The sequence below is a fragment of the Chiloscyllium punctatum genome, chromosome 11 (assembly GCF_047496795.1).
Source record: "Chiloscyllium punctatum isolate Juve2018m chromosome 11, sChiPun1.3, whole genome shotgun sequence".
Classification (NCBI taxonomy): domain Eukaryota; kingdom Metazoa; phylum Chordata; class Chondrichthyes; order Orectolobiformes; family Hemiscylliidae; genus Chiloscyllium; species Chiloscyllium punctatum.
In genome coordinates, this window is record NC_092749.1 from 34,402,321 (window position 1) to 34,533,422 (window position 131,102).

The 131,102-nt window shown below is 41.1% G+C and overlaps 1 protein-coding gene across 1 annotated transcript; it reads right to left on the reverse strand.

Annotated features, from left to right (window-relative positions):
• Positions 1 to 23,684: 23,684 nt before the first annotated feature.
• On the reverse strand, positions 23,685 to 114,762 carry msh2 (mutS homolog 2 (E. coli)). The gene is made up of 16 exons (XM_072580607.1): positions 114,084 to 114,762; positions 112,169 to 112,323; positions 110,155 to 110,433; positions 106,168 to 106,314; positions 104,162 to 104,311; positions 101,835 to 101,968; positions 83,542 to 83,741; positions 82,923 to 83,032; positions 81,585 to 81,708; positions 79,718 to 79,868; positions 73,890 to 73,987; positions 59,449 to 59,694; positions 56,210 to 56,414; positions 32,723 to 32,970; positions 25,548 to 25,720; positions 23,685 to 24,357 (listed from the first exon to the last, which is right to left on the reverse strand). The coding sequence occupies exons 1-16, from the start codon at positions 114,295 to 114,297 to the stop codon at positions 24,187 to 24,189; spliced, it is 2,805 nt and encodes a 934-aa protein (XP_072436708.1). The 5' UTR covers positions 114,298 to 114,762; the 3' UTR covers positions 23,685 to 24,186.
• Between the last annotated feature and the right edge of the window lie 16,340 nt (positions 114,763 to 131,102).

Here is a 131,102-nt window from a genome sequence, read left to right on the forward strand (position 1 = left end):
ATGGGAATGTTATTTTCATTACAACTCACCCAATCATCACTGACTAGAGTTCAGGGCTCATTGGTGAGAATTCATGAGAATTGTGAAAAATTTCTCTTCTGTATTACTGTCCCTATTTTAATCCAAGGTTATATTATAATTGACCTCTTTGCCAATGTTGTACGCAGCCTGAGACTTACGTATTAAACAAGAGATATAAAATAAAGTGCAAACTAATGATCATCATAACTTATTACATAGTTTTTCTCTAATCTCCTCAGACTCCTATCAATTACCTTAAACATCTGTCCTCTATTTACCTCCCCTTCAGGCTATAGAAAAGTAGAGCCGCTCCGTATTTAATCAAAGTCCCTTAATAATTTTAAGATCTCCATTAAATCTCGCTTTGATTTTCTGTAAGAAGAATATTCCCAGATTCATTAGTCTCACCCCTCACTCCTGATACCATTCTCTTAAATCTCTTCCCAAATCTTAATAATAGATTGGGAAGGGATTATTAGCTATACAACTCACAAGGAGTAATGGGCTGAATGATTTTCAAGTAATGGAACATATCATCAAAATGATTTCAAGTCGCACTTGCTTAGTTATAACCTGATCAATTTGGGTTTTGCCAGGCCACGCAGCAACTGACCTCATTACAGCTTTGGTTCAGACATGGAGAAAAGAGTTGATTTCCAGAGGTGAGTTTGAGAGTGATTGCTTTTGATGTTAAGACAGCATTTGATCAAGTCTGACATCAGGAGCTCTAGCATAACTGGAGTCAATAGGAATGAGGAAAGCTCTCTGCTGGTCAGATACCTGGCACATGGGGAGATGGTTGTGCTTGTTGGAGGTTAGTTAACTCAGCTGAAGGACATCTCTGTAGGAGTTCCAAAGGGTAGAGCTTCTCTAATCGACCTGTTCTGAGATGTTATTACACACCCGTCGAGTAGGTAGGACTTGAACCATGTCTCTTGGCTAATAGATAAGGAGACCACCACTGCACCACAAAGTCCAAGTGTTCCAAAAGGTAGTATCCAATGCTCAATCATCTTCAGCTGCTTCGTTAAATGACCTTTGCTCCATTGTAATCATTATGATCCATTGGTCCCAACTGTTATGGGGTAATGTCCAACTTGTCCTTGTTGGTACCAGGTAATTCAAGTTCTGACAGGAACCTGGCTGGATAGGTCATAAAATTTTCTATTTTATATTTGCTACCAAAACTAATTTTTTGCTAAAACCCAAGCTCAGTGTTGCAGTCTTTGTTTTAACAAAAAGAAGCAAAAGTTTATTAACGGAAATGAAGATAAACAAGAAGAAAAAAACTCTATTCCCTTCCATCAAAGATTTCTAAACACAGTCAAAACAGCCCATGTGCACACTATATTGATTGAACAGGAGCAACAGCTTTATCTCTAAATCAGTGCATCTGGTACAGCTTACAAGCATTGTTACAATTCGAAGAAAATCTAGTGGTGTACCTATAACAAGATCCCCTCTCAAACAGTTTTTAATCACAGGCTGAAAATAAAAGTCTGTCTAGAAAATTATCCTGCTAGGCCCACTGGTTTATTATGTGGGAATTCTGGACAATGTCCTCTCTGCTGGAATTATGGGTATTATATTTTTAAAAACTAATGTTAGCTCTAAATGTAGACAAACCCATGTGTTTACTTAGAATTACAAGAATCCAAACTGCAGTAAACATTATTAAAATATACATAAATCTCTGTTTCAACACATTAGGTCAGAAATGGGGGTGTTCACTGATGATGTTCCTGTTCCTGTTTTAATCCAAGGTTAAATTATCCACTCCTGTTTCCTCAAATACTGAAGCACTCTATGTCCAAATGTAACGTGATGTGGACAATATCCAGGTTGGACTGGCAACGAGCAAATAACATTCACACCACACAAGTGTACATTAATCAACAAGAGAGTATCTGGCCACTATCCCTTGACATTCATTGGCATTACCATCACGGAATCACCTAGTATCAACAATCAGGAGGTTACCAATCATTGAAAACTGAATCACGCATTCTTGCCACAATCTCACATTGGAAAGTAGGAATCCTGCAATGAGTTCCTCACTACTTGAATCTCTAAAGTCTATCCATCATATACATAACAAAAGTGAGAATATTTATCATAGGCTTGGATAAATGTAGCTCCAACAGCACTGAAGAAGCTTGATGCCATCCAAGAAAAAACTGCCTGCTTGATTGTTGCCACACCTGCAAACATTCAAACTCCTTGCTACTGTGTACCATTTAAACTGCAGAAATTCAACGCAACTTAGCAGCAACTTCCAAACCCACCACCAATACTATCCAAAAGAATTAGGACAGCAGAGATATGTGTCATATCCTGCAGGTTCCCCTCAAAGACCCTCACCATCCTGAAATCTATTGCTGTTCTTTATATTGCCGGGTTGAAATCTTGGAATTCCCTCCCTAAAAGAATTGTGATTCAACTGACACAAAATGGACTGCAGCCTTTCAAGAGAGCAGCTCACCACCATTTTCTTGAGCAGCTCGGGATGGGCAATAAATGTTGGCTGAGCCAGTGACATTAGCACACCCCGAATGGACAAAATAAAAGCAGCTTCATGGACTGTCAGATCATGTTAGAGAGTCTATTGGTGAGAAAACTTTGAGGCATTGATTGTAAATAAATTAATTGGCAGTTAGAAAACTGTGGGTTAATAAATGAAAATTTGTAATTATGTTTTGGCTTCTTTGGATGAATAGATGGTTGAGGCTAATGTGGAGATATCTATAAATAGACTTTCATTTGACTATGTGCCAATAGATTTGTTAGTTAAATTAAATTTCTTGAGACTGTTGAATCGGTGCAAATTGGATATGATATTAGTCCTTAGCCAATGTCAATAAGTATATTGATGAACCATTTGTTTTTGAGACTGTGGGAAGGTAAAGTGGTCTACTTAGGGTCAACATTGAGACTGCTCATTTAGCGTAGATTAATAACCTGGATTTGAAATTACAGAATGTCTTTTCAAAGTTTTTATGGTGAACAGTAACACGAGTAGAGTCACTGTTTGCCCTCAGTCTAAGAATGATGTCCACTCAGTGTTGCATACGTACACCCTCATGACTGAACAGGCTCATTCTTGACCTGCACATGTTTGAGGATATTCCTGAGGTAGTGGCATCCAAAACGCAGGACTTGCTTGCTTCTCTATTTGTGTGCTGCTGTACCTCATCATTAGAGAGTTTGGAACTTGACAGATCACAGTGTTGCATGACACTGGTCCAATTTTGATGGCATTTTTTACATTCAGAACTCTCACACAAACCAGTTGCACATCATGAAGCAATTGCAAGATTGCCATAAAGATTCTCAGACATCCAAATCTCTGGTAAATAGTCCACTGACCTCACTAAGTCAAATCTTTGGTCAGGTCAATGAATGCAATTGTTCTTGATTAGAAATCTGCAGAATTATGGGGAAAGCATAGATGTTTGCCATCAAGTATAATGCTCAGCCAGCCAGCATTGAAATGATGGTCCAAATGTCCTCCTGTGCTGGAACAGTTCTGTGATTGTGATCTCCCTTAGAAGTGCTTACAAATTTGAGATTCGTGTGTGTGTGCGCGCATGTGTGTGAGTTTGTGTTTGTGTGTGCGTGTGTATGTGTGTGTGGGGAGGGTGATTTGGTGGTGTATGTTGTTTCAAATGTTCTTTCCAGTGTTGACAGATGACATTGTTGTCCTTAAGGAAATAGTCATTACTCTGAGTGATGAAAATCTTGCCTATTTGACCTTCGTCTATAGATGACCCTAGTGACTTGAAGAAATCTTTGCACTTTGTAACAGTCAACAGACTGCTGGATTTCTTGGGCTATCTCATTCTATCACTTTTGTCTTTTATGTTCCAGGTTTGTCTTTAGGCATGAGAAAGGTTGAATTTGAATGCTGAATACAGGGTTAAAGACAGGATTCTTGGCAGTGTGGAGGAACAGAGGGATCTTGGGGTCCATGTACATAGATCCCTCAAAGTTGCCACTCAAGTTGATAGGGTCGTTAAGAAAGCGTATGGTGTTTTGGCTTTCATTAACAGGGGGATTGAGTTTAAGAGCCGCGAGGTTTTGCTGCAGCTTTATAATACCCTGGTTAGACCACACTTTAAATAGAGTGTCCAATTCTGGTCACCTCATTTTAGGAAGGATGTAGATGCTTTAGAGTGGGTGCAGAAGAGATTTACCAGATGCTGCCTGGATTGGAGGGCTTGTCTTATGAAGAGAGGTTTAATGAGCTCGAGCTTTTCACACTGGAGAGAAGTAGGATGAGAGGTGACTTGATAGAGGTGTACAAGGTAATAAGAGGCATAGATAGTGTAGATAGCCAGAGACGTTTCCCCAGGGCAGAATGGTTTTCATCAAGGATCATAATTTTAAGGTGATAGGAGGAAGGTATAGGGGAGATGTCAGAGGTAGGTTCTTTACACAGCCTCATGGAATGCATTGCCAGTGGTGGTAGTAGAGTCAGAGACATAAGGGACATTTAAGCAATTGCTGGACAAGCACATGGATGGCAGTAAATGGAAGGGTCTGTAGGTTAGGTTGATCTTAGATTAAGATAAATGCTCGACACGAAATCATGGGCCAATGGGCCTGTACTATGCTGTATTGTTATATGTTCTATGAACACAGATTAACAATGATTCCATAACTACTTTGAAGATGAGCAGGAGGGTTACCCTCCAACACTAGTCAATATTTATCCAGGAATCAATATTTCAAAAATAGATAATTTACTAGATGTCACATTGATAATTGTGGGACTTTATTTTTCACGTCACACTTTAAAAGTATCTGATTGGCTGGAAAGTATTTTAAGATGACCTGACAATGGGAAAGGTTCCTTAAAATATAAGACTTCTTCCTCCTTGATTAGCTGCTGGAAGACGGTGAGGAAAGGATCCCATCTTTTAATTTTACCTCCTTGAATCTATAAATATGTACCAGACTTCCATTTATGATTCCCTTAGATGATTCTGGGTTCTAGGACTTAATGAAAATGCTGATAACATTCTCCCAACCAGTCTACTATTTTGTGACCCTACCTAGCAACGCACACAGCACTTTGCACAGTTACACAGCCACTGACACCATCCCTATCACAGAGGTTAGACCAAATGCCCCAAACTTTGTGTCTTAATTGTCTTTAAGGTGAGCTTCCAACCAAATACTTTATAGCATCATAAAGACTGACCATCCCTGCCTCTGTAATTCCACCCAACTCTGCTTCTGTCTCGACCCATCTCCTCCTTTCTGATACAATCCTGACTGATATCACACATTCTGCACTCTGTAAACTTGAGGCCATCCAAGACTGTAGCCAATGTCCTTATTCACAACAAATTTCTTTCATACATTTATCCCAAGCCTGCTTACCAAGACTGGCTCAGCAACAGTTTGATTTTAAAATTCTCATCCTTATTTTCAATGCTTTCATGATTTCGTGGTGCAAGATGTGTAATTTATACTTATTAGTATAATTTATTTTAGTTTGAATTTTGAACCAATGGCATATGGGTTTTAGTCCATGTGTATGAAGAGGTTCAATAATTAATAATTTCTTGAGCCAAAATTTTAAATCAGTGTGTGTCAGCTGGTTGGAACCTTCTTGTGATGATCTTGTGAGTTTGTTTGTTGTAAAAGTTTCTAGTTTGGGAGAGCGATATGAATAGGAAGGAATTGGTGGGATATGGGCTGGGTGCTGGCAGGTGGGACTAGATTGGGTTGGGATATTTGGTTTGCATGGACAGGTTGGACCGAAGGGTCTGCTTCCATGCTGTACATCTCCATGACTCTATTTAAAGAAATTAGCTTGTTTTTGGTTTAGGAGAATCATGAATCTCATAGATTAGAAGGTCTTTTTTGTAGAAGTTGGCCTGAGATCTGGCTTGGATCAAATGAAAGAACAATTCCTCTGAGAGAAAGGAGTTAAGACAGAGGAAATAGTTACCTCTCTGTGACGGTTTTAGTTGGAAAATTCCCAATCAGACATGTTTGGTTAGAAACGTGAGGGGGTTATTTGAAGCAAAGAAAATTTAACTTCAGTCACAAGAATAGTCAAGAAGAACTGTCAAGATCTCAAGGAAAGGAGTAGACAGAAACGGTTATGCCCAACTTACGGATGTGATAAAAAGGGAACATAGCGCCTCAGTACTGTAAACAGGTGGTATTGGGAATAGATGGGTTGTGTCTAGAAACCTTTCAAATAGTCACATATTTAAATAATTGGCTTTTTTCTATTTTATAAGACCATAACACATAGGAGCAGCTGTAGGCCATTCAGGCCACCAGTCTGCTCCACCATTCAATGCGATCATGGCTGATCTGATCATTCTAAATTTCATTTCCTTGCTTTTTCCCTATCACCCTCGATTCCCTTCAAAGTCTGTCTATCTCACGTAGTAACCCAGCCTCAACAGCTCTCTGCAGTAAAGAATTCCACAGATTCACTGAGAAAAGAAATTCCTCTTCATTGCTGTCTTAAATGTGTGACCCTGTTATGAAGATGTGGGTGTACTTTAAGAGAGTTAAAAGCAGGAAAACTACTGGACACAGCACCAAAACTATCGGACATAGCACCAAAACTACCGGACACAGCACTAAAACTACGGGACACAGCAACAAGTGTTCTCAATCAGGCAACAATGTAACACTTGGTTGAACAACTTGATTAGCTCATTGCCTGGAGACAAAAATTCGAATTAGGCCATTCAGTTTAAATTATACCCCGAAAAATATCAAACTCCAATCCAGTTTGAATTGAGTATATTGACAATCGTAAAAGCCAGTGACACAATCCAATTACTTGGGGGTATAAGAAGGGGCAAAATTGAACAGTTAGGAGGAGAACTGCCAAACCCAGTATGTAAACAGACTGCTTGAAAAAGAGGTTTCTTAAAAGTATCTTTTCAATCAGTGACCAGAAATTCCGAAGAAGAAAAGAAGGCACAGGAAGATTCAAATAGAAGCATGAAAGCTGCCTGGTTTTGAGATAAGAAGGGTGGTTTTGTAAATCTTCATTGGGTGCTTTATCAGACTGGTATTATAGAAGGGAAGGTAAAAGATAGGTTAGAGGAAGAAATTGTAAATAGTGGTTAGTTAATTATTCTTTGTTATAATTTAAGAAATAAAGTTGCTAATTTTTACATTAAATAGTTTTTGGCCACTCAAATTTTTACAGATTACTGCACGGGATAAATCTTTTCTGTGTTGCGGGTTCTTTCTGTGTTGTAACAGTTTGGGGGCCGGATCTGTGATTTGAACTGCTTTAGACAGATTTCAATAGATTTTTCTTAGATTAGATTCCCTACAGTGTGGAAACAGGCCCTTCAGCCCAACAAGTCTACACCAACCCTCCGAAGAGCAACCCACACTGTCTCATTCCCCTGCATTCACCCCTGACTAATGCAACTAACACTATGGGCAACGTAGCATGGATAATTCACCTAACCTGTGCATCTTTGGACCGTGGGAGGAAACTGGAGCACCTGGAAGAAACCCACGCAGACACAGGGAGAAGGTGCAAACTCCACACAGACAGTTGCCCGAGGTGGGAATTGAACCCGGGTTCCTGGCACTGAGCCATTGTGCTGCCCCTTTGTGGTTATGAAAAGTCCCAGCAGATTTAAATACTTGCAGGTTAGTGTCCTAGATCTTTAAATAAAACATAGGTGAGACAATTTGTTTAATTTCAATGACTTGTGGTTGATTAAATTAAAAGTGAGAGAAATGGCTCTTAAATCGCTAAAGAGGTTCTGGGATTTGAAGATGATTCTCAGATTTGCCAAACAAGTTTAGAAGGAAAGAAAAAGGCCATACTTTTAGAATTAGCAAAGAAATTCGATTTAGGTTTAACCAAGGACAAAAGTGAAGCTGAAATTATAAGGGAATTACTCAAACACTTAGGTGTGTCAGAGAAACAGACAAGTTAAAAAAACTTAAATTACAATTGAGGAAAATGGAGTTGGAAGATAAACAGAGGGAGAAAGAGAGAGAAGAAAGAGGAAGAGAGGAAAAATAGAGAGAGAAAATTCTTGGCTGAGCAAAGAGAAAGAGGGGTGAAGGGAGAGAGAAAGAGAGAAGAGAGACACATAAGAAAGAGAGAGAGAGAAGATTCTTGGCTGAGCAAAGAGAGAGAGAAGAAAGAGAGAGAGAATTTGGACTTGAGAGGTTGTGACTTGGTCAGCAAAGTTAAATTAACAGGATGGAGATGGAGATGAAAAGAAAAGCTCGTGATATATATAAATGTCAAGAATCTGCCACATTTTGATGAGAAAGATATTGAAGCCTTCTTTATTTCATTCAAAAAATTGGCTAGGCAGATGGAGTGGTCTGAGGTTTTATGGAAAATGCTAGTTCAGACTAAACTGGTAGGCAGAGCTAGTGAGGTATTTGCCACAATGTCAGATGAGGTGCCAAGAGGCCAAGAGATTATGAAGAGGTTAAACAGGTTATTGTAAGTGCTTATGAATTGGTACCAGAAGCATATAGACAGTGGTTCAGAAACACAAAGAAGGAACCAGGTCAGACTTATGTTGAGTTTGAAAGAATTAAACATAGGCATTTTGATTGATGGGTGCGTGCTTCGAAAATACATAGGACATTTGAGGCTCTAAGAGAGATTATTCTGCTGGACGAGTTTAAAAACTCACTTCCAGAGATGATAAGTATTCATGTGGAGGAACAGAAATTTCAGGAAGTGAAAAGGGTAGCATAATTAGCAGGTGAATACATGTTGGTGCATAAGACATGCTTCCGGCCAGAATTTCGACTTGTGAGGGATAGAAGTTGGGAGAAGGGGAGATCCTACGCTACTAAACCAAGAGTCAGGTGCACTGGTAAGAGTTTACCACAGGATAAAAAAGACACCCAAGATGGTGGAAAGGAGTTGAAATGCCTCAGGTGTTTCCACTGTGGTAAAGTGGGACACGTAAAGTCACAGTACTGGTCATTAAAGAAAGGCATTGTGGGAAAAGATGTGGTAAAAGAAGCTAAGGCAGTGGCATTGGTGAAGGTAGTAAAGGAGACCCGCAAGAAGAGCTGAGGAGCTGCAGGAGAGTGCACAGTCTTGGCAGGGGCTGGGTATGCAGTTAGTATCTGATCCCTACAAAGAATTTGCCTCTGTGGGTAAAGTTTACTCAGAAAGAATAGGAGGAGAAGGACAAGAAGTTATAATTTTGAGAGATCCAGGATCTAACCAGTTGCTGAAAGTAAGGGATGAGCGAATATGCATTCTTTCTGATCTGTTACCTGAGAGTGTGGTAATTTGTGGGATAGATGGACAGAAATTTAGCATTCCCCCATGTAAGATCAGGTTGGAGTGTTAACTCAAGACCAGGGAAGTTACGGTGGGAGTGGTTGGCAGTATCAGTTCCAGGAATTCAGTTTGTTCTTGGGAATGATTTGGCAGGATCCAAGGTGGGAGTGACATCCCTTGTTGTGGAGAAGCCCAAGGTAGACCAAGAAACTAAGGAGTTAAAACAGAAATATCCTGGTATTTTCCCAGACTATGTGGTAACCAGCTCCCACCATTATAAGTCACAGCACGAAGTGAAAAGTAAAGAGAAAGATGAAGGAGTTGAGGTTCAGTTAGCGGACACCCTGTTTGACGTAATGGTGCAGGAAAAACCAGAACAGGCAGAGGCTCAGACAGCAGTATTTAGTCCTAAAGGGCTAAGAGACCTGCAACAGCATGACAAGACGATAATAGACATATATGTGGATGCATACTCTGAAAAGTAGGCAGAGAATGTTCCAGAGGGTTATTATCTGGAAGATAGAATCCTAAGATGGAAATAGGCAGGGTAGTGCAGAGGAGAAATGGGCCGAAGTGCATCAGATTGTGTTGCCGGTAGCATACAGACAGAAGGTGTAACGGGTAGCACATGAACTACCTGTAGGAGGTCACCTTGAAAGACTCAGGCTAAGGTACAAAAACATTTGTTTTGGCCTGGAATGCATAAGGATGTGGTTAACTTTTGCCGTACGTGTCATACATGCCAAATGGTAAGTAAGCCTCAGGTGGTAATAAAACAAGCACCTTTTTTTGCCAATTCCCGCATTTGAAGAACCTTTCACACGGGTTATAATTGAATGTGTATGTCCCCTCCTGAGAACTAAAGGTGGGAACCAATACTTGTTAACTATAATGAATGTGTCTATCAGATTTCCAGAGGCAATTCCATTACAGAGTATCAAAGCAAAAAGGGTAGTAGAGGCATTAGTAGCTTTCTTCACACGGTATGGGTTACTCAGAGAGATTCAGTCAGACCGAGGGGCAAATTTTGCTGCTAGACTGTTTTAGAAGGTTATGGATAGCTTAGGTATAAAGCAGTTTAAATCCTGTGCATATCATCCTGAATCCCAGAGAGCTTTAGAAAGGTGGCATCAGACTTTGAAGACCATGTTGAGAGCATATTGTCAGGATTACCCGAATGATTGGGATAAAGGAATCCCAATCGTATTGTTTGCCATTAGAGATGCCCCAAACAAATCTACTCAATCTACTCCCTTTGAATTAATATTCAGTCGAAGTGAAAAGCCCTTTGAAATTAATTAAAGAAAAATTGACAGGACCAAAGTCGGAGATCTCACACTTAGATTATGTATCGGAGGTGAGGGAGAGACTAAATTGAGTAGGTGAGTTAGCTAAACAGCACCTAAAGAGGGCACAGTATAGAATGAAGCAGGTGGCAGATAAAAGTTCTGAGACTCAGACGTTTTCCAAAGGGGATAATGTGTTAGTATTGTAACCATTGATAGGAGATCCTTTCCACTTCAGTTTTAGTGATCCCTATCACATTCAGAAAAAGTTGGGCCAGTTGAACTATTTAGTAAAGATGCCAGATAGGCAAAAAATGGATGGGATACGTCATGTGAAACCGTATTATACCAGAGAGAAAGGACAGGAGAAATAGGTGCTAGTTACTGCCCCGCAGAGTGAGGAATCAAATCCAGATGATATGGATTTTGAGGTGCCTCAAAATAGATTTAAAAATGAAGACGTCCTTGAGGAGTAGGATAGGTTAGTAAGCTATCTGTCACATGAGCATAGAATGCAATTGAAAGATTTGTTATGGCAGTATAAGGACATATGTAAGAATCAGATGGGGAGGACTAATGTACATGAAGCAGATGTAGAGAACACTACTCTGATAAAACAACACCCTTATCGGCTTAATCCTTTCTAAGCCAGATAGGTCCAGATGGAGGTGGAGGCCATGCTCGACGAGAACATCATCGAACCAAGTCAGACTGAGTGGAGTTCACCGATTGTCTTAGTTCCCAAACTGGACTGGACTCAACGATTTTGTGTGGATTATTGGAAGGTCAAGGCTGTTACAAAATTGGACTCATATTCAATTCCTAGATTGGCGGACTGTACTGAGAAAGTCGGACAAGCCACTCACATCACCAAGTTGGACTTAATGCGTGGTTACTGGCAGGTACCTTTATCAGAGTTGGCAAAAGAAATTTCTGCATTTGTAACCCCAAATGGGCCATATCAATTTGAAGTGCTGCCCTTTGAAATGAAGAACGCGCCTGCCACATTCCAAAGACTCATGAACAGAGTTGTGGCTGGGTTAACACACTGTGCAGTCTATTTGGACGATGTAGTGATCTTTAGTAAGTCCTGGAAAGATTACGTGGTACAGTTGGCAGAGCTCTTTGAATGACTACATGAAGCAAAACTGGTGATAAATAAAACAGAATTTGCGAAAGTAGAGGTGACGTTATTGGGACATAACATCGGTCATCGAAGGTTGACCCCACGGAACGCAAAGAAGAAGGCTATCGAGGATTTTCCATGACCAACATTGAAGAAAGAGGTGCTTTGATTGTTGGGACTCAGTGGATTCTATCGAACGTTTGTTCCAAATGTCAGCAGTGTAGTGGTACCGTTAACCAATTTGCTGAAGAAGAACACAACATTTCTGTGGACAGAACAATGCCAGGAGGCATTCGACCATTTGAAAGCCATATTAACCACCAAACCAGTTTTAGCTACATCAACCTTTTCAAAACCTTTTAAAGTCGCCATTGAAGCTAGTGATATCAGGGTTGGAGCTGTACTCCTACAGGAATGGGATTGAACCGCCAGTTGGTTACTTTTCGAAGAAGATCAACATCCACCAGAGGAAATACTCCACAATTGAAAAAGAACTATTGAGGTTGGTACTGGCCTTACAACACTTTAATGTGAATGTCACGAACAATGTGTTGAAGATGGTTGTGAACACAGATCACAATCTGTTCACATTCTTAGAACCTCCCTACTTTTATACTCTATTTCCTTTGAAATAAAGGCCAACAATCCACTTGTCTTCCCTATGTTCATTTAGCTTACGTAACAGACTTCTGGTTTGCTGTTAAAGCCGAACCTGCAACAATTGAGCTTATGTTTCAGTGAAAGGCAACTACATTAAATAAAAAAAAAGCCAGACTTCCATCTGGGGTCTAACTTGTCCAGTAGTTATATCAGCTGAAAGCATAACACCTTGCTCATTGCTATCTCTGTTACCTCCCTCAGTCCCCAAAATCTGCATAATATCTTTGATAATGTAATTAGTCTTGAGTATCTCAGATTTTAAGAAGTCTACCATTGTGGGACAGAGGGAGTCCTTTCAGCTACCTAGGACCAAGCTCCAGAATTCCCCCCTTCTCACCATCTCCAGCTCATTTCCTTCCTCTAAGGTGGGAAGGCAATGGCCTTGTGGTAATGTCACTGGACGAATAAATTAGAGTGATAGTCTAATGTTCTGGGATCATGGGCTGAAATCCCATCATAGCAAATGATGAAATTTGAACACAACAGAGAAAGAAATCTGGGAGTTTAAAAACAAAGGTCTAATGATAACCATTCTGCATTGTCATCAAAATCCATCTGGTTCACTAGTACCCTTCACTTGGAAGGAAAGTAGCCATCCTTGCGCACTTTGACCTTCATGTGACTCCAGACACACAGTAATATGATTGATTCTTAACAGTCCTCTGGGAAATACCTAACTAATAATGCCTGTATCCCATGAAAAAAACAAAGAAAAAAAAAGCCACTCCTTAAAATTTACCACTTTATCCAAGTTTTCAGTTATCTGCCTTAATGTTTTTTCCATAAAACAAAATAATGACACCAATCTAGAAAAGTTTGCTAGATAAATACAAGTTGTAAAGATTTGGAGAAATTGTCCTGTCTCATGTCTATTTATATAAGAAACATAAAAATAAATTTCAAATCACTGACCTGCAGCCTCTCCAAATAAACACATGAGGGAGTTCTGAGTACTGGGAATTCAAATCAGAGATTGACTGGGTGTGAGGAGAATAGAAACACACTCATTATAACATTCTTGTAAAAACAAATTAAAGGTATTAAAAGCCTGCTTATCCACTGTGCCAGGGAGACTATGGGCTATGTTGTGATACACAATACATCACCTCCTTTTAAAAAAAGCTTCTTCCATTTAGAAATGGTGCCAATAATTTTATATACTAATAGACACTGTGCAGCCTACCGACATTAAATTGTTTCTGAATTTACCCGACCTTTGTAAAATTGCATTATATCTACAATACCCACTGATTAGAGATGCAATGACCATGCCAGAGGCAGTGAGAGGACTTACCTTATACTGTTATAGTCTGTCACATCTGAGACTGTCAACCTTTTATCATAAGCGTGTAAAACTGAATAATTGTTGGTCAAGTATTGCTGAGTAAGATGTCAACAGAACTATTGACTGAGTTGCTATGGTCATGGTGTTATTGAAATTGGATTGTGTTATTCTTCAGTGTTCAATTAAAAACAAAAAGATAATTATGTAGCTATGTAGTATCCATACAAATCCACTGAGATCTTACTGATGGCGTTCAGGGATAGACTTAATGTGTAAAAATGTCTATTCCTACAGAATTCATCCATAATTGCTGTTTATTCCTTCAAGTGCATTTTACTACACCATTCAAAAATACACTATAGCTAAGCAACTGGTACGCATGAAATCTTGCTCAGTTAAAAAATAACAAACATGGATAGCCATTTAAATAACTCATAAATGTTCCTTTATTTTATGTGAAGGAAAATAACACTTTTGCTAATATAAATTCTGTAAAATAATTCAGCATCTATTTATAATTAAACTGCTGTCATTGTTTAGTTAGTACAATAATTTGTTTTAAGATAAGATAAAGAACTAAGAATACCTTTTGCTCATTATGAAAATTGAAAATGAAGGAAGGTGAAGGAGAAACTCAACAGGTCTGGCAGCATCTGCAGAGAGAAATAGAGCTACAGCATCTCAGTTCTGAAGTAGAGCCTTTGAACTCAAAATGTTCAAATAAAACCAGTGTGATTCTCCACATGTTCCATATCTTATCCACTGCAATTATTCATCCACATTTCCCTTAAAAAAAATTAGATGGCTTAAGGATTTCCTTTGGCAAGACATCTTATGCTACAGAAACTCACAGTGCAAGGAAATTTCTCCTAACTTGTTTTGTCCTCATCCTCTTAGAAATAATTATTTAGAAGTGGTGACTTCCCAACAAAGGAAATAACTTATCCTGAAATAATCTATTCAGATCCATCATGATTATTGAGTCCTTTGGTAAATCACCTCTTTATAACAGTATTGTAGTAACTCAAGTCTGTCCTCATAGCTACAGTTTTTCATCCTTCGTATTTTGCAGATGTATCAACTTTATATACACTCTGTGTGGCATTTTCATTTTTAACATTGGGAAAGTCCAAAATTTAACACAGTACTTTGTAGGGATTCGGATTCTACACTAAATCCAAGAGTGAAAAAATTGTTGTTAAGGAGTTACCATATTGATAAAAAGGACAATCACAACTTTAAAAGGCTATCTGCTATGCTTTATTGGACAATAAAAATCAATACTTTTCACTAATTAAGGCATGGAATAATACACAAGTTCAATGTGGGTTGGTCTTTTCTGTAAGTTCTGGGGTCTTGTATTCTTGGACTCATGAAACCTTTCAAGAGTTTACATGAAATTGCATGTATCATCTGTCAGCTCTATAATCAGGTTGTCTGTTTTCCTGAAGTATTTAAACTCTTTGTCAAACCCCACTTTTGAAGTTGCACTGTGACTTACATCCAAGTGTGAACCATTTCCCAACCAACTTTTATTTTAAATGCCTACATTTCCTCGTACAATCTCCACGAGCTGGTCAAAAACAGGCGGCACAGTGGTTCAGTGGTTAGTACTGCTGCCTCACAGTGCCAGGGACCCGGGTTCGACCTCAGCCTTGGGCAACTGTCTGTGTGGAGTTTGCACATTCTCCCCATGTCTATATGGGTTTCCTTCAGGTGCTCTGGTTTCCTCCCACAGTCCAGAGATGTGCAGGTCAGGTGAATTGGCTATGTTAAATTGCCCAGAGTGTTAGTTAGAGAGAAATGGGTCTGGGTGGGTTACTCTTTGAAGAGTCGGCGTGGACTTGGGCTGAAGGGTCTGTTTCCACACTGTAGGAAATCTAATCAAAACAAATCTGTTGTGAAATAACTTACCAAATGACTTTTGAAAATCTCTATTTCCTAATCTACTAGTTCTTCTATCAAAATGGCTATTTCTTTAAAATAATCAAATATGAATTGTTTTTAACCAATCTGCATTGATTCTCTTTTATTTGGTGATACATTTCCAAATGCTCACTAAATTCATCGAGATTTGAAGATTGCAAATTGGGCCACATTGGGAATTAAACCAACTGCCCATAGTTATCTGGTTTATCATTCTCTGCTTTTTGAATATGTTACTTTGGCTGTTTTTCTAGCCTCAGTGTATAGTCTATGTATCGAAAGGAAGTTGAAAAATTAGGGCCAGAATCTCTGCCTTTTTTCTTTTGCTCTCTGGCTCATTTTACCAACCAAGGCTGTTTCACCTTAGGACCCAATGACTTAGCTATGCTGTTAATATATTTTTCAGCACCAGCTCTTTTTCTAGTTATCTCAAACAAATGCTGCATATCCTCCTCCAGAACAAATACATTCTCATTTCTAGCATCATTGGTAAATTCTAATGCAAAATACTGCTAACCCAAAAACCTTTTCATGGTTAGTTTTAAAGTGTTTTGCTGATGAAAAGCAATGACAAAAAGCAAATTTGACATTGATTCTCACTCATTGCTTTTTTTTATTTCACAGGATGTCAAATGTGTTCATAAATTCATGCACCACTGAATACTAGCCAGCTTTAAGTCAAAGCTTTAACCACTATGATTTAAATAGTCACAGACTTCATAATAAAAAAAGATTCCACTTCTGTAAGAAGTGGATAAACTTGACTCATGGATAAACTTGTGGTGATTCCTTAAAGGCTGTAATGACTGAGTTGTAAACACACAATTCTTGATCAAATTTGTTTTTACAGCCAAAGGCTTATTAAAACAAAAATCTGCATCTCTTTAGTTATCAACAATAAATGGTGTTGGACTGGGGTGTACAAAGTTAAAAATCACACAACACCAGGTTATAGTCCAACATGTTTATTTACAAGCACTAGCTTTCGGAGCGCTGCTCCTTCAGCAGGTGGTTGTGGAGAATAAGATTGTAAGACACAGAATTTATAGCAAAGGTTTACAGTGTAATGTCACTAAAATTATATATTGAAAAAGATTTGGATTGTTTGTTAAGCCTCTCATCTTTTAGAATGACTTTTGTTAGTTTCAGTTCTTTCATATGTAAATGACAAATCTTTTTTAAAAGTTACATTCTCAAGTAAACTTTAACAGTTGATGTCATGTCGGCCCAGATAATGTATTGAAGGTGTTAGCTCCCTGTGTGAGGCTGTCTGTGCCACAGTGGTCAGAACGATTCTAATCTAAAAAACGATTTACAGAATCTAACATGGATTCATGTAGTTTTTGAGCAAACTAAAATATTATTCTACAAGTACAAATTCACCCCACAAACTTATATGTGTATTTATGTGTGTATGTGGGGGGGGAGGGGTGAGAGTTAAAAGTGTCTGAGAGAGTGTATGAATGTGTGTGAGTGTAAAGAGGTGTAAGTTTGTGAGAGGGTATGTGGGAGTGAATGTGTGAGTGTATGAGAGAGGGTCTGCTTGAGTGTGTGTATATAGTGCAATGGGGTCACCTGTAGTGTGACATGAACCCAAGGTCCCAGTTGAGGCCATCCCCAGGGGCACCGAACTTGGCTATCAGCCTCTGCTCGCCCACTTTTCTTTGTTGTCTGTCCCAAAGGGAGATGGCCTTAACTGGGACTTGGGTTCATGTCACACTACAGGTGACCCCATTGCACTATATACACACACACCCTCATACCCACACTCACACACACACACTCCTACACATACACACAATGCACCTTCAATGCATTATCTGGGTCAATGTGACACCAGTTGTTAAAGTTCACTTGAGAATGTAACTTTTAAAAAAGGTTTTGTGATTTACATATAAAAGAACTGAAACCAACATGGTCATTCTAAAAGATGAGACTTAACAAACAATCCAGGTCTTTTTCAATATATAATTTCAGTTACATCACACTGTAAACTTTTGCTATAAATTCTGTCTTACAATCTTATTCTCTACAACCACCTGATGAAGGAGCAGCGCTCCGAAAGCTAGTGCTTGCAAATAAACCTGACTATGACCTGGCGTTGTTACTTTTAACCATAAATCAGTTGAAGTTTAAAATAGAAATCAACATTCTGAAGATTCACTCTTCAGGAATGAAACTTGCCTTATTAATTTTCCACCAGGTTACTTTTTCTGACATTGACGATGCCATCTAAAAGGAAATTTGTATGTTAAACTAAATAATGAACATTATTAGAATATTCAATCATGTTGTTATGATTCTAGCTGATAGTATCACTGGACAAGTCAGATCTCAGAATGAAGTTTATCTTGATAGGCCATAAGTTTTATTTTTCTTTTTGTTTACTCTATTCACAAGAGGTTGATAATGTATTTTTAACATAAGAACATAATTAATTTTACAAAAGTAAAGAACTATATTACACTAAACAAGAACTATGGAAACAATGTCATTACAGACGTCTGAAATAAAGATTCAACCCTTTTAATCCAAGCACTACCCTTACAGACACACAAACCCCAATGACATGTTAGCCTTACCTCCATGCTAATCTCTCTTGGTCAAGTGGCATGTTTTAAATTGTTTCTGTTCTGCAAATTTTTGCATGTTTATGAGGTGCTTTTTTTCAAATTAACCTCTCACACAGAAACCCTTAAAACAAAACGCTAACATAACTCACTAATACTTAACATGGGTTAACTAAACAAAGGACACCCCCACAGACCTCTGCTTCTGGAACTCTCTTCTGATTTTGAAGCTTCTCCTTAGCCCTGACTGAGCGGAGGCTGAAATTCACAGCGTATCTTCTGGTCTGGGCCTCTTTCCCCAGCATGAATTTGCTCCTGAGGGCAATTTTAGCTGAAAACAAATGACATCAAATGCTGTTTTGAACTCAGTATATGTCATACTTTCTGACTTTTGAAAAAATGTTCAGATCATCATGTTCCTTTTTCCTTCATAACAATGTGCTGCATCATAAACCAGGACGGTTCAATCCTACCTTGATAGCCACACATTTAGACATTATAACAGAGTAGTCTACTCAGCCTAATATAAAATGATATATTAGCATTTATCACCATCCCACCACAAATAAATAGTTCTAATGACTCCCAGCCGATCTGCTGTCATATCCATTTTTTTCCATCATCCATCTGTCCTAAGCTTTGCAGAATGAGCATGAGCAAATTGTGTGAGATGTCAGCAAATTAGTGAGGATGGGATTCAACAGATTTTGGCTTTGTCAGGTCTCCAAGCAAGGAGCAACGTAAGTTTTCCTTCGGTGCCTATGATATCTGCAGTATGGGTGTTAGAATTTCATCATTAAAAGCAATGCCTCCACCAAACCAACCTCACCTCCAAATAAAAAAAGTGAAACCTATCTCCTCATATTGGCCAAAACACTGCAGTGAGAATCAGACATTTAGCAATTGACCAAATATCTGTTTATGGCAGATTTTAATTTGAAATCTGAACAACATACAAACACTCAACTAACCAACAAAACCAATTGGGGTCAGGAAAATATAAGACTGAATGTAAGTTTAAGTTAAACAAATGTAGGTTTATAATATCTTTAATTATTAAGATTACATTGTACTAGACTTAATCTGTTAGCATGAATACAATTACAAGATAGACTTGGCACTGCACAAGAAAAGGTTCAATTGTTCAATGGGGAGTCAGCTTGGGCATTCCAAAGTGAATTGTTTATCTCTGCCCCTCATGATTTTATAAATCTCCGCTTTCAACTAATGAGTACTGTTTAACTCCACTAAGCTCCAGACCCCATAATCCCTTCCACAGTGATCATATACCTCCATCCCTAGAACAAGATCAACTTATATCCATCTGCTGTTCAAACTACATTCAAGTATTCTTCACTAACTTCAGTTCATCCAAAAACCTTTCCCAAAACATCTATTTGCCTATCACCCTTCTTTACACTGATATGTACTCTTAGTCACCTGAGATTTTAAATTTAAGTTTTCCATTCTCATGTTTAAGTCACATTATATTGTTTCATTTCCTCCCCTCTCTGCAACTTCTTCCAGCTCAATTTAAGATTCTGATCTTTTGAACATTTGTCTTTGCCTTCATGAAACAATTGCTGATTATGTTTCAATCCTCATACTCAGGGAATTAAGTAATTATGCCCTACGCTTCTCTCTTGCCTTGAGATTCTCTTTAAAACTCAATCTTTGACCAAGTTTTTGGCCACTCCTCCCATCATAGGAAAAAGAGTAGGCACTTCAGCCCATCAAACCTGCTCCACCATTTAATACAATCATGGCTGATTGAACACTCCAGTACCTTTACAGACACTTTCTCCATAACTTTTATGGAATTGACAATCTAAAATCTATCACTTGCTAACTTAAACACTCTCTAAGACTGAGTTCCCTTATCCCTCTGGGATAGAGAATTCCAAAGATGCATAACCTTCTGAATAAAAAAAAAATTCTCATTTCAGTTTCAAACGGCATTGTTGCTATTTTTAAACTGGGCCCTCAGTTCTGGACTCCCCAGTTAGGGGAAACATCTGACCTGCATCTACTTGTTAAGTATTTTATAGGTTCTATTAAGATCACCTCTTATTCTTTGAAACTTTAGAGAATGCAGGTCCAGCTTGACCAACCTCTCTTTTTAGGCCAGTCACACCATCCCCAGAATAGGTCTAGTGAACATTTATTGCACTCCTGTATGGCAATATCTTTCATAGAATAAAGAGACCAAAATTGTCCACAGTACTCCAGGTGTGATCTAACAAGGCTTCAATTTGAGCAAAGTTCACAAATCCTCTTGTGATAAAAGCCAGCATTACGTTTGCTTTCCAAATAACTTGCTGCACTTGCATGTTAGCCTTCAGTGACTTAGCAACTAGGCTTCTTTGTACATCTACTTTCCAACTTCTTAACATTTAAGAAATCATTTGCGGATCTGTTCTTCCTACAAGAGAAAATCACCTCACACTTTTCACATTATATTCCATCTGCCATAATGCTGCCTATTCACGAAGTCTGTCCAAATCCTCTTAAAGCCACTTTACATCTTTCTCACAACACACATTCCCACTTAGCTTTGCGCTATCCACAAATGTTATGTTTTGTCCCCATCCCAAACCATTGTAGAGTCGCAACATGACCTCTCAACTCCTCTACTCAATGCTCTAACTAATAAAGGAAAGCATACTAAACACCTTCTTCACTACCTGAGATTCTACTTGCAATGAATTATGAACCTTACTATTAAGTGTTTAAGTCCTGCCAAAATGCAGCATCTCACATTTACAGAGGAACCTTGATTATCCGGCATTCAACTATCCAAATTTTGGATTATCTGAACAAGATGGCAGGGTCCCGCGCTTGGCTAAACTGTGTTATCCAGCATTCAATTATCCAAACATTCAGTTATCCAAACAAAGTACTCCCCACCCAAGTCGTTTGGATAATCAAAGTTTCTCTGTATCTAAATTAAACTCCATCTGCCACTCCTCAGCCCATTGGCCCATCTGATCAAGATCCTGTTGCTCTCTATCCACTGCACCCCCAATTTTGGTCTAATTTGCAAACTTACTAACTATATCTCAGATGTTCACATCCAAATCGTTTATATGAAAAACCCAGTACCGATCCTTGTGGCATACCACTGGTCACAGGCCTCCAGTCTGAAAAGAAATGTCCACCACTACCCTCAGTCTTCTACCTTCAAACCAGTTTTGTATTCAAATTGAAAGTCCCCCTGAATTCCATGTGATCTAATCTTACTAACTAGTCTACCATGGGAAACTTTGTCAAATGCCTTAGAGAAGTCCATATAGATCACAACCATCGCTTTGCCCTCATTAATCCTCTTCGTTAGACACTTTTTCCCATGCACAAAGCCATGTCGACTATTCCCTATCACTCTTTGCCTATCAAAATACGTGTAAATCCTATCCCTCAGGATTCCCTCCAACAACTCGCCCATCACTAATGTTAGGCTCACTGGTCTATAGTTCCCTGGCTTTTCCTTACCATCTCTCTTATTTAGTGGCACCATATTAGCCAACCTTCAGTCTTCCAGCACCTCACTTCTGACTATCAATGATCCAAATATCTCAGCAACGGACCCAACAATCACCTCCCTAGCTTCCCACAGTGTTCTTGGGTACACCTGATCAGGTCCTGGGGATTTATCCATCATTATGCGTTTCAAGACATCCTGTACCTCCTCCTCTGTAATATGGACATTTTAAAATATTTTCCACATTCTGAATCTTCCGCATCCTTCTCCACAGTAAACACTGATTACCTTGTTGCAAATGCTGCATACATTCAGGTAAATTGCAACTTTTGTGCATAATTTCATGTTTGAAGCATACTCTCTGCTCCGCTTTGTTTCTCCCGTCTCTGGTATCAATAGCAGATTTTTTTTTACCTTTTGTTACAAATTTTACTTTCTCTCAATTAGGGTTACTCTGATGGTTCCCGTCTCCCTAACAAACTAATTGAAACCCACCCCAAAGGCACTGGTAAATCTGTGTGAAGATATCAATTCCAGTTCTGTTAAGATGTTCAAGCTTGACTTGTTACAAGTTCCACATACACAACCAGACCCAAAGCCTCAAAATAGGATGCCCTCCCAGTCCAACTATTCATGTGCTCACTAGTACATGATAAAGAGCAAACCTGAGATTATATTGCCCTATTTAATACCTTCCAAACTCCCTGACGTCTTTCAGAACTTCACTCCTTTCTACCTGTATGATTTGGTACCAACGCAGACCTTGAACTTTGGCTGATTTCCCTACCTTAGAAGGACTTCAGCACGGTGTTTGACAAAGTTCTGCATATTAGGCTGGTTAACGAAGTGGCGATAACATGGAATCCAGGGGGAGCTAGTTATTTGGATACAAAATTGGCTTGAACGTAAGAGACAGACTGGTGGTCGAGAGTGCGCCACAAGGATTAGTGCTGGTCCACTGATTTTCATTTATAGAAATTTCAATCCAAATATTGGAGGCATGGTTAATACGTTTACAGATGACACCAAAATTGGTGATACAGTGGAAAGTGAAGGTTATCTCGAAGTACTACAGGACTTTGATCAGGTGGGCTGAGTGGCAGATTTAGATAAATGTGAGGTATTTTGGTAAGGCAAACTAGGGCAGGATTTATTCAATTAATGGTAAAGCCCTGGGGAGTGTTGCTGAACAAAGATACCAAGGAGTGCAGATGTATAGTTCCTTGAAGGTGGAGTCACAGGTAGAGAGTGACGAAGACACGCTTGCCCTTCATTGGTCAGTACATTGACTATAGGAGTTGGGATGTCATGCTATGGCGATACAAGATATTGGTGAGACCATAGTTAGAATACTGCTTTCAATTCTAGTCTCCCTGCTGAGGGATGACCTTATAGACGTTTATAAGATCATGAGCAACACGGATAGGGTGAATAGCCAAGGTCTTTTTCCTTGGTGAGTGAATACAAAATTGAAGAGCATATACTCAACATGAGAGGTTAAAGATTTAAAAAAGACCTGAGGAGCAACTCTTTCATACAATGGGTGGTGTATGTATGGAATGAACTGCCAGAGGAAGTGGCAGACGCAGGTACAAATACATTTAAAAGACATCTGGATGGATACATGAATAGGAAAGGTTGAGAGGGATATGGGTCAAGTGTTGGCAAATGGGACTAATTCAGTTCAGCACAGACGAATTTGACTGAAGGGTCTGGTTCTGTGCTGTATAACACTGCAATATTCTTGATCCTGGTATTAGGAAGGCTACACTACATCCTGGATTCATTTTTTAACACCACGGAACATTTGTTTTATCACTTCACTATGAAATACCCAAAATTGCCCTTCCATTCTCCTTGCTCTCCCACTGTGTGGCTGAGACATTGCCACATTCCTCCTTCAGCTCATTTCTTCTGATCATATTTTCTTGAAGTAGGTTTTTCAATGCTAAAAGTGGAATGAGTGGATTTGCAGTTCTTCCTTTTTATTTCACTGAGCATAACAAGATTCTTTCATTACTCAGCGATCAAATTTGTTCTTAGGCACAAAAGAAACAAACAAGCAGATATTTTATTTATTTTATTGAAAACGTCATCATTCAGAAAGGAAATTAATCATATCAAAATTAAGTGCAATGTGAACTTGCATTGCAGCTACAGCATGCAGCATAAATGGCATAAAGCAGAATTTAACAGAACAACACTTCTTCAAATGGTGCTCCATTGTACACCTGTATTCTATCTGGGAATTGCCGACATTTACAATCTTGAAAAATGAGGGGTTTACCACTGCCAAAAACCACGCTTTCCTTGCTCAGAATCTAAAACACTTTATTACAATTTATTAAGTCAGGCTTACATAGAGATGCAGTAACAGTGTTCATGGAGGGCAAGTTCTGCAATTTTTAAAACCTCCTTTTCCATAACTCGCCACATAATATGGGTGGGATTCAATTTCAATCCTTTTGATCTATCGACCGTCCTCCCAGCCCAATCGCAAAACTTCCTTCTCACTACACTTAAAACTGTATACCTGAATATTTTATGAAGTTAACTTAAATCTGTGAGTTTATAGGGAGATTGTAGATCTTGAAATAATTTCATTGATAAAACTGTTATTCTGTGCCAGCACTTCAGACTTCAGCTTCATCAGCTCTTGCTTAATGTCTTCTTCAGACATTTTAGTAATCGGTAAAGCTTTGATATTTGACAAAAATTCTACAATGATCCTTTCACCATCCTAGAAAATGAAAGAAAACATTCATAATTTACAGGATGCACTGCTTGCTAAAATGCTTTATGTAACATTTTGTGCCTTCACTAGGAGCTCAGACAGAGAACTCCATGCAAATTATTTTCCAAGTGAGTCCAATGTTGCATTAAACCAGCTCCTACACCTCAAGGACCAATTGTTCCAGAAAGAGTCTCACCATGGCCCTGTTCTGGGCAATTAGGATGAGCCGTAAATGGTGGCCGAGGCAACAAGACCCATTGAACAAATTAAAATGATGACAGCCTCATAATACTGTAAATCCACAGAACGTGCTCACTAACCAACAGTGCTGAGCCTAAGAGTTGCTGGCAGCTGTAAGTAAGTCAGACTTCTGCTTTCAGGGTCTTGATCCAGGGGAAGGCCCACCACTGCCCAACTGACTCATGCTTCAGTGTCAAAGAGTGCAGCACTGAAAAAGCACAGCAGGTCATGCAGCATCCAAGGTAAAGGAGAATTGACTTTGCGGGCATAAGCCCATCATTAGGAATGCCTGAACAAAAAAGCAGCACCAATCTCTTGCTGTCTCTGACCTAAGGTGATAGCCCTGAAGCCTCAACAAGATTCTGTCCACTAAGTGGTTGCCTGGATGGAAATCCTTAAAAAACTGCTAGCTATATAGAAAGTGCACTCTTGGCTCAGGTCAATGGAAGATCAGCTCTCCTAGTAGCTTTTGATGAAACAAAAAGATTTGGCGGCTTGAATAATAGTTTTATTAAACTAGGATGGCTATAAAATGGACTTAAAAGACCTTTCACAGCAGTACGAAGTTTAAAACCACACAACACCACGTTATAGTCCAACAGGTTTATTTGGAAGCACTAACTTTCAGAGTGCTGCTCAGGTAGGTGAAGGAGCAGTGCTCTGAAAGTTTGTATTTCCAAATAAACCTGTTGGACTATAACCGGCTGTTGTGTGGTTTTTAACTTTGTAAACCCCAGTCCAACACCAGCTCCTCCAAATCATTTCATAGGAGTGTACTTTTTGGATAAGGTTTAATATATGGAGACAGTAGGTCTATGGATGGTCTTTGAATATGTAATGTCAAGGCAAGGTCTAATATAAGAGAGTTCTACTCAGCATGGAATATTGTTACTTTTGAAATGCAAAATAATTCTAAAGCTGCCAAAAATTTGTGTTCTCTTAGTTTAACCACAAACCTGCTTTTCTTGGCGGGATTTCTTAGCTGCAGGCCCTTCATCAGAATCCCCAGAATTCCCAATGTTTTGGAACTCCTCAAGCTCCATGGCTTTGTCTTTGGCACTTTGAATAACATGTTTGGGAAACTGAGCAAGCTCAGCTACATGAATACCAAAACTCTGGTCACAAACACCTAAAATTAAATTTAAAAAAAAAACTTTTTAAGCTATCAGCGTTGAGAGTTACATTTGAAGTACAGAAGTTGCAACAAGTTGGAATTCAGATCATAAAATGTTGACACAGACAAAGCTGAACAAGAATTACAATGTTTTCAGGACAGTGCTGTTAATGAATTTCAGGAGCTGAAAGCAGTTTCGTTCGCAAGATGAAGTGAAGTACGATTACAATAAGGTCTACTTTCACTCTGATCAAAATAAAACTTGAAAATTGGACACCAATTCTGGGTTAAAAGCTATGGCAAGAGATTTCGAATTTTTCACTTCTAAATAACATTCCACATTTGCTTAAATTTACAGAACCTGCCAATCACAAAATAATACATTTAGTGATTTGAGTAAAACCTCTCGCATATGCTTCCAGTCATACAAAGCAGAAAGATCAATACTTCAAAATTCAAGTCAATGTGTAACAATGGAAACAGAACACCAAACTACACTGTGAAACGAGCTGACTATAAACGTTGAGATTTTAACATTCTTCTGAGAATAAATCTGGAAAGTTGCATTCAGTAAGTCACTAATGCACAAGGTTAAGCTCCAAGACTTGGAAATAACAAACACAAACAATATGGCTGCTTCTTACTACTGTATAAGTGGATTGAGTTGTGAGAAGAATAGAAAACTTGAGAAATTTGAAGGAAAGTAAATAAGACAACACTTAAAATGGAAAATAAAAATCACAATTAACATTCTGTATAATTTGATAACAAGTGCAAATTAACACAGGATAAGGGAACTTGGTACAAACTTCAACATTTTGAATATTAAGTACTTCCTTACAGAGACTGGATGACTCAAGTACTGGAGGCAAAATTCATGATATGCATGAAGCAGTTAAGAGGTTATGATCAACATTGCCTCTAAGGTTTACAGCCATGCAGCCACTTGGGAGGGCTTGTGCGCACAATTTGGCATGATGATGCCTAGACTTCCACATGGAATCACTGCTGCATATGGACATCAAAGATCCACACAGTGAAAAATAAAGCTGGGGGAGCATTGGCTGTAGTGGCCAGGAACAGGGAAGACAATACTGTTATCTATAGTTTTCGCACATGATCAGTTTAAGAACACTGTAGACTCTATTCTGACCCTTATAATTTGGCTCGCTTTTCTTCAGCCTCTCCAACTCTTTCAGGCTCTATTGCTGCCTGTGGGATTTTGGAATCTTCTTCAATCTCTGTACCTGCACAGGATTCTATTACTTGAGCCAGTCTTCCCAGCCTCCACCTACTCTTTGGGGGTATCACCTTACAACTGATCAAATCATTTCATAATAAAAAAGATCCAAACATGTATGGGCAAGTTTGAGATCACACCCATTGTTTCTACCTCTAATCAGTTTGCCTGGCAAGTAAAATTTCATGAACTGGACCTCTACTACACATTCTCCTTCGAGCACAGTGGTCATCAGTAGAACCTCACCAACTTCTGCCATTAAAACTGTCAGTATCTTGGAGAATGCAAATCTGTTGTGGTTCTGTTCGCCGAGCTGGGAATTTGTCTTGCAAACGTTTCGTCCCCTGTCTAGGTGACATCCTCAGTGCTTGGGAGCCTTTTACCAGCTACTTTGACAAATTCAGTCTATTTTCTTCATAAATACAAAATCCTAGTAGGCATTTTGGTGTTCAGTCATATTTGAATATAACCTTCCAACTTGCTAAGCTATGGATCACGTCTTGCCTGTGGTGCCTCCTGTGGATTTGTTTTGCATTCCAACAGCTCTCTCTCAAGTAGCCTGGCCTACTACACTGAAAATATTCTGGGCAGCTTCTCACTGTTGACTTTGGAGGCTTTTATTTTGGGAAAAAAAAATACTGGGGATTGCTATGCTTTCCCATTTCCCATTCTGTAGAGCTGGTTTTGACCTTGTCTACCCCCTCCCCCCCCAATCTTCTCTCTAGCTTTTAAGGATTTCTAGATCGGTTTACTTTGAACAAAGGTTTTGGGTTAACTCAATCATCAATTAACAGAGCTACTTGTCTGAATCTTGAAGTTTTTTTGCTCTTCTCCAGGGTTTTTTAAATGGAAGGGTTAGAAAAGACCGTAAGACATAGGAGCAGAAATTAGGCCATTTGGCCCACTGAGACTGCTCCACCATTCAATCACAGCGGATAAAGTTTTCGACCCCATTCTCTCATAACCCTTGATCCATTATCAAGAACCTATTGCTATATACTCAACAACCTGTGGCAATGAATTCCATCGATTCGTCACTCTCTAACTGAAGAAGTTTCTCATCATCTCTGTTCAAAAGGGTGTTCCCTTTACTCTAAGGCTGCATCCTCGTGTCCCAGTCTCTGCTAATCTTCCCACTTTATCCAGGCCTTTAGATCCCCCCCATATCTTTGTAAATTACCCTAGAACACTGTGGGAATCTGGGGAAATGATTGCTGAGCCCTTTGCTGAGATATCTGGATCATCAACAATTCCGGGTAAGCTGTCGAAGACTGGTGACTGGCTTATGTGGTGCTACTATTTAAGAAAGGTGGTAAGGAAAAGCTAGAGAACTATAGACCGGTGAGCCTGACAAATCCTGAGGAACAAGATTTACATGTATTTGGGAAGGCAAAAACTAATTAGGAATAGTCAACCTGGCTTTGTGCATGAGAAATCATATCCCCACTAACTGGATTGAGTTTTCTGAAGAAGTAATGAAGAGAATTGATGAGGACAGAGCAGCAAACACGATCTATATGGACTTCAGTCAGGCGTACAACAAAGTTGCACATGATAAATTGGTTAGCAAGGTTAGATCTCATGGAATACCAAGAGAGTTAGCCATTTGGATACAGAACTGGCTTGAAGGTAGAAGACTGAGGGTGGTGGGGGCTGGTTGCTTTTCAGACTGGAAGCCTATGATCACTGGTATGCCTTAAGGATCGGCGCTAATTGCTTTTCGTTATTTATATAAATGACTTAATTGTGAACACAGGAGGTAGAGTTAGTAAGTTTACAGAGGAGACCAAAATTAGAGGTGTAGTGGACAGCGAAGGTGGTTATCTAAGAGTATAATGAGATCTTGATCAGACGGGCCAATGGGTTGAGGAGTGGCAGATGGAATTTAATTTCGATAAACGGGAGGTGCTACGTTTTGGTAAGGCAAATCAGGGCAGGACATATACATGCAATGCTAAGGCACTGGGGAGAGAGTTGCTGAACAAAGAGACCTTGGACTGCTGGTTCATAGTTCCTGGAAAGTAGAGTCGCAGGTAGATAGGATAGTGAAAGCTGCATTTGGTGCACTTTTTATTAGTCAGAGCACTGAGTATAGGAATTGAGAGGTCATGTTGTGGCTGTACAAGACATTGGTTACGCCACTTTTGCAATAGTGTGCGCAATTCTGGTCTCCCTCCTACAGGAAGGATATTGTGAAAGTTGAAAGGGTTCAGAAAAGATTTACAAGGATGTTACCAGGGTTCCAGAGTTTGAGCTATAGGGAGAGCTGAATAGGCTGGGGCAGTTTTCCCTTTTGAGGTTTATAAAATCATTAAGGACATGGATAGGGTAAATAGACACTGTCTTTTCCCTGGAGTGGGGGAGTCCACAACTAGAGGGCATAGGTTTAAGGTGAAGGGGGGGGTGGGGTTGGGGGAGGAGATTTAAAACTGACCCAAGGGACAACTTTTTCACGCAGAGGGTGGTGTGTATGGAATGAGCTGCCAGAGGTGGTGGTGGAGGCTGGTACAATTACAGCATTTAAAAGGCATCTGAATGGTTATATGAATAGGAAGGGTTTAGAGGGATATGGGCCAAGTGCCACCAAATGGGACTAGATTATTGTAGAATATCTGGTTGGCACGAACAAGTTGGACCGTTTCCGTGCTGTACATCTGTATGACTCTAAGTTTAGACCCAGAGTCCTCAAAAGTTCCTCATATGCTAAGCCTTTCATTCCTGGAATCATTCTCCTGAACCTCCCACTGGACCTACTCCAGAGCCAGTGCGTCCTTCCTGAGGTATGGGGCCCAAAATTCCTCACATACTCCAAATGTGGTCTGACCAGAGCCTTATAAAACCACAGAATTGCATCCCTGCTTTTATATTCTAGTCCTCTCAAAATAAGTGCCAACATTGCATTTGCCTAACTACCAATTCGACCTGCAAGTTAACCTGAAGCGACACCTGCACTAGGACTCCCAACTCCCTTTGCAATCAAGACTTCTGAATTTTCTCCCCATTTAGCAAATAGTCTATGCCTCTATTCTTCCTGCCAAAACACATGACCTCATACTTCCCCCACATTGTATTCTATCTGCCATTTCTTTGCCCACTCTCCTCCTGAATCCTTCTGCAGCCTCCCTACCTCCTGAATACTACTTGTCCCTTCACCTATCTTTGTATTGTCTGCTACCTTAGCCAGAATGCCCTCAGTTCCTTCATCTAGATCATTAATATATAAAATGAAAAAGTTGTGATCCATCACTGACCCTTGCCAACTCCACTAGTCACCAGCTGTCATCCTAAGAATGACCCAGGTAGATAGGATAGTGAAGGCAGCATTTGGTATGTTTTCCTTTATTGGTCAGAGCATTGAATATAGGAATTGGGAGGTAATCTTGCAGCTGTACAGGATATTGGTTAGGCCACTTTTGGAATAATGCATGCAATCTAGTCGCCTTCCTAACGGAAAGATGTTTTGAAACTTGAAAGGGTTCAGAAAAGATTTAAGGATTTTGCCAGGGTTTGAGCTGTAGGAAGAGGCTGAATAGGCTGGGACTATTTACCCTGAAGCTTCGAAGGCTGAGGGGTGACTTCACAGAGTTTTATAAAATCATGAAGGGCATGGATAGGGTAAACAGACAAGGTCTTTTCCCTGGGATGGGGGAGTCCAGAACTAGAGGGCATAGGTTTAGAGTGAGAGGGGAAAGATATAAAGGGACCTAAGGGGCAACCTTTTCACGCAGAGGGTGGTGAGTGTATGGAATGAGCTGCCAGAGGAAGTGGAGGAGGCTGGTACAATATCAACATTTAAAAGGCATCTGGATGAGTATACGAATAGGAACTGTTTAGAGGGATACGGGCCAAGTGCTGGCAAATGGAACTAGATTAGGTTGTGATATCTGGTCGGCATGGAGGAGTTGGTCTTAAGGGTCTGTTTCCGTGCTGTACATCTCTATGACTCTATGACCCTTTTATCCCCACTCTCTGCTTTCTGCCAGATAGTCGATTTTTCATCCATGCTAGTACCTTGCCTCTAAAACCATGGGTCCTTATGTTACTCGGCAGCCTCCTGTGCAGCACCTTGTCAAAAGCCTTCTGGAAGTCAAAGTAGACAACAGCCTCCCTTTTGCCTAACCTGCTTGTTACCGCCTAAAGGATTTTAAGAGATTTGTCAGACATGACCTCACCTTGATGAAACCATGCTGCCTTTGCACTATTTTACCATGCACGTCCAAGTATTCAGAAAAAACTCATCCTTTACAACGGACTCCAAAATGTTATGAACAACTGAGGTCAGGCTAATTGGCCTGTAATTTTCTGTCTTTTGCCTCACTCCTTTCTTAAATGGGGAGGTTACATTAGAAATTTTCCAGTCCTCTGGGACCCTCCTCTCCTCCAGTGATTCCTGAAAAATCACCACTAACTCCACTGTCTCTTCAGTTATGTCCTTCAGAACTCTGGGGTGTAGTCTATCTGGTTCAGGTGGTTTATCCACCTTCAGACCTTCCAGTTTTTCTAGCACCTTCTCCTTGGTGATGGTCACCATAATCAAATCTACCTCCGACTCTCTTGTGAAAGTACAGGGAAAAGGAGGGATGGAGGGACAGAAAGCAATTTGAAACTGAAGCAAATTTAGAGGGCAAGGGAAGAGGAAGATGAGTAAAGGTTAAATGCGTTAATAAGTACACGATGAATTTGGGCTGTATGCAACACATGTAACTTTCAAGACACTAACTTCAACATGTTGTTTGCAGTTGCAATTGCTTCCTTCCCACGTTAATTATAAGCTTTGAAATGAAGGGGCTGCACAGACTTGCTGGGCTTCAAATCATCCAACACCAACTGCTTTCCTGAAATGGTGACACTCTTACAAATGCTCAAAGTGAGCTGAACCCCAGGTCTCCAAACATCCTACACTAGCTGTGTAGTAATCATTATGCTTTTATTAGTCAACAGCAATTGCCTTATTTCACATCCATTTATAAAACACAGACCCAATAGTGCCACTTCTAAAAAAATAAATGGAGAATAATTTTTGATCTATCTCTGCTCATTTTTAAACATCATTTTCAATCAGTCAATTTCATCTGAGGTAGTGGTTTGAACTGCATCCTGAACCCAACTGTGAGAAGTAGCTGAATCAATATCACCAGAAATCCTCACTCACTCATTGCAATGCTACACTTAATTGCTTTGCCAAACCACTTCAGGACTATCAGAACTATAAAGCTGCTAAACAGAATTCCAATCGGAAAGCAGTTTGCTTGTATAATTTTTTTTATAACGAATAACAAATTAACCAAAATATAACGATTATACTGATTTCATTTGCACGGCTCCCTCCCCATGCTGTTAGATGACAGAATGCTCCCATCAGTAGTTCCACTCTTCCGAAAGATGATAACACTAGTTAAACTCAAACATAATTCTGAGGCAGGAAACAAAAGAATATGTGAAGACATTGGATTCCAGATGATCATGATTGTGTTTAGAAGGCAAAGATTCTCCACTAAGGATACCTTAGTCATCGATCTACAGAATCCTGACTATTGGTTCAGATATTATAGTCAACAGAAAAATATATACAAAAATGATCCATTCAAAGAAGAAAGCTGTTTATGTTATACAATTATACCAAATGTAACCAGCAATCTGCTGCACTCCAACAGACTAATTGGAAACTCTGGAATAAGTGCTATTACTATTTAATTTGTTCTACATAATAGCATTCAGTTTTTAAAAGTAGACAACATTTCAGATTGACTTGGTCCAGCTGTTTGTTTGTGCTTTACCTTTCTTTACACGGTACAGCATAGTTAGTGTTTCATCTGTGGTGAGCGCCGTCACGTGCAAGTTGTTGACTGTTGTTACTTGGTCAGCTAGGGCAGTCAACTCATGGAAATGAGTGGCAAACATACAAAATGCACAAATCTTGGTGGCAATGTATTCTGATATAGCCCAGGCCAGTCCAAAGCCATCATATGTAGAGGTGCCTCTTCCCAATTCATCAATAATAATCAGAGACTGTTCAGTTGCTGATCTAGGAAACAACAATTATGTCAAAGTCAATTCCTAGTGGTTAAAAGCTATCACAAACATGCATGGTGCACTGTCATACATCCAAGATTACATACATTTTTGTTAATGGTTTCTTTCCTTGGCAAGTTACTGGACAAAAACTCATCTTCCCTTACATTAGACTTCCAATCTCACTACATACTAAAATGACACCACTTCTTGTTAATAAAGAATTATGCATAGTGGAGTTCTGGAACAAGACCAGGAATTGGTGGCAAAACTCAGCAAGTCTGGAAGTATCTATGGGAAGAAAGCAAAGTTAATGTTTTGAGTCCAGTAGCTCTTCATTCGAACTGACAGCAGCCAGGAATATGTGGTACTTATGCTGCAGACAGACATGTGTATGTATGTGCGCACACGCATGCCTGCAGGAAGTGGAGCGCGAGGAGACAGAGCGAGAGAAGAAATGGATAAATGATGTATTCATTGGTGCTGGCCAGGACAGAAGAGAAGCTAAATAAGCTATAACGAGAGCTCAGGGTAGCAGAAAACATGCAGTCTATGCTAAAAGCAAACCATTTCGTGAGATAATAGGTCAAAGAATTGGTGAAGAGCAACCCACATCAACAGGAGTGGGTCAAAAAACAAAGATGGAATCAGACTTTAAAGTTAATAACTCAATGTTGAGTCCCAGAGGTTGTAGGGTCACCAAATGAGATGCTGTTCTTCCACTTTATGCTGCGGCTCACTGGAACATTGCAGCAGGCTTGCAGCAGAAATGCTGGCGTGGGACTATGATGGTGTATTGAAGTGGCAAGTGACTGGAAGCTCTACGTCATTTTTGCTGAAGTGGCAAGTGACGAGAAGCTCATTTACCTGTATTTCAGTCAATCTAGTCTACTGTATTTGAATTCACAGCATGGCCTCCTCTACATTGGGGAAACAATGTGTAAACTGGGTAACTGCTTTGCAGAACACCTCAGTTGGGTCTGTCAAAAAAAAAAGCAGCCCAGAGTTTCCAGACACCTGCCACTTCAGTGAACCATCACTGTCCCATGTCAACATTTCTGTCTCACGCTTGCAATACTGTTCCAGTCAGGCTCAGCGTAAGCTTGAAGAACAGCATCTCATCTTCCACTTGGGGACTCTGCAGCCTCAGAGGCTCAACATTGAGTTCAATAACTTTAAAATCTGATTCCATTCTTCTACAAATTTTATCCACTCACATACCCTGTCATATTACAACATAGGCGTTTTCTGGCACAGACAACCCATTCTCACCTACTCTCAAGCCCACAATCATATTATATGGCTTGCTTTTAGCACAGATTACATATTCTCTGTGACTCTCAGTTCTCATCATCACTTATTCAACTTCTCTTCTGTTCTGGCCTGCCATTCATAATCCCTTCATTAACCCACCTCTTTCACATCTCTCTCTCTCTCTCTCTGTCAGACTCCACAGAATCATAGAATCCCTACAGTGTGAAACAGGCCACTTGACCCAACAAGTCCATACCAATCCTCTGGAGAGTAACCCAGCCAACCCTATTACTCTAATACATTTACCCCTGACTAATGCACCTAACCCACATATGCCTCAACACTATGGGCAATTTACCCAACTTGCACATCTTTGGACTGTGGGAAGAAAAACTCACACAGAAACAGGGAGAATGTTCAAACTCCACACAGACAGTCGCTCAAGCCAGGAATCGAACCTGGGTCCCTGATGCTATGAGGCAGCAGTGTTAACCATTGAGCTATTTCCGCCTATCTGCTCATCTCTTCCACCCATACCCCCATCTCCAATCTCATTTTCAGCATAAATATCAGCTTTGTTTGTCTTGTCAACTCTGATGAAGAGTCTCCAAACTTGAAACGTTAACTTTCTTCCCACGGATGTTGCCAGACCTACTGAGTTCCATCAGCAATGTTTTTGCTCCTCTTCTCGGTAGTTTGAATGCTACACAGATGACCCTACATACTTTTTAAATTATATCTGCAATCTTCCGAAATCAAAACTTTATGCACTTTTAATAGATCCATACCTTGGATCAGAGCTGTAACCCTAGCTTTCTTATTCTCCTCCAATAATCTACTACATCCTTTAAAACCCCAAACTTGGCAAAAATGGATTATTAGACCCAGATTTATCTTTTCACTAACTGTTTTCAATCACTTAGTATGCAGCCATTCACCTTTTGTTTTAATTAAAAGAAAAATTACACAGGAATTTACTTCAGAAAATTATGGTACAGTCTGGGCTTCAAAATTGGATGATCCTTACACAGTTAGGCTTATTATCCATTCATCAAAATGAATACAACTCTTATAATGAAGGGCTCCACATTCATTACATACTAGGAATGAATGAATTTTAATTGGACATATTACAATTGGTTGCAGTATACATCCAGAAAGATGGGAAATGAAAAATACTGTTGTTCGTATTTCTTTTCACCAAACAGTAACTTTATCCTTCCACAGTTGAGTAATGTTGCTACACTTGCTATCTTATCTTCATATGTGAACAATGTACCCTCATATGCCAGCATGAATTACTGACTTCCAGAAAAATGTGCAGACGGTTGAGGAGTGCAATAAATCATGGTGCAAGACAAAATAGATAGGCCTCAATTTATAAAGGATGTAATTTTCTGAATTGTATGACGGAATTTCTCTCATTCCCATTAATTGCAGTTTTTTTCTAAACAAGCTTTATACAAATTAGCTGAAATGCAAATCAGGTGCTTTTAATTGAAAGATTGCTCATTGATCCAAGAGCTTGCTATATTCTCAAAAAAGCCAGCTTCAGTTTACAATCTGAACAGCTTCATATGTCCTATCCTATTCCGATTTTTATCATGGTTATGATTAAAGGCTCTAGGTTCAGGAGTTTATTTAGCAGAAATCACACATTGAACATTTTTCTTCAAGAAAAGCAGAACATACCAGTAACTTGGCAAAATCAAAATCAATGGAAAGCTAAAAATACAGCATCAATGTGGGATATTTTCAATTATCTGCCGGGGTAGGGTGCCCTCTGCTACAGCAGATAATTAAAATTTCACTGCATTCTCTTTTAGGCTTATTCTATGGAAACTATTTGTAGAACTCCTGATTCAAAGCCCTAGATCAGATCAATGTAAACAAATGCTGACAAATGCAGTTCTTATTCTCTTGTACTAACAAAAGCTCAAACAATGTCTTAACATAATATTTAAAAAATGAAAAACAAATCAACTCAAATGCAAAGTGCTGCAGATGCTAGAAATCTGAAACAGAAAAAAAATTGGAAATCATCAGGTCAGTCATTGTCTGCCAAGATAAAAAAATTTAACATTTCAGCTTGAGATGACCAACCAAAGAAATTTCAAATTCTTCAAACATTTCAGGACAACTGCAGTATTTCCATTTCAGTGGGAACATCATAGTAAGTATGGTAACAGAGTGGGAGGAGCAGGTCTACAGAACAGCTTGGAATCAATCAGGAGCGGACAATTTTGAAACAAAAAGGTGTTTGGTTGGTGAGCATTGCAAACCTTTTCAGCTCTTTAACCAGAGGCGTATTAATAGCAACTCTAACAATTGGCAATTTATTACTAATTTATTAAATTATAAAGTAGATAAGCTAACTCCTAGAACCAAAATAATGTACTGAACAATGATTTTCACTAAATAAATGAACAGTTTTATAAAAAAAAAATCAAGAAGAACAATACAGCACAGCAGCAGGTTCTTTGACTCACCAAGCCTGAACCAACACACAATGCCTTTCTAAACTTAGAAACCTTTTGTCGCTATTCCCTGCCTTACATATATGTGTCAAGATGCCTCTTAATAGGACAGTTAGAGCCAACATAGTTTTATGGATGGAATGGTGTTAGAAATAAAAACTTTTTTGCTTTTTTTTTAAGGATTTATCTGATCGAGTCTGGAGGTGCAATATGCTCAGATCTCCAAAAGTCATTTGATAACGTGTCACGAAAATGATCAACACTCAATACAGCACTCACCAAGTTAGGAAGAATATATTGGCATCGATAGAAGATTTATTAATGGCTTGGAAGCAGACAGTAGGGATGAACATTTTCAACTTGTCAGTCTGTGACTGCTGGGGCGTCACAAGGATCATTGGGGTCTCAGCTATTTACAATCCACATTAATGACTTGAACAAAGGGGATATGCCTTAGTTCAGCAGTTAGCACTGCTGACTCACAACACCAGGGACCTGGGTTCAATTCCAGCCTCGGGCAACTGGCTGTGTGGAGTTTGCACATTCTCCTAGTGTCTGTGTAGACTTCCTCCAGATGTTCCGGTTTCCTCCCACAATCCAAAGATATGCAGGTTAGGTGAACTGGTAATGCTAAATTGCCCATAACATTCAGGGTAGGTGCATTAGTCAGGGGTATATAAAAAGAGCAAAGATAACTTACAGCCCAGGGACAGGCTCTTTGGCCCTCCAAGCCTGAGCCAATCTAAATCCATTATCTGAACCTGTCGCCCATTTCCTAAGCATCTGTATCCCTCTGCTCCCCACCTACTTATGCATCTGTCCAGATGCATCTTAAATGAATCTACCGTGCCTGCCTATACTACCTCTGCTGGCAACACATTCCAGACACCCACCAGCCTGTGTACAGTACTTGCCGCTTGTATCCCCCTTAAACTTTTCAGCTCTCACCTACAAAGCGTGACCTCTCTCGTTACTGAATCCTTTACCCTGGGGAAAAAAGCTTATCTCTACCTACTCTGTCTATACCCTTCATGATTTTGTAGAACTCAATCAGGTCCCCCCTCAATCTCCTTTTTTCTAATGAAAACAATCCTAACCTACTCAACCTTTCTTCATAGCTAGCACCTTCCGTACCTGGCAACATTCTCATAAACATTCTCCGTACCCTCTCCAAAGCGTCCACATCTTTGTGGTAATGCGACGACCAGAACTGTACACAGTATTCTAAATGCGGCCGAACCAATGTAGTGTACAATTTTAACATGACCTGCCAGCTCTTATTACTCAATACCCCGTCCGATGAAGGCAAGCATACCATATGCCTTCTTGAACACACGATCCACCTGTGCAGCAACCTTCAGGGTACAATGGACCTGAACTCCCAGATCTCTCTGCTCATCAAATTTACCCAAGGCTCATCCATTTACTGTATAGTTTGCTCAGGAATTAGACTTCCCAAAATGCATCACCTCACATTTCCCTGAATTGAACTCCATCTGCCACTTCTCCGCACAACTCTCCAGTCTATCTATATTCTCCTGTGTTCTTTGACAGTCCCCTATGCTTTCTGCTACTCCACCAATCTTCTTGTCATCTGCAAACTTGCTGATCATACCAACAGTGCCCTCTTCCAGACCATTTATGTATATTACAAACAACAGTGGCCCCAGCACTGATTCCTGTGGAACACCACTGGTCACCTTTCTCATTTCGAGAAACTGCATTCAACTACTCCTCTGTCTCCTGTTGCTCAACCAGTTCTTTATCCACCTAGCTAGAACACCCTGCACACCATGTGACTTCACTTTCTCTATTAGTTTACCATGGGGAACCTTATCAAACGCCTTACTGAAGTCCACGTATATGACATCTACAGCCCTTCCTTCATCTATCAACTTGGTCATTTCATCAAAGAATTCTATTAAGTTGGTAAGGCATGATCGCCCCTGCACAAAACCATGTTGCCTATCACCGATAAGCCCATTCTTTTCCAAATATAAATAGATTTTATCCCTCAGTACCTTCTCCAGCAACTTTCCCACCACTGACATCAGGCTCACTGGTCTGTAGTTACCCAGAATATCCCTACTACCCTTCTCGCACAAGGGGACATCATTAGCAACACTCCAGTCCTCCGACACCTCACCTGTGTTTAAGGATGCTATAAAGATATCTGTCAGGGCACCAGCTATTGCCTCTCTCAGCAACCTGGGATAGGTCCCATCCGATCCTGGGTATTTGTCCACTTTAGAAACCTTTAGCCTACCCAACACATCTTCCCTACTTATGTCAGCGTGATCCAGAGTAATCAAACTTTTCTCTCTAATCTCAACATTCATCATGTCCCTCTTCTCAGTGAACACTGATGCAAAGTAATCATTCAGAATCTCACTCATTCTCTAAAAGGCTTTGGGATTCTCCTTAATTCTGCTGGCTAAAGCTGTTTCATGACCCCTTTTAGCCCGTTTTATTCCTCATTTAAGACTGGTCCTACTCTCCCCATATTCCTCCAAGGCCCATTCTGTTCTCAGCTGCCTGGACTTTTTTCACGCTTCCCTTTTCCTCTTGGCTAGTCGTACGATTTCTCCTGTCATGCACGGTCACGAATCTTGCCTTTCCTATCCTTTGCTTTCAATGGAACATACCTATCCTTCACCATCTTTAACCTATCTTTGAAAGCCTCCCACATATCAAATGTGGTCTTCCCTTCAAATAGCTGCGTCCAATCCACATTTCCCAGCTCCTGCCTAATTTTGATATAATTGGCCTTGGCCCAGTTTAGTACTCTTCCCTTAGGACCACTCTTATCTTTGTCTAAGAGTATTCTAAAACGTACACAATTGTGGTCACTGTTCCCAAAGAAATCCCCCACTGCAACGTCTATCACCTGGAGAGAAGTCTCTTGATTAAACTTAAAATAAAAGCCATAACTATTAATTTAACCTGGTGTTGTGTTTTGTAGAGGAATAAGACGGTGTTATTTTCAGGGTCTGTAGATTGTGAAGGAGCTAAAATGGCCTTTGCAGTGAGATGTACTTCTTGTCAGATGTGGAAGTTTAAAGAGAGTTTAAGGGTGATTGCGGATTATATCTGCCATAAACGCTGTTGGATGCGAATCTTATCAGATCAAATGGATCGGTTGGAGAGATAGTTAGAAGCGATGAGGAATTTGCAACAGCAACAGTATGTGATGGATGGCAGGTATAGGAAGGGGGGGAAAGTCTCAGATACAGTCACATAGATGGGTTAACTCCAGGAAGAGTAAGAGAGGTAGGCACCTAGGGCAGGAGTCTTTTGTGGATATACCCATTTCAAATAGGTATGCTGTTTTGGAAATGTAGGGGGTGATGGATTCTCAGGGGAACGTAGCACGAACAGCAAAGTTTCTGGTATTGAGACTGGCTCTAATGCAACGAGGGGTACGTTGGCTTCCAAGAGATCAATTGCGTTAGGGGATTCTGTAGTCCGAGGAACAGATAGACATTTCTGTGGCCAGCAGAGAAAAAGCAGAATGTTGTGTTGTTTCCCTGGTGCCATGATCAAGGATGCCTCAGAGAGGGTGCAGAATGTTCTCAAAGGGGAGAGAGGTCAGCAAGAGGTCATTGTCCTCATCAGAGCCAACGATATAGGAAGGGAAAAGGTTGAGATTCTGAAGGGAGATTACAGAGAGTTAGGCAGAAATCTAAAAAGGAGGTCCTCGGGATAGTAATATCTGGATTACTCCCAATGCTACGAGCTAGTGAGGGCAGGAATAGGAGGATAGAGCAGATGAATGCATGGCTGAGGAGCTGGTGTAGTCAAGGCAGGCAGGGACAAGGTAGGACTGATAAATTAATCTGCATTTATTTCAATGCAAGGGGCCTAACAGGGAAGGCAGATGAACTCAGGACATGGTTAGGAACATGGGACTGGGATATCATAGCAATTACAGAAACATGGCTCAGGGATGAGCAGGACTGGCAGCTTAATGTTCCAGGATACAAATGCTACAGGAAGGACAGAAAGGGAGGCAAGAGAGATGGGGAAGTGGCATTTTTGATAAGGGATAGCATTACAGCTGTGCTGAGGGAGGAAATTCCCAAAAATTCATCCAAGGAAGTTATTTGGGTGGAACTGAGAAATAAGAAAGGTTTGATCACCTTATTGATCCCCTAATAGCCAGAGGGAAATTGAGAAACAAATTTGTAAGGAGATGCCAGCTATCTGTAAGAACAATCGGGAAGTTATGGTAGGGGATTTTAACTTTCCAAACATAGACTGGGATTGCCATAGTGTTAAAGGTTTAGATGGAGAGGAATTTCTTAAATACGTACAAGACAATTTTCTGATTCGGTATGTGGATGTACCTACTAGAGAAGGTGGAAAACTTGACCTACTCTTGGGAAATAAGGCAGAGCAGGTAACTGAGGTGTCAGTAGGGGAGCACTTTGGGGCCAGCGACCATAATTCTATTAGATTTAAAATAATGATGGAAAAAGGATAGACCAGATCTAAAAGTTGAAGTTCTAAATTGGTGAAAGGTCAATTTTGACGGTATTAGGCAAGAACTTTCAAAAGCTGACTGGAGGCAGATGTTCACAAGTAAAGGGACGGCTGGAAAATGGAAAGCCTTCAGAAATGAGATAACAAGAATCCAGAGAAGTATATTCCTGTCAGGGTAAAAGGAAAAGCTGGTAGGTATAGGGAATGCTGGGTGACTAAAGAGATTGAGGGTTTGGTTAAGAAAAAGAAGGAAGCATATGTCAAGTATAGACAGGATAGATCGAGTGAATCCTTAAAACAGTATAAAGTCGGTAGGAATATACTTAGAGGAAAATCAGGAGGGCAAAAGGGGGACATGAGATAACTTTGGCAAACAGAATTAAGGAGAATCCAAAGGGCTTTTACAAATCTATTAAGGTCAAAAGGGGAACTAGGGAGAGAATAGGGCCCCTCAAAGATCAGCAAGGCGGCCTTTGTGTGGAGCCACAGAAAATGGGGAGATACCAAATGAATATTTTGCATCAGTATTTACTGTGGAAAAGGATATGGAAGATATAGAGTGTAGGGAAATAGATGGTGACATCTTGCAAAATGTCCAGATTACAGAGGAGGAAGTGCTGGATGTCTTGAAGCATATAAACGTGGATAAATCCCCAGGAACTGATCAGGTGTACCCGAGAACTCTGTGGGAAGCCAGAGAAGTGATTGCTGGGCCTCTTGCTGAGATATTTGTATCACCGATAGTCATAGGTGAGGTGCCGGAAGAGTGGAGGTTGGCAAACATGGTGCCACTGTTTAAGAAGGGCAGTAAAGACAAGCCAGGGAACTACAGACCAGTGAGCATGACCTCACTGGTTGGCAAGTTGTTGGAGGGAATCCTGAGGGACAGGATGTACATGTATTTGGAAAGGCAAGGACTGATTAAGGATAGTCAACATGGCTTTGGGTGTGGGAAATCATGTCTCACAAACTTGATTGAGTTTTTTGAACAAGTAACAAAGAGGACTGATGAGGGTAGAGCAGTAGATGTGATCTATATGGCGTTCGACGAGGTTCCCCATGGGAGACTGATTAGCAAGGTTAGATCTCATGGAATACAGGGAGAACTAGCCATTTGGATACAGAACTGGCTCAAAGGTAGAAGACAGAGAGTGGTGATGGAGGGTTGTTTTTCAGACTGAAGGACTGTGACCAGTGGAGTGCCACAAGGATCAGTGCTGGGCCCTCTACTTTTTGTCATTTGCATAAATGATTTGGATGCGAGCAGAAGAGGTACAGTTAGTAAGTTTGCAGATGACACCAAAATTGGAGGTGTAGTGGACAGCAAAGAGGGTTACCTCTGATTACAACAGGATCTGGACCAGATGGGCCAATAGGCTGAGAAGTAGCAGATGGAGTTTAATTCAGATAAATGCGAGGTGCTGCGTTTTGGGAAAGCAAGTCTTAGCAGGACTTATACACTTAATGGTAATGCCCCAGGGAGTGTTGCTGAACAAAGAGACCTTGGAGTGCAGGTTCATAGCTCCTCGAAAGTGGAGTCGCAGGTAGATAGGATAGTGAAGAAGGCGTTTGGTATGCTTTCCTTTATTGGTCAGAGTATTGAGTTCAAGAGTTGGGAGGTCATATTGCAGCTGTACAGGACATTGGTCAGGCCACTGTTGGAATATTGCGTGCAATTCTGGTCTCCTTCCTATCAGAAGGATGTTGTGAAACATGAAAGGGGTCAGAAAAGAGTTACAAGGATGTTGCCACGGTTGGAGGATTTGAGCTATAGAGAGAGGCTGAACAGGCTGGTGCTGTTTTCCCTGGAGTGTCGGAGGCTGAGAGGTGACCTTATAGAGGTTTATAAAATTATGAGGGGCTTGGATAGGATAAATAGGCAAAGTCTTTTCCCTGGGGTGAGGGAGTCCAGAAGTAGAGGGCATCAGTTAGGTGAGAGGGGAAAGATATAAAAGAGACCTAAGGGGCAACTTTTTCACACAGAAGGTGGTACGTGTATGGAATGAGCTGCCACAGGAAGTGGTGGAGGCTGGTACAATTGTACCATTTAAGAGGCATTTGGATGGGTCTATGAATAGGAAGGCTTTGGAGGGATATGTGCCGGGTTCTGGCAAGTGGGACTAGATTGGGTTGGGATATCTGGTCAGCACGGATGGGTTGGACCGAAGGGTCTGTTTCCATGCTGTACATCTCTACGACTGATTCCTCAGCACCAGGTCCAATACGGTCCCTTCCCTCGTCGGACTATTGACATACTGATCTAGAAAACTCTCCTGGACGCTTCTTACAAATTCAGCCGCATCCAGACCTCTGACACTAAGTGTATCCCAGTCAATGTTGGGAAAATGTCAACGTTGGGAAAATTAAAATCTCCCATCACCACCAGCCTATTGCCTCTACATCTTTCCATAATCTGTTTACCTATTTGTTCTTCTACCTCACACTCACTGTTGGGAGGCCTATAATACAGACCCAACAAAATAACTGCACCCTTCTTATTTCTCAGCTCCACCCATAATGCCTCACTACTCAAGCCCTCCATAGTGTCCTCCTTTAGCACAGCCGTGATATCATCCCTGACCAGCAATGCAACTCCTCCCCCCCGCCCTTTCACTTCCCTCCCTGGCCTGTTTGAAGTATCTATATCCTGGAACATTTAGTTGCCAATCATGCCCTTCATTCAACCAAGTCTCTGTGATTGCAATAACGTCATTCTCCCAGGTACCAATCCAAGCCCTAAGTTCATCTGCCTTACCCACTATAGTCCTTGCATTAAAAGTATATGCACTTCAGGCCACCAGTTCATTTGCATTCATCTGCTCTCTGTCTACTCTTCCCCTTATCAATGTTATCTTCATGATTTTTACACTGTTTCCACACTGTAGGGAATCTTAAAAAAAATGACGCTGAAGTAATACATCCACTTTTGCCGATGATATGAAGCTTGGTGGAATCGTAAACTGAGGAGAATACAGAGGTTGCAGAGAGATGTAGTCAAGCGAGAGGCCAGCAAGGTAGTAGATGGCGTATGACTGGATCCTCAGTTTCCTGACCCACAGGCAACAGTGAAGATTGGGGACAATATTTCATCCTCACTAACACTCAACCCTGAAGCTCCCTACTGTACTCACTATATACCCATGACTGCGTCACCAAATACTATTTACAAAGCTTGTTGATGACTAGTCGGTTGAGTCTCAGATGGTGACAAAACAGACTTCAGATGGGAGGTGGAAGACCGTGAGAAATGGTGTACTGAGAACAACCTAGCTCTCCATTCCGGCAAAACCAAGGAACTCATTATTGACTTTCAGCGGGATGTTACTCATGCCTCCCTACACATTAAGAGCACAGAGGTGGAATGAGTGGAGTGTCAAGCTTCTGGGAGTGGTCATCCACAACAAGCTTTCTTGGACTCTTCATGTGGACACGCTGGTTACAAAGGCCCAACAATGTCTCTTCTTCCTCAGACAGCTGAGGAAATTTGGCATGAGGGCGAATACCCTTACCAATTTTTATAGGTGCACCATCGAGAGCATTCTGTCTGGATGTAACACTACATGGTATAGCAACTGTACCATTCAAGATCAGAGACTGTTACAGAGAGTGGTGAACTCAGCCCAGACAATCACAAAGGCCAACTCCCATCTATAGAATCCATCTACCAGACGTGCTATCAAGGAAAGGCTGCATTCTCAAGGATCCATTCCATCCTGGCAATGCTTTTCTACAACGTCTACCATCGGACAGAAGGTACAGAAGCCTGAACACATGCACCAGCCGGTTTCAAAACAGTTTCTACGCTACTGTTGTTAGAATACTGAATGGACCCAAACGCTTAACATTCATCTATACCTGTGTTTTTGTTTTTGCCACTGTTTACCTAATATTTACTTATCTATGCTATTTAACTCTATGATCTGCCTGTATTGCTCGCATGACAAAGCTTTTCACTGTGCCTTGGTACATGTGACAATAAATTTAATTAAATTCAAGAATCAACTTATTGACTTTGATTGGAAGATTAGTAAAGCTTTTTCTTATAAATCGTGTAGTCAGTGGCTCTTCGGTGTGCCTGTACAAAGAATACAAAGTTAGCATGCAGGTATAGAAAATAATTAGGTAGGCATATCAGTGGGCCTTTATTACAAGGCAATTGGATCTAGAAAAATAAGCAAGTCTTGCTACAATTACAAAGGAATTTGCACTGGAGAACTGCGCAGTTTTGGTCTCCATAGTTAAGGAAGGATACACTTGCATTGGAGGCAGTACAATGAAGCTTCATTAAATTGGTCTCTAGGTTGAGGAAGTTTTTTTTGTGATAAAAGACTCAGCTAATGGCTCGGTACAGTGGTTCACATTGCTGCCTCAACAACACCAGGGACGTGGGTTTGATTTCAGCCTTAGGTGACTGCCTGTGCACAGTCTGCATTTTCTCCCTGTGTCTTCATGGGTGTCTGCCAAATGATCCAGTTTCGTTCAGTCCAAAGGTATAGAGGGTAGGTGGATTAGCTGTGGTAAATTGTCCATGGTGCACAGGTTAGTGGGTTAGCCATGATAAATGCAGGGTTACAGGGATAGTTTGGGGACTGATCTAGGTGGGATGCTCTTCAGAGAGTTGGTGCAAACCTGATGGGCCGAATGGCCTCTTCTGCACTGTAAGGATTCTGAGATTCAATGAAATTGGGCTTCTAACCTCTAGTTCAGAAGATTGAGAGATGATCTCATTAAAAATAAAAGATACTAAACGGGCTTGATAGGGTCAATGCTGCAGTGTGTTTGGCTGCCATTCACTTAGGGCTAAGATGAGTAGAAACCTCTTCACTAAGGCTTGTGAACTTTTAGAATGCCCAATCTCAAAATGCTGAAATGGACAGAGTTTTGGTCTCAAGAAAATTAAGTGATATGGAGAACAAACAACAAAATGGAGTTGAGGTAGATGAGCCATAACCACATGAATGGCAGAGCAGTCTTGCCCATGTTCCTTACATTCTAAGTCATCCTTTCCCTAGCAAGGGGTTCCAACGTTGAGATGGCAGAAGCAAAATCAAGCAAGTAGTCTCAAATTGAATGTTAAAAAGTAATTCTCTAAAAATTTGTGTTATGACAGAGGGTAAATCCTCCTGCTAAACTTAAACCAACAACACAATAGATTTATCCCATGCAGTAATCTGTGAAAATTCGAGAGGCCAAGGACTATTTAAAGTACAAATTAACAACTTGATTTCTTCAAGTATAATAGAATAATTAACTGACAGCTATTTACAACTCCTTCCTCTAACCTTTTACTCTCCCCTCTACAATATTGGTCCAGTAAAAATCCCAATTCAGATTTATAAAACTTCTTATCTCAAAACCAGGCAGCTTTCGGTTCACCTCTGCATTCCGGTCTTCTTCTTGGGGATTCTGCTCCACAAGTTCCTAGTCAATAAAGGTACCTTTAAGAGAGCTATTTTTGGACAGTCTTAACATGCTAGTGGCTTGTCAGTTCTTTCCACAACTGTTCAATTTTCTTGGGTCTTATACACCGAAAGCATTGAATTGTGTCATTCACTTTTAAGGTGGTCAATATATTAAATTCAAACAGGATTGGAGTATTTTTTGGGGGTATAATTTAAACTGATTGGCCTAATTCAAATCTATTTCTATCTCCAGGCAACCAGCTACCTTAACTGCTGGACCACATGTTACATTGTATCTTGTTGAGAACACTTAGTGCTGTCAGGTATTTCTATTAGCTTTTAAACTTTCTTGAAGGTACAGTTCACCCACATCTTCATAACATTAGTCAGAGCAACTGTCCATCACAGCTAGACGTCTATATTAAATGGAGGTGCTCAAGGCTTCAAATTGTCACATGATGAGGACAACAATGCGATGTTAATGGGGTTGGTTAACAGAATTGCTCACTAAGTAAAAAGCATACTTGCACCTACAGCCATAAATATTTTTTGCGTTTAAAGTAAACTTCTATTTTGAAGAAAGTTGTAAACAAAATAATTTGTGGAGAATGTGGATGACTATTACTTCCTTCTCTCAGCCCATACACTACATTGGTTTTTTAAAAATATATAGGCATCCAAATCCAACAAAACTGAGCATCTGCGAAATGATAAAATGTAGGGGTTACTGCAGCTAAATACAAGATTGAATGCAACTAAATACAAGATTGAATTGCTGCACTGATTAAAGGCATTTAGGAACAAAATTTAATCCAAATAAAGAATCCATTTACAGGCTTTTATAATTTGCTGGTTTAGATCAATTACATAGTGGAGTATCTATAAAAATAAATCTATTATCTGTCATTGCATAAGAACCCAGGTGTTTATTAGTGCAAAGGATTTAAATACTTTGACAGTGGGACCAGATCAGACATTGGGGAGCTGAGAAGGGGCAACCATGTATTAGGTGAAGGGGTGGCAAACATCAGCTCAAACCATTACACCAATTGAGATGTGGCATGGTTGTAGCAGGAATTCAATATTAATTGCACTGGACAACTACACTACATACATTATGGGACAATAAATATTTGAAATATTTTCAATTTTTTGGAAATCAAGGTGGTTTGTTATAGCTCCCAATCCCAAAAGAAAAAGTGTTGTACACCTTAATTTTCCATACATTGGTCACCCTGCAGCCTTTCAAAGAGATGGCCAATTAATATTAAATTGGGTTGGGAGAATACATGCACTAGGAATGAATGCAAATTTATGTCACGAGATCCTTTCTTGCTAGTATCTACAGGCTTTAATTCATCAATCCAAGGCAGTTTCAACTCATATTCTACAGGCTAAATTCTATGCTATCCAGTTCTCCTTTTTTAAAAACAATTCACAAATGTTCAAGTTAAAACTGCAATTCACCCCTACATTAGGGAAATCAAATGCAGAATAAGTGACTGCTTTACAGAAAACCTCCATTCAGTCATAAGCATGATCTCATTTGCAAGTTTTCTGGTCAGACATTTTAATTCTCCACCTGCTTCACGTGCCCATCACCTCCTATACTGCCCGAATGAAGCTCAAAGTAAACATGGAGAACTGCACCTCATTTCTGATGACAGACTGCATTAATTTACAGAGCTTTACCACCATCTTTACCTATCAAAAGCATGTTAGGAAAAGATGGTGGTCAAGCTCTGTTAACTATTATCTTATTAGACCTTTGTTTGAAAAGCAACAAATCACTTGTGGGAGCAGTTTGTAGGCCCCCTTACAGTTGGTATACTGTTTGATAGAGAAAATTAAACATGGTCTGTAAGGAATGTAATAATAAAAGACAACTTTAAACTATGTATACTGAGCAAATAAGATTAGCAAAAATAGCCCAAACTTATACAGGGAACTTGAGAGTACTTCTTAGAGCAGTGCATTCTAAAACCAAGCAGAGAAGCTGGTTATTTTCGATCTTGTATTGGGCAACAAAGACAAACTCAATCAACAATCTCAGAGACTACCAAAATAAAGGTAGCTATAAACATAAGAAGACATAGCTGACTAAAGTGAATTAGGAAACTAGAACAAAAGATAGGGGAGCAGATATAAGGGCAGACTGGTACTGATGCTTCTCTAAAAACAGCTAAAAAGCCTGACAACATTCAGGGAAAAGCAGCCCATTTGTTTGGCACCACATCCAGAAACATTTGCTCCCTCCAATGATCGACATGGAGTAACAACAGCAAATACTACCTACAAGATGCACTGCATAAATTTGGCAAAGATCCTTTGATAGTACTCTTCAAACCCAAGACCATCTGTATCCACAAGGACAAGAGCAGCAGATATGTAGGAACATCACCACCTGCATGTTCCCTTCCAAGCCACTCACCATTTTGACTTGGAAATATATTGCTGTACCTGCAATGTCACTGGGTCAAAATTCTGGAACTCTCTTCTCTATGGCAGCACATGAACTGTAACTCACCACCAACCTCTCAAGGACAACTAGGGACAGACAATAAATACTGACTGCCATTGATGCCACAAGTGACTACTAAAACAAAATTAGTATAAAGGGAAGACAAAAGTAGGAAGATTTAACTGAGCAGTATATAGCCTTGCTGAAACCATATCTTGAACAGTAGTTCTGATTTCCTTACTTGAAACTGCATTTAAAACTGGTGAGAAAAAGTTCACGTGACTCAATCCTGTGATGACGAGCTTAATTTATGAGGAAAGGTTACACGTTAGTCCTGAACCCATTGTTTTACTGGAATGAGGCAAAGACGGGTAGGTGAGAGCAGGGGGCAGCCGGTGAAAGGAGGCAGTAAAAGGGAAGACAGGAAATATGGGGAATGGGCTGAGGGTGTGAGTGGTATAAGGAGAGTAGTTCAGTTACTCAGACATTTCTGACAAATAAATGAAGGATTATGGAGAACAGACAGGAAAGTTGAATTGAACCCACAGTTAGACCAGCCATGATCTTATCAAATGGCAATGTAGGCTTAAAGGACAGAACAGCTTATTTCCGGCTCCTAAATAGTATGTGCATAACCTTCACGATTGGTGGTAGTTCTATTATTCTTATTTACACTTGCTGTCAACCAATGTTTTGTTTCTTTCCTTGTCCAATTATCATCTCCTTTGTGTCATCATCTATTTGTCATTTAATCACTCCTTTCTTCCATTTTTTTCGAAGTCTTCCCCTTCTTTCTCTGCCTTTGTTCTTGGTTAAAACTTGGTGCATCACTGACTTTTTCCAGTTTTGAAGAAAGGTCAGTGTTGTTTCTTGCTCCACAGAGCCTGTTGTGCCTATTTCCAGTTTTTTGTTTTAACCTAATATTACCAAAATATAGAGTATCTTGCTTTGCATAGGTTTTAGGTTTCTGGTGGCATTTTATTTTTAAAAATTACAAAAATCTGAACTGCAACAATGGATTAACAATTGCTACATGAAAATCTGTAGAATGCTCCAAAAAAAAAGTAATTAGTACTTTCAATGTGATAATTATTGATGCTGAACTTCCTGCAAAATGCAAGCTTCTTCCCAAAATTCAAGTGTTTAGCACACCTATATTTTATTTTTTTTAAAATGCAGTTAAATGATAAATGATCAGTCCTCTTTACAGCCTCAAGCAGACAGCATATAATAAAAATTAAAAATAATAAAAATTTAAGAAACTCAAGTCTGACAGCAACTGTGGAGAAATAAAGTGTCCAGTATGACTATTCTTCAGAACTAAAAAGGGTTGGAGAGCAGTATTTTGTCATGCTGTTGACAGAGTGAGAGGAGAAGTAATGGAACAGATTGTATGTCCACAGTGAAAAATGAAAGAGCCGGTAATAGTGGTGAAATACGTAAGGGAGATATAAAATGGATATAAGCAAAAGGTGTGTTATGAAAATGTGGGTGTACCTTACAGTGAGTTAAAAGCTAGCAGTGACAGCATCAAGTGTTCTCGATACGATACAATGCAAAATGAGGTCCAGTTACTGGGGTAGCTAGGGTAGCTGGTTGCCTGGAGACAAAAACAGATTTGAATTAGGCCAATAAATTTAAATTAAACCCAAAACAAACAAACTCCAATCAAGTTTGAAGTTAGTATATTGACAATCTTAAAAGCCAATGACACAATCAGAGCCTTTGGGGGTATAAGAGGAAAGTTAAACAGGGTGACAGGAGAACTACCAAGTTAGCACGCAGAGACTGCCTGGAAAATAGCTTTCTTAAAAGGTACCTTTATCGATCAGTAACCTGTGAAACAGAATCCCCAAGAAGAAAAGAAGACTGGAATACAGAGAAGAACTGAAAACTGCCTGGTTTTGAGCTAAGAAGTTTTGTTTTGTAAATCTTAATCAGGGGCTTTTATCGGACTAGTAATGTAGAAGGGAAAAGTAAAAGATAGGTTAGAGGAAGGAGTCGTAAATAGTTGTTAGTTAATTATTCTCTGTTACACTTTAAGAAATAAAGTTGTTAATTTTTTTTACTTTAAATAGCTCTTGGCCTCAGGATACCGCCTATAGAATATTACAACGCACTACAGGCCCTTTGGGCCTTGATGTTTTGCCGCCCTGTGAAACCAATCTGAAGCCCATCTAACCTACACTACTCCATTTGCATCCATATGCCTATCCAATGACCATTTAAATGCCCATAAAGTTGGTGATTCTACGACTGTTGTAGGCAGTGTGTTCCATGCCCCTACTATTCTGAGTAAAGAAACTACCTCCGACATCTGTCCTATATCTACCACCCCTCAATTTAAAGCTATGTCCCCTCGTACTAGCCATCGCCATCCGAGGAAAAAGGCTCTCATTGTCCAACCTATCTAACCCTCTGATTACCTTATGTCTCAATTAAGTCGCCTCTCAACCTTCTTCTCTCTAACAAAAACAGCTTCAAGTCCCTCAGCCTTTCCTCGTAAGATCTTCCCTTCATAGAGTCATAGAAATGTACAGCACAGAAACAAACCCTTCAGTCCAACCTGTCCATGCTGACCAGATATCCTAACCCAATCTAGTCGCACCTGCCAGCACCCAGCCCATAACCTTCTAAACCCTTCCTATTCATAAATCCATCCAAATGCCTCTTAAATGTTGCAATTGTACCAGCCTCCACCACTTCCTCTGGCAGTTCATTCCATACACGTACCACCCTCTGTGTGAAAAAGTTGCCCTTTAGGTCTCTTTTATATCTTTCCCCTCTCACCCTAAATCTATGCCCTCTAGCTCTGGACTCCCCAACCCCGGGGAAAAGACTTTGTCTACTTATCCAATCCATGCCCCTCATAATTTTGTGAACCTCTATAAACGTCACCCCTCAGCCTCCGACGCTCCAGGGAAAACAGCCCCAGTCTGTTCAGCATCTCCTTCTAGCTCAAATGTTTACATCCAAATAATTTATATAAATGACAACAAGCAGTGGACCCAGCACCAATCCTTGTGGCACACTGCTGAATACAGGCCTCCAGTCTGAAAGGCAACCCTCCATCACCACCTTCTGTCTTCTACCTTCGAGCCAGTTCTGTATCCAAATGGCTAATTCTCACTGTATCCCATGTGATCGAAACTTACTAACCAGTCTATCATGGGGAATCTAGTCAAACTCCTTACTTAAGTCCACTGGATCATGTCCACCGCTCTAACCTCAATCCTCATTGCTACTTCTTCAAAACCTCAATCCAGTTAGTGAGACATGATTTCCAATGCACAAAGCCACACTGACTATCACTAATCAGTCCTTGCCTTTCCAAATACATGCGAATCCTATCCCTCAGGATTCCCTCCAACAACTTGCCCACCACTGATGTCAGGGTCACCTGTCTATAATTCGTTGGCTTTTTCTTACCACTTTTCTTAAACAGTAGCACCACGTAAGCCAACCTCCAGTCTTCTAGCACCTCACTTGCAACTAACAATGATATACATGTCTCAGCAAGGGATCCAGCAATCACTTACCTAACTTCCCAGAGTTCTCAGGTACACCTAATCATGCCATGGTGATTTATTCACCTTTATGCGCTATAATACATCCAGCACCACCACCTCTGTAATATGGACATTTTTAAAGATGTCACCATCTATTTCCCCACATTCTCTACCTTCCATGTTCTTCTCCACACGTAAACAATGACGCAAAATACTCGTTTAGTATCTTCTCCATCTCCTGCAGTTCCAGACAGAGTGCCCTGCTGATCTTTGAGGGGTCCTATTCCCTCCCTAGTTACCCTTTTGTCTTTAAACGTATTCATAAAATCCTCTTGGGTTCTCCTTAACCCTATTTTCTGAAGTTCTCAATTCCACTTTTTGCCCTCCTGATTTCCCTCTTAAGTGTACTCTATTGCCTTTGTATTCTAAAGAGTCACTTGATCTCTGCTGTCCATACGTGAAATATGCTTTCTTCTTTTTCTTGAGCAAAACCTCAATTTCTTTAGTCATCCAGCAATCCCTATAACTACCAGCCTTTCCTTTCACCCTAACAGAAACATACTGTCTCTGGTCTCATTATCTCATTTCTGAAGGCTTCCCATCTTCCAGCTGTGAACATCCACACCCAATCAACTTTTGAAAATTCTTGCCTAATACTGTCAAAATTGGCCTTCCTCCAATTTAGAACTTTTAAAACTTTTGGATCCAGTCTATCCGTTTCCATCACTGTTTTAAAATTAATTATGATTACTGGCCCCAAAGTGCTCTCCCACTGAAATGTCAGTCAATTGCCCTGCCTTAGTTCCCAAGAGTAGGTCAAGTTTTGCACCTTCTCTAGCAGGTACATCCACATACTGAATCAGAAAATTTTCTTGTCCACACTTAAATTCCTCTCCATCTAAACCCTTAACATTATGGCAGTCCCAGTCTATGTTTGGAAAGTTAAAATCCCCTACCTTAATCACCTTATTTTTCTGACATATAACAGATCTCCTTACAAATTTGTTTCTCAATTTCCCACTGACTATTGGGAGGTCTATAGTACACTCCCAATAAGATGATAATCCCTTTGTTATTTCTCAGTTCCACCCAAATAAATTCCCTGGCCGTGTTCCCAGGAATATCCTCCCTCAGTACAGCCGTAATGCTATCCCTTATCAAAAACGCCGCACTCTCTCCTCCCTTGCCCTCTTTCTATCCTTACTATAATGTTTGTATCCTGGAACATTAAGCTACCAGTCCTGTCCATCCCTGAGCAATGTCTCCGTAATAGCTATGATATCCTAAGTCCCATGTTCCCAACCTTGCCCTGAGTTCATCTGCCTTCCCCTTTAGGGTTCTTGCATCGAAATAAATGCAGTTTAATTAATCAATCTTATCTTGTTCCTGCCTGCCCTGTCTGTTTGACTTGCTCCTTTTCCCCAACTGTACCAGTCTCAGACTGATCTCTTTCCTCACTATCTCCCTGGGTCCACCTTAATAGTTTAAATCCTCCCGAGGATCTTGAGTAAACCTCACTGTCATTCTATTAGTCCTCTTCAATTCAGGAACAATCTATCCTTCTTCCGCAGGTCACTTCTATCCCAGAAGAGATTACAATAATCCAAAAAGGTGAACCTTTCTCCCCTGCACCAGCTCCTCAGTCATGCATCCATCTGTTTTATATTCCCATTCCTATCCTCACTAGTTGTAGCACTGGGAGTAATCCAGATATTACTACCCTCGAGGACCTTTTTAAATTCCTGCCTAACTTTCTATATTTTTTCCATCAGAATCTCATCCTTTGCCTTCCTATATTGTTAGTTCCAATGTGCACAATGTTAGTTCCTGCTGTTCCCTCTCCCCTTTGAGAATACTCTGAACTCTCAGAGATATCCTTGATCCTAACACCAGCGAGGCAACACACCATTCTGATTTCTGCTGATAGCCAGAAACAACTGTCTGTGCCTTTGACTAGACAGTCTTCTATCACAATCAATTTCTTGGAACCTGATGTATGCCTCGTTACATTACAACGAGTAGGAATACCAGAAACTTGGTTGTTCATGCTACATTTCTCTCAGGGTCCCTCAGCCTCCACTTGTTTGAGATGGGGATATCCACAGAAGACTCCTGTACTACTTGCCTCCCTCTCCTACCTTTCTTGGAGGCAACCCATGCACCTAAGTGTATCTGTGGTTTTCCTTCTTTCCTAAAACGGCCATCCATCCTACCCGCTAGCTCCTGTAAATTCCTAATTGCCTCTAACTGCTGCACCAAATGCTCCATGCAATCTGACAGGATTCGCAACCAAAGACACTTCCTACAAACATAATCATCAGTAACATGGAAACTCTCCTTAGTCTCCCATATCCAACAAGAACAGCATATCATTCTACTAAAGACCATCTTTGCTCCTTAACAATCTACACATCCAGAAAATAGCAGTCTTACTGTTCTAAAAAACACTGCTCCAGGCTAACATAGCACCTATGTTTTATACTTTTAAAGTTTAGTCAAGGCACAGATCTCAATAATTAAAAAATAATCCACTCTAAAGATTAAGCACTATTAAGGATTTACAGCAAGGTTACACTTAAAAACTATGCACTTAACTTCTCCCATGCTGTGAGGTTTCCCACACAGGTTCCACCAAGGTCAGCTGTTAATTTCGCTGTTTGTTCATTCTGCTTAGACGCACTCCAATGTCCAGAGATACTTGAACTCAACAGCAAAGGCAGTAGCTGAAAAGATTCACTGCTGTATCAGGCATCAGTGTAGGTTTCTTTCTCCGACCATGTGGTCTCTACCTTTATCTCTCTTCCTTCTTTTTAAAGTGCCATTGGGGGAAAGAATATCGAAACAAAGTTCCAAAACAATGCAACAGGTTATAAACAGTAATTACTGCTCCTGGAATTCAAGGAAATCATCTACAATACCTAAAATACCTCAAAAAAGGAGCAGCTCTTACAGCCACAATTTTTTCCATCCTCATCTCAGAATGCTAGTCAAGATATACTGCTGTAGGAAACTATCCTGGACACACTCCAGAAATCTAACTTTGTGACAGGTCTGCCTCGCCCAATTTATGTTAAAGTCCTGCTTTGGCTTAACTACACATCTGCCTAATTTCTGCATTTATACAATCTAACACTTCAGAACTGCTACCAGGAGCCTGTACACAACAGTTTTTTTTAAGATCGTTTACTGCTCCTCAGTTCCACCCACTTGGTCTCCAGTAAATGCTTTCCCCCTCATTAAATCCATCCCCAGCAGTGAAGTAATTGTTTCTAATCAAAGAGGCTAATCCACCTCCTCTGCCCTTTTCCCTGTCTGTTCTGTAAACCTTCTAACCTGGTTTATTTAGTGCCTAATCCTAACTTTGCCAATGGAGATCTAATAACTGGTTTAGTAGTACCTTACTTAGGCACACTTTCAAAAGACAGAATTATCGACTTTAAAAGTGGTATGAGCCAGACTGCACCAAGAGGAGGATAGAAATCAGTGGACAGCCAATCTTAATGCCAACTTATACCAATGCATCTTTATTTGTTCCCACCTTCTGACCCATCTGTGTTCCAGAGGTGCTCCTGACAGGAATAATTTTAACTCCATTTACCACAGAAAATATGTAGCTTTCACCTATGATATACTTCCAGGAAGGTGAAAATTGCTTCAGGAACCCTACCTCAAAATAGATGCTGTCTCCAACATTTCTGCCATGAAGGTTGAAACACCTTTCAGCTGACTGTCTCCAGCACCAACTCGAGCAAGGATGCAATCAACAATACTGATTTCTGCAGAGTCACAGGGCACAAAACAACCAATCTGAGCCATCAGAACCACCACACCAGTCTGTCGGATATATGTTGATTTACCACCCATGTTTGGACCTATTAAATACAAGCAGAAACTACATTAGTAGCATGAAACAAAAGGTGTTTACAAATCAGGCCAATGAAACACATTTGACCTCAATCATGGACACTCAAAATTCTACCAAGGAAGAAACGTACTTGCTGTTGATCAAATTGTTTCTCAATATCCATTTTATTGATATGGGGAGTCATTCTCTTTCCCCATTCAATGAGAAACAAAACAAAAATTAGATGGCTTTAGTCACTAATCATTTTCATTAAGGAAAAGATTCACAGGTATTATTTGATGACCAACCAACACCTACTCCCCAGATTCACATTTTCCTTCTTGGAAACATTTGTAGGCAGATTTTTTTTATGCTCAGCCTCTCTTTAGATTTTTTTTTCTTCAAAACTCACTTCTGACAGTTGTTACAACATGTCTGTTAAAAAGTAGAGCAATGTTTACCTGGAAGCTTTAGTAGCTATACAACTACAAAAAGTCCTTGGAACAAAGGTTTTTCTCCAATCACGCATTTCCAGTACAAGATCTCTGATTCCATTGGAAAGGATTGCCATGCAATCATTCAAGCTAGTAGTAGTTCAGGACAATCGTTAATTATTTATCAAATTATTATTTAAAACTGTGAAATATATATCTATGCAAATAAAAAAAGCCTTGCATTTTTATGTAATGGTTTTCATAACCACTGAGCTGTCAAAGTGCTTCCCAGCAAATGGAGAAGTTTCTTCAAGCGCATCCTCTTTACAAAGAGAAAAAAACAAAGCAAACCCATACAAACAGCAATATTTTTTTTTATTTATTACTGAGGGACAAACGCTGGCCAGGATACTGACAATAATACCCTTCCTCTACTTTGCAATAGTACCATGAGATCGTTTTCATCCACTTGAGCAAGTTGATGGATTCTGGGTCAAAATCTCATCTGAAAGACAGCATCTCTACCAGTGCAGCACTCCCGCAAAACTGCAATGGAGTCAGCCTTGACTTTGAGCTCAAGCTCTAGAGGGAAACTTTAAATTTGAAATTTGAAACTCAAAGGCGAAAGTGACGAGCACTAAGCCACAGCTGGCATACTCTAACAAGCAGGGGCAAGATGTTGGCATTCCAAAGAGAACGCACACCAAAAATTGTAAGCAAAAATGGTCATGATTTGGGAGTGCTCAGTTTCAACATGTGTTAGTTCAATGCTCCTTGAATCAAATCAGGCACATAATGTTTATAGTTGATCGAGCATTTGCCTTGTCTGCAGCTCACTAACTCCCTGTGGTGCTCTCCCTCTCTGGTACTCTGAGCATTGGCTGCTGAACTCTGGTGCATTGGATTACACCCTTTACAGTGATGTTACTGAAACAACAGCTTTTAACCTGGCAGATTTATACACCAGCACTTCACAAATGTCTGTTGCCATCTGCTCCCTGTGGCTTGTGTTGCTCTAAATTTATGTGTGCAGACAACAGTCAATTAAATCCTACAACCACAGTAAGCGAACATTAATGAAGTAAGGTTTTATTTCCAGTATATTATTTGAGCAAAATACAAGGAAAAAAAACCTGGCATAACACAGAGGCTTCACTCTCAAGTGCCCGTCCATTTAGACCCAGTATCCTCTCCTAGTAATCAATACAGCAATAAAGGAGCCATACTAAGTCAATCAATCCCTAGAGTCTGATTGTCATTCTAGAAATTGTTGGTCCCCACATCTCTTGATGTCATTAGTGTCCAGGAATCTATTGATGTCTATCTTGAATGTACTTAATGACGACACTGCCACAGTCCTCTGGGAGAAGAAATACCTCCTTTCAGTCCTAAATGGCTTGTCCTTTACTGAGGAAGTGCCCCTTGATTCTACACTCCTGATTCAGGAGATATATCCTTTCTGTATGTACCTTATTTAGCTCTTTAAGAATTTTTTAAGTTTCAATGAGATTATCTCCCATTCTTCTAAACTCAAATGGATATGGACCCAGATTCCTCAAAGGACAATCTCACTTTCTTAGTGATTATTCTGGTGAACATCCACTACACTCGCTCTATGGCAAGTATACCCTTTCTGGGGGCAAGGGGACCATAACTGCATCTTTACTGCTGTACTCAAATTTCTTGAAGTAAAGGCAAAACTACCACTGCCTTTCCAACTGCTTGATGCACCTGCATGTTGGCTTTCAGTGACTTCTGAACAAGGGTATCCACGTCTCGTTGAACTTCAATACTCTCCAATTTCTCACCATTTAAATGATACTCAGCAACTCTACAGATCAGAGTAAATAGATAATTGCACATTTATCCACATAGTATTCCACGTGCCAAGTTATTACCTATTCTGCTTGTCCAACTCTCTTGAAATCTCTTTGCACCATACTCATGGCATATTCTATCAAGTTTGATATCGTCTACAAATTTAGAAATATGACATTTGGTTTCCACATCAAAATCACTGATATAGATTACGAACAACTGGTACGCAAGTACTGATCCATGATACTGCACTAGGCTTAACATGCCAACCTGTGAATGATGCAGTTATTCCTACTTTATTTGCTTTCTGTTAACCAACCCTCCATCCAACTCAGTATATTACCACACCAAGTTCTATAATTAGGTTTACTAATCTCTGGATGGGAACTTTTAAAAAAAGTGTCTAAAATTCCAAACTAAACCAGGATCCCCACATTTGCTTCTGGAGAAACAAAGCAGTATTCTGTGGTATTCATGCTTATTAATTCAGACCAATGATTTCCGTTTATAGCATCACTACAATAACAGCATTTCTCATACTTTTACATCCCCATGTCTTCACCCAAAATTTCCATCCTTTTTAAATCTGGCTGAACACAAAGATATATAATGATTTCATTCCTTGTTATTGATCTACTTTATAAGGGCATTTACCATTAAATAATCCCAATCAAATGGCCAAAGGTTTAGGGGCGACTAAAGTAGAGAATACATGTACCTCCTTCTCTCTACTCCATCAAAAACCTCAGGTTAATTATTTTCTTTGAATCTATCTTCTCATTAGTAAAATTTTCTAGAAAAATTACTCACCTGTTATTATATGGAACATCTGCTTATCCTTCTCAAAGGTAACATCATTGGGTATGAAGGCCATATCATCCTGAACCTCAATGCATGGATGCCTGGAAGCCTTCAAGGTAATTCGACCGTGGCCCTTCTCCAAGATCTTAGGCCTTACGTACGGTACTGGCGCTCCATTAGATACATGGGCAAAACTGACCACTGCATCCAGTTGAGCAATCACATCATTTAAAGTTTGCTGAGGTTCCACATATCCTGTAAACATAGGGAAAAGATACCCAATAATGTTCAAGGCTGTCACTGGTTTCAGAACAAAGGAAGCATAGTTACCTGCGCCCCAAAATTAATACACAGGTGGAGAGAGTGTAGGAGCATGTAAAAGAAAAAAGCAAGAAAGAAAGAAAGCAAGAAAGCAAGAAAGAAAGCAAGAATGCAAGAAAGACATCAGGGAAGGTGGTGATATGGTGGTAGATAGCACTTGTGTTTTCACACCATAACTTGATTTTTTTTTAAAAAATAAGCTTGCCTGCTGGGTGTCTTCTTGCCCACGGTCCAATTCCTGCAGATTGGTGCAGATCAGACCATTATAACATAGTCAAATACCAGCTGGATATATTAAAAAGAATGCTCACTTCCTCCTTATTGGGTGCCCTGCTTGCCAGTTCAGGTTATCATGAGGCATAATTAAGTAACAAAATGTACAGTATGCACAGCCCCCCACCTTGTTTCCCTCAGGTAGGGGCAATGGGGCTCTAAAGTTTTGAATACAGTGTAAGATGCAGTGAACTGCTCATACTGTGCTCAGCCAGCAGCACAGTTAGACACTTCTGTTCTAAAGTTTAATTGCAGTTGAAGTGAGAATTTTGGAAGGTACTTTCAGGTGGAATATTGATGGTTGATATTCATCACACAATATTCTTGAAAACAAGCAAAGATAGAATAACAGTGTTTCACATGAATAATTCTGACTCAATTGTAACTTCATGGGTCTCCCTGAACACCCATTCCATTGCAACAGATTAAAATGAGCAGATAAGAAATGGATAACTAGATTGGCCAGATTTATTCTGGAAGCTAAAATCTTGTTACAAAGGTTATGGAAACACCATAGCTCAAAGTACACAAGGGCCTGCTTGGAGGAGTTTTAAATTCTACAGTCAATTTATCATTCTATAATTACTTGCAATATTTTTTGGAAACAGAATAAAGCACTAGCTGGCACTTTCCTTTCACCTCAGGTACCCGAATATGAATCCAGTTCATTCTAAACATGAATGTCTCCTTTCAATTGTAGTGGTCTCAATCTAGCTCTTAACAGCAGTACTCCCAATTCAGCTGCAACTGGCCAAGGTCATAAGGTAGCTAGAAATAAGAACAGAAAACATCCAACTGAGCAGTAGGAGTGTTTTAATCAGGCATAGCATATTTTTGAGGCACAGAAGGAAGAACCCTTGTTTAATTCTATCTTGGAGTATTTTAATACTGACAATGGCCAAAAATGACAATTTATTTCCCCATTTAAAAAAAAGTAAAGTTAAATTTAATAGCTATGCTACAAATCACCACTGCAACAAAAAAAAGAGAGCACAGATAGCTGTAAGTCATTAACATTTTAAGGGATCTTTCAAACAGAAAGGTATTGCCGCTTGCAAACAGAGATCAGAAACTGTTCTAACTATGTCTTTGTTGCAAACCTTGTTGAAAACAGAGATACTCAAGATTCATTCTTGATCCATGTCATGTGGAAGACACTTTATCTGTGACCATTACGATGAAAGTTTTGATCCCCTACGCAAATTTTTTTTACAAGGCAGACTGACGGAAACACACGTGAAATGAAAGGTTAAATTATAAATTACTGGTTCTTCAATAGTACCATCATTCTATTTCCACTACAGTTAAGAATGCAATAACTGGGTTCCAAGTTGGCAGTGATATAACAGGTTTGCCTTGCTGAACTCAGGTGAAGTGGTGGTTTTACCCTCCCCAACTAAGCTATTTTGAAGAAAATAAGACAGTTTAATATTTGTAGAAATAATACGTACTTTGTTTTGGTAAGGGAAGGTGACTAGAGGCAAAGGACAGAAGAAATCACAACAGACAGGACAACTCCCCTGCAACACTGGACACACCCACGGCTGCTGCTCCAGCCTCCCCCAAAGTCCCGATGGACTGACCTGTGCAACAAGACCTGGCTGCAGAGATCGTGAACTCCGGGATATGATCAAAGCATCGATTACTGAGACTTATGCCAGACTACAACCGATCTCAGCCATGCTGCAGAAGCGTGAACAGGAGCTGCAGAGTTCTGGGAAGCGAGTGGAGGAGATCAAGCAGCAGACTGTGACAGAGAGCACGGTCGACTCCTCGGCGGGATGTATCCAGGCCCTGGAGAAGCAGGTACAGACCTTAGGAGAACAGGTTGACTACCTCAAAAATCAAGGTTGAAGAGAACACATCCAGGTGGTCGGCTGCCAGAGCAAGAGGAGGGTGAGCAGCCAGCCAGTTTCCTTGAAAAATGGCTGACTCAATTTCTGGGCTGGGAGGCCATGGCGGGCCGGGTGCGGATTGAGAGAGCTCACTTGGTGGCGGTGCGCAGGTCCGGTTTGGACCAGCACACCTGCCCGGTCCTAGTGTGATTCCAGTCCTACAGGGACAAACAAAGGTAATGGAAGCCTCCAGGTCACTGGAAAAGGATCCTCAGGCCTTGATTTATAAAGGATCAAAGATTATGTTTTTTCAAGACTTTTCTGCAGCCGTGATCCGCAAGAGGAAGTCCTTTGATGAGGTGAAGAGGATACCAAGGGATTTGGATATTCAGTATTCCATCAGGTACTTGACAGTGCTCAGTGTTAACCATGAAGGGTCCGTGCATGTATTTGACTCCTCAGAAAAAGCAAAGAACTTTCTGGACACTTTGAAACAGACCAGATGGTCCAAAGAACATAGACAGTATGGTCCTCTTTTCTTTTCCCTTTTTCTCTACTTTGTAGACTTCTCCTTTTTCTTTATTTTTTTTTGCAGAAAGTGTTGTTTTTTTTAAACAGTGATAATTGAGGTCAAGGTAGGCTTAGGGATGGGTGAAGTGCCAACTCCTAATCTTTTTGTTGATAATCTCTATTTTTGTTGTTTATCCATTGCCTAAGTTTGGGGCACAGCTCAAGCTAGGAGTTATGGAGGTGTATCCGGGTAGTGTAAGTGCCCCCTGTGGGCAAAGGGGAAAGAATCTTCTATCAAGTGCTTTGTGCATGCTGTAATTGATTTAGTTTGTTGGTTTTTAGTAGAGGCAGTTTGTTGAAAGTATTGTTAATGTAGTTTTTGTGTGCATATTGTTTTAGACTCTGAGTCTTCATTTGTTTACACTTGGCGTGCTGTGAGTAGGGTTCTTCCTCTTGGAGGTTCAAGAGTTGTTGTAGAGGAATATGCCTAAGTGTCTCCTTAAATGGTGCACCTGGAATATTAAGGCGAGTCACTTGCTGATTAAGATTTTTAAAAAGTACTATCGAATCTCAGAGAGGATTGATATCATCCTGTTGCAAAAAACCCATCATAATAATAAGGAGCACCTAAAGTTACAGCAGAGTGGGTTTGATCGGGTGTTTTTTTCGTCCTTTAACACTAAAAGCGGGGAATTGGCGATACTTATCCAGAAGAGTCTCCCATTTAAGCTATTAGATCAAGTTAAAGAGGAATATGGGCAGTTTGTAATTCTTAAAGCTTTGGTACATGAAGTGATGTTTATTGTCCACTAGCGCACCCCCTCACATTCCTGACTGATGCATGAAGTTCATTGCCCTTGGAATGCGACACACTATCATAGGGGGAGATTTTAATTGCCTCATGAACCCCACAATGGATAGAATGCCCAAAGGTCCCCCAAATGTCTCTTCGCTATCCAAGCAATTGGTTGATTTGTGTGTGGAATTGGGACTGGTGGACATTTGGAGATGCCTCCACCCTACGAGTAAGAACTTCACCCTTTTCTCTAATCCACACAAGTCTCATACCAGGAATGATTTTTTTTAGCATCTTCGGTTTTTCTGGATTTGGTGATGTTCTGGAAAATTGAAAACAGCCATTTCCGATCATGCAGCAGTGTATTTCGAGGTTGAGATTAAGGGCAACAGAACAGGTCCCCGGGCATTGGCAGATGGATCCTTTTACACTCAAGGACAATATGTTTATCGATTACTTACAGTGAATTCAAAGTATTCTTGGCTATCAATTTGGGTACAGCTAGTAACCAGTCTATACTCTGGGAGACTGCTAAGGCCTATGCTACAAGGATAGTTCTCTTATTCGCTAGCCGGAAGAGACGGAAGGGACAGCAGCAACATCTGTTCCAGGCACAGTTGAAGGCAGCCTAGTCAGAATATTTTGCTAGGCTGTCAATGGCTAAACTGCAGCGAGTCACAGCCCTCCGGGTTGCTTTGAACTCTATGCTCACTCAAACAGCAAAGAGAGAACTCTCTTCACGAAACAAAGGCAGTTTGAGTATGGTGACAGGCCAGGCAAATACCTGGCATATCTGGCCAGGAAAAAGAGCGCCCTCTAATGCATTTCAACAATTAGTGAAGGCATTGGAACTTTTACGTGTGATTCTAATAGGATCAATGCGGCATTTCAGAGTTTTTACTTTGAGTTATATTGGTTGGAATGCTGTGAGGATTGGTGGGCTAATATGGAATCTTTTTTTTAAAAGAACCAAGTTTGACCTCAGAACAGGTGTCTCTTCTTAACGCCCACTCGAAGCGCAAGAAAAACAGCAGGCAGAAAGACAGCCTCAAAGTGGGAAGGTGCCCAGCTCTGAATTTATAAATATCCTGTCAGGGCCAATGCTGGACATGTACAACTATTCATACAGTCATGACCAACTCCTGCAATCCCTGAGAGAGGCTAACATCTCTCTCATACTCAAGAAAGGGAAGACCCCGGAGGACTGTATTTCATACAGGTCCATTTCGCTGTTAAATTCAAGACTTTAAAATTTTCTCCAAAACACTTGCATTGAGATTGGAGGTGTTGGGAGAAAGTGAGGACTGCAGATGCTGGAGATCAGAGCTGAAAATGTGTTGCTGGAAAAGCGCAGGTCAGGCAGCATCCAAAGAGCAGGAGAATCGATGTTTCAGGCATGAACCCTTCTTCAGGAATCAGAGGTGTTGCCCTATATTGTTTAGGAGGACCAGACGGGCTTTATAAAGGGCTGTAGGTCTTCCAATAATATTAGAAGCGTGTCAGCAATGATTGGTTCAGGGTTTGGTGCTCTTTTTAGACGCAGAGAAGGCATTTGATCGATTGGAATGGCCATTTTTAAAAATACTTTGGAATGGTTTGGTCTAGGCGAGGTCTTCATCAAATGGGTGGAGGCTCTGTGTGGTGACCTTCTGGCTGCGGTTCTCACTAATAGTGTAAGATCCAGTAATTTCAGTACTGGTAGGGGCAGTCGGCAAGGTTGTCCCCTCTCACCACTACTGTTTACACTGGTGATTGAGCCGCTGGTAGAGGCCATCTGTAAGGACCCTAACATAGCTGCCCCAGAAGTGGGATCAAGGGCACACAAGATTACGTTATATGTAGATGATGCTCTACTCATATCAAACCTGGCAGTTTCTGTACCCCATTTAGTACAACATATTAACTTATGGACTATTTTTCACAATATAAGATCAATTTTGCAAAATTGGAGGCTATGCCCATTGGGGGGGGGGGGGGGGGGGGGGGGTCTCAAGGGAATATGATATTGAAGGCGAATTATGACTCCCCTTTAAATGATCACAGGGGGTTTTCTTTACGGACGCATTTTTGTTGCTCCCACCTTTGATCAATTATTTAAGGCTAATTTTGCTCATTTGCTTGTCAAGACCTTCAAAGATGGGAGGCCCTTCCAATCTCCTGGTTAAGTCAAATAGCCCTTGTCAAAATGAATGCTCTTCCTAGTCTGTTATATCCCGTGCAAATTCTCCCTAGTGGTGAAGGGAGACTTCCTGGATATTAAGAGGTACCAACTAAGGTCCCTTCTGTCCTTTGAGAGAGATTGGGCTTGTAAGAACCCAAGATCAATATGGTTGGATATCGAGGCGTCCCAAGCAAAGTGCCCCATTACAAGTATCTTGTTTATGGGTGAGATGAGGACAGTTATGGAATACTGTTTGAGGGGAGGTCATGATGTCCTTCGACGAATGAGTCACAAGTATGGATTGTCCAGCAGAGATCTTTTTTGTTAGTTTCAGGTTAGGGAATTCATCCAAAAGAAGACTACGCTTTTGACCAACCCCAACAGCTCTAATAGGGAGGATAATGCTTCATGCCACAAGCACTCTCTTGGTTAGTACTCCTTACCACCTACAGGGATGCAGTGTTTGACTAATGAGGTCTAGGAGCAAACATTGGGAGTGGCGATCCCCTCAGAGACATGGGAGAACATTTGAGAGAACGCGAGAAAGATCTCGATCTGTAACAGAACACACGCTATGCAATTGAAGGATTCATTTGGCCCCAGATCATCTTTCAAAATTCAAAAAGGGAGCATCGCTAATGTGCTCCAAGTGCGAAATGAGCATAGGCACTCACTCACCGTTTGTGGTCATACCCACAAGCTTCGCAGGTACTGGAGCACTGTGGCAGGAGTAATAGGGAGGGTCCTGGGGACCAAAGTTAAGGTAGACCCGGTCTCTCTACTCTTGGATCTGCCAAATTTATCTTCCTTAGATGCACGTGGAAAAAAAAACTAGTTAACATTCTCATTTACTCTGCAAGGAAGAACATTTTGATGAGCTGGGTGTCTGAGAACCCTCCAGGCCTGTTGGGAGTGGTGCAAGTTAATTATGAAACTCACCCCTTTGGACTTCCTCACAAATATTGTGCACCATAAAAGGAACCTTTTCAGAAGACATGGCAGCCTTTTTTGCATTACCTAGAAGCAGACTTGTCTGCCATTTTAATTAGGGCATTTGTTTCGCCATGATGATTAGGTTTTAGTGAGTCTTGTGCCCTGGGAAGAAGTATCCCGAATAAATATGGTGTAATAATTAAGGCTCCCAGAGGTTGAGAGTCTCTGTGTGGATGTGCTGGGTAGCACTATATATTTATTTATAGATTTGAAGTGAGTGTAGTTTTGATTTTTTTTTTCTACAGTAAGACAGTAGTTAGTTCATTGCAATTGTTAAAATTTTATCTTGTTATATTTTTGTAATGTTTTAAAATTGTAAAGAAAAAATTTCTCAATAAAAATGTTAACAAATAAAATAACAGTGGCACGTCTCAGTTTTGGAAAAATAAGTCATGCTTTCTATGTAAAGGATAACCATATTACACAAAAGAAACAATATTGATTACAAACACATAAAGAAAGGTCTTTTCAAATAAATCCACTCAAATTCAACTGAACCCAGGAAGCTTGAAAGACTCATTCCCAGGTGCAGCTTAGTTTGGCCGAACTGGTCCTCACCCTTAACAATTTCACCTTTGAATCCTCCCACTTCCTCTAGACCACAGGCGTAGCCATGGGCACACGTATGGGCCCCAGCTATGCCTGTCTCTTTGTTGGCTATGTAGAACAGTTGATCTTCCGTAATTACACCGGCACCACTCCCCACCTCTTCCTCTGCTACATTGATGACTGCATTGGCGCCACTTCGTGCTCCCGCGAAGAGGTTGAGCAATTCATCAACTTCACCAGCACATTCCACCCTGACCTGAAATTTACCTGGACCATCTCTGACACCTCGCTCCCCTTCCTGGACCTCTCCATCTCCATTAGTGAGGACCGACTTGACAGTGACATTTTTTACAAACCCACCGACTCCCACAGCTACCTGGATTATACCTCTTCCCACCCTATCTCTTGCAAAAATGCCATCCCGTATTCCCAATTTCTCCGCCTCCGCCGTATCTGTTCCCAGGAGGACCAGTTCCACCATAGAACACACCAGATGGCCTCCTTCTTTAGAGACCACAATTTCCCTTCCCACGTGGTTAAAGATGCCCTCCATCACATCTCGTCCACATCCCGCACCTCTGCCCTCAAACCCCACCCCTCCAACCGTAACAAGGACAGAACGCCCCTGGTGCTCACCTTCCACCCTACAAACCTTCGCATAAACCAAATCATCCGCCGACATTTCCGCCACCTCCAAAAAGACCCCACCACCAGGGATATATTTCCCTCCCCACCCTTTTCCGCCTTCCGCAAAGACAATTCCCTCCGCAACTACCTGGTCAGGTCCACACCCCCCTACGACCCACCCTCCCATTCTGGCACTTTCCCCTGCCACCGCAGGAACTGTAAAACCTGTGCCCACACCTCCTCCCTCACCTCTATCCAAGGCCCTAAAGGAGCCTTCCACATCCAAAGTTTTACCTGCACATCCACTAATATCTTTTATTGTATCCGTTGCTCCCGATGTGGTCTCCTCTACATTGGGGAGACTGGGTGCCTCCTAGCAGAGCGCTTTAGGGAACATCTCAGAGACACCCGCACCAATCAACCAAACCGCCCCATGGCCAAACATTTCAACTCCCCCTCCCACTCTGCCGAGGCCATGGAGGTCCTGGGCCTCCTTCACCGCTGCTCCCTCACCACCAGACGCCTGGAGGAAGAACGCCTCATCTTCCGCCTCGGAACACTTCAACCCCAGGGCATCAATGTGGACTTCAACAGCTTCCTCATTTCCCCTTCCCCCACCTCATCCTAGTTTCAAACTTCCAGCTCAGCACTGTCTCCTTGACTTGTCTGGACTTGTCCGACCTGCCTATCTTCTTTTCCACCTATCCACTCCACCCTCTCCTCCTTGACCTATCACCTTCATCTCCTTCCCCACTCACCCATTGTACTCTATGCTACTCTCTCCCCACCCCTACCCTCCTCTAGCTTATCTCTCCATGCTTCAGGCTCACTGCCTTTATTCCTGATGAAAGGCTTTTGCCCAAAACATCGATTTCACTGCTCCTTGGATGCTGCCTGAACTGCTGTGCTCTTCCAGCACCACTAATCCAGTATTTGCTTTCCAGCATCTGCAGTCATTGTTTTTACCTCATTCACAGGTGTTGTCTGACTCAAGCTACCCAGTTAGTTTGTTAAACTGGGTTGCATTTGCATCAACACATTACGAGGAGACCAAGTTAACAGTATGTCCACTGTTAACAAATTCAGATTAGCTCAAAGAATTGGATTAGGTATCTATGCAAATATAATCTCTCATAACTGTGTTTAAGTATGCAATTGCCTTACTAGCTTGTTAACTAATTCAACATGAAACTTCACTGACTACAGTTAGCTGTAATTAACTTTTAAAACATTTTTAGGACATTACGAACTGTCAAAGTTGAGGATGGTGTAAAGCTGGGTACTATCTCGAATCTAATAATGATATTCAAATCTGACAACATTAAAAAATTCCTGCCAATAACCTTTAACTCTGCTGTAAAGGAGGCACACTCAGGAACTATGTCTTGCCCTACTTTCATAGTGGCAATAGAAGCGAAGTGTCATTTACAGTATCTTATTTGTACCCTCAATAGTAAGATTGATTTTGCAGACAAACCAACCAGACACAAAAATCCTTATGGTTAATTACTAGCTGGAATCTCAAAGCACACTATCTAATTAAAATGGATCAAATCCTACAGGCTAAAGCTGCAGTTATTAATGAAAAACCACATCTTAAGAAGGTTCACCATACCAGCGCCTAGCTTCACTATAGCATGGTAATTTCTGTAGCTTCCAAAAATAACACATCAGTACTTGTAAGGAACAGAGAGGTACAGTTGGTGTTCCATTTCTGAAATCAAATCCAGTTCAATCTGTATGATCCACAAATTCCCAAAGTTTTATCAATCACAGCTTTGAAGATAATCAACAACCAAACATCCAATACAGCAAAGAAATCCAAAGATTTAATAACCTTCTGAATGAAGAAATTCCTCATCTCAACCATAAATGATTGAACCTTTCCTTCAGACAATGCACCTTAATTCCAGAGTTTAGAGACTAACCTCTCAGCAGCTAAACTGACACGACTCTCACAATCTACATTCCATGAAACAACCTCCTATTCTTCTAAACTGCAGAGTACATGCCCAATCTATTCAAGATCTCATCATGCACATCAATCTAGTGAATCTTTGCTGCATCAACTTCAAAGACAAATATATCCTTAAAATAAAACAAAAATGTGCACGCTGGAGATCCGAAACAAACAAAAGCAGGAGAAACGCAGGAGGTCTGGCAGTTTCTGTGGAGAGGAAACAGCTAATGTTTCAATTCTAGGATCCAGTTCTGAAGAAGGTTATTCTGTTTTCTCTCCATAGATGTTGTCAAAACTGAATTTCTCCAGCAATTTCTGATTTTGTTGATTACTGTTACATCCTTAGGGAAGGAAATCAAAACTGTATGGAGCACTTTCAGTATTTTCTGACCAAAGCTACGTAAAAATGTAGCAAACGTTTCTTATTACTGTATCCTAAATCCTCTTGAAATAAGGGTCAATGTGCCATTTGTCTTTCTAGTTTTGAGCTGTACCAGCATGTTAACTCTCACCATGAATCTTGCAGAACATTAATACAGAAATATTTTTCAAAACAAAAACCAAAAGGACTGCGGATGCTGTAAATCAAAAATAAAAACAGAAATTGCTGGAAAAGCTCAGCAAGTCTGCCAGAGTCTGTGGAGAGAAATCAGAATTAATGTTTCAGGTCAAGTGACTCTTCCTCAGAAGGGTTTTATAATAGGGTATTAAATACTGACCTGATTGTAGCGTACTACAGCATTGTGTATTCCTTGCAGCTTACTATTCCACATTTCTATCATTATAAAATTTTGATAGAATTATTCTGTGTATTAACGTCCAAACCATTAATATAGTTTGTAGACAGCTTAGGCCCAGCATTGATCTTTGCAGCACTGCATTAGTTACTGCCACATTCAAAAATGCCCCATTCGTTCCTGCTCCCTTTCAGTGGATTAGCCATTTTTCAACATGTTAATACACTGCCTCAACACCATAAGCCCCCCTGATCTTAATTACCTTCATTTGTTGAATCCCTTTTAGAAACTGATGCATCCTACATCTATTTGTTCACTGTTGTCACAGAGTTGTGACAAGGCTCCCTAGTCCTTTGTATCCAAGCCGGTCATCAAGCACCGATTTACTCTTGTCCTGTTTTCCGGCACTTGACCCAAAGCATTGCATTTTGCAATGATTTAAGTGTTTAGCTAATTACTATTTAAATATTGTGATGGTTCCAGCCCCTACCACCCTTTCAAGGCACAGAGCTCCATATACTCACCAGCCTCTACATGAAAAATTCTTCCTTAAATCCCTACTAAACATCCTGCCCATTACCTTAAATCCAAGGTTCCTTGTTACTAAGTGGAAAAGATTCTTATCTACCTTATCTATGGCCCACAATTTTGCACGTCAAGTCACTCTTCAGTCTTCTCTGTTCTAAGGACAACATCCCAGCCTTTATAATCTCTCTTATAGCTGAAACCCTATCGCCTGGACTACATCCTTAGCACCTCTCTCTTGCAATCAGACCCATCCAATAGTGACTTAAACAGAATTCCACACAGTACTCCAGCTCAAATGGCAACTAATGACTTGCACAGTTCCATCATAACCTTTCTGTCCTTTTCTTCAATGCCTCAACTAATAAAGGCAAATATCCCATATGCCTTCATAACCACTTTATCCATTGTTCCTGTTGCCTTTAAGGATCTGTGGACTTGCAGAGGTAAATCTGATACTCTATACTTTCTAGGGGTCCTGGAATTCATTGTGTATTCCCATGCTTCATTATGTCTTCCCAAACTGCATCACACCACTTTTCAGGTTTAAATTTCTTTTCCTACTGTTATATCCATATCATCCTGTAGTCTAAAGTTTGGCAGCTAGCATGGAGAAAAGCTATCAGTTTCCAAGCTATCTGCAAACTTACTAATCAAATCTCCCACATTTGTGTCGAGATCACGAATACACCAATGGCAAGGGACCAAGCACTGAACCCTGCCTCTGGACACAAACTCATGGTCACAAAAAGAACTTTCAACCATCATGCTGTTTCCTGTCAGAGCCAATTTTAAATCCAAATTGCCAAACTGCCCTGCATCACATTGATTCTGACCACCTTGATCAGCATATCCATTTGACCTCAATTGAGCAACTTTGTAATCACCCTTCATTGTGATATGGATTAAGCAGTCAAATTCTACAATGTCACATCCTCTTTTACACCCCTTGCTGTTTCACTGAAGATTCTTCACCCTGGAATATTGAGATGCCATTCCTGTCCTACCATGACAGTAGTGTCATAGCTTTTTTTGTTAATCAGCAGCCTTTACTCAACTGCCTTACTCACAAAGCTCCTTGCATTAAAACAAAACCAGTCCTGCCATGTTCCCTTGTGTCTTAACTTGGCTTATACATTCTGCCTGTCAGACTGACATGGCTTGCCTTCGATATTTTTCTCACTCACTATTGTATCTGCAAGTGGTATCTCATCCTCTTGTCAAACTTGTTTAAATAACTTAGCTGCTCAAACGTTAAAAAGGAATGAATTTGTTAAAACAGAGAAGACGCAGAAAGGATTTACAAGGATGTTACAGGACTGAAGGGTTTGGGTTATAAGAGAAAAGCTGGGTAGTCTCGGACTATCCAGGCAATGAGTTCCACACACCCACCAGTCTCCAGGTAGAAATTCTTCCTTAAATCGCCTGTAAACATCCTGCTCATTACCTTAAATCTATAGTCCCTGGTTATTAAGGGGATAAGAATCTTATCTACGCTAACTATGGCGCACAATTTTAAATGTCAATCAAGTTGCTCCTAAGCATTCTCTGTTCAAAGGTTTAGGGGTAACCTTATAGAGATCTATAAAATCATGAGGGGCAGAAAAGGTCAATAGCAAACATCAAGGAATTCAAAACTAGAGGGCTTGGTTTAAGGTGAGACGAGAAATATTGAGAAGGGACCAGAGAGGTGACTTTCTCACACAGGTGGTCAGTATGTGGAACGAGCTGTTGGAGGAAGTGATAGATGCAGTTACAATATTTCGAAGACATTTGGATAGGTGTATGAATAGGAAAGATTTAGAGGGAAATGAGCCAAAGACAGGCAAATGGAACCAATTTAGTATGGGAAACCTGGTCAACATGGACCCAAGTGGGACAGAAAGGTCTGTTTCCATGCTATATGACTTTATAACTCCATGACAGCACCAGCAAACCCCTTGCAAGGACATTAGTCCTGCCAGGGTTCAGGTGTAACCCATTCAACTTGTATACATCTCACTTTCCTCAAAGACACACTCAGTGATCCAGGAACCTAAAGCATTTCCTCCTGCAACAACTCTTCAGCCAAACATTCATCTGCTATAACGGCCTATTCCTTTGCTCAATAGCAAGCAGCACCAGGAGTAATCCAGAATTTACAAACTTTGAGGTTCTGTTTTTCAATCTGACACTAGCTCCTTAAAATTATTTTTTTTCTTTTTAAGAAATTTCATTCACAGGATGAAGGCATTGCTAATTAGGCCAGCATTTATTGCCCATCTCTAACCACATTGCTAAGGGCCTGGAGTCACAAAGGCCAAACCAGGTAGGGATGGCAGTTTCCTTCCCAAAAGAACATTAGTGAGCCAGATGCGTTTTGCAGATCATCAACAATAGTTTCATGGTCATCATTAGATTTTTAATTCTAGACTTTATTGAATTCAAATTGCACCATCTGGTATGGTGGGATTCAAAACGGAGTCCCCAGAATATAACCTGGAACACTGGATTAACAGCCCAGTGATAATACCACCAGGCCATCGCCTCCTCCTTATTCTCAATCCAGAGCCTCATCCCTTCTTCCACCTATGTCGTTGGTCCCAATGTGAACCATCCTCGAGGATGGTGTGCAGCAAGAGATACCCATGACCTTGCCCGAGGGAAGTGACAAAACCACTGTGGAGTCACATCTGTGGACTCAGAAAGGCCTGCCTGTATATCTCACAATTAAGTCTCCTACCAAATTTGCTCTTTCTTCCTTTCTTTCTGCTCTCCTTTTGTGCAATTGGGCTCTGGCTGCAATCCCCAGAGAAACCTTGTGACATTGGTCACCCTTTCCAAACTATTCTCAAGTGAGATGCATGCTGTGTCTTTCCAAACTACCTGCTAGCCTCCCTTCTTCTGACTCGTGACCACCAATTCTTCCTCTGACTATACTTTGTTAAGCTGAGGGATGGCCACATCTCAAAACATGCCATCCACATTACAGTGACCCTCATGAGTGCACTACTGTGCTAATGGCTGACATTCAAGCTTCAAAACCTGGCACGTTGCTGGTCAAAAGGCAGCATTTCCTACAGATGTGGTCATCCAGACTGCCAGGAGGATCCAAGACTTACTGCATATTGCAGGCTGCACAACACATGGGACTTAACTTCTCTGCCGTACATCAAGTTCTTACCTGCTGAGATATTGATGATTTCTTTAACAATCACATTCTGAGCTTCTTCATACTCCTCCCTACTCTTCATATATTCCTCATTGTATGATGTCAATTTACTGTAAGAAACGAAATGAATAAAAGAAACAGTTGAGTTTACATTCCGCAAATTCAACACCAAAACACCCTCTTGTTTCCGTTTTAAACAGCACATTTTAAGGATATTTCATCTTTACACTTGGCAAGCAGAGCTCGAAGCTTGTTGCCAATTGTCATGCATGCTACCATGATAATGTCATAAATGATAGTCCATTTAAGAATGAACCAGGACATGCTCCAGTAATATTAAGCATGAAGGGATGCGATGTTCAGGATACAGCCCACCCATATGTTATGTCCAGTATAGTGTAGCAAACTTTTGTACAAGCGTGACTAAGATTTAGATGAATTGTGAAAAAGGCTATTTCCTACACACTAGGAGCAGCCTCCAATCACTCTTATGATCTTGTGTTTGTTTGATGAGCTGATGCAGAAGCGAATGGCATCTTTTTGCACTAAAACAATTATGTGATGCTGTGCATTCTTATGTCAAAATTATTCTCTGGCTCTGCATGAACAGAGAGTTTACTGAACACATCTTACTGCTGTGTTTGGTTTCTCAAACAACCGAATTAAATTGTACATTCTGTAGATGAAATATTGATTAATACTAGAGAACTATTTGTGAAGTTATGCTCCAATTCTAGGTTCCGAACCCTAACTGCAATATCAGACCTATAGCCCACAGAATGAAAGTTTTTGATCAGCTCTCAAATTATAGAGTCAATGTTTGCAACACAGAAGGAGGTCATTCTGCTCATCATTTCTGTGCGGTCAGAGATTTGATTCTACTAATTCCATTTTCCAGCTGTTGGCCCACAGCCTATGAGGCTACGCCAACACAAATGAATGTCTAAACATTGCTTAAATGTTAAAAGCTTCTAACTGAACTACCCTTTCAAGGCAATGAGTTCCAGACTCTGACCACCCTCCTGGTAACAGAATTTCCCAATTTTCCTCCTAACTTGTATTTTCAATCTATGTTCTCAGTTACTGAGTGAGAAAGTCCCTTCTTATTCACCTTATCTCTGCCCCTTATAAAAGGGGCATTATAGAATTACCTGCTGGAAATCATAGGCATAGTTTATACCACTGAAGGAAAGAGGTAAAACTGAATGGCATTAACAGGCATTCATACCTAGCTTACTGAATTTTGCCAAGGATTATGCTGTGGATAGAAGCAAATGGATAGAACTACATGAATAAAAGAAAAATTTGGTGAAGCATATATTGGTTAGAGGTAGGCAGAATTAGACCATGATATCATGATGATGGTGGACAATCATACTAAAGTATATAGTTAAATAGAGGAATGCAGGATACAGAGAATCACAGTTAAAAACATATCCCCACTACAGTACAGCAGCAATCAGAAAAGGAGCCCTGGAGATTGAGCAATCTCCAATCAGTTTGCCCAGACTCCACTCCTCCTCAATCTCACAGCAGTGAGGACAACTACAGAATGCAAACCACAAATCTAAGATCCACAAATTCAGATGGCAAAGCAAGGCTGGTTTGACCAGCTCAGCTCAACTCAATGAAAAATGCATTGAGCAACACTTTAAATTCCATTGTATTCATGCAACAGGCCGACATTCTAAGGTTTGCTCTCATTGCAAAGTCCTTGCAATACTGCAACTACAGTTGAAGCACAAAGAAGTTTCAAGTTTAAAAATGTCTTCAAAAGGAATTTCAAATTCCTTGTACAATTCACCTGATCTAATTCCATAAAAAATAAAAAGTATTAAGAAACTAATATTTAAGAATATCTAATGAACTTATGCATAATGAATTCAGCATAAAGGAAAATGGCTACAGTTGTTGGGAGGCGTAGGAAGATTTACAAAGATGTTGCCAGGACTGGAGAGTTTGAATTACAGGCAAGGCTAAAGAGGCTTTTTACCCCTGGAACACTGGAGTCTGAGGGGTGACCTTATAGAGGTTTATAAAATCACGAGGGCCTGGATAGGGTGAGTAGTCAAGATCTTTTTGTTCAGGTAGAGGAAGTCCAAAACCAGAGGGCATAGGTTTAAGGTGAGAGGGGAAAAATTTAAAAAGGGCCTGAGGGATAACTTGTTCACACAGACAGTGGTGCATGTATGGAACAACCTGCCAGAGGAAATGGTGGAAGGGAGGTACAGTTACAACATTTAAAAGGCATCTGAATGGGTATATTAATAGAATGGGTTTAGAGCAATATGGGCCAATTGCTGGCAAATGGGACTAGGTCAGATTGGGATGTCTGTTCGGTATGGATGAGTTGGACCAAAGGGTCTGTTTCTGAGCTGTATGATTCTATGACTCTTTCAGCTCCAAGACATCACTACATGAGATCCTCAGGGTGGTATCCTAAGCACAATGATCTTTAAGTGCTTCATCAATAACCTCACCAACATACGATCAGAAGTGGGAATGTTCACTGATGATTACAGATAGTTCAGCATCATGCCTCCTCAGTTACTGACGCAGTCCAAGGAAAATGCAGCAAGACCTCAACAACATCCATTTTGGGCTGACAAGTGGCCAGTAGTATTCACACTACACACAAGTGCCAGGCAATGACCATTACAAGAGAATCTAACTATTGCCCCCGTGATATTCAATGACATCTCTATTGACGAAGCCCCCCCAATATCCTAGGATTAACCACTCACCAAAAATCAAAGTGGACTAGTCATTTAAATACTATGGCCACAACAGCAGGTCAGAGGCTAGGAATACTGTAGCGAGTGGCTTACCTCCTGTTGCCCCAAAGTTTGCCTTGATTATCCACAATGCACAAGTCAAGAATGTGATGCAATACTCCCAACTTGCCTGAATGAGCACAGCTCCAAAAACACTCAGGAGGTTTGACAACATTCAGCTGCTTGATTGGCAGCATATCCACAACTAATGACCTCCCTCCACCCAATACATAGGAGCAGTAGCGTGCACCATCTACAAGCTGCAGTATAACAACTCCACTTACTAAGGATCGTTATATCACAGCACTTTTCAAACTCACCACCACTACCATCTAGAAGGACAAGGGCAACAGATACATGGGGTTACTAGCACTTCCAAGATGCTGGTCCCATCAGCAAAACTACATTCCCAATGTTTGATGTGGTACTATGCCAATTTCAATTCAATGTCAATAATCCTAAAACAAAAATGAAAGAGAATTTCTGGATTTACATCAAGTATAACTGACTTGAAAGACAATGGTTACATTTATTTCTTGGTGTTATGCATAGATCATCAGCTAGTGGGAAGGATATAGAGGAACAAATCTGCAAGGAAATGAGAGAGAGGTGCAAACATCATAGCACAATGATGATGAGGGATTTTAATTACCTGTATAATCAATTGGGAGAGTATAGATGTAAGAGGCAAGGGATCAGTGTTCTTAACTTGCGTTCAGGACAGTTTTCCATATAGTAAGTGCCTAGTACAACAAGAAAAGACCTGGCTCTTGGGAGTGAGTTAGGTTAAGTAGATCAAGTGACAGTGAGCTAAACATTTAGGGGCCAGTGATCATTGGCTCACTAGGTTTGAAATGATGGTAGAAAATAACATTGGTCAATCTAGGGTAGAATATTACACTGGGTGGAGGGTTGGTCACAATAAGGCAAGTCTGGAACCAAACTATAGCTGAACAATGGGTTACTTTCAAAGAAGTGGTGATTTGAATGCAGTTAAGGAAAATACCCTCATTAATTAGGACAATACAACTCAGTTTCCCAGGTGATAACGAATATAGAAATTGAGTTAAAGAAGAAAGTGCGCTTACAACACAGATAGTAAATGCAGTTGAGGACCTTGCTGAGTTCAGAAGGTTCGTAATATGTGAAAAAGCAAATAGAAGAAGGAAAGAGGGATTGCGAAGAAATACTGATAGCTAACATAAAAGGAAATTTTAAAGTCTTCTATAAATACATCAATAATGAAGAATTCCAAATGGCATAGCACAACCTAGGGACCAAAAACAAGATTTACACTTGGAAATAAGAGACTTCGTTGAGGCACTAAATTAAAACTTTGTATCTGTCTTTACATATCATGCTATGGTGACAGAAGAGCAAAGTCAGTCACAAGAAGGGTTTAAAACTGATAAGGTGGTGGTATTGGATAAGCCTTTGGTACTTAAAGCTGATAAAGAAACAGAACAGATGAGATGCATCCAAGGATAGTGAAGGAAGCGAGTGGAAATTGCAGAGACACTGGCAATTATCTTTCAATTTTCTCTAGATTCAAGGGTGATGCCATATGATTGGAAGATCACAAACATACATCTTTGTTGAGAAAAGGTTGGGAAAAAAAAATCAGCATAGGAATCATAAGCCAGTCAGTTTAACTTTACTAGTGGGGAAATTTCTGGAAACAATTATTTAGAATAGAATTAATAGACACATGGAAAAATGCAGGTTGATTCGGAACAATCAGCATGGACTTGTAAAATCACGTCTGACTATATAAAATTATAAAAATCCAGCAAATCAGTAACAGAGTTGATCAGTTGAAGGTTATTGACATGAACTTAGTAAAAAATGGTATGTGATACAGTGCCAACAGCTTTTAGAGAAAAGTATAGAGATAGACTAAAAGGGACAGTAGCACCATGGATACAAAATTGGCCCAAGGATAGGAAACAGAGTATTGGTTAATGGGTATATTTTTGGTTGGAATGTTTGTAGTAGTTTAGCTGCAACACTAGTTGGAGTCTTTTCCTGATTATATATAAATGATCAGGATCCTGGGATGTAGAAGACAATTTAAAATTTTGCTGATGGCAGAAAACTTGGGAGAATTATAAATTAAGAGTAGGACAGTACAGAACTTCAAAAGGCATTGACATATTGACAGAGTGGGCGCGCAGGTGGCAAATGAAGTTCAATGGGGGGTGGGGGGGGGGGGGGGCGGTGAGAAAGTGAGAGGTAATCCACCTTAGTATAAAGAGCCTGAAGACACAGTATAAAATTATGGGTATTGCTTTAAAGGGTGGATAGGAGCGCAGGGACCTGGGTGTTAATTTTAAAAAGTTTTTTTTGCTTCATAAATCGGGCACAAGGAAAAGGAAGAGGGAGGTTATGATAAATTTATTTAGGACACTAGTTAAAACTCAGCTGAAGTATTGCAGAGTTTTGGGTGCCACAATACAGAAAAGACACGAATGCATTGGGGTGACTGCAGAAGAGGTTTAGCGAATAGTTCCTGGAGAATTCAGAAAGGAGAAATCTAAGACATGTGATAGAAGTCGTCAAAATCATGAGGGGTCTGGACAGGTCAGCTCTGAAGAAGAGTCCTCTAGACTCGAAATGTTAGCTTATTTTCACTCTCTATCCAAGCATGACCCTCAGTGATCACCACCATTTTTTGTTCGCAGAAGTCTGGACAGAATGGAAATGGAGACACTATTCCTACTCAAACTGATCAAGAACAAGAGGACACTCACTGCTAAAGAGTTCTGCAAATACGTAGTGAAAAAAAGCTTTTGTTTTGTATACACAGCAGCAAGTTGCTTGGATCCAGATGGAGCCAGATTCAACTGAAGCATTCGAGAAGGCATTGGACTATTATTTAAATAGAAGAAAAGTGCAGGTTTCAAAGGAAAAAGGAAGGAGATTGGGACCAAATTAAAATGCTCAAGGTGCCAAAGCTGACGTTATGGTCTAATGGCCTCTTTCTGCACTAACAATTCTGTGACCCTGTGCACCATCCAAGCTACTGACTATGGCCACAGAAAGGTGTTTAAAAAAAAACATTTTAACCTGTTAGTGAATCGGACTCCGTTCTTCTGGATATCTATGGTGTTAAATTTCTTATTGTTACGAAGAGCCTTTTCCTCCTTGCAAGTGACACGGAAATAATAACCCAACTGAGCGTTCGACTCCAGTTTCACAGTCTTGCCAGCTTCAAGACCTGCATATAAATCAAGTAGACAATTTGGGGAAAAAATTTCACAGATACTTAATTACAAAATATTCAATCTTTTTATCTTCCTACACCTACTTGCTCCCACAAACATTTTTCCTCAACAATGCACACTTATTAACTCTCACTCACATTACTAATAAGTTTTCAAAATTATTGCACATGGGAAGTGGATGCTGCTTGCAAGGCCAGCGTTTACAACACACCCTTAACTTCCCAGTGGGCAATTAAGAATTAACCACATTGCCATCTAATCTCATCAAGCAGAGTCAGGCAGCATGGTATGAAACGGAAATCATGTCTGAATAATTTATTAGAAACTATCAAGAGTGGATAGAGGGGAACCAGATATGTTGTCTTTAGAGTTCCAGAAGGAATTCAAGGAGGCATCTCACTAAAGGTCAAGCCATAAAATAAGAGCCCATGATTTTGGAAGTAATACACTGTTATGGATAGAGAAATGGCTATTATGCAAGAAACTGAATGAGGGGCTTTTTTTCAGGTTAGCTACCTGAAACCGATAGGCATTCCAGAGGAATCAGTACTCAGACCACAAGTGTTTACAAGATATGTTAATGACTTAGAGGAAGGAAGTGAATGTACTGCAGTCAAATTTGCAGACAAAAGTGAGTGGAAAGGCAAATTGTGGGGTAAATACAGTTTAGAGAGAGACGTTAAGTTCATGGAAAGACGGCAAATGGAATATAATGTGGGAAAATGTGAAATTATTCATTTTGGAAGGGAGAACAAAAACAGCAGTATTATCTAAATGGAGAAAAATGGCAACAAAGGGACTTGGGATACTTGAGGATGGAACAGAGCTAAGTAGAACACAGATGCAACAGGTATTTCAGATATGTTGGAGTATACGAGTAGGAGCTCTTAATTCAACTGTGCAAGATGAAGGCGAGACCACATCTGGAGTACTGAGAGCAGTTTTGATGTTTTAGTGAAGGGAAGATTTCATTTCACTGGACACAGTTGAAACACTGTTCACTAGGATGATTCTTGGCATAGATGGATTGTTTTAAAAGCAAAGGTAAAAGAGATTGGGACCCTAGTCACTGGAGCTTAAAAGAATGCAATTTCTTTGAAATATATAGAGGCTTGCCAAGGTAAATGCTGAGAGGATGCTTCACCTTATAGGAGAATCCATGACCAGAGGGTGTTGTCTCAGCATATAAGGGCACCAATTTAAGATGAGGAGGAATTTCTTTTATCAAACGGTTGAATGTCCTTCGAACTCCTTGCTCTGGAACCATATTTAAGCCTGGGTTTCTTGATCAGTCAGGGAATCAAGGGTTACAGGGAATATGCAGAAAGTAGACATGAGGAATGTCAAATCAGCCATGTTCGTGTTGAATGGTGGAACAGGCTTGAGGGACTGAACAGCCTACTCCCATCCCTATTTCTTATTGTCTATGGGTCTGGAGTCACATGTAGGGCAGCCCAAGTAAGGCTGACAGATTTCCTTCCCTAAAGGACATTATTGAATCAGATGCTTTTTTCTGACAAACAACAGTGGTTTTACGGTCCTGTTTCTGGATGCTTTAATCCCAGATTTTTACTTTTATTCAAATTCCACCATCTGCCATGGCAGGATTCGAAATCTAGATCTCCAAAACCTTACGTGGGACTCTGAATTAACAGTCTAGTAATAACCACCAGCTAATAGTACAAGTTTATCTCAAATCTATTTCATACCTAGCTCCCTTGCAGCTTGGTTGAGTGTTGACTGCATATCTTTCTCCAAATTATCCATCTTCTCTCTGAGTTCAGTTAGATTTGGGTCAAATGATGGCTTCACTAGGAACTCATGGTTTTCCACCTGTCAAATCAAGTCATTGCTTTAAGGCTGAGATAGCTATATCAACTCTCTATTTTTTGCAAAAAGAAAATCACACAACTCATGGAAGTTCAAACATGGCCTTTCCTTTTTATTCTAAATGGACATGGAAAGGAAATCAAAAATTGAACAGAGAGGGACTGAAGTCATTATTTGTAAAGCAAGGAAAGGGATGTATACATTACATAAAGCCTTCTATAACCTGAAAGCGCCCAGAGTGCTTAATCATCAACAAAGTTCTTCTTTTGGGAATCAGAAACACATTGACAAATCATTTGACAGCGATTTAGTTTTCTGTATTTTACTGAATCCATCATTAAACAGTCACTTCTCTGTCAGTAAAGGCAGCACCAACCATAAACGTCACAGTGTGATTTTACAAAAGGCGAATTTTAGACTCCTTGGCATGTATTTTTCTCCAGCAACATTTGTTTTCTGAGCCATGCCCCCGTTGGAAGTCCTTTTGCATCTGAAAAGAAACTACTCAGCTCTCAACATAACTGTGTCTTGGCCCATAAAAGACAGAGAAAGAATATTTCCCTTATACTACAGCATCACCATTGCAAATGCTGAAATCATCATCAACCCTGCTCAAAAAAATGGATGCCCATTCTACAACAGAACCCAATAGTCTACCTGGAGCAAGTACTTTCCTAACCAATTTGCATTTTTTTTCTATCCAAAATGCTCTTTTGTTTTTAACACAACCCTGGGAATGACCCTCAGATGCTGAGTTAACTCAAAGTAATTCCTAGTCAAATACCAAGTGCAACTTGAGCCCCTTATGATGCACTACATACAGCTTCTCTGCTGGTCCAAGTATACAGCCATCGACACTATAACCAAACAAATTGGATTACTATGAATATCCTAAGTTTGTGTTATTACCAGATATAGTGAAAAACTAAAAATCAAGCTCTTCTCACTAACTGATTATTTCTAAGGAATATATATAGTCTCTCAAAATTTCTTCCTTTAGGACTTCCAAGAAATTAAATTGGTGGCCAAGTAGACTAATCTGCAAAATGAAATCGAATTACTTATTCATTTGTCAGCAGTAACTAGAACCGGAAATTATCAAGAGGTGATAAATCTAAACTTCTCCCTTTCTTTAGCTCACAAAAGTCTCTCACTCTCGATTGCCAAACCCAATTCAAATTTGAAAGAATCTCATATGTCTCAATATAATCACTTACTTGATTCAGGTCTAAGGTCGTCTCAATCAATTCCTGAAACTTGCCAAAATCAGAGATAAGGTCAGTCAATGGGGAGATAAACACATCTTTCAATAACATCTTGTGTACACCTGTGAAAATAATTAGCGTTCATCAGATTAGACAAGCTTAGTCTATCTCACTTGCAGGTCAGAGGTCAAGATTGTCTCTAAAATTTCCCTAGATGACCTTCCAACCACACCCCTGCTTGCATCAACATGCCGACAATGACAGGCAACTAATGAGTGTGCTGGGTGAGTTACAGCTCAGCCAACCGTCCTCACCACAAGTGAAGTGCTTTGGCTGCTTCTCACCCCATATCAATTTTGGAGCTGATGAGATGAGTTCAGGTATGACAAGTCGCCTTGCTCAGGCAACGACTGGGAAGGTAGAAGAGCCTGCTGCAGAAGCTCCTAATACACATCCAGTTGTCCTCTAATGAGGCTTCGTTATCGACAGCATTTGAAATTAAAGATGCAAGTTTACACTTCATTTTGATGCAAATCACAATAAAAATGTTTCATGGATGTCAAAAAAAAACAATCCAACACTTTTCAGAAAAATGTGTCAAATGTGAGGGAACTTTGATGTTATTTCTTACCTTCATATCTATCCAACACCTGCACCATATTTGGGAGATGAATGACAGCCTGATAAATCCGATAGCAGTCCTGTAGAGTTGCTGCCTGACGCTGGAACTTCTTCGCCAGACGGTTAAGGTCGGGAAAGCGCCGAAGCAAATCCTCCTGTAAGTTCTGCCGTAACTCAGTGTCATCTACAAAAGCTTCCACCAGGTTCAATCTTTGCAAGGCAACAAGAGTTCTTTAAACGTTTACTTTTAACAAAACTCTAAACTGCTGAACAACATTGTGGTCTCAATTAAAAGCTCAAAACGGAGGGAAAAATAGGACACAAAGCTGTAGAATGGAGCACAAATGAGTCTCACCAAAGAGAGATGACAGGCAGAACCACCGTCTAAGTCTGTTCAATTCCTTATTTAAATTTCTTCTGTGCAGAAAATCACAAAGGCCAGATTTCAAATCTGGAAGGGCGGGCAGGATTGGGAAAAGATTTTTTTTGGCTCATATCACGCAGTTACCTTGCTTCAATTTACATAAAATTAATGTGTTTGATTTATTTGGCCACAGCAAAAACAAGGCAACAGCCTGGTGACATGGTGGTTTCATTTTGATTTCTAGCCTAGCAAATCAGAGGGACCAAAATAGGAGGAGCTCAGACAAACAGGTAAAAATGATCCAAAACATTGCCCTTATTTACCTCTATCTTTGGAGTTTCCTGATCAGAACAGAAGAACCAATGCAAATATACATTATAATGAATAGGATCACTTCGCATAACGGTAAGTGACAACTATAATTTAAATATTAGAAAAATATTCTACTACTCTAGCAGGTTACATTCACTGGTCAGAATTCTTCCGTTCTGCTGTCTTCAAATGTGCAGATACACCAGTCCTGAACAATACTCTGCCATCCTGTGGCCATGTTAGCATATTACAGGCAAAGCTATGAAGACATCGCACAGAAATTTGTATTTTCCCTCTTCCCTCCCTTTTAAAAAGGTAATTATCTTTTAACTGTACCTTGTCCTTTACAACGATGATCCTACAATCTGAACACTAGCCTCATTTTCCTAATTAGAGCATTCAGACATCTAACCAGAGAATGAAGACATGTACACACTGCACTTCGAGTCAGAGAGTCATATAGATGTACAGTATGGAAACAGACCCTTCGGTCCAACTTGTCCATGCCGACCATATCCCAACCCAATCTAGTCGCACCTGCCAGCACCCGGCCCGTATCCCTCCAAACCCTTCCTATTCATATACCCATCCAAATGCCTCTTAAATGGTACAATTGTACCAGCCTCCACCACTTCCTCTGGTAGCTCATTCCATACACGTAGCACCCTCTGCGTGAAAAAGTTGCCCCTTAGGTCTCTTTTATATCTTTCCCCTCTCACCCTAAACCTATGCCCTCTACTTCTGGACTCCCTCACCCCAGGGAAAAGACTTTGTATATTTATCCTATCAATGCCCCTCATAATTTTGTAAACCTCTATAAGGTCACCCGTCAGCATCCGACACACCAAGGAAAATCGCCCCAGCCTCTCCCTGTAGCTCAAATCCTCCAACTCTGGCAACATCCTTGTAAATCTTTTCTGAACCCTTTCAAGTTTCACAACATCTTTCTGATAGGAATGAGACCAGAATTGCACGCAATATTCCAACAGTGGCCTAACTAATGTCCGGTACAGCCACAACATAACCTCCCAACTCCTGTACACTATACTCTGACCAATAAAGGAAAGCATAGTAAACACTGCCTTCACTATCCTATCTACCTGCGACTCCACTTTCAAGGAGATGTACCTGTACTCCAAGGTCTCTTTGTTCAGCAACACCCCATAGGGCCTTAACATTAAGTGTGTAAGTCCTGCTAAGATTTGCTTTCCTAAAATGTAGCACCTCGCATTTATCTGAATTAAACTCCATCTGCCACTTCTCAGCCCATTGGCCCATCTGGTCAAGATCTTGTTGTAATCTGAGGTAACCCTCTTCGCTGTCCACTACACCTCCAATTTTGGTGTCATCTGCAAACTTACTAACTGTATCTCTTATGATCGCATCCAAATCATTTTGTCATGTAAATGACAAAAAGTAGAGGTCCTAGCACTAATCCTTGTGGCACTCCACTGGTCACAGGCTTCCAGTCTGAAAAACCCTACATCACCACACTCTGTCTTCTACCTTTGAGCCAGTTCTGTGTCCAAATGGCTAGTTCTCCCCGTATTCCATGAGATCTAACCTTGCTAATCAGTCTTCCATGGGGACCCTTGTCGAATACCTTACAGATCACATCTACTGCTGTTCGCTCACCAATCTTCTTTGTTACTTCTTCAAAAAACTAAATCAAGTTTGTGAGACATGATTTCCCACACACAAAGCCATGTTGACGATCCCTAATCAGTCCTTGCCTTTCCAAATACATGTACATCCTGTCCCTCAGGATTCCCTCCAACAACTTGCCAACCACTGAGGTCAGCCTCACTAGTCTATAGTTCCCCGGCTTGTCTTTACTGCCCTTCTTAAACAGTGGCACCACGTTTGCCAACCTCCAGTCTTCCGGTACCTCACCTGTGACTATCGATGATACAAATATCTCAGCAAGAGGTCCAGCAATCACTTCTCTAGCTTCCCACAGAGTTCTTGGGTACACCTGATCAGGTCCTGGGGATTTATCCACGTTGATATGCTTCAAGACATCCAGCACTTCCTCCTCTGTAATCTGGACATTTTGCAAGATGTCACCAACTATTTCCCTATAGTCTATAGCTTCCATATCCTTTTCCACAGTAAATACTGATGCAAAATATTCATTTAGTATCTCTCCCATTTTCTGTGGCTCCACACAAAGGCCGCCTTGCTGATCTTTGAGGGGCCCTATTCTCTACCTAGTTATCCTTTTGTCCTTAATAGATTTGTAAAACCCTTTGGATTCTCCTTAATTCTGTTTGCTAAAGCTATGTCCCCGTTTTACACGCACACAGATACTCCTACACACACACAGGCACTCCTATACACACAGACACGCACACCCTTACAGACACACACACACCCACCCACACTCACACATGCACCCCCTCACAGACTTAAGACACTCTGCATTCACTACGCACACACATACACTTTCTCACACTCACAACCCCCAACCCAGACAGACAGACAGACACACACACACACACACACACACACAAAGACCCACATGCACACACATATTTTGTGGGTGAATTTGTACTTGCAGGGTTACATTGTACTTTGCTCAAAAACTGCAGGAATTTATGTAAAACTCCGTTATCTCACTTCTTAGATTAGAATCAATCTAAACATCATGGCATAGACAGAGAACACGGGGGGCCAATACCTTCAACATATTGTCTAGCTATCACCATGGTTAACAGCTAACCAGAGAATGCAACTTTTTAAAAAAAAGGTTTTGTGATTTACACATGAAAGAAGTGAAACTATCACTGTATTCTAACAGATGAAAGGCTTAACAGACAATCGATTTTTCAATGTATAATTTCAGTTACATCACACTGTAAATTTTTGCTATAAATTCTGTGTTAGGATTGAGCCCTCTACTATCACCTGATGAAGGAGCATCACTCCGAAAGCTAGTGTACTTCCAACTAAACCTGTTGGACTATAACCTGGTGTTGTGCGATTTTTAACTTTATACCTGACATATGCTTCCTTCTTTTCTTAACCAAACCCTCAATTTCTTTAGTCATCCAGCATTCCCTATACCTACTAGCCTTCCCTTTCACCATGACAGGAATATACTTTCTCTGGATTCTTGTTATCTCATTTCTGAAGGCTTCCCATTTTCCAGCCGTCCCTTTACCTGTGAACATCTGCCTCCAATCAGCTTTCGAAAGTTCTTGCTTAATACCATCAAAATTTGCCTTTCTCCAATTTAGAACTTCAACTTTTAGATCTGGTCTATCCTTTTCTATCACTTTTTTAAAACAAATAGAATTATGGTCGCTGGCCCCAAAGTGCTCCCCCACTGACACCTCAGTCACCTGCCCTGCCTTATTTCCCAAGAGTAGGTCAAGTTTTGCACCTTCGCTCGTAGGTACATCCACATACTAATCAGAAAGTTGTCTTCTACACACTTAACAAATTCCTCTCCATCTAAACCTTTAACACTATGACAGTCCCAGTCGATGTTTGGAAAGTTAAAATCCCCTATCATAACTACACTATTACTCTTACAGATCGCTGAGATCTCCTTACAAATTTGTTTTTCAATTTCCCTCTGACTATTTGGGGGTCTATAATATAATCCCAATAAGGTGATCATCCCTTTCTTATTTCTCAGTTCAACCCAAATAACTTCCCTCGATGTATTTCTCTTTCATCTAACTCCCATTTAGAAATCACATTTTTCTGTCATTCTTGCATACAAATGTTTTTTTCCCCCATTCAGGAATGACTGTCAATGACCAGCATTCATTATCAATACCTAATTACCCTTGAGGTGGGGGTAGTGAGATGCTTTTTTGAACCGCTGCAGTCCATTTGGTTTAGGTACAGCCATGGTGGGTTGTTAAGAAAGGAGTCCCCTTTTGTCCAGGGACAGTGATATGTTTTCAAGTCAGGATGGGGAGTGACCAGAAGAAGCAAACACAAGTAGGTTCTTTCCTGCATTCTCCCCATAATCCTTGGTTCCCCTCCTGATCAAGAATCTATTTATCTCAGCCTTAAACATACACAAGGGCGCTGCCCCACAGCTTTCTGTGGCAGGGAGTTCTAAAACCTTACCACCCTCTGACAGAAGAAATTGCTCCCCATCTCAGTCTTAAATTGTCACCCTTTTATTCTAAGACCTTGCTCGCTGGTCCCAGACTCTCCCATGAGGGGAAATACCTTTAAAACATTTAGCCCGTCAAGCCCTTTAAGAATCCTATATGTTTCAATTAGATGTCATTCTTCTAAACTCGAGTGAATACAGCCCAACCTATTTAGCCTTTACTCAAGCCAATCCCTACATATAGGGATTATCCCAGTGAACATTCCCTGAACTGACTCCAATGAAATGATCATTCCTTAAACAGAGAGACCAAAACTGCTCTCAGTACATCAGATGCAGTCTTACCAACACTTTGTGAAGTTGCACTAAGACTTCCCTACTCTTATTAACTTTCCTAATTACCCCTTGCACCTGTCTGCTAGCTTTGTATTTTATGCACAAACACACCTAAGATTCTTTGTTCTGCACCTTTTTTTTTCCCATTTAAATACTGTTCTTTGGTTTTCTCTTCCCAAATGAACTTATAATTTGCCCACATTATACCTCATTTGCCAACTTCTTCATCCACTTACTTAACCTATCAATATCTCTCAGTAAACTGTTTGCATCCCTCTTATAACTTCCACCTATAAAATTGTGCCAGCTGTCAAATTAGCTATGGTACACTTGCTTCCTTCCTTCAAGTCATTAACATGCATCGTAAACCATGTGGTACCAACACTGTCCGATGTGGAACCCCACTAGTTACAGGTTGCCAACCTAAAAAAGAACCCTTAACCCTCCCAGCTGTTTTTTCCTGCCCATGATGCGCCCACATAAAATAGATATCAGGGTTTCTTGCAACTGGACTGTATGAGAAACCAAATCTTAAAATGTGATTGCAAGAGACTTCAGGCTATTAAATCCCTTTGCTTCCTACTGAGAATGCTCAGAAATCACTGCAACAATTATATCAGTGCTTCTCCACCATGTTTCCTGTAAAGAAATTTCAACAGCCAAGCAAAGGACTGTTCTGACCTTTTGCTCAACAGCTTTGCTTTTCTGGATAAAATGGAGTGTATTCCAAACCAGGTGGACAACAATCCCTCTCCTTTAAGCAGCTGTTGGAATTTAAACAACGCCATAAAACAATTTAAACTGCGGCCAGCAGAGAGCAGCAGAGCCTTTATTTTTCAAACTTTACAACCCTCCATTTTGAAAAGTATCTAGTCTTCAACTAAGAAGAATGAACTGCATTTCTATAACAAATTTACCTTCACTGTAGAAAAATGGCTCAAGATATTTTATACAGTCTTGTGGAAAAATGGATGCCATTTAAAAAAAAAGAGTTGCCTGGTATAATGTGTAAAATCGTTAATCCAAAGATACACATTAAATGATTAAGGAGGCATTAACTTTCATACAGTTTTGAAGGTAGCAGCTTTATTGAATAATTAAATCAGGGCACTCCTGTTTGCACGGGGATGTGGGGGAGGGAGGTTATTAAGGGAGCGGGAATTGTATTTGGTGAATAACTGGGAAGAGGTTGGCAGTGTTCACATTCCCTAATATGTAACATTGTAAAAACAATGACTGCAGATGCTGAAAACCAAATACTGGAGTAGTGGTGCTGGAAGAGCACAGCAGTTCAGGCAGCATCCAGCGAGCAGCAAAATCAACGTTTCGGGCAAAAGCCCTTCATCAGGAATAAAGGCAGTGAGCCTGAAGCATGGAGAGATAAGCTAGAGGAGGGTGGGGGTGGGGAGAGAGTAGCACAGAGTACAATGGGTGAGTGGGGGAGGAGATGAAGGTGATAGGTCAAGGAGGAGAGGGTGGAGTGGATAGGTGGAAAAGAAGATAGGCAGGTCGGACAAGTCAAGGAAACAGTAACTGAGCTGGAAGTTTGAAACTAGGATGAGGTGGGGGAAGGGGAAATGAGGAAGCTGTTGAAGTCCACATTGATGCCCTAGGGTTGATGTGTTCCGAGGCGGAAGATGAGGCGTTCTTCCTCCAGGCGTCTGGTGGTGAGGGAGCGGCGGTGAAGGAGGCCCAGGACCTCCATGTCCTCGGCAGAGTGGGAGGGGGAGTTGAAATGTTGGGCCACGGGGCGGTTTGGTTGATTGGTGTGGGTGTCTCGGAGATGTTCCCTAAAGCGCTCTGCTAGGAGGCGCCCAGTCTCCCCAATGTAGAGGAGACCACATCGGGAGCAACGGATACAATAAATGATATTGGTGGATGTGCAGGTGAAACTTTGATGGATGTGGAAGGCTCCTTTAGGGCCTTGGATAGAGGTGAGGGAGGAGGTGTGGGCACAGGTTTTACAGTTCCTGCGGTGGCAGGGGAAAGTGCCAGAATGGGAGGGTGAGTTGTAGGGGGGTGTGGACCTGACCAGGTAGTCACGGAGGGAACGGTCTTTGCGGAAGGCGGAAAGGGGTGGGGAGGGAAATATATCCCTGGTGGTGGGGTCTTTTTGGAGGCGGCGGAAATGTCGGTGGATGATTTAGTTGATGCGAAGGTTTGTAGGGTGGAAGGTGAGCACCAGGGGCGTTCTGTCCTTGTTACGGTTGGAGGGGTGGGGTCTGAGGGCGGAGGTGCGGGATGTGGACGAGATGCGTTGGAAGGCATCTTAAACCACGTGGGAAGGGAAATTGCGGTCTCTGAAGAAGGAGGCCATCTGGTGTGTTCTATGGTGGAACTGGTCCTCCTGGGAGCAGATACGGCGGAGGCGGAGAAATTGGGAATTGCATTTTTGCAAGAGATAGGGTGGGAAGAGGTGTAATCCAGGTAGCTATGGGAGTCAGTGGGTTCGTAAAAAATGTCAATGTCAAGTCGGTCGTCACTAATGGAGATGGAGAGGTCCAGGAAGGGGAGCGAGGTGTCAGAGATAGTCCAGGTATATTTAAGGTCAGGGTAGAATGTGTTGGTGAAGTTGATGAATTGCTCAACCTCCTCGCGGGAGCACGAGGTGGCGCCAATGCAGTCATCAATGTAGCGGAGGAAGAGGTGGGGAGTGGTGCCGGTGTAATTACGGAAGATCAACTGTTCTACATAGCCAACAAAGAGACAGGCATAGCTGGGGCCCATACGTGTGCCCATGGCTACGTCTTTGGTCTGGAGGAAGTGGGAGGATTCAAAGGAGAAATTGTTGAGGGTGAGGACCAGTTCGGCCAAACGAATGAGAGTGTCAGTGGAAGGGTACTGTTGGGGACGTCTGGAGAGGAAAAAACGGAGGGCTTGAAGGCCCTGGTCATGGCGAATGGAGTTGTAGAGGGATTGGATATCCATGGTGAAGATAAGGCATTGGGGGCCGGGGAAACGGAAGTCTTGGAGGAGGTGGAGGGCGTGGGTGGTGTCTCGAACGTATGTGGGGAGTTCCTGGACTAGGGGGGATAGGACAGTGTCAAGATAGGTAGAGATGAGTTCAGTGGGGCAGGAGCATGCTGAGACAATGGGTCGGCCAGGGTGGTCAGGCTTGTGGATCTTGGGAAGGAGGTAGAACCGGGCAGTGCGGGGTTCCCGGACTATGAGGTTGGAAGCTGTGGGTGGGAGATCTCCTGAGGTGATGAGGTTCTGTATGGTCTGGGAGATGATGGTTTGGTGATGGGGGGTGGGGTCATGGTTGAGGGAGCAGTAGGAAGAGGTGTCCTCGAGTTGGCGTTTGGCTTCAGCGGTGTAGAGGTCAGTGCGCCAGACTACCACTGCGCCCCCTTTATCCGCTGGCTTAATGGTGAGGTTGGGATTGGAGCAGAGGGATTGGAGGGCTGCGCGTTGTGAGGGTGAGAGGTTGGAGTGGGGGAGGGGGGGACGACAGGTTGAGGCGGTTAATGTCCCGGCGGCAGTTGGAAATGAAGAGGTCAAGGGCAGGTAATAGGCAGCGCGGGGTGTCCAGGTGGATACAGTGTGTTGGAGGTGGGCGAAGGGGTCCTCGGAAGGTGGGCGGGAGTCCTGATTTTGAAAGTAAGCTCGGAGGCGGAGGCGACGGAAGAATTGTTCGATGTCACGTCGTGTATTAAATTCATTGATGCGTGGACGGAGGGGGATGAAGGTGAGTCCTTTGCTGAGGACTGATCATTCGTCCTCAGTGAGTGGGAGGTCTGGAGGGATGGTGAAAACTCGGCAGGGCCGGGAGCTGGGATCTGGTGTGGGTGTGGAGCTGGGAGTGGGGTCGGAGCCAGTACCTGGAGAGGGTGTGATGGTGGGGGGGAATGGGGGTGGAGGCATGAGCAGGGGTAATGTTGCCCTCGGGGTTCTGGGGTGTGGGGATAGTGACAGTGGGGTCTGTGGGGGGCGTGTCAGCAGAATGCAGGTGAGTGGCGCTGGTGGAGGCGGAAGTGGAGGTGATCATGGCAGTAGGGGTGGCGGGAGTCACTGAGCATGTGGCATCAGCGATGATGTGAGGGACAGAAGTGGCTGTGGGAGTGGCCATGATGTGGGCGGAAGTGACATCATCACTCAGCGTGGGGGTGGTAACTGCGTCAGCCGCATGGCTAATGGCGTTTCCGAGGCCAGGGGAATCTTCTGGAATGTTTGAGTAGCGCTGGTTATGGAGGTGGGTGGATAAAAGTTTGTTGTACTTACAGTTTTTGATGTTTGAGATGGAATTGAAATACTGTATGTAACATTGTCTAGTTAAGCATTATTTTCATTGGATTACAACTAGCTTTAAAAGTATGTTCCTGCATACAATTTTAAAAGTTGCTTGTATCCTTATCATAAAAGTTGAAGAAGAGCCTATAAACATTTCAGTCACTAGTGACCCTTTGTCTTTTGATATTATATTTTAAGCCAAACCAATTGTATATCATAAGGGCCCTTATGGCACAGTATCCAACTCTCAGCTAGACGTCTGAGCTCGTCCTACCTGTTCTAGAGATGTGACATAACATATGCAAACAGACTAAGGATACCGTGGTCAAGGTTGTGGTGGTGTAGTGGTAATATCACTAAACTAGTGATCCCGTACCTAAAGGCTAATGTTCCACCATGCAAGAAGTGAAACTTGCATTCAAGGGGGCTCTTATTATATTGTCCTACTTAACACAAGGCATAAGCTTGGTCCTCATACAGATTATTCCAAAAATGGATGCACGTAGCAAAATAATATTATGGCAAAAAGGTCATAAAAGTAGTCATGTTTGTGCTTATATCATCTAATATTAAGAGAGAATGCAGGGGAGAAAACAAATTAAATCATATTGCATGCAGCATCTGCGTCATTATGTTACGAGCTGACTAGGAGAGAAACCATTTACAAGATAACTATTGTCACGTTACGTTTCTTTAATCATCTTCAAGAAAATAATGACAAATTATTTATTTATAAGTGATGAATAATTTATTATTACACCTATCTTGAAGATGCAGTGGAAAATGTTTTGTCATCACAATCTAGTGCCATTTTGACGTATAAAAAGGATAAAAAGAAATTGCTTCAAAAAAGCGAAATCATCATCTTCAAGTTGGGGTCTCAAACACAGATACAAGGCTTCTGCAAGGTCTTTACGAGGTGTTCTAGTCCTCAAGGAAACCTGCTCTATGAACAGCTTCAATGACACTGCAGCTCTGGCTCTGCTGCCGACCCACCTCACCAACATGCCAAACAGGCCAGCAACCTACAAGGTTGACAAATAGCCTCTTTATTGTAAGCTGCTGCCCAAAGCCTGGCCTCTCAGACTTCTGATAAGGACCTCCCTCCACTGTGAAAAAGTGAAAACCCTCATTCAACAAGTAACATCAAAAACCAATATGCATTTCAAAATGCTAACAAATATCTCTGAACCTCACTAAAAAATGAGAGATACCTAATCTTGGGGTCCATTTTTGGAGGTTCACCTGGCCTCACATCCTCCTACCGCCCCCAAACAAATAAGATGCAAACAACTTCACAAAACGTAAAAACCACTTGCAAAAGGAAAGTTTCACAAAATTTGAATATGTTCTCTTGAACCTATACTAGGAAAATACAGCTAAATGAGACTGTTCCAACACATGCAGGCCCTTACAATGACAAGGAGAAAGTAAGGACTGCAGATGCTGGAGAACAGAGTCAAAATATGTGAGCTAGAAAAACACAGATGGTCAGGCAGAATCCAAGGAGCAGCAGACTCAATGTTTCTGGCATAAGCCCTTTATCAGGAATTTTTTTTTTTGGAGGGGGGGCTGAGAGATAAATAGGACAGGGGTGGGGCTGGGGGTATTGGTCATGAGGAAAGAGTTAGGTGGATGCAGGTGGGGACCATGATGTTTCAGAGGACATACCCAGGACACACAATCCAAAGAACCCCAGCACCCTGTGGCCAACCACCTCAACTCCTCCTCTCACTCCACTTAGGACATGCAAGTCCAGGGCCTCCGCCACTGCCAAATCCTAGCCACTCAACGCTTAGAGGAAGAACGCCTCACTTCCATCTGGGGACCCTCCAACCACACAGCATCAATGTTGATTTCACCAGTTTCCTAAACACCTCTCCCCCAAGTTATCCCAGATCCAACCCTCCAATTCGGCACCACCCTCTAGAACTTCTCCCACCTGTCCATCTTCATTCCCACCTGCTCACTCTACCCTATCACCATCACCCCCCACCCGCATCCACCTACAAGCTACCCCCCACCATTTATCTCTCAGCTCTCTTGGGCCCTCAACCCCAACATTCCTGATGAAGGGCTTATGCCCGAAACGTCGACTGTCCTGTTCCTCAGATGCTGCCTGACCTGCTGTGTTTTCCCAGTGTCACACTTTGACTTATAATTGCAAATCAAAAACAGGTCTGGATGGAATGAATCTCAAAATTCAAGTTTACAGAAAACCAGAAAATAAACAACATCCTTAGTAAAAAGATACTAAGTCCTTTCCTCATGAAACCTTTGGGTAAGTAGGGCACCTTGAAACATAAAACCTGGGGAAAGATTGAAGTGATAGTCATTACGGCGTGGGGAGGATGCAGGTGGAAGAGAGAAGGCATGCCAGGAGGCCAACACAAAATGGCTGCCTATTGATCAGTAGTGGCAAAAACACAAATGGAATACAATTTGCAATGGGGTGTGCCAAAATTAGCGTTGCATCTACATGGCCAGTTGTTGAAATTATGAATTAACAGCAGCCCTGAAGCTCAAAAATTGTTACTGTTTAACCATGTTAACCATGGAATATGAGAAAAGCTTCCACACCTAAAGATCTAATTTGCCTGAACCACAAAGTAAAATCCAGATCTTGTGATTATTTCAGATTCTACCTAAAGGTAGGATGATTCCTGGCCTTCCTGCATAGGGGTGAAGGAACTTAACTTCTGGTCAATGCCAAGTTATCAATATGAATCAGAATGGCACAAGAGGGTATGAAAATTAGCTTCTGCCTATAAGGCTAAGTGAGGGTAAAATTGACAATAAAAGAAGCAACAAATGTCTAAAGGACATCTCATGGCCTTTCGAAAGATATGATGGACAGAAAGATAAACCATTCTTGCTAAAATACAAGAATTAACAGGTTCAAGATAAAATGGTAAAATGAAGGTCAGGTATTTAGTTCACTAAATAGAGTATTTGTAGTTCTGACCACTCAGGGTTGCATCTAGGTAGAACTTTTTGAAGCTGTGCAATTGAGTGAAGTACTAGCAGTCACACGCACATCATTAACAGTGATGATGAGAAAGGCAGGAACTAAGTTGTGATGACGAGTCAAACATTGCCGGTTTGAATTGTGTCTACTTGGTTTGAAACATGTTTACTTCAATGCCAAGAGCTTCCGGAATAAGGTGGGTGAACTTGCAGCATGAGTTAGTACCTGGGATTTCTGTGTCGTGGCTATTTCTAAGGATGTTGTTTATTTTTTGGTTTTCTGTAAACTTGAATTTTGAGACTCATTGTGGGTAGAGAGCAGGGAAAGGAATGGTTATTCCAGGTTTCAGGATTTAGGTATTTCAGTAAGTACAGAGAAAATGGTAAACCAGGGGGTGATACAGCACTGTTGGTCAAGGACTGTATTACGGTTGAGGACTCATCCATGGAGGTAACATGGGCTGAGATTAGGAACAGGAAAGGAGAGGTTACCGGTCGGGAGTTTTCTGTAGGCCTCCAAGAGATCAGAGAATCAGATAGCAAAGATAATCCTCAAAAGGAGCGAAAGTGCAGGGTAGTTGTCATGGGGGACTTGAACTTTCCAAATATTGATTGGGAATACTATAGTTTGATTACTTTAGATGGGTCAGTTTTTGTCTAATGTGCGTAGGAGTGTTTCCTGACACTGTATGTAGACAGACCAACAAGGGGAGAGGCCACATTAGGTTTAGGATGCTGGGTAACGAACCCGGCCAGGTGTTAGATTTGGAGTTAGGTGAGCACTTTGGCGATCGTGACCACAAATCGGTTAAGTTTACTTTACGAATGGAAAGGAATAGGTATAGGTATATAGAGCAAGGCAAGAGTTATAGCTGGGGGAAAGATGCAATTAGGCAAGATTTAGGATGCATAGGATGGGCACAATTGAAATGTGGAGCTTATTCAAGGACCATCTACTGTGGATCCTTGATAAGGATGTACTGGTTCGGCAGGGAGGAGGTTGTTGAGCGCGGGAGCTAAGGAAAATGAATCTCTTGTCAAGAGGAAAAAGGTGGCTTATGTTAGGATGAGACGTGATGGCTCACTTAAGGTGCTTGAGAGTTACAAGTTAGCCAGAAAAGACCTAAAGAGAGAGCTAAGAGGAGCCAGGAGGGGACATGAGAAGTCATTGGCGGATAAGATAAAGGAAAACCCTAAGGCTTTCTATAGGTATATCAGGAATAAAACAACGGCTAGAGCAAGATTAGGGCCAATCAAGCATAGTAGTGGGAAGTTGTGCGTGGAGTCAGAGGAGATTGGCAATGTGCTAAATGAATACTTTTCGTCAGTATTCACACTTGAAAAGATCAATGTGGTCAAGGAGAATACTGAGTTACAGGCTACTAGACTAGATGGGATTAAAGTGCATAAGGAGGTTGTGTCTGCAATTCTGAAAAGTATAAAAATAGATGACCCCCGGGCTGGATGAGATTTATCCTACAATTCTCAGCAAAGCCTTTGGCTTTGATCTTTAGGAGAAAGTGAGGACTGCAGATGCTGGAGATCAGAGCTGAAAAAATTGTTGCTGGAAAATCGCAGGAGGTCAGGCAGCATCAAAGGAGCAGGAGAATCGACGTTTCCTGAAGAAGGGCTTATGCTGACCTGCTGCACTTTTCCAGCAACACATTTTTCAGCTTTGATCTTTATGTCATCATTGTCTATAGGCATAGTGCCAGAAGACAAGAGGATAACAAATGTTGTTCCCTGGAAATTATAGACCAGTGAGTGTTACTTTGGTTGTGGGTAAAGTGTGGGAAAGAGTTACAAGAGACAGGATTTATAATCATCTCGAGAGGAATAAATTGGTTAGGGATTGTCAACAGAGTTTTGTGAAGGGTAAGTCGTGCCTCACAAACCTTACTGAGTTCTTTCAGAAGGTGACCAAACAGGTGGGTGAGGGTAAAGCGACTGATGTGGTGTATATGGATTTCAGCAAGACATCTGATAGGGTTCCCCATTATAGGCTATTGCACAAATCACGGAGGCAAGGGATTGAAGGTGATTTAGCATTTTGGATCAGAAATTGACCAGCTGAAAGATGACAGAGGGTGGTCGTTGATGGGAAATATTCATCCTGTAGTTCAGTAACTAGTGGGATAACGCAAGGATCTGTTTTGGGTCTACTGTTGTTTGCCACTTTTTATAAAATGACCTGGATGAGGACATAGAAGGATGGCTCAGTAAATTTGCAGATGACACTAAGGTTAGTAGAATTGTGGATAGTGACAAAGGATGTTGCAGGTTACAGAGAGACATAGATAAGCTGCAGAGCTGGGCTGAGAGGTGGCAAATGGAGGTTAATACAGAAAAGAGTGAGGTGATTCACTTTGGAAGGAACAACAGGAATAGAGAGTACTGGGCCAACGGTAAGATTCTTGGTAGTGCAGATCACCAGAGAGATTTCACTGTCCAGGTACATAGATCCTTGAAAGTGGCCACCCAGGTTGATAGGGTTGTTAAGAAGGCATACGGTGTGTGTTAGCTTTTCTCAGTAGAGGGATTGAGTTTCAGAACCAAGAGACCATGCTGCAGCTGTATAAAACTCTGGTCGGCCACATTTGGAGTATTGCATACAGTTCTGGTCACCGCATTACAGGAAGAATGTTGAAGTTTTTGAAAGGGTTCAGAGGAGATTTACTAGGATATTGCCTGGTATGGACGGCATGTCTTACGAGGAAAGGCTGAGGGACTTGAGGCTGTTTTTGTTAGAGAGGATGTCAAGAGGTGACTTAATTGAGACATAAGATAATCTGAGGGTTAGATAGTGAAGCCTTTTTCCTCGGATGGTGATGGCTAGCATAAGGGGACATAGCTTTAAATTAAGGGGTGACAGATACAGGACAGACATCAGAGGTAGCTTCTTTACTCAGTAGTAGAGTTGCCAATTTTAAGGGCATTTAAATGGTCATTGGATGGGCATATGGACGAGAATGGAATAGTGTAGGTTAGGGAGGCTTCAGATTGATTTCACAGGTCAGCACGATCGAAGGCCGAAGGGCTTATACTGAGCTGTAATGTTCTATGTTCTATCACATGAAGCACACCTATTTGCTTTAAGTATTTCATCTTCCATTCTCCAACTTCATCTCATCTGAAACCCCTTCATTTTAAAGTACTCACCCTCACGGTCAGATTTCCTCATGACATCGACTTCCCTACCTCCAACATCATTCAGTCATGTTCTTCAGATCTCTGCATTTCTCCATTTTTGACCTCCACTACATGTCTTCATTTGATTGCCCCAACAGTTGCTGCCAAGCTTTCAGCTATTTAGGTCTCATACTCTTGAAATTTTCTATTCAACCTCTCGTCTCCTTTAAGATGTAACACGATCAAGCTTTCAGACACATTCTGAAGACCACTTCTTTTGCTCAGTTTTTGTCCGATTGTGCTTCTATAAAGCATGGGATACTTCAGTAACATGAAAATGCTAAGCCAACCTAAGTGGGTGTTGCTTTATAAAAAAAAGTCAGGCTCAGTGCTAACAAACAGCCAAACTCAGTTTCCTTACTACAGCCAATGTAAGGCCACAATTTTAAAAGGAAGTGGCCAAATCTTAGCAGTTACTGGTTTTCATATACAGAAGTCAAAAATAGATCTTGGCTGCAATGGTTAGGCTCCTTCAGAGTTAGGTTGTTTCCAAAATATCAACACTGTTAGATCCCAGTGTTTAGAAGAACACAGAGTACTTGGATAAGACTGCAAAGGAAAATTTAAGAACTATTTGCTCACCAACTAATTGTTATCCCACTACAAACCCACCGAAACTGCCCAACCCTTCACTCAAATTGCAGCACCTGAAACCTGTCTGAACTGGTTTGAATGGGAGTGCCTATTTAAGTTAGACTCATACAGCCCTAACGCAATGTGCCTTCTATATAATGATTACAAGAACCTTCTTGGTGCTGATTAATTAACTCAGAAATGCTTTCCAGTCAAAATAGAGATAAAAGTTGATACCAATCATACTAACAATCACATAGAACCTCTCCACCAAGAGAAACAAAACTGTCAGAGCTTCTCCAAATCTTCACATGACTGCTTATTTGTTTCCTTCTGAAGTGTTTTAAAAGAATTATTGTAACTTCCTCTTTGGAAAAACAACAATACATGGAGAAAACAGGAACAGACACACAAATAGCAAGGGCAGATCAGTATGTGATCCAAATAGGAAACTGGACCAGTTGCTGGAAAACAGAATCAGAAAAAAAAAACAATCCCCAATCTGTGCTAAATTAATAATCCTCCACGTTAGGCAGTAGTTGCACCCTTTCAAGTGGTCTAAGCAAACTGAGAAGGTGGGGGGAGACAAGCAGAATTAGATAAGTTCTTACTTATAAGTCTGTAATTTATTTTTACAGATAAACCACTCATGCAGTAGATGTACACCAAACCATCGATTAAAGTTCAGGGTGTAAATGGAACTGGATTAGTCTGGGTATCGTCAACTGAATCTCTCAATACTCTGCCATCTCTAGTGTCAAGGGAGGGTAGGTGGTGTTACATGTCAGTGTTAGAATTAAGCTCCAGATTTCACAAAGCAGGTGACACTCATGAAATCTGTATTGCAAGTGGGTTCTATCTGCCAAAATAATTCAGCTGAGAGCGTTAGTGCAAGCATTTAAAGATCCTTTGCTCATTCGTATAATGGTTAGCACCCTTGCTTGAAATGCAGAAGACCAGGTTCAACTCGAAGGGGCTCTTGTGATGCATTGGTAGCTTACCACCTCTGAGCCAGGAGGCCTGGGTTCAGGTCCCATTTACTCCAGGCATGTAATATCACCTCTAAATTTGCTGCCAGAAAATATCCAGGTTCGCAGGGGATGGAATGTCTTATTTCTCCCTTCAACTAAATTTTAATTTATTCCCCTCCTTGCCCATCCCTTTGTTATGCCTGATGTACAGTGTTTCTACTTCATTAATTTAGAGACACGGGGTGGTTTGTTGGCAGTCTAATAAAAACAGCCAGCCTCTGAATTGGGCATTTAGTAAATTTGGTAGTTCGGTTTATTAAGAATCATTGAATGATTCAGCGTGGAGACATACCATTTGGTTCAATTCATCCAGGCTATGTGGAGGTTTTTCCAGAGCTTGAGACTCAAGCCACTAACGATCCAGCCACCAATGCCAGAATAATTCAAATCAGGGATGCTCAAGAGGCCAGAATTAGAGAAGCACAGACTCCAGAGGATTGTGGGGTTGGAGGAGATTTACAGAACTGCAAGAGGAGGTGACATGGATGGATTTAAAAAGAAAAATGAGAACTTTGAAAATCAAGATTTGCTCGACTAGGAGCAATGCAAATGAGTTAGCAGAGGAGATAGATGAACAGGTCATAGCAAGAGTAGGTACAAAAGCAGGAGAGGCTCGATCATCTTAAGAGTTAGAGGGTTGAATGTGGGATACTAACCAGGAAACCATTGGAATTGTTAAATCTAGAGGTAACCAACATATGAGTGAAGTAAACAACCATGAAAGTCGCAAGCAAGTATTAGGAGAGATCTTGTGGCACAATGATGACAGCAGATAGCTCGCATACAAAGATCACAGGAAGACAATCTCTTTGGTAGGTGGTACGATCATTGGTAACTGGGGAGGCCAATTCTTGATATGCAGGCTCTTGAGCTATTTTGGAATGGGAAAACGATAGCTTGAAGGGACTCTAGTAAAAGCAGGCTTCTTCAACTGTCCAGTGATGTTAATAAAGATCAATGTACTTGGACTCATTGCATAAGTGGACAGGAAAATCAGCCTAGCTTCCTGCTTCTCATCCTTTGTCAGTGACCACCTTGGCAAAAGGCACTAATATTGGCAGCCAAGAGGAACAAGCTCAATAGTGATGCCCAACTCCCTTATATCACTGTCAAATGAGATTCACCACTGGGCTGTGGCAAAAAAAAATGCTCATTTGGGCAACGCATTATAGAACAGTTGCAACTTGTAGAACTGGAGACATTTTCTTTCAAATAAAATGGCTTACCTCTCCTCAATCCTATTCTTGTCCATCAGTGGTTGTTTGATCCACTGATTGACGAGACGCTGTCCCTGAGGGGTCTTACATTTGTTCAGTAAACCAGCCAATGACTGTGTATTACTGGGATCTTCTGATGCACCCTAAAACAAAGAGTACTTTAAGTCATATCCATCATACTCATTTTATTTTGTAGCACTTACTCACCAATATATTACATTTATAACAACTAAAGAATATTCTTTTAATGGAGATCTATTGAATAGCTTGGGTTAGTAGATATAATAAACAATTGCCATAAAATTCCTTACGAATTATGAGAAGTCAGAAATGAATGAAATACATAACAATCACCAAACTATTTGGTTCTGGTGTCACTGATTGCTTCTCACTGATCTTGCACTTGGGCCATTTACCTAGACTCATTAACAAAAGTGAGGAATCTTTTAAGGTCCAACATTTCACAAATCAGCTCTATGAATTAATCAGGAAAATATGCCCAAAGAGGTAGGCTAAACTTTATGGATATCAATGACAACAAAATAACCATCTTGTTATGGATAACTCCAAACTGTTGATAAATAGTTCCAGAATTTAAGGGTTGTGAACATCCGGAGTGTCACTGACAGTATGACTCATTTCTTAAAATTAATATTGACAAATAAATTGTATTCAAATTTCAGTTGTGTCAATATTAACCTAAGTCTCTTTGCTTCTCACTGATCTTGCACTCGGGCCATTTACCTAGACTCGTTAACAAAAGTGAGGAATCTTTTAAGGCCCAACATTTCATAAATTAGCTCTATAAATTAATCAGCTACAGGAAAATATGCCCAAAGAGGTCGGCTATATTTTATGACAACAAAATAACTATTCATTTTAAACCGTTTTAGTGTCACAGTAAAAAAATTTTTAGTACTGACTTATGACTCAAGATACAGCATAAAGCTAAAGTGAAAATGAGAAAGTTTAAACTCAATTTGAAGTCCAACATTTGCTGCACTGTATCACAGCCAAGCCAGAAGATGGAGAACCTACCAGTGGTAGGATATTCTAGCTACATGACTGGAATAAATAAATATAATAACCATTACAAAATTCTTTCAGGATAGAGTTGAGAGTGCTTTTCCCTTCTTTTTTGTTCCACTTTTAAAGAGGGGCTGGAAAAACTCAAGGATAAGGAGAAAATCATTTGATTATGATGTATGGCAAATGCAGTGCGCTTGGGTGGAATAAGTGACCTTGGGTTTATGTTTTTCGCTAAGGATTTACTTCACGAGAGTCTGGGAGTGTGTTCCTGGAAAAGCACAGCAGGTCAGGCAACATCCGAGGAGCAGGAAAATTGACGTTTCAGGCCACAGCCCTTCATCAGGAAACTCCACAGACTCCTTACTGCATGGAAGCAGGCCATTTGGCTCATTGAGCCCACTCCAGTCCTCCAGAGAGCATCCCTTCAAGAACTACCATCACCCTATCCCTTCAAACCTGCATTTCCCATATTTAACCCACATTTCTCTGGACATTATGGGGCAATTTAGCATGGCCAATACACTTAATCTGCACATATTCAGAATATGGGAGGAAACCGGATCATGTGCAAACTCCACACAGGCAGTTGCCCAAGGATGGATTAGATTAGATTACTTGCAGTGTGGAAACAGGCCCTTCGGCCCAACAAGTCCACACACCCAAATCTGGGTCCCTGGCACCGTGAGACAGCAGTGCTAACCATCGAGCCACCATGCTGCCTCTATTCATCCATTGGAAGTACATTGAGGAAGACACAAGAAAGAAGACAAGCATATATCTTGGGGAATGAACAGGATCTGTTTAACTCTCCCTTACAACAATGTATACCAACTTTGCTTCAGTCTGTTGCAATATGTAGGAGCATTTTAATTTAATATTCAACTTTGTGTACATATTTACCTCGTTATGAACCATGTGCCAATAACAGTCCTTCTTGCCTAATTAATGGTTAGCGCAAATAAATTTACAAAGCTCAAAGAACCTAAAGTACATGATCTAGGGCATTATACTGATAATTATTTCTGTAATATTTATTATCTGGCTACACAAACCTGGCATTATCTAGCCCGAATAACTTCTAATACATTATTGTATGTTAATTCATCACAATTTGCACACTTAGCCCATTACAAAAGCTCCTTTTTAACTACTATAACACAACATGGTCTGAAATACTGAGCACTTCTAACTATGTGACATGCTTCACAGCACTTATGGGTTAATGTGCTAGAATGTCCTCTCTGCCTGCTACATAAAAACATCTGTCTTCAAACTGACAGGTTCAGAGTCAAACCCAAACTACTCACCTGAAAAAGATTAAGCGCACTGACTGCAGCATTATCCAGCCTCATATACTGGCTCAGGTCAAATGTAATCAACTCATATTGGCCAAAGTTAGTTTTATCAGACAAAAGCTCCAAATATTTGATCACAGCAGAAACAGAAGACATGGCGACCTTTTGGAATTGAAAGAAAATCGACATTAGCCATATCAACTATATACAACATATGTTCTTACAGGAATCCAGCATTTGCAAAGGTGCTTTGAATGCAACCAATGCATCCTCTAATTTTTGTATTAACGATTTGAGTGCATGATTATGCAGCTTAGATGGAGAATCAAAAGCAGCCTATTTCACCACTTTGCTACAAATTGCATGCAGAAAATAGGACTAAGTCAATGCTAATCAATTGCTTTTCCTTTTTTAGGAGATCTGAAGAAGTGAGATGACAGAAGATAATCTCCAAGCTCACGAAAAACCTACACAGTTCAAACTTCTGTTTACTTGAAACAGAGTTCTCTTGCTATTATGAGGCGCACTATCAGTAAAACTTGGCAGAACCCAGGTTCAAGAGTCCTAAATACAGTTCTTTCTGGTATAACATGTGTTTCATCATCGCGAAATGGCTGTAACGTGATTGACAAATTGTGGACAAAGTTTGGATAAATTAACTTTCTATTGAATGAGTATAGTGATTTTCTATAGCAACCTTCTGTCACATGCTTCCATAGTCCAGTTTTCCAAACCACGAGGTTGCAAAGGAATGCAACTGTCGCACTATAGCAGAACTACCTGCAATCCATTTCATCAGCTAGTACACTTCTTCATTTAACATCCCCAAAACTGGTGAACTTGCTGTCACATATTCAGCCTCAGCTCTAAGATTACTTTGCAGTAGATTTTTTTAATAAGGCGTTAAGAATCCCAAGCTCAAGTGGCAGGTTCTAGCTGCTCCACAATTTATTAATCCCCAAGATACTGCTAATGCATTTTAAATATGTTAGATGTTGAATTATGAAATGTTCCCCAGATGATAAATTTGGTTTCACATAATTCACACAGGATTTAGAATTTGAAATTTAAACTGATCCATTGAGAATATTTGACCAGTGACCCAACAAGCCATCTCAACTTTGCATTAAACTTTTAAAAGGAAAGAGGCCAAATTGCAGGATGACACTTCAGACCATGTACCATTTCCAGTTCTGAAAGAAGCAGGAAACAGGATTACAGAAAACAAAATTCTGAACATTTCTAAGTTTACAAAATCAAATAAATACTTCATTGGCATCACACCTTCTCAATGCATAAACTGTCAGGGAAAGATAGATTTTAGCATGGATGTATTACAAGCAGTAGTACAAGATGGTGGGAAGTGGATTCACATGCATGACCTACAAGGAGCTGCTCTTATTCAAATTACGACAGGAAAACTTATGAATTGAATTCCCCTCCAAAAGGGCTGAAAAAAGTCAACATTTCACTTGACACACTTCATTCTGTCCTTTTTAGGACAGCAACTGCAGCAGCTTGGAATCAAATAGCTACAGACGTTGCAAAAATGATCAAAGGTGGTAATGGTAAGAGATTTATTTGCTATGTGAAAATTATTTATTTTCCAACGCTAACTTATTATGATTAGCATCAAAATTAAATCAATATTTTTTAAAAGCAGAATACTGCAGATGTTGGAAATAAAATAAAAACAAAAAATGCTGAACATGGTCAGAAAGCTATGGCAGCACCTAAGTCAGAAACAGTTAACAGCTTTTGCCATCAATAGTTCCATGACAGCATCCTTGAAGTATGAAAATTTTACATGAGTACAAACAAAAATGCTCTGTTTAAACTGAAGGCAAAGGTTGCAGTACACAGAGCATAACAAATAAAGCAGAAAATGCTAGGAATACTCACATCTGGAATATTGGAATATAATATTTAAGTTTTGTTTTTATTTCAGATTTTTAGCATCCTCAATATTTTACTTTCAAAATAACATTAGTGCAATCCACAAAAGCTGCTTCACTCACTTGTTTTTCCATCTCTGGCAAAGCAGCACTTGACACTTGTTCTCCTTTCTTCCCTTTCAGCAGGCGGTTTAGATCTTGTACAATATCCTTATTTGTAAACTCACTTTTCTTTCTATCCGTTATCAAGACACCTCCTCGTTGTACAATCTGTGTTATACATCAATAAAAACACAATTGCAGTCTAGCTGGACATGTTAAAGCTAACAGAATGTTTATCAAGTGTATTGTATGGTTACTGGAGAAGGTTTTCATCACACTATCATGCATAGCTATTTATATGCAATAAGTAACTCAAGCAAGTCTTGGTAGCATTCTCTTTTCTTGAATTGGAAGGCTTTGGGCTCAAATCTTACTTCAGGACTTGAGCACAATGAAAAGACTGACAATCAAATGTATTACTGAGGGAATGCTGCACTATTACAGCACTGTTGCTCAGAGGTGATGTTAAGACAAGATTCTGAGACCTCTGCCAAGTCCATCTGCAAACTCTGCCTCATATAGGGCAGTTGGTGTTTGACAAATTTGATAGAGTAATTATTTGGTCGTGTGTTCACTGCTATCAATGCCTCAACGTTCCATAGCTTCCCAAATTATTCTTCTCCGTTTTCAACCAAAGGTCCGGATCTCCCAAGAGTATACAGGAATGTTTAATCTCTTCATGGACACTTTCAAAACACCATAAAACCAATTAGCTATTAGCCCAATAGCTTCTTAACACAACAGAGGAAAGCAGTTGTTTTGTGTATCAGGGATAAGTACAACCATATCCTGCCTTGCAGAATTGGTTTGATGGGGTCATTGCTGTTTGACTAACTTCCTTGCCACCAGATGGAACTGCTGTGGCATTTCTCTGCTGCTTTCACATACCTGTAGAAGGCTGATGACATCTCCAAAACGTTTATGGCCATGGGGACCACTGCTCCCTGGTAAACCATGACTTTAGGTTTGAGAACCTGGTTCTCTTTTCCTCCATCAGCCAAAGGTTAAGTTGGCACATTAGAGGTAAAGAATTTTGTTGACTGTGTCTGTCTTTGTTAGGAATTATCTCCAAAGGCATAGACTTCAGTCTCCTGTTTGCCATCTACAAGTTGCTGGCAAATTCAGTCCAAGATATTCCTACCAAGTGTGAAAAGTGCAGTTTCTTTAGGATTAGGAACAGAAATTAGTATCACAAAACCTGCTTTATGTGACTGAAATGATGCAAGAGCTAAAGGAGAAAGGCTGCTGCATAAACCTTTATAAAAGGATTCTAAAGGAGAGAACCAAAGGGTAGCATTATTACTAGACTACTAATCCAGAAAATCAGCGAGTGTTCTAGGGTCCAAAACCTGCCAGAGCAGATGGTAGAATTTGAATTCAATTAAATAAAAAAGCAAATCTAGAATTAAGAATTTTCTGATGACCATGAAACTATTGCCGATTGTCAGAAAAACTCATCCGGTTCACTAATGCCTTCAGGAAGGAAATATTCCAACCTCATCTCTCTGGCCTACATGTGACTCCAGAACCACTGCAATGTGGTTGATCTCAGCTCTCGCTCTGAAATGGCTTAGTAAGCCATTCAGTTCAAGGGCAGCTAGGGATGGGCAATAAATGCTGGCCAGCCAGAGACACCCATGTCCCACAAGTGAATAAGAAAGAAAAAGAGCTCAGCCAGAAAGTTGATGAGGACTGGAAGCACTCTTACAGGTGTCAGAAGAACTGGACCATGACTTAATGCATACTCCAAGAATCAAGTGAAGCCTGAAAAGATGTTAAGGACAAGAGAATACACAGTTGTTAATTCTTAACTTGCAGCATTCTACTCAAAGATACCTTGGTTAAAGGTAACAGCATGGAATCGGTAAGAGAAAGAGAATTCTTGGGAAGAAATTTCAGACGCTTGTCTCCCTAGTAAACTATTAACTCTTTAGAATGAAAACAGAGTTAAATACTTTTCAGATAAAGGCCTCTTTGCTAGTCACTTTGCACTTTAATATCAATTGTCAAACAGTACAGATTACTGATTATAATGTAGGCCACTGCTTGTGCAACTTGTAACATCAGAAGTCTGCTGAAGCTCATATTAATATTGAAGAAAGATAACCCCCAGACAAAACACATTGGTTGACCAAATATAGATAACAAATCTTGAAATTTGCTCCAGTGCAAAACATATCTTGCAGGTTTAAACTTTTCAAATTCGGTGGGTAAGATGTGCAAATTGAACAAACGAAAGATATTTTCTTTTCAAATTACAGACTTTTTTTTTTAAGGAAAATACATCCAGTTTCAGTTGTACTTGAACGTTTTAGAAATAGGCAATGAGGATGAACACCCAAGTTCAGCAGCAGAGTGTTGGGGCGCAATTTAGCTTGTCTGTTTTTAATGTGCCTGACTCTGAAGTGTGGTAAGTTTGAAGATGTAATCTACAAAGGTAATGTAGATGGAGTGTAGGTTTGGAAAAGCCAAAGATTTGCCAGTGGTCAGTTGATATCCACTGGAAAGTGTATGGATGCTGGCAATAAGATTAGGATACTTTTATTGTTGGAAAATGCTCAGTCTATCTCAGATTATCCTGGAAGGTAACATATCTCAAAGATTTGAGCAATAGTTGAAGCTTGTTGTTTCACTTTGTTGCTATGCAGCAACATGAGTGGCAATGCCCATTACCAGGAAGCTAAAGTCAAGCCAAAATTATGTTACGTCTTTCATATAAACCGGTAATGTGGTGTATGAATTTCAGTGCCGGTGTGATGCAAGGTATATAGTTCCTGTGTCCCAATGACTGGTGGATTCTATCAAACGTGTCCCTGCAGCTGTTCACAATGATTAAAGGTATGATCATATCCAACTAGTTTATGTTTGCAAAAGCCAAACTGTTCCAACATTAGGAACGACAATTGGCCAACAATTGTTACATAATCCCAAGTGTATGAAGAATTTTGTTGAAAACCAATTTAAGATGGTCTGAGCCAGACTATGGTGCATTTGCACATTGTGAAAGCTACATATCAGCACACAAGACCCTATTCTTTGCAGACAGAAAGGACATGAATAGACCATACCTGTTTCGACTCAACAAAATAGATGACTAAGGGCATACTGAGGAAGAAAAAGGTTAGGTTGATTTTGCAACACCAGACTCCAAATAGCCTACAAGCAATCAATGTATTAAATTCACTTGAATAAATAAATAAAACCATAATGTTCCTAAAGCCATACACAACCATGAGACTTCAGAAAAAAGGGTTAATGGAAGAGCAAAAGAGACAAAGGGAGAGTAATATGTCAGGTTAAACAATTATCAAGACCTTCAATGAGATTCCAGATGCTCTTAATACATTGAAGATTAAAACAAAAACTGGACATTCTGCTCATTTTACAGCAAATTAAAAAAGGTCAATCAACTTCTATTATATTAGCTAGCAATTTGGGCATTATCTGTATTCTACTAAAAGTTGTCCACACAACTAATTGATAATGACAGGTTACAACTGAATAATGTAAGCAGTTATTATGGGAATTTACAATGAAACACCCATCACACTGCCAATACACGCCTCCCACCAGAGGTGGTGTAATAGCAGTTCTTTTCTGCCTCTTGGCTTCCTCTGCAACCAACACCCATCTCTGGCCCAATCTTATCCTAAACCAGATTTCCCATGCTCTGGGCCATATCTTCTTGAGACTCTGTCCTGTTCAGGTCCATATAATTTCAGGTAATTTTTTTAAAAGCCCAATTCTGGAGATTGTCATCTTTCTCTTCCCAGTCAAATTGCAACCTGCTGTTTGTGCACTGTAGTGAACACGCCAGAAACAACATTAAATGTAGAGTCCTTAATCCTTCATCAAATCTCCAGAAAATTCACAAACTGAAGCAACAGGGAGCCTCAATCTCAACATATCAATGCTGTAAGTATCAGCTCCCTGTATCGTAAAATAAACTAAATTCACATGCCTGGTCACCATCACTGAACATTGAATACAAAAGCAGAAGAAATGTACCTGTCGAAGTTTAGTGCCATCTCCTGCTGTCTCGCCACCTGATAATACACATTCCTTTGGCCCAATCTGCACCAACAGAGCCTCCAGATTGGAAAACTGATCATTGTCTGGGAACTCACACACACCAAGCTTCCGCAGTGTGGAGTCAACGTAGCCAACACCAACTAACCTCTGCCCATCTGCCATGCCCAGTTTAACTCCCACTACGGCAGCTGCAGCAGACATATCGCTGTTGCCAAAAAGTATCTCTTCAAACTGAGTGAGGTTACCAGGAGAAGCCTGTACAGAGGGAAAAATAAGAGGAACAATTAGTTTTTTTTACTCAACAGTAATTCTAGAGATTTTTAAATTACTAACATATCTCAAGACCTTCCCCAAATGGTGATTCTGAGGCAACAGTAGATTCACAACCATTGGACATATCTGTGCATCACATTTCTGCTACAATAGCAGGCCTTAAAGAGAATCAATATCTTTCTCATCAAATTATTTGTCTCAAAATTTACCTAAACATATTCTCTCAATCCTTTCTCTAATGCCTCGTGTCTCTCCTTTGAAAATGCGGTGTTGTTACACCATGTTTTAAAAGATTTTTTTCCCTCTTCACTGATGCCCTATTACATGCATAGCTTTTAAAATTAAAGCAGCCATTAACCATCTTAAGTGCTCCAAAATGAATACAGTTTCTGAAAGGCCCTTGTGTTCTACAAGAATACAGCCAGTGAATTTATTTTGTGAATCCCCGATACTGATTTAGACATTCTAAGTGTTGCAGCAAACATTTGATATCATGCAAGGTCCTTCAACCCCTTGCACATAACAGGCATGTAGAAAGAAAAAGCAGGACATCTTAAAGGCAATTTCTCTTTTCCACACCCTCCATTAAAAAAACATAAAAATGTTCTTGACTGGCTCAAAGGTAGAACACAGGGTTGTAGTGGAGGATTGTTTTTCAGACTGGAGGCCTGTGACCAGTGGACTGCCACAAGGATCGGTGCTGGGACCTCTACTTTTTGTCATTTACATAAATCATTTGAATGCGAGCATAAGAAGTACAGTTAGTAAGTTTGCAGATGACACCAAAATTGGAGGTATCGTGGACAGCGAAGAGGGTTATCTCAGATTACAACAGGATCTTGACCAGCTGGGCCAATGGGCTGAGAAGTGGCAGATGGAGTTTAATTCAGATAAATGCGAGGTGCTGCATTTTGGGAAAGCAAATCTTAGCAGGACTTATACACTTAATGGTAAGGTCCTTGTGAGTGATGCTGAACAAACAGACCACGAAATGCAGGTTCATAGCTCTTTGAAAGTGGAGTCGCAGGTAGATAGGACAATGAAGAAGACGTTTAGTATGCTTTCATTTATTTGTCAGTGTTGAGTACAGGGGTTGGGAGGTCATATTGCGACTGTACAGGACATTAGTTACGCCACTGTTGGAATATTGCGTGAAATTCTGGTCTCATTCCTATCAGAAAGATGTTGTGAAACTTGAAAGGGTTCAGAAAAGATTTACAAGGATGTTGCCAGGGTTGGAGGATTTGAGCTATAGGGAGAGGCTGAACAGGCTGGGGCTGTTTTCCCTGGAGCGGAGGCTGAGGGGTGACCTGAAAGAGGTTTACAAAATTATGAGGGGTATGGATAGGGTAAATAGACAAAGTCTTTTCCCTGGGGTTGGGGAGTCCAGAACTAGAGGGCATAGGTTTCGGGTGAGAGGGGAAAGATACAAAAGAGACCTAAAGGGCAACTTTTTCACATAGAGGGTAGTCTGTGTACGGAATGAGCTACCAGAGGAAGTGGTGGAGGCTGGTACAATTGCAACATTTAAAAGGTATTTGGATGGGCGAGTGAATGAGGAGGGTTTTGAGGGATATGGATTGGGTGCCGACAGATGGTACTAGATTGGATTGGAGTATCTGGTCGCCATGGACGGGTTGGACCAAAGGGTCTATTTCCATGTTGCACATCTCTATAACTAAACTGGATGTAACAACTTTAGTTTATCAACACTTACCTTGCAGGCCAAGTACCAATCATTCTCCTTTGAGGACTTACTCACAGCTTTGTTCCTATAAACTTCTACACGGTACTGTCGGACCAACAGAAGATCCCTGACCACAGATTCAAAGTTCATTTTACTCAACACAACACTTTCAATCTTATTGTTTCCTAGGAAAAAAAAGAGGAAAACAATTATTATTACAAATTTCTCATGTTTTTCTTCTCATTTTCACCTTCTGATTCTGGCTGAGCGTATTCCACAGCCACCAACAGACATCCAATCATTCAGGGTGTAGGTTTGCTCACTGAGCTGTAGGTTTGATATCCAGACGTTTCATTACCTGGCTAGGTAACATCATCAGTGGCAACCTCCAAGTGAAGCAAAGCTGTTGTCTCTTGCTTTCTATTTATATGTTTGTCCTGGATGGGGTTCTTGGAATTTGTGGTGATGGCATTTCCTGTGCCTTTTAAATGTTGCAATTGTACCAGCCTCCACCACTTCCACTGGCAGCTCATTCTGAGGGGTTGATAGATGGTATCTAGATCTATGTGTTTGTTTATGGCGTTGTGGTTGGAGTGCCAGGCCTCTAGGAATTCTCTGGCATGTCTTTGCTAGTAGCACACAAACCCACCAACACTCTCAAACAAAAACTAACAAACTGAAAAGACCCAGTACATCACATGGACAAAACCAACATCGTCTACAAAATTCCATGCAAGGACTGCCAGAAACACTACGTAGGACAAACAGGAAGAAAGTTAGCCACCAGGATACACGAACACCAGCTAGCCACAAAAAGACACGACCCTCTCTCCCTCGTAGCTCTACAGACGGACGAAAAAAAGACACCATTTCGACTGGGACAACACATCTATCCTGGGACAGGCTAAGCAAAGACATGCCAGAGAATTCCTAGAGGCCTGGCACTCCAACCACAACGCCATAAACAAACACACAGATCTAGATGCCATCTATCAACCCCTCAGAAAACGAACAGGAAATGACATCACCACAAACCCCAGGAACCCCATCCAGGAGAAAAATATAAATAGAAAGCAGGAGACAACAGCTTCGCATCACTTGGAGGTCGCCACTGATGATGTTACCTAGGCAGGTAATGAAACGTCTGGATATCAAACCTACAGCTCAGCGAGCAAATCTACACCCTAAACCTCAAGCTGAGCTACAAACCTTCACAAAAATCCAATCATTCATTCAAGTGGCTATTCTTCACGTAACCTTCGACAAACAACGTGTGCACATATGCTGCAAAGAAAAAACCTCAGCTGCCACAATTTATCTAAACTTTACAAAAGAAAATCACAGCTAGTGGACCGGACAAAATATAATTAGGTATTATCAATTTTTTTTGTTCCTCACTATCAGACAACCCAGAAGAGGCAAATTTCAATTTTCTAACAGTATCACTAACAAGTTATAATCATACACCCTAAGCATTATCATCAGTGCCACCTTTGAAATCATCTCCTATGATGTTTTACGAATTAATGCACCCACATGTATAGGAGGACGCATTTTCCATTATCTTCAATCTAAGATTTGATGGAGAATTGTCTGGAACCCACTGATGAAAAAGTGGTTGAGTCACAACATTTAACAATATTTACATGCTCGCTTGCGTTGCTATTATCCTCCAGATTCAATGTAGCGACCGAGGACACGGCACACATGAGTTTAATTACAAAAATGTAGGGTGATTTTCTGGATTTGCATCTTTCCAAATGAAGCAATTTAAAAAAAACACGACTTAACAGAAACAGAGCGCGGTTAAACATAAAGAGAAACGAAAGCGACTTAATCCAATAACGAGATTAAGAGAATCTGAGAGATGAGCTGCCCCCGTATACCGTCAGACCGACCTTTTACCTCTGGTTTTATTTACCCCCCTCTCGGCCCCTGAACCCACCCGATCCCAGGGTCTTGATCACTCCGTTGGTTTTGAACACCTCCCTGGCGGCGAACATCGCGTCCTTCCCATGCACCGTGTAGTAGTCATTACGGTCAAAGACACGAAAAGTGGTGTCTGGTTTCTCGGGCATAGACTTGTAAAAGGCAACGAAGGCACCACCATCCTGCCCGCTGTCCGCTCCGGACAACCTGTCCCGAGGTTGCACCGCCATCTCGCCGAGCTCCGGGGTCACAGGTCAAACACCACAGCGCGGGACAAGAGGGACCGTTACAACAGGCCAACAGTTGGGGCGCGAGAGAACCAAGAGGGGGCGGGGCGACGTTTCCGCGGCGCGGGAGAACCGAGAGGGGGCGGAGTCACAGCTCGGCGGCGCGGGAGAACCGAGAGGGGGCGGGGTCACGGCTCGGCGGCGCGGGAGAAGCAAGAGGGGGCGGGGTCACGGTTCGGCGGCGCGGGAGAAGCAAGAGGGGGCGGGGTCACAATCCGGCAGTGGACCCGCGGGAGCCGGTCGGGGACGGGCTCAGAGAGAGTGAGGGCGGGGCGACAGTTCAGCAGCGCAGGAGAACCGGAAAGGGACGACTGTTAATGATAGGGCACAGCCAGGGACGAGCGGAACCTTGGATAGAGGCGATGCTGCGGATGAATAGTAGCGCCGCGGGAGTACAGGTGGGGGCGGGGTTACGATAATACAGAGGCCGCGCGGGAGAGCCAAGAGGGGACGGAACCAGCGGGGAGGCGTGACCAGTAAGGGGCGGTACCACGGCGGAGGGGGTGGGGCTTGAATGGGGCCGGGGCTTGAATGGGGCCGGGGCTTGAATGGGGCCGGGCCAAGGGTCAAGAGCCGCCGCGCGGAAGGATCAGTAGGAGGCGGAGCCAAAGTGGCAACAATGCCCACGTGGCGTATGGTGGCGCTCTAGCAGTGGGGACTGACTTCTAAACAAAAACCCGGAAGTTGGAAATCAGTTACAAAAACAAATTGCTGGAAAATTTCCGCAATATTTGTAGAGGGAAAGCACATTAATGTGTTGGGTCCATTGACCCTTCAGAACAGAAATAATTTCTATCTCACTGACAACTATCATATGATCTATTGTTTTCATACACTATGTGTTGACTTTACCTGTAATATAATATGGTCAATAAAATCATTTTTTTTGAAAATACCTACTATGAGCAAAAGCTTCATCCAAATGTTTCACTTTCCTTCACTTGTGGAAATACTAGTTCTTGCTGGATACTGTTGGATGTCTGACTGCTTTCTGTTGCTTTACCAAGAACCCATTTTCATAATGGTAGCAAAGAGTCGTTTACCTGAGTAGTCTGAGATCTGTTCCGCCTTTCATATCTAAGGATGCCAACAGTCCAGAGTGGACCTGCAGTCTCCAGAAATTGATTATAAGTCTGTGATTTTTGAGAAGATTTGTAGCTCAGGATAATGTGCACATTATAAGTTTGCTTGCTGAGCTGGAAGGTTTGATTCCAGACGTTTCGTCACCATGCTAGGTAACATCATCAGTGAGCCTCTGGTGGAGCACTGGTGTCTGTCACACTTTCTTTGGGTGATATCATTTCTGGTTCTTTTTGTCAGAGGTTGGTAAATGGGGTCCAAATCAATGTGTTTATTGATGGAGTTCTGGTTTGAATGCCAGGCCTCTAGGAAATCCTGAGTGTGTCTCTGTTTAGGATGCCTGTCCTAGGATGGATGTGTTGTCCCAGTCGAGGTGGTGTCCTTTGTCTGTACGTATGGATACTAGTGATACCGGGTCATGTCTTTTGGTGGCTAGTTGGTATTCGTGTATCCTGATAGCTAGTTTTCTGCCTGTCTGTCCAATGTAGCTGTTGTTACAGTCCTTGCAGGGTATTTTGTAACTGACGTTAGTTTTGCTGATTATTGGTATAGGGTTCTGTAGGTTCATCAGTAGCTGTTTCAATGTGTTAGTAGGTTTATGGACTACACTGATGCCAAGAGGTCAGAGAAATCTGGTTGTCATATCCAAGATGTCTTTGATGTATGGTAGTGTGGCTAGAGTTTCTGGGCATGTTGTGTCTACTTGTTTGGATTTGTTGTTTAAGAATCGGCGGACTGTGTTTATTGGGTACCCATTGTTCTTGAATATGCTGTATAAGTATTTTTCTTCTGCTGCTCGTAGTTCCTGGGTGCTGCAGTGTGTGTGGCCCACTTAAGTAATGTCCTGATGCAGCTCAGTTTGTGGGTGTTGGGATGATTGCTTCTGTAGTTGAGTATCTGGTTTGTGTGTGTTCCTTTCATGTAGATGCTGGTCTGCAGTTCTATATTACGTGTTCATTCCACTGTGACATCTAGGAAGTGGAGTCAGTTGTTCTCCTCTTTTGTGAAATTTATGTCAGGAAGGATGTTGTTGATGATGTTGCAGTTTTCCTCTAATTTGATCCGTTTTGTGATGACAAGAGTGTCATCCATCTATTTGACCCAAAGTTTGGATTTGATCATGAGGAGGGCTGTTTGTTTGAGTCTCTGCATTACTGCTTCCGCTAAGAAGCCTGATATTGGTGATCCCATGTTTGTTCATTGATTTGTTTGTAGGTTTTGTCATTGAAGGTGAAGTGGGTAGTGAGGCACAGGTCTACTAGCTTGAGGATGTTGTCCTTGCTTGGTGAAGTTGGTGCTGTCTGCTGTTTGTGTCCTTGGTTCGTCTAGTTGTGCAGTCAGTGTTTCTTTGGCCAGGCTGATTTTAATTGATGTGAATCGGGCTGTTACGTCAAAGGAGACCATTACTTCGTCACAAAATGGACCAAATTAGAGGAAACCTACAACATCATCAACAACATCCTTACTGACACAAATTTCACAAAAGAGGAGGAGAACGACAACTAGATATCACTAGTATTCTTACATACAGACGAAGAAGGACACCACTTCGACTGGGACAACACATCCATCCTAGGGCATGCCAAACAGAAACACGCACAGGAATTCCTAGAGGCCTGGTATTCAACTCCATCAATAAACACATCGATTTGGACCTCATTTACCAACCACTGAGAAAAAGAAACAGAAATGATATCACCCCACCTTAACAGACCAACACGCATAAATAGAATGCAGGACAGAACACCGTCACTTCACCAGAGGCTCACTGATGATGTTACCTAGCATGGTGACGAAATGTCTGAAAACAAACATTCCAGCTCAGCGAGCAAACTAACAACCCGATTACAAATCAGTTGCATGCTTCTGCTGTCCAAAACAAAATCAAAATCAATTATTAACATATACATTGAGCACTTCATTATCTATCAATGTATTGGAGATGGGTAGGGCGTTTGGCCTGTTTGAGTGTTTGGAACAATTAGATCACGTGGTGAAAACCCCTGGCGATGTCTCTGTAGAGTTGGTAAGCCTACCCATTTGCAAGAATCTTTCATCAGGAGTCCTATGGACAGCAATCAGGCCCCTGTGATTATTCTACAGGACTTCAAAGAACGACAGGACAGTTTCATCCTTCTCCGCACCAACCCCAGAACAAAACCCTTCTTAGTAGTTACCCTTCAACTGACAAAAGCAGATTGTCATTATTACACTATTGTATGTGGAAACATTCTGTGCATAAATGTGCTGCCATATTTCCTGCATTACAGCAATTATTACACTTCAAAATTATTTCATTTGGTTTAAGGAGCTTTGAGATCTTTTGAGGGGCTGCGAAAAAAATTGCTGTATAAAAGTGAGTTGTTTCTTTGAGTAAAAAATTGATAGTTTACCCTTGCCAATAACCGACTTACTAATCCACCTTGAATTGAATCTGGAATCTTACTGATGTACTTGTCTCAATGTATGAGATATATTTATTCATCGGGGGAAATTTGAAAGATCTTTATTTTTAAAACAGAAACAGCTTGTGAGAAAAATTGTTCAATTGTGATAAGAGATGGGAACAGTTTATCTGATGCCAATCTAGCCAGAGAAGAAATTAGAAGCAAAAATAAGAGTAAGTTATAAAGCGAAATCACAGTGCAACATATAGAGAGTGGGGAGTGAGAGAACTGAGTTTGGTGACTTGTGGATTAGATGGTTGTGTAACCAGTTCCTGGATTATTGTCTGTAGTTGATATATTAATTTAGTTGATAGGTTTCATAATGCAAGATAATTCAGGCCCATGGAATACTCCTTCTGCAATATGTGGGAAATCAGGGGCACTTCTAGTATCGATGGTGACTACGTTAGGTGACCAACAGGAAGATGAGTAAGCTTGGGCAGGCAGTGCAGGAGTCCTCTGTGGCCATTCCCCTCTCAAACAGATACTCCATTTTGGATACGGTTAAGGAGGGAATAGCCTCTCAGGGGAAAGCAGCAGCAGCCATGACTGGCACTGTTGAATAACAGGGAGGTCAAAGTGTAGGCAAGCAACAGTGATAGGAGACTGTATAGTCAGGGGCACAGTCAGGCTTTTCTGTGGCTGCGAGCAAGACTCCAGGATTGTGAGTTGCCTCCCGGGTGCAAGGGTCAAAGGTGTCTCTGAACAGGCGCAGGATATTCTCAAATGGGAAGGATGAGCCGTTAGAGATTGTGGTCAATATTGATACCAATAGCATAGGCATAAACAGATGATGTCTTGCAAAGTGGGTACAGGGAGTTGTGTAGGAAGTCGAAAAGCAGGACCTCTAGGGTTGTAATTTGGGGATTACTTCCTGTGCCATGTGCCAGTGAGGCTAAGAATAGGAAGATAGTACAGTTAAATACATGGCTAAAGAGCTGATGTAGAAGGAAAAACTTCAGGTGTGTGGATCATTGGGATGCTTTCTACAGCAGGTTGGACCTGTGCAAGAAGGACGGGTTGCACTTAAGCTGGAGCGGTACCAATATCCTGGCAGGGAGGTTAGCTAGTGCCACCCGATAGGATTTAAACTAGTGTGGTGGGGATTGGGAGAACTGGAGCGGTAGGTCAGCAAGTAAAATGATCAAGGAGAAATCAGAGGCTAAAGGTCAGTAAGACTAAGGGGAAGAAAAGACGGGAGGCTTCTGAATAAAGCAGGACTGGCAAAATGAGATGTATTTGTTGTAAATAAAGCAGAGTAGTTTAGAGCTTGGATTAACAATTATCTTGTAGCTATTACAGAGAATTGTTTGAGACAGACAAGATTAACAACCTTACATTCCAGAATTTAGATATTGCAGACCAGGTTGAGAGGGGTGTAAAAGAGGTGGGGGAGTTGCGTTACTGATTAGGGAGAATATCACAACTGTACTGAAGGAGGACACCTGAGAGGACTCATGCTGGGCCATAGGGTACAGGAACAGGAAGGGTGCAGTCACTTTGATGGGATTGTATACAGGCCTCCCAACAGCCAGTGGGCAACAGAGGAATGGATATGTGGACAGATATGGAAAAATGTAAAAAGACAGTAAGTCTGTTGTAGTGGGTGAGTTTAAGTTCCCCTGTATTGACTGGAACTGGCTTACTGCTAGAGGCTTTGAAGGAGGGCAAATTTGTTAAGTGTGAAACAGTACATAAATAGTCCAACTTGGGAAGGGGTCATACTGGAGCTGGTATAGGGGAATAAGTCTGGCTAGATGATCAAAGTTTCAGTGAGGAAGCATTTCCAGAACAGTGACCACAACTCTGTAAATTTTAAGGTACTGGGAGTCGTAGGTAGACAGGGTAGGAAAGAGGGCATTTGGCACACTTGCCTTCATTGGTCAGAACATTGGGTATAGTAATTGGATATTCTGGTGAAGCTATACAAAACATTGGTGAGTCCATTTTTAGAATACTGTGTACAATTTGTGTCAGCTTTCTGTGGGAAAGATGTTGTTAAACATGAGAGGGTGCAGAAATGATTTACAAGGATGTTGCTTCGTCTGGAGAGTTTGAGCTACAGGGAGATGCTGAATAGGCTGGGGCTACTTTCACTAGAGTGTTGGAGGGTGAGGGATTGGAGGGTTTGAGCTATTGGCAGAGGCTGAATAGGTTGTGTTTTTTCTCTGGAGCATCGGAGGCTGAGAGGTGACCTTTTAGAGTTTTATACAATCATGAGGGGCATGGATAGAGTGAATAGCCAAGGTCTTTTTCCAGCAGAGGGGAGTCCAAAACTAGAGGGTGTAGGTTTAAGGTGAGAGGGAAAAGATTTCAAAAGGACTTGACGGTTAACTTTTTCGTGTAGAGGGTAGTGCGTGTATGGAACAAGCGGCCTGAGAACGATTTTAAGGCTGATACAATTACAACATTTAAAAGCCATCTAGATGGGAATTTGAATAGGAAGTGTTTCGAGCAATATTGGCCAAATACTGGCAAATGGGAGTAGGTCAGATTGGGCTGTCTGATCAGCGCAGACTAGGTGCACTGAAGGACCTGTTTCCATGCTGTATAACTCTATGATTTTATAAAAGATTTTTAGTTTAGAAAGGCATGATGTGTCAGCACAGTCTTGGTGGGCCAAAAGTCTTGTTCCTGTGCTGTACTGTTCTTTGTTCTTTGTTATTATAATGTATGATAACCAGAAACCAGTAATAGTATAGGGGTAACAGTGAGTTTCAGGAAGTTTCACCAGGAACTTTATTCCATTTCAGTTCCAGTAAGCTACAATGGAACTACTTTGCTTAGTTTGGTGAGGGCAATTTCCCCACCCAGTTGTTGGGCCATTGACCTACAGATTGGAAACGCATGAAAGATGTCTAATTGACTAGAATAAATAAAATAGTTGTGAAGTCATACCAGCTTGTTTTTCTCTCCACTTCCTAACATATTGCACCCACGTGAAGACAAAATATTTATGTCAAATATTATTTTTTCCCATCAGCTGGCTTTATTGGATTTTTGAACATGACAATTTTAAGGGATAATTGATTTCATTAAAATGGCTCCTTCAATTATACAGCCCATGTACCACTTATATGAGATGGTGCCGTAGGCATTGTGTAGACCACATCGGAGACATTGTGGTTCCTTGATGAGGAATGTGGAAATTTCTGTCTCCTGTGCTATTAATAAAACATTGATGTAAGTAACTTCAATTCAAACATGATATTAAACTCTTGGGCCTTGAAAAACTATGGCAAAGGTAAGTGAGCTGATGTGAGCTAAGGACGGTAACGTTTGGAATATTTAACTAATTTTAAGCGACTATGTCAGAAGCTATGTGATAAGCCAGGCTCTTTGTGTGTGCCTTCTAAACATGTGGATTTGAGCAGGGCACTGGCAGCTTCTCCTTTTTGCTGCTTCCCATCTCCCCACCTAAGAATGTGCCCTGTCTACTCAAGATTGATTGTGTGACAATGTATGGAGCATTTTAAAGTAACACCTCTGTTTAAGCAGTGTATCGAAAAGAATGAGATATCAAGTTTAGATTTAAACTGACTCACTGAGAACTTAAGTCTTTGATAACTGCAATGGATTTACCCACCAGTTTAAGATTGCAAACTGTATTTTTTTGTTGTTACTTTCCCTTGAGCTATCATTAGAAAAATTTAACCTCCTCTACTCTGCCATTTCTCTTTTTGAATCTGTGATTCTGAGTGTGTGTGTGTATTAGGGTGGTGACATTTAGTCTAGTAGAGTTAACTTGTTATACTCAATAACACCTGCCTGACCAGTTCTTTCAAAATATGTGAACGGTTAAGTAGTGTCATTAAATTGTAATTATGGACTATTAATCTTTGATTTCACAGTTAATTAGTAATAGTTACTATTATTCTGTTAAGTTTCCAATTGAGTTAAGTTATTCTAAATTCCTCTTTGGTTTTATTTTAACTACAGTGTTTAAATAAATTCTATTTTGCTTAATGTCGAGTGGTTTGACCAGTTTTATTGCATCTGGAATACACACTTTACATTTGCCTTTAAAATAAGAAAAAACTATGAGTTCAGGCTACCTTCTTAAAATATTTTGAGGTGTTCTAGTCCAGCCCATAATAATACATTGACTGCTGATACGAACGATCTGATTGTAAAAATCTATATTCATTTTGAGATACCTCAGTCAAATTTCCTATTAAGATGAAGCATGTTTTGTAATCTACTGAAATACCCTTTTAACAGCTGTATGTTACTGTGTCTCTTGTCTTCAATGAAGGGAAGTCTTGTGGTGGAGTGGGTAGTGTCCCTGCCTCTGAACAAGAACCTCAAGTTCAAGTTCAAGTCCAAGTTATAGGACGGATGTTGTGAAACTTGAAAGGATTCAGAAAAGATTTACAAGGATGTTACCGGGATTGGATGGTTTGAGCTATAGGGAGAGACTGAATAGGCTAAGGCTATTTTCCCTGGGGTGTTGAAGGCTGAGAGGTGACCTTATAGATTTTTATTAAATAATGAGGGAATGGATAGGGTAAATCGACAAGGTCTTTTCCCTGGGGAGGAGTCCAGAACTAGAGGCATAGGTTAAGGATGAGAAGGGAAAAATTTAAAAGGGACCTAAGGGGCAACACACAGAGGGTGATGCATGTATGGAATGAACTGCCAGAGAAAGTGGTGGAGGCTGGTACAATTACATCATTTAAGGGGCATCTGGATGGGCATATGAATAGGGAGACCTTAGAGGGATGTGGGCCAAATCCTGGCAAATGGGACAAGATTAATTTAGGATATTTGGTTGGCATGGACGAGTTGGACCGAAGGGTGTTTCCATCCTGTACAGGTCTGTGACTCTATGACCTGAGACTTGCAGTTGAAAGAAAACATTTCAATTGAGCCAGGCCACTGACCTTTATAGAAGTCACCTGAATGATAAGCTGATTAAGCTCCACAGGAAAGTACAAATGGATGCTAAATGACAGTCCTGCTATTGTGAATCCTGGAGATCATAAATAAATAAAAACAGAAACCGCTGAAGAAACTCAGCAGGTCTGGTAGCATCTGTGAAGACGAAAAAAAGTGAGCATTTTGAGTGCCATGACTTTTATTTGGAACGGAACAGGGCTAGAAGAATACATGGTATTTATGTTGTTGACAAAAGGGGAGGAAGAGTGAGTGGAGCAGATAGTGAGGATACATGCAAAACAATAGAGAGAGGACATGTCCTAGCCTTTAGTCAGAATGGGTGTGCAATGAATGAGACAGCAGGCTTACTGTGAGAATTGCAGTGGAACAAAGAGTGATACTTAATCAATTGGCTGGATATGGATGACGAGATTCCTGCAGGAATTATGCAGTCTTCTTCTGTGAGTGTTTGGATTCTCTCCTTGTTGGGAATGAGGTTTGTAATGTCAGGGACCCCTCCACCTGTATGGGCTCTCTCTGTCTCGTTACGTTCTCTTCTAATGAGAAAGGCATGAATTTAGCGAGAGGAAAGTGGGTGGCATAGCTGTTAGCCCTGGTGCAGGTGGGCAAAATGTGCTACGGTGTCCCTTGTCAGTGGGTAGGCTGCACAGAATGGATGAGTGGTATGGGAGTTTGGAGTCCTGAGGGTGGGTGAGGGAAGACATCACAGAGAACTATGAAAGTGGGGGAGCATGACCCTTGGGGGGATGTGGGTGCAGTCACAGAGATAGGATGAGGTAACAGAGGGAAGAGTTTAGCACTTAACTTGGTATTGCAGAGAAGGTGATTGCCCTTTTAACAGCATTACTGACTGTTATTCCATAGCATGGATAAACCACTGTCCTGGGTGGCAATCTCAGATCAGGCTGCCAGGCTCCGATGATGTGGCCTTCTCTGCAGGTTGTTTGGGAAGTGAGGCCCTCACCTTTGCATCTTTGCCTTGACCAAGATCTCCAGGTCCCTGTCGAAGAACAGGGGCACAGTCTTCCCCTGCTCCAATATCTTCAGGAAACATCCCTGACCAGACAGTCTCAGAATATCAGTGCTCGTCCAGATGCCCAGTGGCTTTTTAAAAAAGATACAGAAAGGATAGATGCCAGTTAGTTGGTTACCTGCTGAGTAGCAAGTTGTTCTGGGAATGGATGTGGTAAGATGTGGCAAGAATCAGACGTGAAGGACATTATAGAGGCAAGCTAGATAATTAATGTGACACATGTAAGATATGGCAAAAAGTCTTGCGAGGCCTCACGGCAGGAATCCTGCCTAAACATTCAACGCAACTCACAATTAGCCCAAGAAACCCTTTTTTCCCTGTTGGTTAGCCAATCCTAGATCCCTGTTAAAATGCAATTGTCATTGCTATTGCGTAGTACCTGGATTAATAGATTTTGGAAATCCAAATACACTATAACTACCAGTTCCCCCCTTTCCACTGTATTGATAACTATACATGTAAACAAAAGGTGACTTGGTGATGAGATACCAGCCTCTGGATCTATTTCAATAGGAACCCTAGGATTGCAAATAGTGGACTAGATAGACAATGAGGCATTATTGGAATGTATAAGAGTTTCTTTATTTTTCTGTGGACCAAGACATGAGTTATTTTTAAAACTGGATTTGAATGTGCATTTTATAATGGATGTTGTATTTGCATTGTAAGTAAGAGGCCAAGTGATGGTCAGAAACAGGGGAATGTAAGGAATGTAGAGTTTTCACAGAGGACTTCAGCCCATCATGTCCACACCACAGTCATCAAGTATCTATCATAATCCCATTTTCCAACACTTGGTCCATAGCCTTGTATGATACTTTTCACGTGCTCATCTAAATAATTCTTAAATATTTGCCTCTATTACCCTTTTAGGCAGTAGGTTTCAGATACCCACAGCATTCCGAGTGAAGATTTATTTTCTTAAATCCCCTCTAAATTTCCTGCTCCCTAGTTTAAAACTGTGCTGGCTGGTTATTGACCACATTACTTGGGGGAAATGTCCCTCCCTATCGATGCTGTCAATGCTGAAACACTCGCCTGGGTTTCGAGATTCCTAGTCCAGTGACATTGCCAACACACAATCCTTCCCCATTATATCTTCAAAGAACTCTGATAAATTTATCAAATACAATTTCCCTTTATAATTCCCTTTCCCATGTTGCCCCTGCCTGATTCTATCAACATTTTATAAATGTCATGTTGCTACCTCTTTAGTAATAGATTCTAGCAATTTTCTGATGACTGATATAAAACTAACTGGTGTATAGTTTGCTGCTTTTGTTGCCCTAATTTTGTGAATCATGACATTATATTTGGCACCCATTGGGACATTTCCAGAATCTAGGGAATTATGGAAAATTAAGTAATGCATCCATTATGTCTGCAGTCCCTTCCTTTATGACCCTAGGATGCAAACCACTGGGTCCAGGGGACTTGTTGGTCTTTAGCTCCATTAGCTATCCTGGTATTCTTTTCTCCAAGATCATGATTACTTTAATGTCCTGTCTCCAGGTTAACAGGTTTTAAACGAATAAACAAGTGGGAAAGAAAGGAAGGTAAAGAACAAAGGGAAGGTTTATTTGGGTGGAAGGCAAGAGAGATTGGTTAACAGACATGATGATGATACAAGGGATAGGAAGCGAAGAAGGGGAGCGTAGGTCTTGAGAGATGGAAATGTGAATAGCAAAATCACTTAGCTGCCATTTGAAAAAGTAGTTGTAGTTCAGCTAATCAAAAGATGCTGTTCCTCAGGCACTGCAGACGTCCCAAGGGTGGAAAGTTCTGATAGAGAGTGGGACGAAGAATTAAACTGATGGGTGACCAGAATCCTGGGGATGCCTGTTAACTGAGTGTAAGTGTTTCGCAAAGATGTCACCCCATCTGCCCTTTGAGCGCTCCCAATGTGCCCTGACGTAAGGAGAGAATGCAGCATACTAATTTGGGAAAAGTACAAGCAAATGGCTGTTTTCTCTGGAGTCATAGAGGTGTACAGCATGGAAGCAGACCCTTTGGTCCAACCTGTCCATGCAGACCAGATATCCCAAGGAGAAAGTGAGGACTGCTGATGCTGGAGATCAGAACTGAAAATGTGTTGCTGGAAAAGCGCAGCAGGTCAGGCAGCATCCAAGGAACAGGAGAGTCGACATTTCGGGCATCAGCCCTTCTTCAGGAATTCCTACTTTTAACTACTGCAAATCCTCTTACAAGGATGCCTTTTTTGAAGAAGCTCTCTTCCTCCCTCTACACTCATTCCTGATGAAGGGCTGATGCCCGAAACGTCGATTCTCCTGTTCCTTGGATGCTGCCTGACCTGCTGCGCTTTTCCAGCAACACATTTTCAACCAGATATCCCAACCCAATCTAGTCCCACCTGCCAGCACCCAGTCCATATCCCTCCAAACCCTTCCTATTCATATACCCATTCAAACGCCTCTTAAATGTTGCAATTGTACCAGCCTCCACCACTTCCCCTGGAAGCTCGTTCCATACACGTACCACCCTCTGCATGAAAAAGTTACCCCTTAGGTCTCTTTTATATCTTTCCCCTCTCATCCGAAACCTATGCCCTCTACTTGTGGACTCCCCTATCCTAGGGAAAAGATATTGCCTATTTATCCTCTCCATGCCCCTCATAATTTTGTAAACCTCTATAAGGTCACCCCTCAGCCTCTGACGCTCCAGGGAAAACAGCCCCAGCCTTTACAGCCTCTCCCTATAGGTCAAATCCTCCAACCCTGGCAACATCCTTGTAAATCTTTTCTGAACCCTTTCAGGTTTCACAACATCTTTCCAATAGGAAGACCAGAATTGCACGCAATATTCCAACAGTGGCCTAACCAATGTCCTGTACAGCCACAACATGACCTCCCAACTCCTGTACTCAATACTCTGACCAATAATGGAAAGCATACCAAACGCCTTCTTCACTATCCTATCTACCTACGACTCCACTTTCAAGGAGCTATGAACCTGCACTCCAAGGTCTCTTTGTTCAGCAACACTCCCTGGGGCGTTACCATTAAGTGTATAAGTCCTGCTAAGATTTACTTTCCCAAAATGCAGCACCTTGCATTTATCTGAATTGAACTGCATTTGCCTCTTCTTAGCCCATTGGCCCATCTGGTCCAGATCCTGTTGTAATCTGAGGTAACCCTCTTCGCTGTCCACTACACTCCCAAATTTGGTGTCATCTGCAAACTTACTAACTGTACCTCTTATGCTCACATCCAAATCATTTATGTAAATGACAAAAAGTAGAGGACCCAGCACCGATCCCTGTGGCACTCCACTGGTCTCAGGCCTCCAGTCTGAAAAACAACCCTCCACCACCACCCTCTGTCTTCTACCTTTGAGCCAGTTCTGTATCCAAATGGTTAGTTCTCCCTGTATTCCATGAGATCTAACCTTGCTAATCAGTTTCCCATGGGAAACCTTGTCGAATGCCTTACTGAAAATCCATGTAGATCACGTCCACCGTTCTGTCCTCATCAATCCTCTTTGTTACTTCTTCAAAAGACTCAATCAAGTTTGTGAGACATGATTTCCTACACACAAAGCCATGTTGACTATCCCTAATCAGTACTTGCCTTTCCAAGTGCATGTACATCCTGTCCCTCAGGATCCCCTCCAACAACTTGCCTGGAGTCCTGGATGTTGGGAGGGAAGAAAGGAAAAAGGTTGACTTTGCTGCACCTGTACTTGAATGTGAAGTCAAGGATTTGGTGGGAGTGATAAATAAATAGACCTGGGTGCCATAGAGTGAATAAACTCCTTGGAATGCTAAAAGGGAAAGCAATTTGTTTGGTGGTGGCATCACAATAATTTGGAGAATGATATGTTGACTGCAAATGATAAGAAAAATGGAACATAATTAGAAATTGCTGAATAAACACAGCAGGTCTGGCAGCAACTCTGGAATGACACTTCTTCAGTGAACCATGGTGAACCGACTGAGTTTCTCCAACAATTTCTGTTTTTAGTTCTTATTTCTAGCATCTGCAGTTCTTCAGGTTTTTTTGATAGGAGAAAGGGGACCGCTATCATGATACTGGAAGGAAGGGGATGGTGTCAGAACAGAAGTAGAGAGAATGGGACAGACACAGTAAGTCCTGAAATTCTTGGTGGAAGGGAGCTCTTGGCTGAGAAAAATGAACCTAATCAAAACGCTTGTATGGAACTTGATGTCGAAGAAACGTTCAGTCAGACAATAGTATTCCTTTTACACACACAAGGTGCCTTTATTACTTGCAATGCAAGGGACCATTCTTAGAGGGTCAAAGGTCCCCATTGCTTGGAGACTCTGCCTTTCACCAGTTACAATCTTGTTTTATACACAATTCTGCATCAAATGTATGTTGGTTTCTTCTTATTGACCAATTACGTATTGATTTTCAAGTCTTGACAACACAATAGACCCATCATATTCCACTTTGGATGCACTCACTTAAGATGAGGTCATTTGCCTTAGACTCCCAACACAGAAGTTAAATTTGGTTCACAGCTTCATCTGTGCTTAAACTGGAGCAAGTTATGGTTTACTATATGTCTAACTGCTGAACATCTATCTTTTACATGGAACAAATTGTGGTCAGTGCTGCTCCACATGTATCTTGTTTTGAACCTGTCTGTCTTGTTTGAATTGTCTTTGTTTTATTTTAACACCATCCACATTGGTATTTTCAGAACGGATATGATGGATTTGGAGAATCTGCAGAATGGAATTGAGATTTTACAGGAAAGAGGATGGAAAAGGCAAGTAGTTGAGGTATCTGTGGGTTTACAGTGTATGGATAACAGTTTGTAGCCTATCCCCAGAAATGGAGACAGAGAAACAGACGACAAGAAAAGTGAGAGATGTGAAATTGAGGGAGCAGTGGAAATTGGAATCAAAACTAAATAAGTTTGCCAGTTCAGGATAGGAGCACAAATTGGCACCAATCCAAGGACTATCAAAAAATAGTTGAGGGATAGAACTTGAGTCCATATGCCCCAATAAAGGGGTGGCATAGTTAGGGCACATATGGGTTCCCACAGCAACATATTTTTATTTGAAGGATAAGATTGGAGTGAAAGGAGAAGTTGTTCAAATGTGAAAAGGGATTCAACAGGCAGAACAGGGTGACAGAGATTGAGAACTGGTTGAGCCTTTGTTTAAGGAAGAAGCACTAGTGTCAAGCTAATCTGGTGAGGTATTAGAGGGATGACCGTGCCTCATCAAAATGAAATAAAAGGCCAGGAAATGGAAAGTTCTTAAAGTTGCAGAAGCAATTGGATCTAGGTTGGAAAAGACTGGACAACAGGAAAATGATAAATTTCAGATAGACAGAAACTAGTTCTGTGAGTGACAAATATCAACTGTGTTTATATAAGCAGTAAGTGATGGAAACATATAGATCTGGCACATAGAAAAAAAATGCAAGATTAACACATTACTGACTCTGAAATACTGACTCTGAAAAGTACAAGTACTGACTCTGAAATATTTCCAAGTTTCCTAGGTCTTATTTCAAATTCCACATGTTTTTAGTTTCCATTTCTCCCATTTTCTTGTTTTAATATTGGGAGGTGATGCCCCAGTGGAATCATTAGTCTATTAATCCAAAGACCCAAATACTGTCCCAGTGACCTGAGTTCATAATTGTTATGGTAGAAGATGTGATTTGAATTCAATAACTAAAACTCTGGAATCCAGAGTCTGATAGGGAAAAAGCCATTTGGTTCAGTAATGTCCTTTGAGGAAGGTATTTGCCACCCTTACTTGGTCTGGTCTGCATGTGACTCCAGACCCATTGCATTTGTGGTTGACTCCGAACTGCCTTTGGGGCAATTAGGAATGGGCATTGAATTCCCCATGCCTTATCTGGCTGCCAATAATAACAACACAAATCCATATTTGAAAATAAGATTGAGAATTTTTCAATTAAAATGTGGCTAGACTGCAAACCAATATAGACCAGTGAGCACAGACAGGGTGTTGACTGAATGGGATTTGCTGCAAGTTAAAACATGGGCAGCAGAGTTCTGAGGCCCTAAATTTCAGAGTGTAGGTTGCAAGAAGTCAGCGAGGATTGCATTGGAATAGTCGAGCCTAGACATCACAAAAGGTACGGTTAAGGGTTTTAGCAGCGGCTGAGGGACAGAGTCGGGTAATGTGTTGGTGAGAAGTGCTGGGAAGTGTTGAACTTCAAAGGGACTTGAGTGGCTTTGTTGATGAGATAACATGCAGATGTGACAAACAATTAAGAAGACAAATGGTATGTTGGGCTTTATTATAAGAGGATTTGATATGATTGCTTTTGTTCCAAGATGGCAGATCAGGAGCTGGAGCTCCTCCAAACTGTTCATTTGTTTTAGAGTCATCGAGTCGTAGAGGTGCACAGCATGGAAACAGACCCTTTGGTCCAACCCATCCTTACCAACCAGATATCCCAACCCAATCTAGTTCCACTTGCCAGCAACTGGCCCATATCTCACCAAATCCCTCCTATTCATATACCCATCCAGATGCCTTTTAAGTGTTGCAATTGTACTACCCATCACCATTTCCTCTGGCAGCTCACACTTATCACCCTCTGTGTAAAAACGTTGCCCTTAGGTCTCTTTTATATTTTTCCACTCTCACCCTAACCCTATGCCTTCTAGTTCTGGACTCCCCCACCCCAGGGAAAAGTCTTTTGTCTACTTATCCTATCATACTCCTCATGATTTTATAAACCTCTGTAAGGTCACCCCTCAGCCTCCGATGCTCCAGGGAAAACAGCCCCAGCCTGTTCAGCCTCTCCCTATGGCTCAAATCCTCCAACCCTGACAACATCCTTGTAAATCTTTTGTGAACCCTTGTAAGTTTCACAACATCTTTCTGATAGGAAGCAGACCAGAATTGCATGCAATATTCCAACAGTGGCCTAACCAATATCCTGTATAGCCACAACATGACCTCCCAACTCCTATACTCATTGCTCTGACCAATAAAGGAAAGCATACCAAACGCCTTCTTCACTGTCCTATCTACCTGCGACTCCACTTTCAAAGAGCTATGAACCTGCACTTCGTGGTCTGTTTGTTCAGCAACACTCACTAGGACCTTACCATTAAGTGTATAAGTCCTGCTAAGATTTGCTTTCCCCAAATGCCGCACCTTACATTTATCTAAATTAAACTTCATCTGCCACTTCTCAGCCCATTGGCCCATCTGATCAAGATCCTGTTGTAATCTGAAATAACCTTCTTTTCTGTCCCATACACCTCCAATTTTGGTGTCATCTGTAAACTTACTAATTATACCTCTA

Coding starts and splice junctions, on each gene's coding strand:
- msh2 (XM_072580607.1), bottom strand. CDS start 114,297: ATGGCGGTGCAACCTCGGGACAGGTTGTCCGGAGCGGACAGCGGGCAG. Junction 101,969..104,161: donor GTGCGCTTAATCTTTTTCAG/GTGAGTAGTTTG, acceptor TCTTTGTTTTAG/GGTGCATCAGAAGATCCCAG. Junction 24,358..25,547: donor AATCCCGCCAAGAAAAGCAG/GTTTGTGGTTAA, acceptor TTCATTTTCTAG/GATGGTGAAAGGATCATTGT.